This window comes from Onychostruthus taczanowskii, unplaced genomic scaffold, assembly GCF_017590055.1.
Source record: "Onychostruthus taczanowskii isolate IOZ18803 unplaced genomic scaffold, ASM1759005v1 scaffold59, whole genome shotgun sequence".
NCBI classification, from domain to species: domain Eukaryota; kingdom Metazoa; phylum Chordata; class Aves; order Passeriformes; family Passeridae; genus Onychostruthus; species Onychostruthus taczanowskii.
The window spans coordinates 704,050-820,032 of NW_024503568.1; the positions used below are offsets into that span (position 1 = coordinate 704,050).

Below are 115,983 nucleotides of genomic sequence, written 5' to 3' on the forward strand. Positions count from 1 at the left end.
AAGGAGGACTTCACAGCCTCTCTAGGAAACCCGTTAAGAGTGCTTGGTCACCTGCACAATGCAGAAGTTCTTCCACATGTGGAACTTTCTATGTTCTAGTTTCTGATTGTTGTCCTTTACCCTATTGCCTGGCATCGCTGAGAAGAGATGCTTTGTCCTCTTGGCACCAAATACTCACAGGCATCGATGAGATCCCTCTCAGGCTAAACAGGACCACCTTCCTCAGCCTTTCCTCATAAGTGAGGTGCCTCAGCACCCTCATCATCCTCACAGCCTTACACTGGACCTGCTCCAGGAGCTCCACGTCTCTCTTATGCTGAGAAACCCAGAAATGGACACAGAGTTTCACCATTACTAAAACTAGATGAATCTAAACCTAGAAAACTCAGCTGCTAAGCAGAGATGAAGGGATATTTGGAGATTTGCTTGTCCAGGGAAACATTCAGATCCGGGAAAGTCATCTGCAAGGTCCTGTCACGTTTGGGAAATTGCATCACTGCACTAGGAAAATTTCAAATAAGACTGAAAATATGCTGGTGAATTTCAACCAAGAATTGTTATTAAATAAAGGCTTTTCTGTTCCACATCTAAATGACATGTCAACTGAAGCCAGCTAAATCCAAAATTGTTTTTAGAGAAACTAAGCAACATGTTTTGCTCATTTGGTTCTCACCTCTTCCCCACAATTTGTGTGGAATTTTGTTTTTTTTTCAGAAATAAGACTGTTTCTTGGTTTGGGTTAGTTGAAAGGGTGGTGGTTTATTTTGTTTATGTCTTTTTTTTTTTCTCCCTTCCGAAGAAATCAGGTAAACAAATCAGGTTTTCTGCACAAGCTTAAAAAAATAACAGTTCTTCAGCTCCCCCACTGGTACATATTATAATCAATATAATTTGCTTTCAGTAATGCCTCTGGGGTTTATGATATATAAACTCCTAGTTGTTCTTCCATGCACCAAATGCCAGTATCCCAGAGAAGACTCCCAGCTATTTAAACTAGTTACTCAGCTGAAATTTTTCTCAAGTAACAAGTTCAAGATTAGGCCTAATTTAAGCTTCTCTTGTCCACCTCCCACTCAGTATTCAGATTATGTTTGAATTACATTCATTGGTCATGATGCTCTGAAAGAACCTCAGAAGAAAATGCATTATTGGGTGTTATTGTCTCCTGCCCACTGGAACCCTGTTTGTTCAGGCAGAGTCAAACTCCTGCATGTCAGACCTGTGACTGTTTCTGCACTTTCTTATCTCATTAGCATTACCTAGGATTTATATTACTTATTTATATTTTCTATTGCTTGTATGTATATATATGTAATTTATATTAGCCTGGAGAAAAGAAAGTGAAGAGGAGCCTTGTCTTTCTCTACAACTACCCTAAAGGAAGTCGTGGCAAGGTGTGCATCTGCCTCTTTTCCCAAATAACAAGTGACAGGATGAGGAAGTGGCCTTCAGTTGTGCCAGAGGAGGTTTAGTTTGGATATTATGAAAAAAGATCTTCACCAGTGTTGTCAAGCATTGGAATAGGCTGCCCAGGGAAGATGTTTTGTCACCATCCCTGAAGGCATTTAAGATGTGTGCACTGGCACTTAGGAACATGGTTTAGTGGTGGACTTGACATTGCTGGGTTAATAGTCTGACTCAATGATTTTAGAGGTCTTTAGGTCTTTTTAAACCTGAATGGTTCTGTGATAATATGGCTCAGTGTTAAGCCTGCATTATGCACATAGACATCTGTTTTCTGCTTCAAAAAATTAAGAAGGCCTTTGGCTTCTGCTGCCATGAAGAATATGAATTTACAGATTATTGGAAGAGACAGAAACACCAAGGTGAAATTACTTTGCTGTCCCAGCCTCAGGCTTCACAATTTTATGGAGTATTTCCTTCACCAAAGGTAACAAGTTTTCTTCTTACTCATCTCAAAAAGAGTGAGAGCATCTCCTTACCACATCTCAGGTTTTTGTTTAAACCAGTCATAAACTATTTTCAGAAGAAACTATCTTTGCATATAAAATTTTAGACAGAGGGACATCCCACCTGGAAAGCAAACTCCTGGTGTGGGATTGAGAGCACATAGATAGCAAAATAGATGAATGGAGGTAGCATGAACCCAAAAAAAGTTGCTAGGACTCTATTACAGACCTATGCAATACTCACAGATGGTACTCAGCATTCACAGTCAGCTAGGGAGTGTTTAATACCTCCAAAACACAGACACTCACTTTTCAAAGCTTCATTATTAGTTATTCACGCACAGTAACAAAAAAGTTGTTACAATCACAATTCAGATCCATTGCTCTGCACTCCACAGGCCTGGCAAGAAAGAGCCTGAGTTCCCCTGCATAGAAAAGTTGGTCCAAAAAGGGTGTGAGAGAAGAGCAAAGAACTGATCATGCAGAAAAAAAGAATCACAGGGTGTTGAGCAGGAATTTGTTTCCTTCTCTCACCCTCCTCTCCCCATTTCTTCCTTTGGAAGGGATTATATCCTCTATGCAAGTTAATGAGCATGTTCAAAGGGGCAAAAAACCCACCCAAGCTAAACAAAGAGATTAAATAGAAAATTAAAAAAGAAGGAATAAGAAATGGTCTCCTGGAAAAATATTCCCCATCAAACTTACTGAGAAACATGAGCTTGTAGTCTAGTTATAGCTAACTACTTTATGCTTAAGTTAAAAATAAATCAGTGTATTCTGATATTTTTGCAGAAGCCAAAATTCTGGAATAAAATACACCTGTAAAACAGAGAAGACTCCCATCAATAGAAGGGAGAGGAGCAACACAAAAAAATGTAGTTTACAATTTTGCCTTTGTAATTTTGGGATGAACATACTATGATAAAAATATCATAATTCAGTTTGGAGAAGAAATACTATTCTTTCTTTGTCCAAAAATATTTTCTATCTTTGGAAGGTAATATATGCATCTGAAAAATAATCTGTCCCAAATAGCCAATATACACCCATATCTCCAGGTGTTTGGTTCATCTGTCCAAACATTGTCACTGACAGGAAGAGCAACATTAAACACAATTAAATGTAATCAATTAACACAACCCATAACAGACTAGAAAATGTATCTGCTTAAAAAAACTATTATCAATAAGCACATTATTAAAAACAAGCAAACACCCTACCAGAAACACCCTGTTACACAAGCTGCAAATGAAGACTTGTTTCCCCAAGAAAACCATTAACCCTGAAAAGAATGCAATGCATGGTGTGCAAAACCAGGTGATACCCAGCTTTACTGAAACATTTCCTCAAAGTGACAGTCAAGTACAAAGATGTACTGTATTGTGCAGGTATTATAGCTCCTTACCACTTTGTGGTTTCTCCAACAGACCAGAAGAACACCAGCAAGACGCCTCTCTGCATTCAGAAACTATATGTGGGAAGTTAGGGCTAATATTTGACCCACTGCCTTAATTACAGCTGGTCACCTTCATATTTCATGCTGGCTTGTAACTCACAGCAGGACCTATAAAAGACTGTGTTGCACTTTGGTTTTTGTTGCTTTGTGACTTTTGCTTATGTGAGATCCAGCCAGAAAGGACTTGTCAGAATCACCTTAAGATAAGAAAGTCCTGGTTTCTCATTTATTTGTTGGCAATCAGACTAAAAATGGAAAATTGTTATTGTAGGGTTTGAGGACCATTAGTTATAATCCCCTCCCACATATCCACAACAGTACAGTGGCATTTGTACTGTACTGAAGCTCAACAGTAAAACTATTAGTAATCACAGGGAGTAGCTGTAGTCATGGCACAGTGCTTGGAATTAGGAGACTGGATTTTGGTGGGCATAAATGGAGCGGTTTAATAAAGGAAGCAGACAGTGAAATGCTGTAATTCTCCAAAGTGAAACAATGTTGCAGTTATTCTGCTGTCACATTGGCAACTGCAGAGCTGTTGGAGATTTGATGCAGTGAAAGGAGAAGGTCTGGGTAGAGGTGAATGTTGGAAGAATGAAAAATCAGATAAAGAAATATGTCCCAACACTTGAACTTTCTGAGAAAAACTGAGCTATGTAATCCAAAAGTCCTAATGCTGTAACCAAGCAAAACCATTATTTGTGGTTTCCCAGAAACTGGGGAGAAGGAACACATCTGATTCTTCTAACTAAACATTAACATCAAAGATAGCTATTTATTTATAACAGTTTATAAACAGAACAACTTGTAAGAATTCATTAATGCTGAAATAGTTTTGCAAGTTCTCTAGCACACGTTCTCTCAAATAATAAAAACAAGGAAATGCATCTCACCTGTGAAGTTTTTAGGTCTGTTTTAGGTGACACTTCAGTGATAAGTGTGAGGAATTTGGCAGGATTACTATAATTCCTCTTGCCTTAGAAAGAAAGTCAAGCCAGTGTGATTCATTGCTTTTTATAAAATAGAGATTTTTTTAATTCTTTTTTTCCTTCTAAGTAATAGAGTGAGATAAGCAGTAAGATCATATCAAGCAAAGAAGGCAGACACTCTGCTGAAAACTTTGTATGCCCTGTGCAAGAAAATTTCATACATTATGGAAATGGTGACTTAGGTCAGAAAAAAAATCTACAGAGATAGTAGAGGGGGCTGGATGTTGTTATGCATGTATTTCTGAAAGACTGGGAGGAAAGAAAGGGAAAGGGAGGAGGAACTGCCTTGTGTAAGCAGATAATTAATTCTAGGGCCTTCCATCCTCTATCAGGAGAAAGACAGAAAAATGAGCTATCAGTTCAGGAGTATTAAGTGGGCAACAGAGTTGAGAGGTAAAAAAAAAAAAAAAAAAAAAAAAGTCCCTTAAATTCTTGGAAAGTCCTGAGAACAGAATTTTCTTTCAAGAGTTAAAAGAAGTAACTGGAGAAGAGCATTTCTTCATTTCATCCTGAGAAATGGAATGAGATCAATGAAGGAGATTTCCATAACAGAGATGGTGATATTCTATAGTTCATTAGTAGTAGTAGTATTTAGAGAACAGTAGTTCATATTTAGAGAAAAAGAAAGGAATAATAAAATAATAAATGAAAGCCTGAATATAAGATTATTTTTTACCCAATAGGATTATTATTACTCATGGAAAGGCAGCCTAAGTGCAAAAAGGATAAAAAGAGTCAGTAACTAATAGAAACTTGTTATGAACTTGAAACACAAATAAGAGAACATTTCATGCAGAAGCATGATATTCTTGTGTAGGAATAATCTATCAATAAGCAGAAGTTGGGAAGGACTTTACAGGAAGCTTTTCTACAAAATAGCATCTGGGAGATGTACTGGAAGGAAAACTGAATAGAAGCCAATGCTGTCAAACTAGGATGAAAAAAACCAAAATTCTCAAAAGCACAGAAGTCACATGTGAAACATGTGGAGTAGTATTTTCTCTGTGTAGCACTGTCAAGTCCTGAGCTGGAGTTCTGTGTTTAATTTTGGTTGTTTCAAGACAGATGTGAGCGATAGGAATTACGGAAGAAAGTGAAACTGAAGGCATATGAAAGATATGACCCTTGAGGAAAGACAGATGGAACTGGGTTTCGTATAGTGGAAAATATGCAATCAATTCTAGAAAAATCTGAAAGACTATTGCAAAACCAGTATAATCCAGTGTCTTCCATATCTACTGTGTTAGTGAATTACAATAAGAAAGAAAAAAAATTTAAAAATGCGCTGGGCCAGATAACTGATGAAACTCTTGGTGCCTAGACTTTTGATTTATTTATTTTTGGTGTTTCTATTTCTTTTAAAGTCAAGCTATTTTGTCTATGAGAAAAAAAAATTGGTATAGATTATTTTGCCTTGAGGGTTGGGAAAAGATGAATGAAATTGTCTTCTGAGATCTTCATCAGCTCCATTTTCTCTGTGGTGCTGTTAAACATAATGAAGGGTAAAAAAATTTGTATTGTGATTAAAGACATGAGTTTAGCAATAAACTGGGTCTATGGAACAGCTGGCAACAGTTTTGGTGAAGGTCTCACTGGTGAAAGATGAGAAACCGGACAAATGGCAGGGACTTCACAACCCAGTCTGTAACCTGGGAATGGCCCATTGAAATTATTACAAATTTTCAGTCTTCTTTTTGGAGTGCATCAGTTATTTCACTTTCAGATGAAAAGTGGGGTTTGGTTTTGTGAATATTTATTTTTGAGTTTACTCCCAAGAGCTTATTTCTATAGAACACTTTTTGATCTTTTCATCTTTTGCCATCCTGGAACATTGTCCTTGTGGCTTCGTTTCTGCACACACATGATAACATTCTAGAGAACGCAATGTATATCCTTAGAGTTGGCCAACAAAAATGCTTTTCTGTGTTTTTTTGTTCCATATAACATCACTCCCAAGATGCCAAGGAAACTCAGGCTAAGTGGTATTCCATAGAAATGTGGCCTTCCAGAGTGACTATTTCTGAGCAAAATGGATAAAGCCATGAAGTCCATGGACCTCTTCTGCAGGTAAAGGATATATTTTCAGCAGTGTAGACATAACTCCTGATACAATTTTTTCACTGGTACTATTTCATAGTGTTTCATGATTATAACCCTAGGATGAACAAAGCTGTGTGAAATGAAACCTTTCTGGGTCTGAAAGGTCTTATTCAAGCACTCTATACCAACTCACATCAAAAAGTTAGGTGACAGTAAATCATCAACAGTTCATAACACAAAAATGTGAAGAGCATTTAATAAATTAAAATTCATTTAATGAATTTTTAAACATTTAACCCTTCATAAAATATAACTCTTAATACAAATAACTGTGGGTTTCATATTTAAATAACATATATGGGCAAGTCCTGACTGAGAGAGTGCCTGTCTCCAGATTGAGCTGGTGTTAAAGTTTGGGAGCATTGTTTTTCCTAAATCATGGTTTTTCCTGTCTGCTCCACCACCCAACTCTGCACCCTAGCTGTCCCCTCTTCTGAGAGACACAGAACCTGCCTGTGCAGCTTGTGTCACCACTTCCCTCATTTCACATCCACATTTTTCCTTTGTTTAAAAGTTCCCATTTCTTTTGGCATGCCTCAGGTGCTGAAAATCTCAGCTATCCCCTAGTTCTACATCTCAGTCACCTCCAAGATATATGGTCCATGGGGACGTGAATAGGAAAAGCATCCTAGAAGTAATAAGAAATTGTCACAGAACACAGGAGATGGGGAAAATTTCTGAAGGCATCTGCCTTGTACTACTTGCATGCAAATTACCATTGATCATCAGAATTAGTTTGGTTGTTTACCCTAATTATAGATTTGGCATAAATCTGTCAGATGAGAGAAGTCACAGTTTCTGCTCATAAAGTTGCGTTATGTGGTCACAATATTGTTTTGCCTTGGGGTAGTTAGGTTTTTTCCATGACAGACCATTCACTTATACTTGGCTGCATTCTCTTCTGAGGAAAAATGTTTTGGCATTTCAGAAAAAAGCAGTAGGATTCCTGCCAGCTGATGGTTCCTGCATTTCAGACTGCAGTGTGTGGTGGCTAGTTTTGATGCTGGCTAGGATGGCACTGATTTCTTTTCAGAGGTAACAAGACAGACAGGGCTGAGGGGAGGAACAAAGTATGACACCTGTCTGTGGCATAGGTAGATGTTATGTATAGGTAGATGTAGGTATAACTGTGGTGAGAGGCAGAGTGAGAACTCTGTGTCCCAAAGCTGCCTTAGTCAAACTCCAGTGCTTAAAAGGATGACACTGTCATCTTCTAAATTTCCTTTCCTTTTGAGTCGGTAGTCTCTCAGGTATCACTACAATCTCCCTTTCCTACTTTTTCTCCCTTCCACTTTGAGAAGTGACAGTATTCACTGACCTTGGTTATTTGCATACTCTGCAAACTGGGATCTAAAACTACATCTGTTTCCCACAAGTTCCTGAGGCAGTCCTTCAGCTGACAGGTGAACAGGGTTTAGGAGTATGCTTTGTCCAGTGTAATCTTTAACAATTTACACTCCTAAGAGTGAAGGAAGCCCTTTACATGGACTGAGGAGTCCTCAGGTGACTAAAGGAGCTAGTGAGATACAGATCCTGGTTCCTGTTGTGATGTAAACTCTAGATCAGGACCCTGTACTGTTTTCATGCAGGGCTGAACTTTTAGCTCTAAATGTGTTTGCAATATTAAACTAGTTATGTAAGTGCACATTTTGGTATGCATCACTGCACAGTCATGCCTGGGATCTCACTAAACTTTCCTTCTGTTGTACCACTTTCTAAACAGACTACAAGAACTCTTAAGAGCTTCTGGTCGGACCAAAATTAACATGGCTGACAAAAAGATCTGATGAAAGATATTTCCTTTAAAGTAGAATTTGATGCATCCAAGGTATGCACAAGAACGTGCCTGAATAACTCTCAAAGATTCAGGAAATGGTTAGCCTTTTCAAATTAGCAATAGCATAATTCAGTTTTAATATGGTTGCTACTCAAGTATTGCTTTAATTTATTTAGGGATACAAATTTGTTTAGGTAAACAAAAAAAAAACCAAAACTTTTTCTTCTTGTTCCTCCTTATAACAATCTGTGTCATTCACTATGACCCAGTCGTACTATTCTGATGAACTGATACTTGTGGAAATAATTAGAAGATCCCAGCAGTAGCCAATACCAAATATCCCTGAAGTAAATATGCACTGTATCTCCCTTTTTAAACTCATTCAGAAAAGCTCTTAATGAATTGCAAGTAAATTCTTACCATATGTCCAAGAGAGCAATCAGGAGGAACTTTCAGCCAGTAACTCTGTAAAAGCATTGGTTTTTTTTTTTCTTTTTTCTGTTTGTATTGGATGCAATCCTGTTACCAAGAAGAAGACACAATCTGAACATTCATCACTTTTACACCTCCAAGGAATTTGTACTGTAATGCCATGGAATACAGCATGCTGCAATGTTGCCCTAGCTATACACGTGATAAAAATTAATAAGCTGAAAACCCAGCTATTTCTGCTGACATTTTAAAGATTTATGTATTTTTTAATCAAGAAAAATATTATTGTGTCTTTTCCAGCCAAAGACCCCAGAATAACCTATCACAGCCTTAACTAGAATCCAACAGGGAATAATCCCTCTCTTACCAAAAGCACATAAAAGTACAACCATGGAACAAGAAAAAGCGAAAAATTACTGAAGTGCTAAAAACAATCAAGAGTGTGGGCAAGAAGCTTTTATCCACCAGAAGCTCAGCATTCAGTGAGATGCACAGCATTAAATTGCTGCTCTGCTGGATGTGGGTCACAAGTGTGGCTCCGGGAGTAGGACATCTCTACAAGCAGATATCTGAAGTGACGTGTCTGAAGGTGGGAACCATGTCCCTTGGAGAATAGAAATTAAGATCACTGTGTTTTTGCAAATGTTAACACATTTTTCCCCAAGGGAAAGCCTGGAAAGATGATGGTTCAGGATGGTCAAAAGTTTCAGTAAGCATGTTTTTTTGTTTAAATAAACCAAGCCCTTAATCCAGTCTGCTCTACCATCCCCTTGAAATGTCACTCTGGAGGAATCACAGTAGTCTTAGTTGTCATTAACTTGAAGAGCAAAAAATTAAGTTGAGCTTAGGATAACTGTGTCTCTTGCTGTCTGAGACTCAGTACAAAAGGCTCACTCTTTCAGAAAAAAAAATAACATCTGACTTGGTTAAACCTTCCATTGTAAAAAGCTGTGCTTATAGGGGTTACCTTCTGATGATTTTCATTTTATGTGCCAACATATGTTTTGAAAATAATGTGAGTTTAAAGTAACCAACAACATTGAAGGAGACTTATGGCGCTGGTAAATATTATGGACTTGCATTTAGTGATTTGAGCATTTACATGCAAAAAAGTCATGTGTCTTGTTGTGAGAATGGTCATAGACATGAAAAGAGATTAGCTAAATACGCAGTTAAAAAATTACATTAAATTGCCTGCTTTGATGGCCTCTTTTATAATAAGCCAGAAATGTTACTGTTTTTGGATAAAATTTGCTGTCTTCAATAACATATCCTCATTGAATGACTGCACTAATACAGTCAAGACATCCTACCCATTAAGGCAGATTTAATACAAGAAATAAAATAATTACCTTTATCTACAACAATATAGCATAATATTTCCACTGTAACTGCCAAGAAAGTGTTACTTGTTGAGTAGAGTCAGAGAGAGTGGTATATCTTGCTTTTCTTTGCTTTACTTCTAAGTATCACAAGGACAATATAAAGCATGATGTAACTTTAAAATTCCATACAGGTGAATTGTAGGAGTGAGAATCCATGAAGTGTTTCTAAAATGATGCTGTCATGAAAAACTCAATATTTCTATGGTGTTGAATAGTGTTCAGGTTATTTCTTGACGATTGTCACTTTTTGAAGACAGAATCTCTTCCTATGGATTTTAGTCAGAAGAACATCTTGCACTAAATGCAGAATTCAGGGAAATTTTCAAAATGTATTTAAAATTAGTTTTTGGGCAAATTAAAATTTTCTTTTTCTATAGTTACAAAAGGCAATATTTAAAGAAAAAATTAATATTCTCCAAGTGGCAAGATTATTCTTATGCTCTTCAAATTGCCCCATCCCAAAAGCTGTCCTAAAAATATTGCATAACAAAGGTTCAAAGTAATTTCCTTAAGATAGTATTTTAAACTTTGTGTATTGAGGATACATGAACATGTAAATTAAGAAGTGTTGTTACCAACCATCTTCTTTTATGTGCATAACCTGAATTAAATTAGAGTTCTTTCACCATGAAGCCAGAAGGTTCACAGGAGAGTCAAATCAGACATTGAAGTGGTTGACTGAGCCTTGATTCAAGAGTACTAATATGGGGAATTAAATTGGAAAGCCACAGAAAACTTTCCTTGTGTGATATCTGTTATTCCTGTAACAGTATAACTCCCCTGGGTTTATAACAATAAGAACTTTGCTCTAAATATTTAAGAAAATAATTTTTAGACATGAGATAGTCCAGAAAGTGGTGATTTGTTTTCTTTTCTAGCTCTTCAACCTCTAACTTGTGTGATCTTGGGCAGATAATTTTCTCCCATTTATGTAAAAATAAAAGGAGAGCTTTTACTGAAGTTTTAAATTATTTATATATTTATGAAATACCCCTTTCCTGATCCACAGAAGTGCTCTAAGAATACAAAGAAAGGGTGAAATGCCCAAATTCTACAGACAGAAAAGTCAGATATGTACATAGTACTAAACATCAGTCAGCAGATGAAAACCAAAATCCAATAAAACTTTATTTTCTTCTGAGAGGAAGAACTGTGTGGGCTAGAGCTCAGAAATACAAATTTTCAATTGGGAATGGCATTTGCCCACAAAAGAGGAGCTAGAATTTCTGTGGCGTTAGCAGACATGCTAAAGCCAAGATTTCAATTTTGCAGAAGAAAATTATTATTAGTATGAGCCACACCTGTTCAGGTTTTGCTTATGGTTATGGTGTATGAAAGAAACTGCTGACCTTCCTTAAGGAAGAACAGAACGGTACCAGACTGGTCAGGAAATCTTGGCAAATCTGGAAGGCCACAGCAGGACATACCTCTGTTTTAAGCTCGGGTATTTTGTAAAGCATTGTGTGGGCTGTAAACAGCAGAGGAGCTACTGCTGCATTTTATGAAAATGTTACCTTCTACCTTTTATTTACTGTCCTGCATAACTTATTTAAAAGAGAGGGAAAATATCTCAGTAGCTGAAGCTGTGTCTTAGCTCGGTGGCCACACAAGAAGTAAGGACACATTGGTGGGAAGATCGTGAGAAAGAGCTGAAGAAGTTGGTGAATTATCATTATGCAGGGTCACGCACATGTACAAGCCTGCTCAGCCAGCATTCATAGGCTGGGCTCTGGCTGAAGCATGTGATAAAAAAAGGTGAAGGGCATTGTAATTAAAAACTTGAAATGTTGTGCTGAGGCCACTCCTGTTTACCTCCCACTATCAAACACGTGCCCGCTGTTGCATGCTGCACAGTAATAAAGAACCCTATAGAAAGGCACTGTGGCAAACAGGATTCCTCCTGCTCTGTTCTTTCTCCCCTCTGTCCTTGACCTTAAATAACTCCAGCTTTCCTCCACCACTGGCCTCAGCAGCCCTCCTGGGCACTCCTGGCCAGGCTCAGTTGTGCTCGTCCCTGCCACATGCCTCCCAAATGTCATCAAGGACTGTTGCTCTGCCATTGCTCCATGTGCTGCCTGTGAGTAAAGGCAGCAAAGTCCCAGTCCTGGCTCTGTAAGAACTTACAGAACTAAATGAAGAATCCCAGGGCATCAAAGGAAAATCCAGATGTTTCCCTCCCATCTCTGGTCATGCTTAGAATTCATCCATTAGCATCTCACAGCAGGAACAATTTTATTCTTCGAGCAGATATTACTTAAGATCCCTAAGTTAGTAATATCTTGAGCCTGATAGTGGCTGTCATCTGAGACTAAGGACATTTTGGAACAATATTACAGCATTGACTTGATTTCAGCTTCCTGGTGAAACAGCAAGACATTTTATTTGCCTTATTTTTTATTAAAAAAAAAAAGGGAAACATATTTGAGTAAATGATCAGTTAAGTTGATTATAGTAAAGCAAACCTAGCCAAGACAGGCTGACTGTTAGCACTGAGCTCCAGCTACAAAACCAGGCATTAAAATCGGAAATGTTGTGGTAAAATGTAATTTCTAAGAGACAAGTGAAATGTTGGGACGTGATGCCCCTCCCACCACAAGGACCTTGTGAATGTTATAGAAGAGATATCATCAGTGTTCATTCAACCAATTTTTACTTTGAACTTTGCTACTAAATCTGATCTCCATTTAATGTGAGGGTTATCAGAATTAAATTATGCTTAAAACTTTTGGTAACAAAGGACTAGCAAATAGACCAGAGATTTATGCAATGGGAAGCAGATAACTGAATATAGTCACAATCAGGGAGAGATAAGATGCCTTCACTCACCAAAGGGTCCATAAATACACAGGAAGCACTACTGATTTGTTGAATGGGTCAGAAAACATTGAAATAAAAACACCGGTTTCTGTTACTTCTTATCACTTATGGTTTGTAGTTATTCAAGAGCTGTAGTACCCCTCACACCTTCAGCTGGTTACTGTTGTTTTCTCCCCCACAGACCGATTTTATATGCAGGGATCAGGAAATTCCCTTGAGCCAGAGGGGAAAATTTAAGTCAAGTTTCTTAACTGCCTTATCTGTTGTACAACTCCTTTACAAAATGCACTATCACTGCTTATCAGAGGGTGGTTATGTTTAATATTTTCAAGGAGATAAAAGGTTATGAACCAGGAACGTGGCCTTGATGTTCATGCAAGGTGACAGAAAGGGAGAGTTGTTCATTTCAGCTTACCTTTCAGTACAGAGAAGCTGCCTCTTGCCATGCACATCACCGTGATGAGTAGGACACAACTCTTCCTCCCGTTAAATAGTTAATTCAAGCAAACATCACTGGCAGAAGGCAATCTGCTCAGCTGCTTTGCTGTGCAGAAGGTAAGAGTTGCCCTGGTGCAAAAGATCAATATTTAGAAACCAATCATTTCTGGGTACAGCTCAGTAGATCTTTTATTGCACCAGGTTAATGTATGACAGCAGGCAGAGAGCTCCAAGAACAATCCCTGCCTTGTGTTGGACTTTTTGTGTGGCAAATCAACCTAGGGAAAGTCCAGTTACCTCCTTGTGAGCAGGAGTCTGTAGCATCACAACAGGGCATGTAAGGATGCAAAAGGAGACAAAGGTATATGAGAAATTTACAGGGGTATGTTTTTCTATTGCCTCAGTTTTTTTCTTTCCAAGAATTTTTAGGCACTTTTCTAAATTCGTGCCCATCAGAGCCCAAAGCTGTCACAGACATAGTCTTGCTCAGCAACAGGCAAAGCAACATGCTTTGGGAGCTGGGGAGATCAACCTTTCAAACTGGTGTAACTTGGCAAAAATAAAACAAAAAATCTAAAGCTACCAATGAATAAGGATGGGTTTTTTTCTTACCAGAATCATGTTTTTTTGGTTTTTTTTTCGGGAAGGTCATGCATGACACTGGAAAGTTGCTACCCATTTCATAAAAAAAAAAAAAAAAAAAAATCTGTACAATATGGAATATTTCCAGTTTTAGTGATAGTGTGTGAGTGGTTTTTTTGGGCAGAAATGTAATGAAGATTGTAAATTAATTTCTGATAAAAAGACCTGCCACAGAATTTACGTTTTTGTTTTATAATTTACTATCTGTGAAAAAAAGAATTATTGTTTACTTCTTTATGATCAAGTCTTACTGATTTTCAGACATGTCTATGTTTAAGAAATTAGAGTCTCAAACACAAAATAAAAATGAATTTTCTATAATGTCCTCCAGCACCTGGGAAAACCATACCCAGGAAAACAGAAACTGTTTCATGTTCCCTAGAAGAGATTCACAAATCTGTGTCTTCCATGCTTAAAATAAAATAAAAAAAAAAAATCAGTTTCCATTTGTCCTTCTGACCTGTCTTCTCTGAAGAAGATTTCAGTCAAATTTGACATCTGCTTTATAAGACTTGAAACATTTTTCCCATCAGAGTGGCACTCCATCTGGAATTTTCCAAAAGACATTTAAATTTTTAAAATTCCTATCTCAAATTATCCCCATGGCTGATTTTCTTGGTATTTCCAGTGTCTGGGCTAGCAAGATCTTGCCTCTAAGGCAGCAAGGTTTACTTTAGTTTCAAAACAACTTTAAAATGACAGGGCTTTTAGACATAGAATTTCTGAAATGCATGCAACTTCCTGAAAAAAATTTAATATCAACAAAGTTAAGCTTATTATTTTTACCTGATAAAATTCAGATGTTTTCAAAAAAATCAATGAGCTACTGATATATCCTTTATTCCATTTCATATTATATATAAAAAATATATTATTTCAATTATTCTCTTACATGAATTTCAGATCTTTCTTCAGAGGCATGTAAGAACCAGCCCTTTAATATTTGTTTTTTATAGCACATGTAATGATGAAAGGCATAAAGAAGAGGAAGACAGCTGAAGGCTGTGAAGATGTTTTCACAGGTCTCACAGACAAATGTTTGTTAGAACCAGATTTTATTGTGGGGTTACATGAACTTTGAATACAACAAATACTTTGGCAAAGAGAAAGCAGAAAAAGATGCAGTGAGATCTTTCTAAAATTAATAACTTTTATTGATTAGACAATTAGTATCTTATGTAGAGAGAGATGTATTAATTCCAGTGTACCTGCCATTCCTTGCTTAGAGTAATGCAAGTAAAACTGAAGCAAGTTTGCAGAAATATTATGACACAAAATATTATGACTGGCAAAGCACAGGCATGAATCTTTGTCCAAAGGAAAGATGTCTCATGTGAAGTGAAAATGTTCTCCAGGATCTCTTTTGCTTTGTGGAGGAGGCTGCTCCCCAAAACTGTTATCCTGCCCTAAACAGAGCAGATTTGTTTGCAAATTGACTTAACACAAGACTGACTTTACATCACACAAAGTTTGGGTGTGTTTTCCTGCTGGTCAGAAACTTTCTTATGCTTCAAGGTCCTTTTCCAGGTGGATCTTATCCTCCAAAGCAAAATTCTTACAGATAACAGTGACTTTAGCTGTAACTTGTACCAGTAGTTATTGGATGCACTGTGCCAGATCTGAACATAAGTGCTACTTAGAAATTCAATCCCCTCCTGATCCAGTTTACTGCATTAAATGAGGTGGACTTAATATGTAAATGAAACAGAATGGCTCAGCTTTTCAAGTAAGCTTGAAACTCATGTAGCTGACTTCAAGAAGAGCAGGACTGTATGCCTTTTTCTTTCCCTCATATGTAGTTTACTTAATTTTTGTCCATAAGCTGTTACCAGTAATCAGCATTGGTGTATTTATCTGTTTCAATATAGCAACCAAAAATAATAAAATATTCATTTGCCCTCAGGGAAACAAGGCAGAACCAAACATTCATATAAAGCATTAAGCCTTGATTTGCTTCATTTACTGTGTGCAGTTCCTGTCTTGTGGAACATTTGTTTCTTAGTATTTCATGCTCTACTCGGCAGGTTAATCACATGAGAACTCACTGGCACTGCAAAAATCGTAAGGCTCTCTAACTTTGTATTTATTATATGTTTAATACCTGAAAGAAGAAAAAAATGTGGAAAACAGACTCCATGATGTAAGTCACGTGATGGGAAGATGGCCAATTCAGAGAACTTGCAGACACTGCACATTTTCAGGAAACTAATAAAAAATATTCATATCCAAGACATGGGAAAAAGCCCAACCCCAAACAAATCAAAACCAATGGAAATGTTAAAGCAGATAATGCTTTTTCCTTAAAGTGACTTATTTGCTGCTGTTACCTTTGCTGAAATAGTGATTTCCTTCTGATGCACCAATCAAATGTTAGATAATGGAACTGGATGACACAGAAGAATGTGTTTGGGTTTACCCCAAACTTAGTATCCAGTATTTTTGGAGGTTTGCTCAAGTTGGCTCTGTTTTTAACAAAGTTTATTTTTTTGTATCTGCTTATCTCAAATCTGAAGGACACAGCTGGGACTGCAAATAAAAAAGCCAAAACACTGTAGGAAAAATTTTGCTTTTTGTATTTCTAAATCAATGAGTAGAGTTAACTGTCTGAAGAAAGATTGTTTTGAAGAAGTGTAGACTGTTTTCAACTTGATGATGTCCATTTACAAGTGCTTTCCAGCTTTCACTACAGCTCAGGGTAAATTTTGGTAATAATAGTGCTTCAGAGAGATTTTTCCTTGTGGCAACATTAATTGAAGTGGAGCAGAAAAATATGAAATATTCCTAAGAAAAAGAAGAAGGTCTTCCTTCATAATTTAAATGATCCAAGATCCTACAGTCCATTGAATAGTACATTTCAGCCAAATCCTAATGTCTCCTACAATACTAGAGGAAAAACTGTTGGACCTACTTGAACCTCCAGAGTGATCCAGCTGACAGAAGTTGAGGTATTAGGGGACACTGTACTCTATGTGATTAATTAATGAGGCAGAGGTAAATAATACAGTGGAAAACATTCTATTAGGTAATGAGCGTACATGAAAATTTCATAACTACTTTGTCATTTTTGGACTGACACTTCTGTAAATTTTTTTTTTTTTGGCAGACCACATAACCCAGAAACTCTCTAGAAAGCTAGTACCAGGAAGAGGTGGGCATTGTAGCTGAAGAAAAGAGGAGTGGAGCACGGCTGGTGTGCAGAGGGAAGAGCTGCAGAGCGTCAGGGGGGATGGCTGGTGGTTGGTGTGGCAGCTCCCTTTGGGCTGCTTTTTCAAATGAGTGATTTTCTCAGGTTTTGCATTTCCCATTTCAGGCAAAGAATACTTGGGATGCTCCACTTCATTTTTGTGTAACTGAGCAGTTCCAAATACCCACTTCATAGATTTTTTTGTGGCACTTCTGAAAGCCTATTAAAATAACAAAATATAAACAAACCACCAAAACCCATATCTGATGGCTATCATACCTTGCTGAGCTTGAGGTAATATTTATTCCATGCTATCTGATCTGATCAGCACTAAATGAGGAGAAAAAGTACAGACTGCTTTTAATTAGGCATTACAGTATGAAAGTATGTAAATAAAGAAGCTATTGTTTGCTCAAAGTAGTTTGTCTAATACCAACTCAAAGGCCTGCTGGGGATCCCCAGAAGTACAAGGGGAGAAAGAAGGCTTGCCATAACAGAAGCCTTATCTTTCCATGTTGAGTTAAGAACTCCAGATGGGCAGATGATGTATTAAGTAAAGCCCAGAAGTAACTAGATTTTCACATTGTTTGAATTCTGGCATGTAAAAACCGATAAATTAATTAACTGAAAAAGAGTATGGAGTGTATGCAGAAATAGCGTAGCTTTCGTTAAGAAATGGATAAGTAAAATGGAAAAAATGTGGAAGCTCTAAGAGGGGAAAATTGTCCAAATATTGGGGAAAGTATAGAAAGCAAACACATTTTCAATCAGAATTTCTAGTGCTGTATATCCATACATCCCATTGTAATAAATGGAAATTGTGAACTGAAAAGATGAATGGGATTACAAAACCAAATTAAATTTATCACTCATCCTAACGGCTTTTACTTCTGTCTTGAATAAATATCTGTGGCCTGTATTTGAAGCCTGGAATGTTCCCAAAGCGTTCCAGCTCCTCCAAACCATGAAGCTGGTTAGAACGCAAATTGTGCAGCTGAACAGCCAGAGGACCAAGCCTTGTGCTGTCTCACCGAGGTTTGGACCCTTGCTGTGCATCACTGAGGTCTTGGAGCTTGATTATTGCTCTGGACTCTGCTGATTGAACTTAAAATAAAAAGGCAGACATTGGAATCAAAGGATAGCCTGTAGGACTGTGTCTACCTGTACTGGCAGGGCACAGTTGGAGATGCTGGTGCTGGACAGGAGCAGTGAGGTATAGTTCACACATTCCCCTTACTTGCAGGGACGGCTAGAGCAGCTCCCACAACTGAGAGAGGGCTTCCAAATTGAAAACAATCATTCTCTTGCATGGAAAAATGCAACTTCCTGCTGACCAAACGAGTTTGTAGGCTTTAAGCAAATCTTACCCCTACTTCTGATAAAAGATGTCCAAGTGGAAAGGAGTTCCATCACTGGCATTCAGTCTATAACAGCCTATCAAAAACCTGTTCACCCATTCTGGAGAGCAAGGCTTGGAGTCAATTCATTGTTGAATAAAGCAACTAGTGGGTAAGAAGGACTCTTAATGAAAACAGATTATTGCATTTAGGTTTTTTTCCTAAGTGCCCATTGATTAATGGCATCTGGGTGGTGAACATTTTAAAATGTCACCTTGTACTTGAGAGCAGACACATTTTAAACATTGTCTCTGGTACCTTCAAGTGCATTTTGAGGCACAGCAGGCTGTACTGACTGGTATGAATGCCTGGATTTTCCTTTAGTGCTCATAAATTCAGTGACAGCAGGGAAGGAGAGCTTGCAGAGCAAGACTTCCAGTCCTGCTACAGAGCAACCTACCTTCAACTGTGGTTGAAATATCTGCAAGAGGCAGAAACGATATGAGGATAAACTGCACATCTGCTTTCTCTCAGCATTTAATCTGTCCTGAGGCAGGCACGTATCTACTCACTGCCAGCAAAGCCACGTCCCCACAGCTGCCCTTAGCCAAGTGCTTGTTCCTGGGCCTTGCCTCTCACAACTCCATTGCTGTCTTGCCCTAATTTCCTTATTTTCTCTCCCTCAAATTAATCACTTTACTTTCCTACCCTGTGTTAACAGATTTATTTTATACAGCTTCACAAATTGCATCTAACATGAAAAGTCTGCATTTTGGTCAGAGCATCTTTGTGCCTCTTTAATAGAAGTAAAGAAAATTTAGTAAAACAACTCTATTGTTCCCAGCAAAAGAAAACTGGAAGGAGAGGCATTCAGTCTGATGCTGCTGGTTCCCAGATTCTGTCAACAAAGACTCAGTAAAAACCTTTGCTCTAGTTTTTAGAAACAAATTAACATCACACATTAAAAGATAATGGAAAAGTAAATGAATAACCAATTAAGTCACCATGAGTTCCCATGTCTTTGGTTTTACCTCAGAAAAATTGGGAAGGGTTCTATGCCTATTTTATTTTACAGAAGGAATTTTGAATTAAAAATTGCCTCAGAATAGTCAAAATTTACAGGGAGCAAAGTTTGTTCAGCCTGTTTCTGCACATGCATTATTTGCTGGTGACACGGCAGCAGGTCCAAGAGACCACAGACAAACTGAGCTCATAACGCTACTCTAACGTTTGCTCTGCACTGGTGTTATGGTGGTCAGGTCTAGCAAATTTACCGAGGCCAGTTAGAATTTACAGCATCAGGGTGAAATATCTATCTGGGTAGAGGAGCTCCCAATGATTTTTAAACAAATTGCAAGAGAGGTGACTGCATAGCTGTGTGATGGCAATGTCTGTCTGTCATTCAATACTTTATCTTTTTCAAAACATTTTTTCAAAAATGTATGCATACCTTTATTCAAAACATTTTTTAAAATTCACTTGATTCTTGATGAAAATGAAGTCACTCAGGAATTCCTACAGTGGGATGTGCTAAAACAGGTGTGGTAAAATTTGTGTTAACTTTACTCCTTTGTGCTGTTTCCATTTCTATTCTGTAGATGTCATCAGAAAAACTTCATCTTTTTGTCCCTCATCTTCACATTGTATAGTTGCATGACACAGTGTTTTGTGCCAATCCAAAGTAAAGCACTCTGGTGTCTTTAAGCATACCTACACAATAAGGCCTAGTTTTCAAATTGCTCTGCCACTGCCTTGACATTCTGTATGTGGTGTGACACAGTTTGTAGGGTGCAGGGTCTCTCCTCCCTGCTGGCTCACACAGCTGCATGTGCTGGCACACATCTGCCCCACACCTGGGCTCTTCCTGGATGACCACATCAGCCCTGCCCTCACATTACTCATTTGAGTGTGGGGACCTTGTGGTGGGTCGTGCTCAAACAGAACAGAGGTATTTCCGTAAACCCTTCTCATAAAAGCTGTATGTAATAGTGTTCTGATTAGGAATGGTATTCCCAAATTTAGTGTTCCTGCCAAACCTCTCCAAACCACATTCTGCTCACTCACATTACCATCCCCTATTCTACATTTACATCTTGCCCAGATCCTACATCTCCTATGTATACATACATATATATATGTATATATATATGTGGGAGTGTGATGTCATCAATCTGCCAAGACTCACGATATTTGTATTTTAGCCATTGTATATCACAGAGGCCTTACTGATTCCAAATAAGGCTGTTGTGGTTTAGGAATTGTATTCCCCAATTTAGTGTTCCCACCAAAACACTGCAAAGCATATGTCACTCACTCAATCCCCTCTCTCCCTTCTCCCTCCCCTGTGGTGGGGTAGAGAGGAGAATTGGAGGCATAAAAGGTGAAGATTACTGGTTGAGATATGAACAATTTACTGGAAACAGCAATGAAAGAAAAAAAAAAAAGTAACAATATTGATATCAGAGAGCACAAGAGGCAAATGACTCATATGTGAATGCCACCACATGCGACCCCCCCCACAGCATATGACTGCACAATGCTACCTGATCTGAAAGGGACATTTTTCCCTCACTCCCCACAGTGGCACGAGGTGTTATAGAATAACCTCTCAGTCCTGGTCATGCTATGGCAAAAAATTTAACCTGTCTTGGCCAGAACCAGGAAAAACTGTATCAAACTGCCTAAAACCAAAAGAAAAGTCAAACCCAGCAAAGTCAATAGCTTTTCATCAAATCAGCCAAAATTGGACAGAAAGGAAGACTGGGAGATTTCAACAGCAGAAACTTTCTTAGAAGCCATGAAAGTTACATCAGTGCTGAAGCTACTTGGATCTGTAATTTATACCATGTCTTGTTGCTATGATCATAAACTGAGGATTATCTGTTTCAATAAGATCTGATGTCTTTTCTAACCATTTATAGTAACTTACCCTATTAGTAGCTAAACCTGTAACTACACAATGTGCATTTATGGCCCATTGTGATTAAGTATGTGTAAAAACCAGACCTTGAGCCAACACTTACACACCAGAGATTGCCAGGATCAGAAGAATGGTTTTGAAGAAACCACTTCAAAATCTCCTTCCCTTGCCATAGGAAGGCCAGCACCAGATGTGGTGGGCAAAAGCTTGTACATTTGGAAACAATCAATGTTTTAACAGTCCTCAGCTTGTCTACTTAATCCATACTGCTTCCATTCCAAAAATTTTAGCAGTGCTGCAGATGTGCAAGAAAGCACCAAGTGAATGTGAACCTCTGGGGCAAACTTCATGAAAGATTAAGGGCAGGAAACCTACTACAAGCTAGGACTATCCTGAAGGTGGTCTCTTCACAGTATATGAATTATATTATATTATATTATATTATATTATATTATATTAATCAGCAATCACAGCAACAGAAATATTTCTGTAAGAGCAGGAATATTAGAAAGAATTTGGAGAACTGTTGCATCTCCAAGACACTGTATCAGTACTGAAAGCAGGTACTAACTGCTGATTTGGTCCTGATCTTTCATATTACTGAAAAGTTTTAAAGTAAAACATTAATTTCTCTAAAACTGAAAATGAATCTTAGAAAAGTCAACTGGAAAACATGGGAGGAAAATGATACATGGGATGACAATACTACCAATGGGGAAAAAGTCTGTTTACCTTAACTGTAGATGGTGAGAAAAGATGAGTGAACACAGATTACCAAGTAGTTGTAGATCTGGATACAAGAATGAAACAGCATGGCCAAAAGAACACTTGCTGCTGAGTTCTGGTAGTTTATTTCTGATGCTGCCTCCCTGCCTGAAGTTTTAGGAATCAGAGTTGCAATTTGCACACATGCTCATTACTTGTGACTAATGAGACAGAACAAAAAGAGATTTGGCGTCTTCCCCTGGATGGTAACTGCTGTGAGAGAAATTAATTATTGAGAATTATTTGTGTCAGAGTAGCTCACAAATGATATTGCTGCAGAAGAATTCATAGGTGAAAGAAGACAGAGAATCATCTCTGATGATTGCCTTTGACAAAGTTTCCTTATGAACTTGATAACATGGCAATTGCTCTTCATGATAAGTGGAAATGACCATAGCACACTGCCAATAAAGTGTTCTCAGAAGAGGTCAGGCATGACTGTTATATTTTGTAATAGACAAGCCATAGATGGGACAAATATAACAACCTCAAAAAGATGAGGCCTGCCTGCCTCATCACTGCTTTTGTGCATTAACATAGCACACTCTGGAAGGTGGCCCAGGCATATCAAAATTGTCAGAGATTAGCTTTAACTGTGACAGGAGCTCATGCCTGCAGGGACAAGAGCTCCCCAAGAACAAGTGTCATAGGCAGCCAAGCTTAAGGAGCCAAAAATAAATGGGAAAGGGGTGGAGGGACTTAATACAGAACCGTGAAAACCAAGCACACAGGAATCTGAATGCAGTGAGTTATCTCAAGCTACACATACTCCAGTGGAATGAAAGCTCAGCCCAGTGAATGCCTCCTTGTTTGCAGATCCAGCCTAGCTCTAACTTTGCTTAAACAGGGCAGGGTTAGGAGTCAAAGGGCTAATAATCACAGTCTTATCTCCTCCCTACTGAGATTTGACTCAGAAAACTGTGTCAACACTTTTAGCAAGAGGGTGAAAGTGGAAAAATATCCCTACCATAACTTCCTTTCGTTTGGCTTATTATTAACTATATGGCTAGGCTAAAACACTAATATTTTCTCTTGGTGTTAAATATGAGGATTTCTGTTTACACACTATCTTAGATCCTCTGTCCAGTAAAAATGGTTCACTAGAAATTCATTCATGTTTCTGCAAGACAGCTCAAACTCTTTTTTTTTTTTTTTCTCCTTTGATGATGGTTGTCACATCAATGCTGATTTCATCCACAATTCTGTATCTGCACCTGGTCCCAACTTCAGCTAGATTTGATAAGTGGGATTCCTACAGGAAGGGTGACAGAGGTCTGCCCAGCAGACACATACTCAGTGGGAATGAAATAGTGACAACTGTCAACACTTTCCATCTTCAAAGGGCTGCAGAGCAGTGAATTTTTATCTGACTTGGAAGGCTGGGTCATGTTCTTGAGGAAGATTTTTTTCTCCAACACAAACATTCAAAATTGTCATTTAATCTCCTTAAACTTTAGCAGCTGAGAAGCTGAAAAAAATTTGGCTTGAGAAGGTATTGGTTCTTCATCCCTCCTGACATTTTGATGCTGGGCTTTGTGGTTTTTTGATTCTTTGTTTCATTTTTCAAGCATTAGCTTTTTGTAACAATTTAGAAAAGACCAAACCAACAAACAACCAGCAGAGAACATCTGCATTTAGCTGTTATTCATCTGTTTTCTGAGAATAGATCTGTATATATTAGAAATTATATGACACAATACAATGGACTGTATACTATATAACATAGCATAAGTAATCTATATATTATATTTATTAAAGTTTATATTAAATGTATTATGGTCTCTATATATTTAATATATGTACATTATATTTTATATAGTTAATTTGGTTACAATAATAATTTTGTTATTATGTCTTTCATTATGAAGAGCTAGTGATATCTAAAATAAAAGCAATAATATGAATCTCATTTCCAGGTGTTGTGGCACAGTGTGAACAAACACTGTTTTGTAAATGTGAACTTGTATGCATGAGGAACAAAGCGTCTCCAGCAACATTTTCAAAAGTGACCAGTGATTTTGCTGCCTCATTTTTAAGAAGCCTCAAAAATGCTGGATTCTTGCCAGTTGTTTTAAGTTCCTCTTGGACTGGCCCTCTCAAAAGACAACCTAAATCTGTAGATACTTTCTAAACTTCAGGACAGGATACAGTTTTGCTTAGATCTAAGGTTTTTCTTGTGGGAGAACCTTCTTGTGTCTCCGTAGCAAAAGGACTGTCACTGTGTTAACTATTCTCTCATATCTCATCATGGTGAAGTGCATATGGCACTGATGGGTGGTAATTTGTGTCCCTCAGAGGCAGGGCAGCATTGCAGACAGATTTCCTTGGAAGTCCTGGCAGAGGGGAATTGCTGCTTGCTTTCAAGAAGTATGTTGGGAGTGGTTTAATACTTGACAGAGAAGTTTGAGATTTAATGAGTCACACCTGTGCTAGCAATGTGGAGACGGAAAGTGGGGAAGACATGACAGAATGGAGAATGGTTTGGCAGCTGTACCTGACAGAGAGAGCTTTGCATGGGATCACAACACATGTTTCTGCTGCTCCTGGAAGGACTACACAGCTGTACTACATGAAGAACCCAAGAGCTAAAAACCTGCAATAAAACCCAAGTGAAAATAAATGGCCAGTCTACCTGCTAAAAGAGTATGTTGCCATGGCCGGGAGAACACAGAGCACTTGTACAAGAAGCAAGCTGTTGCTGTGTGCTGGGACTGGGATCTGTCCCTTCATGAGTTGTACCCACAGCATGAGGCTCCCACTCTATTTTAATGATACACTTTCTCTCCTGGTGACAGTTTCGGGGATCTGCAAGTCCTGTGCACAAGGTTAATGTTTTAAGGGGATGGCAAACAACTTGAGTAAGAAAAGGAACCAGAATAGTCCATCAGAATCTGTTTCTTTTCCATAACGTAGCACTATGTGTAGCACCATACAGGTTTGAGATTCTTTGCTTGCATTTTGCCTCCACAGGGAAGCTGCTTATTTTTTTCTTTCTCACCATCACAACCAACTTGGTAGGGAGAACTATGTTTGTTATAAATTCCCATTAGGCTGAACAAAGACACTGGTCCACTTGTCAGGGGACTCTCTTCAGCTTCATTCTATAATTGTCTTAGCTCTGGCAACCAGCCCACTCTTTAGTCTCAAAAGTGTTTTCTATCAAGCCCTTAACTTTTACAACACACTTCAAAAAGCTCCCGACTTCCACAACAAATTTGAGTGCAATGTACAGGGTAGAATATGATAGTTGAACTTTGACAAGACAAAGCAAGAGAGAAGAGAAAAGAAATAAACATGGAAAAGAGAAAGAGAAGCAAGATCATCAGCCCTCAGACCCTGTGATGATCCTGCTGTGTGGATAGTCTGGATCTGGAGTAGTGAGAATAAGAAAGAAAGAGGAAAAAAGAGAAAGAGTGAGAGGGAATGATGCACTTCATAGCTTTTCTGGCACAAGTCTCTCATGTAAAGCTGATTTTTCCTCCCATTTCATTGCACACACAGCCATATTGTTTGCATCTGAGCAGTCAGCCCTTCTGAGCTCTCCAGGAAGGGAGTCAGGGGAGTGTAGGAGTGAGTCTCAAGATGGAAAAAGAGGTTGGCTCAGCAACATGCTGCCCACCTCTGTGGGACCCTCTGTTCTGATCACAACTTTCCTGTCACAACAGCCAGAATATTTGAGACAAAACACACACACATGCTTATGCCTGGTCCTCCACGCAGTGTTGTGTTTGTCCAAACTGCAGATTTCACATGGATGAATTAATTTGTGCAATGAAACTTTCCCAAAAAACAGGCTTGTGGATCACCAATAAAATGTTGTAATCAGGGACATTCTTCTTCCTCAGAAATGATCACAGTGGATTTTGGTTTGGAAATTATGACATATTTTCAAGTTGTGACTCGTGACCATATTTCCTAATCTACTCAGCAGTCAAGAAATAAGACCAGAACATGAGGCTCCAGAGAGCTGCCTTAGAAATTATCCTGAAGAGATGGGTAAGACCTTGAAGAATGTAATCATACTGTAGGATTATTTTGTCATATTGTCTTCTCCCTCTGAATTTTTCTTTCAGTCACAGAGATGTTTCATGAACCAATTTATAAGCTCAGTCACAGTTGTTATTACAAAAAGTTATGTTGGAAACACTTCATTAAAGATTCTGCCATGCTCCATGGTCACAGGAGATAAATGCTATGTTTTTATTTGCTCATTTTTGCCAATAGTCCATTATATTTGATAATAGGCTGTGCAATAACCTGTAACTTTAACTGATCCAGAAGAACATATGGCGCATCTTATTCCTCTTTTGGGCCTTTAGTTTAAATAGTGTAGAGAAAGGAAGTTTGAAAATAATTTAAACTTTATTACATATATAAAGGGGGTATAGGAATGGAACATTGCATATTACAAGAATTACATATTATTTTGAGTAAGAAAAAGAAACACCAAATGATCATGTGGAAGAAGACATGAGTTAACCTAGCTAGCCACTGGATGGCACAATTGCTTTATTTAACTGTTGCAAAACTGGGTTGTTTTTCCTTCAACTTTAATTGAATAAACAAATCAACCCAGATGCAAGGGAGTTATTTACAGTGTAATAAACCAAACTGAAAACCATCATACTCTAAGTAGGAAGTGCAGATTATTACTGTGCAATTTAAGATATTCTGCTAACACCACTACTTTAGATCAACCAAAACAACTATATGAGCACTTTTCCCAATAGTGGGCTTTGCTTTGTGTGCTGTTTATGCAGCTCCAGTGTCATCAAATTTGTGAATAAAAAAAAAAAAAGTAAAATGGCTGAAAATGTAAAGTATAAAGGTCTGTCAAATGAAATTCCGCTTCATGACCAAAAACTTATTTTTTAAAAAATAAACTTAAATTAATAAGCCTAAACACTGAAGTTTTGGAAACTTCCCTAATTTTTCCATTGATCTTTTCTGACCCTCAAAAAGAGGTTATTCTATTTCAAGAATAACCTGTTTCATGGTGTCAATTGTACTGAAATTGCTTGATGCTTTTTCTTGCTGACATTTTTTGGATTCACACCTTTTTTCCTCCCTGGAGGATAAGTGAGAAGATGTCAATAATTCGTAACATGGAAGGCTATGACATATGAGTTTTACCTCCTGTGGGATATGTTCCTATTTACCCAAATAGTATTTCAAGAAAAAACCAATCATGTGAGACTGATATTCAGCCTTGGAAGTACAATAATAATACACAGCAACAGCAGCAGCAGCGTCCTTTTGATAGACTTTACTGGCAGCCTATTGCTCTTATGGGACCTCTCCTTCCCAACTCCATCTTCAGCAGCAATTTTGGCTGGTTTCTCATGAGGAAATATAAACACAGCAAGAAAGAACTGCAAAGTGGGTGGGCACCATTGTTTGCCCAAATCAACCACAGGAAAAAAGCTTAAGAACTGCTGATTTAACTCTTGTGGTTTCCTAAAAAACAATAATAAAAAATAAAAGCAGGAGAAAGAGAGATTTGCACGATCACTTAATTTTCAATTGGCCACTTGCCATTCATAACTTTTGAAAGATGAAGTCAGCCTACAGTTCTTAAAGATGGAAATTTCTCCCAGTTTGGTGTTTGGATAAAATGATACCTGGGGACAGAAGATATGGGAACATCTGTGTTCCTCTACCCTTTCCAAAGGTTGGCTATTGCTGGCCTGTTGGCATGCCAACCTGCCAATGGGTATATGCATTATTTCCATCCTTAGTCTGCCAGCCAAATAAATGGGGACATGAAGGAGTGTGCTGGGGTTATCAGGGAAAGATGTGAAGATTTCTGGTAGATGGAGAGCAACCAGATTTCATCATATGCACAACTCATGCTTTTTAAACTTGTTTTAAAGTCTGAAAAGCACAATCAGATACCTAGTTTCAGACACACATCAAAAAAAGAGAAAATAAATAAGTAACATTACTCTTGAAGGCTGTCAAAGCACAAAGCCACAATGGAAAGGCTGAGACTAGCTCCAAGGGTTTGCATGTGGAAACCATGGCACGTGGCCAGTCCCAAATCCCAGGGACGCCTCTCTCGCAGCAAAGCGAATTCTTTAATAGGCATAATTCAAAACCAGAAGAAAAAACAGTATATGCATGAATAGCTGACCAGTTCATCTGTGGAGGAGGGATCCCCTTGAAGGGGAAAAGGAGTAGTACTCCTGAGACCTAAAACCACTGGATGAAACTGAAAAAAACATGTACTTAATATTACTAAACACTCCTACACAAACCCAAAGCATGATCATAGAGGAAGAACTCATTTTTCTGTAAGGAGAAGTCCTGGCACACCACCAGTCTGTAGCACACAAGTCAGCTCTCCTATAGAAGGCATATGAATTAGGGATCCTAATTATTTTTCTTCAGACTGTTTGAAATAAGGAAAAGAAGGGACAAAAAGGAGTGTGCTACATTAACAGAGGCTGCTGCACTGAGCAGGAAGGCATGTGAGAATAAGGGCCCTATTTGCAGGGCCCAAATGATGAACTGGGGTGGGGTTTGCACATGGGGCTCCTCCTGAGCTGGCCCTTGCTGGCTGCAGCCCCACAGCTCTCTTGTACTGTGCTCATCCTTCCCTTACTTTATAAATCAGCTGCTAGAAAAAGTGTTGAGGAGAGCATGACAGGTCAGGGAGGTCCAATTGCAGTGCTTTGGGCTGGGTGGGCCTGAGTGGCTTCTTTCAGGTGGTCGTGTTCCATTTGGGTGACCTGGAGAACATGGCTTCAGAGCAAAATCTGACATTTAGAGACACAAACATGCCAGTACTCATGAGCCAGTAAATATGGATGCCATATTTACATCCCACAAAGCTATCATGTGTTCAAGCCTTCACATGACAGATTTATACACCATGAAAAATATTAATTATCCCAAATATATTGCCCAAAACTTCTGCTTTATAACATATTCAGTTCTCAGTCCATAGCCACACTTTTTTCCTTAGGCACGAGACCTGTGGGCACTCCTTTTAGTGGACTCACGGCTGTGAAAATTATATTCAACTGTTACTTTTTCAACACATAAATTACTTTTCCCACGTATAACTCTGACAGTTAAAGAACAACAAACTGCTAAAATATTAAAAAGACAGATTCATCTCAGCATCAGTCTAAGGTTACACTAAATGCCATTTATAAAACTGGAGTTCTGCCATAATGAATCAGATCACAAAGCTATGTGCTATAAAATGATGGTTGTAACCAAATATAAGTTTTATTTCACACAAAGGGATCTCTTGCTGTTTTTGGGTTGCAACATCAGTAAAGTTCTATGTGCTCTGTTCCCTTGATGATTGCTTTAATTTCTTTTATAAGAAATAAGCACTGAATGTACAGAATGAAAGATTTTTATCCACCAAACTTATTTCAGTGAGGCCAAAAAAAAAAAAAAAAGGAGCTGATTTTGCCTAAGGATTCAGTAGGTCCAAATAACTCCATGTATTAATTCTGTTCAAAGTGGGGTTAAGGCAATATCATCCCACCTCTATGTGGGATCTTATCTTCTGTGATCTGAAACTTCCCCATATTCATTAAAAGAAGGAAGTATCCTGGACTGCAGCCCTGTGGTTTGTCATCACCATGACCTGCTGACAAAGATGTGTGCCACTGGTCGCCTCTTAGTCTTGCCCTTGCAAGGAGGAATCTGCCCAAGGAATCATATATTGACCCATTACCTAGAGTACTTGTAAAGAGGCCAAACAAACAGCAGTTTTAGGTTGAGCTTGGTGACTATGTTGTTTCAGGCCAGCCCTTGGAGACAGTCACGTCTGGATAAGATGACACCATCTTTGCTGTCACTGTTCCACTGAAGACAGAAATGGTTGGACAGTGAGTTACTAAGAGTAAATTTTAACTTAGTGTTTGTAAATGCATTTCAGGATCTTCTGTGCTGAAAATGTTGCAGTTGAGAACAAGATGCTGTTCTACTGTAGCCTAACTTCTGTGCCGGCAAGCAGATGCATTTGCCTGTTGGGCGTGAGGGAAGTGCTGAGATGCCAGATGGTGGGATACAGCATCTCTCCCCACCTCCCCACACTTGCCAGTGTGCCTTGTGAGGGACCACCTGAGTAAAGCATATGTGTAATCTCATGCCCTCCTCTCCTGGGTCTCTTCCCCTTCCCCAAAGGCAAATCAGAGCTGATTTCACACCCACTGCAAAAGCTGTAGCAGACGGACAAGGCTAGGACTAGTTCAGAACAGCTGTAAGGTTCAACTTTCAAGCTTTTATAGTCATGTGGATAATTCTGCATAATCATTTATGCATTTCTAGAAAAAGGGCATAGATGGCAGCTGTGTCTATTATATGATATTTTATCTTGATAGCTCTATGGATGCAGTGTGTACCTGACCTTGGATGCTCCCATTGGAACAGATGTTGTGGACGTGAGGCTTTCCTTGAAATTTTGTGGATGTGGATGATGTTACCTTGGTGTAATGGACAAAATTCAGCTTAATGTGGGAAAGGGAAGATTGTGAGAAGGAACATTTTCCATAGGAAATATGAGAATGGGCTATATAAGGAACATTTGGCACTTCTCTGATATGTCATATATATTCCACAAGCTTTTCAAACCCAACTCATGAGTGGGAAGAGAGCATGAATCGCAGAACAATTGCATAATATTTGGTCTAATATGACACTTTTAGCCTGAAGCAGTCTTGTGAATTTGTATTTCAGATTACCCATGGTCTTTCTCAAGAAATCTAATTAAACTTCAAAGATGTTCCCACTAAATTTGGCCTTATAACTTCAGCAACAGGAATGACATCAGAACCTTTGGAAAGGGAAAAGATGAATACTGCAAGAAAAAAAATGTAGGAAAAAATGCTTTTAGAAGGCTATTGACCATGGGCCAAGCCATGCCCTCAGGTATGTGTATGCTACTCCCACTGAAGCTAAAGGGATTTGTATACGCCTTGGAGCAGAGTATAGTTCTTTGCTTCAGACAGCAAAAACCTTCCTTGGCCAGATAAGGAATACACATTCAAAGTCAATGTATGCTATAAATGTCACTGAATTGAGTTTCTTTATATAGCTATTTCTTCAATTAAGAGTATCTGTCTGCTTTGTAAAGGAATGTGATGATTGCAGCTTTTCCTTCCTAGCAGATCCTTACCAAACTATCATGTGCGGTACCACTGGTGACCTGCGTACAGCAAGCCTCTTGAAGCAAATGTAGGTAACACAGAGGGGAGCAATGATGTGTGCTTAGGAGCTAACCAGGTTCCACATATCTCATGGACTCACAAACCTATCCAGATTGGAATGGACCTTGAGAGGTCTCTAGTCCAATCTCCCATTCAAAGGAGAGAAACACTGCGTTGGAAAAGTTTGGTCAAGACATTGTCCGGCTGAATTTAAAAAACACTGAAGAACAGAGACCCTACAGCTACTCTGAGCAATCTCTTAGAATGCTTAATTACCCTCAAAATGAACATTCTTCTGAAAACCCAGTCTCAAACTCCTGTTCCAGTCTATATCCATTATCTTACCACGAATCTTGGTGAAGAGACTGATTCCATCGTCTTGATCATCTAACAGCTGCCCATAGTCACTGGCAGGCTGCTCTTTGGTGCCCTGGAGCCACCTCTTACTGGGGGTGAGCAAGCCCATATCCCTTGGTCTCTTCTCACTGGGCAAGTGCTGCAACCCTGACCATCTCAAAACCCTTTTGCTGAACTTTCTCAAGGTCCTCAATGCCTTTATTGTACTGAGACCCAATAGTGGATGCAGTATCTAGGTGTGGTACTACCAAGTACTGAGTAAAATGGAGACAATTTCTTCCATCAGTTCCCTTGCTATGCTTTCATAAAGACAACCCAAGATGGTGCTGCTGGTGTGCCTTGGTGCCAGGACTCTCTGCTGTCACGCATTCAGCTTGCAACCACCAGGCTTCACAGACCCTTCCCAGCAGAGCTGTCCCCCCAACAGGCAAACCCTTGTCTAGATTGGTGCAAAGGGTTAGTCTGTCCCAGGTGCAGGATTTGGCATTTGCTCTTGCTGAGTGTCACAAGGCTCCTGTCAGTCCATTCTTTCAGACTGTCAAGATTTCTACCCTTATCTAAATACACATCCCGTGTGGAAAAGCAGTAGAGATTCATACTGTGGAAAATACCTTTACAGATTTCAGTCACGATGACTCTTACTTTCAGATTTATCCCAGTAGTCTTTTCTTGTTTTTAATTTTCCACTTCTTGTGATTCAACAAATGTAGGAGTGCATTTGGGACTGTGCTGTGCCAAAAACTGGAGGAATCTCTGCCAAAATTTTGAAGTTCAAAACTTTTGTCTTTGAACAAAACCTAGGAGTAAAATAGTGATTTACCACCCCCCACCCTCCCACCCCCCCCCCCCCGCCAAGAGACTATTTTTAAGATGATAGTCACCATAGTGGAGGACATGATAATCCTTGTTTTAACTTTTTTTCAGATACATTCTTGTTTCTCTCTCATTTTCACTGTTGTCTAAGAAACAATCCTTTCCATTGCCATAGTTCTATCTAATGAAAAATTCAGCTTACAATTCATAGTTTTATCTAATTAAAAATTCAGCTTATAATTCAGGGAGACTTGCTTACCAAATGATCTAGTTTACAGATGCTACCATTTATAGCAGGACTGTTTAGGGCCCCTATTTCATCTTCTATGTGTCTTGCACAGGACACTAAGAATCACACCATATGCCTGAGAGCATTTTGCAAACTCTTCTTGAACTCTGACAGCCTTGGTGTTGTGGCCACTACCCTGGGAGCCCGTTCCAGTGCCCAACCACCCTCTGGGTGAAGAACCTTTTCCTGATATCCAATCTAAACCTCCCTGACAAAACTTCAGGCAGAGAAGAGATCAGTGCCTGCCCCTCCTCTTCCCCTCATGAAGCTGTAGCTGCAAAGAGGTTTCCCCTCAATGTCCTCCAGGTTGAAAAGACCTAATGACCTCAACTGCCCCTCATATGGCTTCTCCTCCAGAACCTTCATCATCCTTGTGGCCCTCCCATGGAAGCTCTAATGGCTTCATGCCCTTATTATATTGTGGTGCCCAAAACTGCACATAGCACTCGAGGTGAGGCGTCCCCAGCTCAGAGCAGAGCAGGAAAATCCCCTCTCTTGCCAAGCTGGTGATGCTGTGCCTGATGCATCCCAGGACATGCGTGGCCCTCCTGGCTGCCAGGGCACTATGGGAGGTTAATGAAAAAGGAGCAGTTGGCAACAGAGACTTCTTCAGGAACAGAGTTGTAGCTGTCCAAAAAGGCAAAAAGAAGGAAGAGCACTAGAAACACCTTTCCTCCAGGGAGAGAGGGAGAGTCATTCCCTCTGTGGAAAATCCAGCATATGTGTGTATGGATGTCAGAGTCAGATAGCTGGCCCAGAGGGAAGCGGGCTAATGGAGACATTCATTCAGGACACATTGCAGTTGCTGAATATTTTGTCTTTAAAAAAGACGAAAAATTTTGTTTACTTCTGCTGAGACCTAGGCTGGCAGATGAGATAACTAGGAATGTCCTATTGACAAGTGAAAGGAAACATGACTCCAGTAATAGGTTTCTCTTAACTGGATTGTATGTGCTCTCTCTTAATGCAAATGCCCTTCTGGCATTAGGATGTCCGGCAGGAAGAGAAGAGGACCAAAATGCTCTGAGACAGCACAAGGTTCAGACATATAGGCAAACATACAATTTTCTTACAAAGTGCAAAGCTGGTTAACCTCAAAGGTAGTGGGTTGACGTGGGTAGAATTTGGTAACCATCAATCACATATAGAAGAGAGAAGGTAGGAAGTTCTGGAGAAAAAGATTTTCATGCTGGAAAAAAAGCTGGAGACCAGGACTTTAGTGAGAACTTTCTGTGAAGCCTTTGCTACAGCCTGAAGACAGAAGTAGAAAGGCAGAGCTCTAATACTGGAGGGGGTATCTGGCAGAAATTTCTGCTTCACCAGGAATGATGCTATGCACAGAAAAAACAGAATTATGAAGGAGAGAGAAAAAGAGAGAGAGACAGAGATCCTTCTTGAGCCAAAAGGGAACTGAACTTCTAGCACTTGTATGCAAGAGAGATGTGAGGAATCATCTTTCCTTCATTCAATGGTTTCAAAGCTAAACAGGAAAGTATGCTATAATTCAGTATAAGACCTCTGTAAAGGACAAAGACATGAAAAATCTGTATCAAATGAAGTCATAAAATGTTAGGAAGCATTATAAAACGAAAAAGAAGAAACATCAGTATGTTTCTAGTAAACTGGTGGGTTGTGTACATTGTGAATTTTGAAAACAGCTCTACTTCATCCTTAATGAAGGAAAGGAGAATGTCAGTGATAGGAGAGGATCTGAAAACTGCTGCAAAGATGATCAAAGATAAGGACAGGCTTTGGTATAAATGACTCTGTATGCTGGGACATCACAGTCTGGGAAAGGTGACCTGGGGACACATGACAAGTTTTCCAGAGAAGAGTGACTGGGGGTCAATGTCCCCTCTGCTTGGTTGCCCATAGCTCCTGCACTCCAAGTGCAATCAAAACCAGAGGAAGCTCTTCTTCACGCAGCAGTTCCAGACTTGGTGGCTGACTCTTTTTTCTTTTTAAGTAAGCTCAATGGCACACACCTGAAAGTGAGGGTTACTGATTTACCAAAGGAATTAGATGCAGGAAATGCTGAAAAATGACTTGGGGCTAGGGGACCTCATGGAATTAATACACAGTTGGAGCATGCTTATGCTTCCCATGGCAGCTTGGCTCCACTGCTGAAGACAGATACACCATGCTAGATGGACTCCAGGTTTGAAAAAACCCTGGTTATTCCATGGGGTACTGATATAAAAAGTAAGGACTCTTGTTGGAACATGGTTCTGGTGCTGTGAGAGCACTTGTCACTTCTGTATCGCTAAGGTAAGGAGGGCACAGCATCATTCTTCTTCCTTGTGAATAATGTAAATTTATCCTATTATAATGAGCTCTAGGGAGACACCAGGGGGAAATAAATTATCTAAAAATATCATTCCAAGGGGGAATCTCAAAAGTACTTGAATAAAACAAAGTTCTTCAAGAAAGTCCCTCACATCATAACACTTAGAATTAGTGAAATTTCAGGTATGTTATACTGCTGACTTCAGGGCAGCTGTGTATAAATTGATTATACATTTTATATTCAATAAAACTTCAATAGCCCAGGTGTTGTAATCATATGAAAATTACAATACTGTCCTCTTTGTCAAAACTTGCTGAAGAATAACAATTCCCTTATTTCATTTGTTCAAAGGACAATTGCAGATTTGCCTGCAAACACTTGCATTGACCTAAGGAAGAAGCAGGAACCAAAAACTGACCAAGTAAGGGAGTAAAATTTGGCATGGTAAAAACACTTGAATTCCACAGGAATAAGGGCACCAAATGTATCAAATCATTAAAACAAAAGCAATTAGATTGGGTAATACACTTTCCTTTGAGATATTTCAAGTGATGCTGATAGGCATTTGTTAAATTTTCCTTCCCCATATAAAGAAAATTAAAAAAAAAACAAGTGAAAGGAAGGGAAAAAAAAAGTAACTGAGTACAATAACACACTTGACAAAAAGCCAGCTAATTAGACAATCAGAGTTCTTGGTTAGTACAGGAAATTACAGTAAATTATGCATTGCATTATTTTCAGATAGTTTAAATCCAAATTACTTTTTTTTTTTTTTTTTTTTTAATGGATAAAATGGGGACAAATAGAAAATGTAAGAATACTCCACAATATTTGCTAGCAGAAATTTTTTGTGATCCAAGACAGAACATCAGCTAAGACAATAAATAAAGCTTCTTTTTTTTTGGATTACCAAACAAGTTCTGTAAAAGGTTGTGGTATTTTAAAAGAAGGAATATAACATATTACATTAACATTCCTAAACTGCTATATATCTGATATCAAAGGCGATCTTATGGATTTGATATTTAAAGCTGCTCAGCATGTTCACTTCTAACAGAGTCTTCAACTGAACCACAAGGGCCCAGCAATTTCACAGAAAGTCAGCCTTGGACAAAACTGTTGAAACCAGAGTTTGTTTGGTTTTGGGTCTGGAAATTAATCTACTTGGTTTTCATTTGAGACAGCATGAAACACTTTCAGTCTGTCACACAATAATAAATCTTCCTTCAGAGAATGACACTTTTTGGATTTGCAAAATGATCTGACACATTATCTTTTCTTTCTTTGGGCCAAATAATTCTCTCTGTTTAAAAAAACTCAAAGGCACGAGGAAAAAATTTCTGCTTTCAAAGGCGTGAGATAAAAACTGGCTAAGAAAACATTAATTTATTATTTTTGACATCATGATTAGGACCTATTTGTGAACCAAAAATCCCTGGGTAAGGTGCTGTGTCTGCCTTCTGTGTTTTAGGTTTAATGTGCTAGGCAGCAGCCAAAAAGGATAAAAGCACAAAGAATAAATAAAGACACCTGGGAATACTTCAAGTCACAGTTTCAACATGATAGCAGCTAGCCAGAAACAGGAATTTAACAGAAACAGGAATTTTAAAAGGAAGATCCTGCTATGCATATGAAATTAGGGGAGGAATCCCATTTTAAGCATATACAAAAAAAAGGGTATGTGAGACTATGCCTACATATAGACTGACAGGCTGCTTAGAAATCAGAGATGGACTTCTTGATGCTGAGGAAGAGTTAATTTGGATGGAATATGCAGACAGACACACACACACAAACATACAATCAAACACACAAAATTATACAGAAAGAAGTACTTACAAATGAAAAAAATTTGCTATCAGAGTGGGGATATTAGAGGAGAAATATGTCTCTGGGCTTTGTATGTTGCAGACACCTTGCAGAAGCTGTCATTTAAAGCTTACAGCAGGAGAATTCCTGTGGGTATCTGTGGGCTGGCTAGTACACCAGGAAATGGCCCCAGCTTCTTAACTCTGGAAAAGAGCAGGGGAATGGTACTGCACCTGACCAAGTTGAGAGATGATCTGTTTAGGTTTGCACCACAGACTTTAACTTGCTCATTTCTGCTCAAAAGTAAAAAAAACTTTCTTCATCAGATGTTTCCTGGTGAAGCCCTCTGATCCTGTGTCTGCAATTTTCAAAGAAGACATAGGTAGAGCTCAATGTAGATACAGAGAGATACACAAGAAGAGGAGAAAAGAAGCTGAGAAAGACAGGAGTATTTATTTTAGCTGTGGTGTTTTTTTCCCCCCACAGGAACCTGGGTGCAGCTGCAAAATGATTCAAGGAAAGAAGCCAGCCATAAACACTCCTGAAGACAAGGACAATCTAGAGAACACCATGATTAAGCTGTGCAAGTCTTTGAAATTCCTGCTTTGTCTAGAGCAGAGTAAAGCAAAAGTGTGTCCAAAAATTTTATGAAAAACCCATCCACTGTCATGTCCCCAGTCTCCTCAGCAGGCCACACATCTTACAGCCCCAGTGATGCTTTCAGAATTCCTGTGGTAAGGCTATGGTCAAAGCCCAAAAAACCAGAAGGGGGTTTGTGAGATAGGCTTCTCCTGTGAGCAGTTTTGAGAGCAAAGGAACGCCACTCAGAAACAGGTCCTGGGCTCTCCAGATTGCTCAGGCATAAACAAGAGGCTTAGGATGAGGCTTAGAGCCCCAAAAGGGGGACTTGGCAAGCTGCAGAGCTGAAAGAAATACATCACAAGTACTGATTTCACTAAGCATATGTGACATAACTTGGCATTTTTATGCTTTTGTGGTTAATAATGTAGTTTTATCTGCTTGCATACACATCATCTTTATTAAACAGTAACTGTCCTTCATGAATCATGAAGTTCGAGGCCAAGAAAATAATCAGAAACCATGCTATGGTCTGTGCTGAGGAGATAGAATGGTTTGCAAAAAATAAGGAAATTCTGCTTTCTGCCACCCACCACAGTTTCCCTGGAATGAGAAATGAGATGATAATGTTGGGGCCTCTTGAGTACTAATAAATCAGACTGGCAGCCTACTTTCTATGAGTTCTGTACAGTCCAACCCAACTTGGAACACTCCCAAGCAGAAGATGAGCAGCAGAAGAACTGACAGCACCTGTGTTCTAATCACAGCTTCAGACCACTTGAGTTTTGGCAAAACTAGATTTTTATTTACTTTATACAATACATTAAAGTGCTTGGTTTGAAACCCAGGGTAGCAGGAATGCATTTCCAAGGTTCTTGTCTCTGTTGCAGAACCTGAAAGCAAAAGAAACCACCCACTTATCAGATTAACTCCTTACTAGTCAAAATCAGTCTGTTAACAAAGTTTTATTCTTAATTCTAATCATCGTCTTCTGGTTATCATCAGGCATATTCAGATACTCACTTGAACCAACTCTCCCTAATGCCATTCTCTCTGAATATTTGATCAAATTCTGCAACTACCATGAAAGGAATCATGCAGGCAGAGAAATTCTGTAATAGAATACACCTACATGACTGGTGTCAAAAAAGTGGCTGAAATCAGGATCTCTTTCCTCCTCCAGCTTTAGAGGCTGTAATTTAGGTTTATTTTCTCTTTGGAGAGTCTGGGCAGCAAGCCTTTTCCTTGGCAATGGCATCTGCAAGAAAATAGCAGTTGTATTGGGTTAGAGACACATTTAGGTCCTGTCGTACTTTTGCTGACAACTGTGTATGTGTGGGTAAAAACTGGCTAAATACAATGCCAGTGTCAAAAACCCTGTCATGACCTGGATATTTAAAGGTATGCAGGCATGAATTAGTTACTGGATTACGGAACATAGAAAAGAAGAGAGGAAGAAAGATTTTATACAGAGCACTTACCATCATTTCATAACATACAGGATATGCAACACCTCTTGGTTCCAGGATCACTGGCTATGGGAGACTTAAGTGTTAACAAAACCTCAGCTTCAAGCTACTCCTGAATGGCAAAATGGAGGCCTATAGCTCTGCGCAAGTTATACACTTGAGTTCTACATCTGAAATTCAGATCCAGGTTTATGCATACTCTGAGTAATGATAATATGAATGTTTTCTCAATAAAGAGCTTTCAAGGAAAATGTGTATTTCTGTTTATAGGACTTCCTGCTTCTGCTTGCTCTGGGTGCCAGTGAAGGTTGATTACAGCATCTGTGAAAGGAAATTTCTCAGACATAGTCTCACCATGCATATATTAAGATGATGTTCCTTGCTTTGATAAAAGAAGCAAAAAAGATTTACAGATTTTCCCTGTGATAATTACTTATTTTTTCTTTCCAGTTTTGACTTTTTCTTAGTGTTTATCTTTTATTGGACACTAACCTACATGATGATTGAGAACATATCAGTTGTCACTTGAGTCTAGCTCTCTCACTCCTAAAGCAAAACCTGGATCATGTTAGCAGCACGGATGGGTAGTTTTACCAGTGATGTCTGGCAGGTGTCTTAGTGCCACATTCGTCTCTTACTGAGGCATCATGGCAAGTTTTAAATGTCCTTTTACAGGGCATATCTAAAGTCCTTTTCAAGAGCAACTTCGTGCCGCTGTGCAAAGCAAACTGATTCTGCACAAGGACAGAATGTGTCACCTTCCCCATCAGTGACATGTTTTCACCAGTACTTGTGAAGTGACCCAAGTGTGCAGTGAGTGGCACAGATGAGGCATATGCAGAGATTTACCCGTTCTGAGAAATCCAGCTCCTCTACCACCCAACAGAGCAAGGGAGAAGAGGGACTATCACAACCACTTATCAATCCAGAGATTGTATTTACACAGGAAGTAGCTTCTTGTCTTCTACAAAGTACTAGCACCTCCTGGTGCATTCAGGTTTCAGATGGGTTGGGCAAGGTAAACCAGCTGCACCTCCAAACTGATAAATAGTGTTTTGTTCCTTCCCATCTTCTCAAAGTTCATCCCAAATGTGCACCTACCCATTTGCCTGCATCTGATAAACAACTTATTCTTTGTATTTTATCTCCTTGGGCACAGTATTATTAAATTTTAAAACAACCACAATCATATTCTTCCCCTTGCAGGTATTGGTACACCTCAGTAAATGTGCTTTATACTTTTAAAAGGAGGTGAATATCTCTTTCTTGCCACAGATATATTTAATATTAAAAATATGAAAAATCCATATGGATTAAATATTGATTTTATTTTTTAGAGAGCAAATACAATGATGTTGCATTAAAATAATGCTATGTCTTAGTTGTTACAGATCTGATAGAAAAATAAACATCTCAATATGCTACAGTGTAACTCATTAATAAATATCACAATAGAAGTTAGTAGTCAAATGAAATTAATAAAACAGCTATAAAAGTATACTATTTTAAATAATAAAATATTCAGTATATTTCCAGATGAACAAAAGTAGTGATTTTAAAGTATCATTCAAAATGTAAAATGAGCAGTAAGAAGTTATCAAATTTAAAAACCTCTTCCCTTACTAACATTCTCTATGCATAAAATCTAGACACACATTATTTATCTCTCTATATTTATTTTTTACAAAAGGTAGTATACATTAAATAAAAAGTTTAAAACGGTAGTATTATTAATAGCTGTCACACAATTGCTAAGTAAGACACTTTAAAGTAGCATTATTTTTTAAGCAGTAGTAGGTAAGAGTGAAGATGTCAACACAGTGAATTCATCCAACATTAATGACTCTGCAAAAGACTCATTTTTCAACATCTCTCTTCAAAATATAACTGAAACAATCCAAATATGATATAGGTATCAGGATGAAATGTTATAACTTGGACAGAAGTAATTATTTTAACAAATGCCAGATATTTTTTTTAATAGGTACCGTTTTTTTTAAAGCATGTTCAGAAAAGGAAACAAAGAGAACATGAAATTCATAACAGCAGAAAGCTTATGAATCTAGAAATGTAAGGTTTTTTCTTCCCCCCTGCCCCCTAACAGGCCAACCATTCTGAGCTGAATTGCTCTCAGTGAAACCTCACTGATTTGGCATGCTATAAATATGCATTTCTGCTGGTTAACTTTAACATTTCCCCCCCCATCCATGAATTTCAATTCTCTGTAAGAGCCAACAGATACCTGTGCATCAGAGCAGTCTCAAGATCAGAATTAAAAATTAGTGTTTTTCTTAAGTATTGCTTCATTTCTGCTTTCCCCTCTGTTGCAAAATGGTAGCCAGGACATTGTCACCAGGCGTCACTCGCAGTCGGGACAGAGTAGGAGTCACCCAGCACTGACTCAGCACAAACGCGTCTGTGACAAGTGCCCTTTACAGCCACTGTTACATTCCTTAAGGCTGGCTGGTGGAGATCCAGGAGCTGGTGGGAAGTCAATGGGCAGGTGCCCAAACGCTCTTCAGGAGCTTTAACGGAGGGCTGCAGCATCCAGGTTTACAGGCTGTCCCTTGCTGGGTTGTGTGCAGGCATTTTTGATGAATAAAGATGCGAAAAGCCCGCAGCATTAGGGTTGAGACTGCACACAATGCAGCCCCAGTCTGGGGCAAGTGCCTGAGATGCAAACCTAGGGCACTGCACCACTACTTTGAAGAGGTTTCCTGCCCTGACAAAAGGCAAAGTGAGATCTCAGAGCATCATTTCTGCATGGATGCTGTGGGGACCCCCAGCACTCACTGTCCCTCTTGAAGCCCCACACAGGCAGCCATGCCCTTGCATGTCTCTGCCCTGGGCATCACCAGACCCTATGTCTATTTTAGGATGGAGGGGTGCTTGAAGCTGTTTCACACATTTACTCCCATGGTTTGCAAAACATGCACACTAAGCAGGAAATAAATATTATATATGATCAGACTGGGAAAAAAATATTTTTCCATTGCAGTCAGAAGAATGCTTTACATAGCAGGTTTTCATGACATCACAGAGAGGAAAAAGTAAATCCAGTTGTAAATAATAGCTAAAATGTAAACTATGCCCATACGAACATCCTTCCTTTTTATGGTTCATTTTTAACGTTCTTGCAAATGTAAGAGAATTTCAGCTGGGCACAATGAAAATTCCTTGCATACCATGCACACGTTTTCTGGATGAAACAGCTATTTTCCCACACATTTCTGTAGCAATCTTATTAGTATAGTCATGAATGCTTGGAAAGAACTATTTCATAGCATTTCTTCATTTTATAGTACTCAAAAAAAATCTGAAGGAAAACACATACTTTTTAATTACATAAACATGCAGTTTCTGAAGTGTCAGGCAAATAATGGGTCAAAGGTTAAAAAAGGGCACTAGAATTGGAAAAGTATACATATGGATTTTAACAGTAACAAATATGCTGTTAAAAGTCATGCACATGCTTCATTTGTGGGACCAAATCTAAAAACAATTCTCCAAACCAATGATGAGATGCAGCAGTATCCGCTGGAATACTTTTGGATATAAGCATGCAGTAGAATTATTGGACTTCTTTCTAAATTTTTTTGAAGAAGCCCAGTATAAGAAGTGCTATTTGAGAACTTTGGAACGCTCTATTCTGAGGTTAGTTACTTTTCCCCCTATTTTTATGAGCATTTTTGACATACAATACATTGAAAACTAATATGAACTAATTTGTCTTTAATATCTCCCATATTAAGCACTATAGGAAGCACAGTCCTTCTGCAATCAGTGAAGAAATTCCTTGTGAATTAAAGGCTGCTTTCTCATTTAAGGTCATGTGCTGAGGGAGCACAGCTCCCTAAATAGTGAGGCTTTTGTTGAGCTATTCATCTCCTGCAGCAGCTCTTCTGAAAAACATGGTCAAAGGCAGAGGGAAACAAGTACCAAGCAAAGCCAGAGTTTCTCATGGATAGATTCCATCCCTAGAAACAAAGCCTCCTCCCAAGAATCCTGCTCTGTATAAGCTCCCCACGGGCCTTCTAAAAGCCTTGACCTGTCACATTAGCAGCAGCTTATTCTCTTTCACCAGCCTCTTCCACAATACAGCAAAACCATGAGGGAGATGCAAGAAAGCTTTTTTCTTTTTTTTTTTCTTTTCTTTTTTTTTTTTTTTTTTTTGGTTAATTTATATACATTTTTTTTAAATTTCAGGACAGCAAGCAGCTTACAGTGCAATTTGTCCTGTGAGCCTGCTCTTTTTGATTTTAGAGCATTTTAAACATTCAGGCAGGTGTCTGATAAGGGAATACTGGCCGTGCCCCTTCACATGCAGCAGTCCAATGCCAAATGCTACAGAAGAAAAGCAGTAGCAGCGTGATGTGATGTGTCTGGAAGATGGGTATTACAGCTCAAGTCTTTCTTCCACCAAGAACCCAGTTTCATCATCCATTACTCACAAAACTGAACTCCCTCTAACAGTGAAAAGTAATTTGTAATGAAACAAAAAATATTTATCATTTCAGTAAATGCTTTAGTACATGCTTTAAAGGCTATTATGGGTGAAAGTAGATTCTGAGGAATCTTTTTTTGTAAAGGGTTTATCACACTGTTTAAAGAACATAATTAACCTTTTTATATACTTAGATATACTCCATTAAGCATTTTTAAAATTTAAGTTAAATAGACAACCAGAGATTGTTTCCCACTCACAAATAGCCATGAATTGTGACAAGGGTAACAGCAGGTCAACCTTTATCAATCTTTTACCTTTATCAATCTTTTACCTTTATCACATCAAAACAGTTGTTTGAAATCTTTTAATTTACACAGGAGGAAAATGATCCTATATACTTTAAAAGAAAATGAGAGTTAAGGTGTAGTTGGTAGACTACGGAATTAATCTATAACTAAGGTTTTACAATTAAGCTAACACTAAAGTCAGAGTCAGTGTAAAGAAACACTCTTTTTGTTAAATGAGATAATTTTACCTGTGTGGTAGAAAGCTCAGGACTTACTTTGGAGACTGCTTTAAAAACATTTAATATTCCAATTTACACTTTTTTAAAAAAACAATCCCTAAGCTTTTATGATTAATGAAAGGCCCATTGTCTGTGTATTATTTTTCTCAATCCCACTTGATCCATTACCCAAGAAACTTAACACACATAAAACACTCATCATTTTTCTACACCCTGCCTTCCTTTCAGTCCTCACAGTCCTCAGGTTTCAATGAGAATTTAAAGAAAAAATACAGAATAGGAAATACAAGTAATTTCTAAAGACTGCGCATAAGGAAGTTCTGCTTTGTTTCTTTAACTCTTATCTATGACAAGTAGTGACAGTATTTAGTATTAGTAATAAATGCTGGTGAAATTATACACTGTCTTCTGAGATGATTTTTTTCTTTTTGCCAGCAAGGTTTTAGTGCATTAGAGGTTGACCAGATTTTCATAGGGTTTCAGCAGCATAGAGTTACTAAATCAGACTGACGCTTCCAACAACTATATAACAAAAACACGTGTTCTACCACTCTAGCTGGTTTCAGGGATTAAAAAAAGATGCTTCTGCTTGACTTTGTAGCTCACATTCTGCTCTCAGATAAGCTTATATTGGTCCCATTGTGTTTGGAAGAGTTTTGCACACTTTTGAAGGCAGAATCTGATCCATATTTATAAAGTCAGTTCATGTGTTCTTTTGAGAAAAAGACTTATTTTCCTCACTTCTAAATTGCAGGTTCTTTTCTCCACCACACACTGGACACATTTCTCAATGCACAGTCACAAAAAACTGAAGTAGTTACAAAAACCTTAGAAAACCTAATCTCATCAACTAATTTACATAGAGAAAAAGAGCATATGTAAAATCAGACTTATGCCTGACATCATACACAAGATCCAAGTCCTTATTTGGCAAAACACTGACATGTAGCTAGCAAACCAAACACAGCTCTGGTGTAATTTATCTATTTGCAATGGATTTGATGCTGCTGACTCTAAAGGCATAGTCTGGTGGCAGTGATCATCATGTAGACTATGTTGTTGGGTAGAGGAACTCTCATTTTCTGTAGTCACTCAGTTTCCAAACACAATAAATTTTGTATAAAATGGGGGCATTATATTTAAACAAGTAAAAAAGCTTAAAATTACTCTTTATCAGATATAAATTATCCTTAAGTGACATCATTCATACAAAAAACCTTAAAAATATATAATTTACCTGTGTGTGCATGCATGTGTATGTATACACACACAACATACACCTATACCAGGAACTAAACACTCATTTAATCCCATTATTTTTATGAGGAAATGATAAGAGGAATAAGCAGACAAATCAGTGGAATCTGTCAACTGAGAGAGCTATAAAAGTACCATTTACTCTATTTAAGAGTATTTTAATAGTTTCATCTATTGCTATAATATACAGCAATGTGAATACTTCAGTCACAGCTTTTGTCCATTCCCACAGAGCACATCAGTGGTAGCTACATGTAGAATGAGATCAGTGCTTTGTCAGACCGGTTTGTATCTACATTCTAGGCCATAACTAAATAAATTAGAATATGCTAAAGTGCTACATCAACACTAATGTTTCTGAACAGTAGTAACGCACATTTCTCTTTCAAAAAAAAATTTAAAAAAATACAGCAGCTATAGTTCCAAACATAACCACATAATGTGAATATGTTTACATGTCACTTTGTTACAGTATTCAACAAAATGCACAACACAAAACCATATGGCAACAGTCAAGACTCCCACAGAGTACAAAAGGTAATTTCTTAAAAGTCGAGCTTGATGGAAATAGACATTTGCAGTCTTCAGAATTCACACTTGAAAGTTTCATTTAATCGCAACTTGCAGATGTCGATATTTATTTCCTCTGGTTTGTCACGTCTGTATGTTACTGTTCTTGTACAAACTGTAGGCAAAAACATCTTATCCTTGAAGGAGAAGATACAATTTTTATCAGCAATTAGCTAACTTTTATATGCAAGAAAAATATTACTGAAGATGATGGCTCTGAAATCAATTACCTTCTTAGTTGTAGATACTCTGTAATCAGATGAAGATTTAACTTTATTGCTACTCCCCTGCAGAATTATCTGCCTGATGATAAGGACAACAAGCAACCCAATCAGAAAGGTAACTATAAAGATTATGGAAAAGACTCTAAAGTAGTTTCGTCCAGAGAAACAATCTGCAATGAAAGGAAAACACAAGGGTAAAGGCTAATTTATGGAACAGACACACCCTCTAACACAAGCATATCCACCACTGCTTAGTAACTTAGTAATGCTGCACAAATGTAATACAAGCCTGATAAAAATTAAGGGAAAATAAATTAAGGGAAATTAAGAAGAAAATATGCAAGCTTTTAAAGTGGGCATATCAAGAAAGGCAATTCAGATCAAGATCCATTGTAGAAAAATAGTGAAACAATTATTCCTTTAATCTACATAACTTAGACTCAGGCTTCATTGTATTGCCCACCATAAATTCTGTGTAGACCAGTGAGTTTATAGCTGAAGTAGAGAGGATGAAATATAAGAGATGTTTGGGGTTGAGAGAATTTAATCTTCACAAGATGACAGTGAAGATCACTGGTAAAATTTGAAAGAAAATGTGTTTTATTGAATCCTTGCCCAGTGCTCTCCTCACAGGTAGACTAACACAGTAAGCTTTCCTTAATATTGAAGTTACGAGAAAAGTATTCACAATTAGTTTCCTCATTTATGAACTGTAGTATAAAAGGATTTATATAAATGTTAAGTGACAAAAGGTAACCATTTACCTGCATTTTTATTGCTGCATGGAGTGATTAAACTTTATAAGATTTTATTGGAAAAGATTTTATTCTTCCATAGCCCTCATAACTGTAGTTTTTTATACTTGAAAGGAACTTTTAAACATTACTGAACTTGAGGTAAGCATTCTACTTCTTTCTTTCCTGTTTCTGGTAATGTCAAATACTATATGCATGTTCAAAGTAATAAAACATACAGATGCCATAACAAATTTTTATAAATATTTCTTTAAGCATTGCTCAGGCAGGATTCATCATTATTAGACAGGACTTCTCGAGGAGCTGGGAAAACTGAACTTAGCAATGCTTGACAATCTTATTTCCTGTTATTATTTATCTTTTACTTTCCCTAAAGCTATGAATGATTTTTCTCTTTTTCCTGCTTTCTTTCTTTGTAATTGCAATAATGTGATATACTTCTGAAAGACATTCTAACATTGGCAAATTCAATTACTAATTGCAATAGATTTTAATCTCTTATTAAAATTACCTAGAAAATGGCACTTACCTGAAGTATTATCAATATAATGCAGTAGATAAGTGCATGAGGTTGTGCACTGGTCAAGTATTACTTGAGATGCATTATTAGAATGATAGCACTGAACACAGTTCCTGTAAAATAAAAATTATAATTAAAAACCTATGTCTTTCTCTGCACTCCCCTTTAAGAGATTGTATCAACAAGCTGACGTACTGCTTGCACATAATGCTTTCCTGTTGTTAGTAAAAACATTGCGACATTTATTTATTTTTTTCTGAAATATGATGCCTCTCTCAGCAATTATCCCTCTGATGCTTCTCAGAACCAGCTACTCAGAAGTTGCAAACTAAAACATGTCTTTGGCTTCGAGCCACCTTCATCCAATTCTGCCTTTTGTGTTGCAAGGGTGTAACTGAGGTCCAGTTTTCTTCAGCTTTCAGCCTCCACTTTCTAGTCCTTCCTTACCTATCAATCTCATTCAGATGCATGCTGGAATTGAAGAGTAGAGGTAGGTAGAGGAAACACAGCTTTGTCAATAATTTTTGGGTGCTATGTTAAGACAAAGCCAAGTAAGTCTGCACTGCTGGGCAGTTTAGACAGAGAGCATGACAAGTGGGAGGCAATGCTCTCAGTCTTACTGTCTTCACTGTATAGCTCTGAAGGAGACAGATGTCACAAGAGATCTCAAAAAAAGCCCTAACTGAAGATATGCCATCTTCTGAATTTATTAAAGGCACACATTTCACAGTGAACAAGTGTAAATCAGAAAGGTTAACTGCATTTTATCTAGTGAAATCTTAGCAGCAACATTTCCAGATGTGGCCAAGCTTGGTTCTCCAGCATTTTCACCTGATGAGATATAATTAAAATAAATACAAATAAACAATGATTCTGTTTTCAGCACAATGAAAGGCTGATCTTTCACCCTCTGCACCACAGTGAGATGCAGGACATTACATGTGTGATGAGAGGGCGCAGAAGAGACATGCCCAAGGAAAGGCCTTCATTTGCTCTCTGTGCCAGGACCACACAGTACACCACTGAGAGTCTGGCCTAGCTTGTCCCCTCCTGGGCTTGCTCATTTCAACCTCCACACTGTCCCTTCCTTTACAGGAGTAAGGAAAAATGACATGCTTTAAGACGAGCATGGCAAAGACTAAGTGTTTTGAAACTGAGCAAAGAGGAATGTTGTTCTCTGGGTAAGACAATACACAAGTACTGCTCTAGCTCCACACCACTTTCTTTCAGCTGAGAAGCAGAAGGATTATGCAAAAACTAATGTGGAGAACATTATTTGACTTGGAAAAATTCAAAAGTAGGATCTATTTTCCATTTTTAAAAATACAAATTTATGGTTTTATTTCCTACCCAGGAGACCTCATATGAAGAATGGTTAAAATAGATGCTGACATGCAATTCTCTTAATTGCCAGTGTGAATCCAACTACACAGAGAAGTATCAAGTGTGAATTGCACCAGTTTCCTAGAATCTAAATAGGTACAAATCATAAGCAGAAATTTTCTTCATGTTTCAATATTAGGGAGTGAAAAAGTCAAGTCTAGCACAAGAAACATACCAGTTTTCTTCACAGGCTTTGTTACAAGTAGGACAATATTCACAGAAACGTCCAAAGCTTCTTGGGTCTGTGCATTCACACTTCCCACATACACATTTTCCTCTTCCACTGCAAATCTGGCCCTTTGAATTCAGGCAGTGCTTTGCTGATTGTGATGAGCACTCGCAACGATCACCTTCCCAGCCAGCAAAGCATTTGCATTTACCACCTTCACATTCACCATTACCTATAACACAGAGAGTCTGGAGTCATAGGCTTCCATGAAAACAGAAAACAAATTTTAGATGGATACATTTGTATTGCTTGTGCTTTACCTTGAACAGAGAAAATTTAGACCTTGACTTTCTAATTAGTTTTTAAGTTAATAACTTGGACTGAAGTTACTGGCATGATCAATATTGAAGGCTGCTGTTCATTGTTAAGTTGAGCATAAGTTGCTGCTATGATGTCACCCTAAAACCTTTTACTAAAATTCTGTTCTTTTGCTTTGGATCAAAACAATGGAGATTAGGAATTACACAACGACCAGGAAAATAGTCTTCAGGCAAACTAAACAAACTTCTCTTTAGCAAGAAAACATTCCATTCAAATAAACAACAAGATTCAGTGGAAGGAGTATAAAGTTCATGTGGACAGGCCAGGTTCTTTCCTTCCTTTTCATTTTCCATTTCCATTTCCATTTCCATTTCTTTTTTTCTCTCTTCCCTACCATAAAGCAGACTACAAAAAGAATGAGAATTTCTAACAACGCTGTTTCACTTAGAGTCTCCTTTCTGAAGCAGGCATTCCCTGCAGTGTTCATGTTCATACCAGTATTTGAAATCAAGTGTGTATGTCTCACAGGACTCATTTAGGGTGGTAGAAAATCAGAACTTCACCTGGAAGCTATGATCCCTTCTTAATCTTTTCAGTATCTCATATTCCCATTATGCTAAAATGTATCAACTAGCTTCCTGGAATAATGCTATTTCTTGTTTGAGAAATCAGTATCATTACTTATTAAGAATTTTGAGATTTAAATATTAAAATAGCTAAACTTTGGAAAAAAGTCAATGTATCCCTTAAAAAATGGTGGTGAAATTCAGAAGACAGTGCATATGCCAATGGTGAAGAGAGCCCTGGAGTGGAAATTCCTAACAGGGTGTTCAGGACATTTCCCACACTAATTCTGCACAAACAATTCTAGTTCTTGACAGCCTTATATCATTGTTTTCAGCTGCATCATGTAAAGTAGCCTCAGAAAACAAAACAAACTAAGAAAATATGGACATAAACACTGCAACTTACCAGAACACAAGTTTCCCTGGTGATACGGGCAGGAAAAATCATCCATTTCACAGTACTTGCCATACACCTTGCCTAGCTTGTTTTTGAAGCAGAAACATTTTCCATCTATGCAATTTCCTTGACCACTGCAGATGGGCTGGTCCTGGTGTTGCCTGCACTTCTCTGAGGGAAGCGTGTCTCTGTTAGAGCCACAGTTACTGTCACTGCACGGGGACTGTTTGCTGTCAGGAGAAGTTTCTTCAGCCCACACTCGTTTGTGCCCTGTGCTGTCTCCATACTGGCAGGCACAGCTTTGCTGCACATTGACAATGGCAGTTTCATTGAAACCAATAGGCTTAAGTATGACATATTTTCTTCCTCCAGTTGTATGACATCCTTTCATTGTAACTGATACATTGAAAAGTACCTAAGAAGAAATAAAGATCGATTTAACATTATTATTATTTTCTTGCTTACATTTGCTTAAAATTTTTAACACATAAACAAAGCAGAATCTTATATTGTATATGAATGTGCACTAGCTGATAATAGCAAAATACACAGTGGTCACTTGTCAAACATGATGTATTAGTAATGACAGGCATCACAAATACAGTTAAAATCCTAACAATAGAGGATTGACAGAAGTCTACTTTCAAGTTAAGAAAGCATAGTTGCAAAAGACAAGTTTAATACAAATTAAATGGAAATAGAAATATCATTACTATCCTCCTGCTGTTATTTAACATGTATATTCTGTTATATCACAGGACTATTTAGATAAGAATTGGGATTAGATTGAGCAAGACAATACACAAACAGATACTCTTCATAAAAAGAATCTATAATGAATGTCCTGTGTCAGAATTGGTCATGCACCTACATATAAATCACACAGGTTTTTGGATGGCTCTGGCTACCCTACTAAAATACAGAACAGCTCACATGTTAGCAGTTACTTTTCCCAATTCCATGGACCCAGTGTCTGGCTCCAGGCCATGTCATGGCCATCACCACCATCCTCCAGGTCCTCATCCCAGCAGTGCCCACTACAGCAGCAGCTCCCGTGGCTTTTTGTAGTCCTGGTACAGGACCCAGGATCATTTTGGTGGTTAGGTGATTGCCATAAAGTTTCCATCAATCACCCCTAAAAGTTTTTGACTGAATGTGTGACACACTAGATATCAATCTTGTATTTTATAATTATTTCTTAGTTTGGTTTTTATTTTTTTTTTGACCAGTATGCTTCTGACAGGGTATTCTCTCTAAGGTTTTGAATTTTTTCATCGTCCTTATGTAAAGCAACTCTTGTCTCCTCACACAAAAAATGTAACCAGGAGGAGAAAGTGAGAAAGTAACACAAGGAAGAAAGCACCTTTAATCTTTACTACCAAAAAATAAAGATTTCCAAATAAAAAAGGAGAAACCCCGAGAAACTGATTACATATGAGGCTGAAACTACCCGCAAATACTGAGGCCATTCATCTCTCATCACTGTCTCTCCCTCCCGCTGCGCCCCCACACGAGAACAACCCAGCCCTTGGGGACAATGGTGGCTTTGTGGCGAGAGGGGCTGCGGCTGCCTACACGGACAACAGGAGAAGAATGCTGTGCAGAAACATGCACTTAATGTCATATTGAGGGGGCACACAGGCTTTGTCTCACCCTTTGCTTTTCTTCTTCTCATTTCTCAAATGTGCCACTACACACATAACCTCTCAGTAGCCCACACTCTCCATGCATTGAGATTTCTTCCCTTGGGTTGGAGGGCAAAAGTGTGGCTATAGAGAAATTGATTCATACAGCAGGTGCATATCATGTGGGGAGGACAGGCTGCAGCTAAGGAATGTGCTTTTTATTCAGCACAGAGCTCTGCCAGAAAACATCATCTTCAGGTACAAAACAGTACTGGAAGAATATCAGGGATATGGGAGGGAAGGGAAAATCATGTCGTGCATATGAGTCGTGAAATTTGATTCTGAACACAGCAGCAGACAGATTGAACCTGTGGTGACTAAATAATTACAACACCATGACACTTGCTAATAGCCAAAGTTAGTTTTGCACCCTGAAGAGGCCACAGGAATCTTCCAGAATTTAATCCACTTTGTTTTGGTAAGAAAAGGAAGGAAGAAGGATTAGACAATGAAAGGAATGTGAGAATTAAGGAAAAGCATTTTGTCTGTAAACAAACACTGAAATAAGGATTTACGGTTAAAATAAATTAATCTCTTAAGGATGGCTCATTTTCAACAGCCGTAGAGGTTTAGGACCACATGCAATCTTTTACAATCAACTGGCTTGGCTTTTATTAAAAAGAAACAGATATAAATATTTTTCTTTTCATTAAACAGAACAAATTCCAGTCCTCTTTCTTATGACATGCCCAGGGACCAACAGTGGGGAAAAGATGCTTTAAGAATAAAAACACCAAATCTCCTGTAAACTGTAGAAGCTACAATCAGCAGCATGCAGACAAAATTCAGAAGAGGATAAAATACATTCAAATTTACATTACAATTCACACATTTAATTTGTTTTGCTATTTTTACACACAGACACAAGCTATTTCTCACACCAGCTGAGACATATGTACATGTCAAGCAAGAAAGAACTCCTTGACCCTGCTCTCTAGAAACACAGACTTCTTCCTGGCAAGCGAAAAGAATTACTCCAGTAGTTCAAGCAATTAAATAAATATATCAAGGCACAGAGAAGTTTTTCTGGGAAGAAAACCATGCTCTTTACCTCAGCCAGACATCTTCCCCTGCATTTTCATGGTGCAGGATGCTCTGTTTCATTCAGTAGGTGCCACCAATTCAAATGGGAATAAATCATTTTATTAATTTGATTTATAAAATAAACTAATTATCCACAACCCTGATTGTGCAGGAAGACTACTAAAGCAAGAAGAGAGAAAGGTGACATCTAGTACAGTCCCAAGGAACACAAATTCCAGTGATTTTTTTCCACTGGGTGATTATCTTTCATCCTCTTTACGTACAGATTTCATCACAATGGATGTGATGGTTGTGCCCAGCGGAGGACAAAGAAGGAAAGTTTTAATGGACGTTAGCTTTCAGGAAAAGCTTTGAGCCTTAGTTCCACAGGATTAGTGAGAATTAAAATAAGATTCAGGAAAAATAAACCCAGAGAATAATAGAGAGCCTGTGATCATTAATCACATAAATCCATTTTCAGTTTAAGTAAATCCCTAGAAGATTTCACACCATTGAAACCCAACCAAACAGAAAAACAAGTATTCCAGTTCCTTGAATAATGAGAACTATCAACATACTTCTTTATTATATCCCACATTTTTACATCCTTCCATGCCAGTTTTTTTACTTCCATCAGGACAGATCGCAGTGATATTGAAATGAAGACCTTGGATCTGATTATCCACTTGAATTTTCACTTCAGAGATTAGTTTCTGTAACCAGAAAACAAATTTTAATTGCACTGCATCTCAAAATATAATGTATATTAGTGACTAACACCAAGTATGGCTCCTATGTCTGACTAAAAATGAAGAAAGCTTGTCTGTGTGAATAAAGGAATGAATTAAAGCTTTGTTTCCCATGTTGAAACCCAATTACATTCCATATATACACAACCAGTGAACTGGTAATTCTGATAAAGAGGATTAGGTTTTCCAGATAAAAATGTTTTCAGCTTTGCTAACATGGTTTTGAGACTGCATTTTTCACAATTTGAAAATCTATCCCAACAACCATATGCAACAAAAACTGCTCATTGTTTGAGTCCACGCTGACTTTTAGCCACACATGTAAAATACAACAGTAAACATACATACAACCACTGTTATCCAGCAGAAAAGTTTCCTAATTGACTTGACACTTTAAAAACTTCTGATATTTTGCATTTGTTTTAGAAAATTTTTTGCTGAACAAACCTTAGAGTGACCTAAAGGCTATGGGGATTATTCTTACTGATTTTTCTGGGTCAACTAAGACTATAAAAGCCAACAATTTACCAAGTTTGCAATTAAAAATAATGAAAAAGCAACTGCTTTGTAACTTGTATTTACTACATGACCTAAAATCCTGCTTCCTTCAAAGAAGAAATACTTCTCCTTGACCATTAAAAAATTTATTAAAGCTCTGTACAAATTTATGAGCTGAAAATTGCACAGAGGGATTTTTAAAATTCCTGTCATATTACTATTAAAAAATGAATTTAGTGGGATATTTTTACTGCCACAAATGGAAATGCAATCATATGAATCTTAACACATGTTTATCTTAGTAGTAACTTTTTGAAAATTAGTGACTCATCCTTGCTTTTTAGCCAGGGATTTTCAGCCAGGGTTTTCCATAGCTAAGCCTAAGGTTTCCCTGCCTGGAAGAAGAGTGAAAGAGGCCCACTGTCACTGAATATCAACACTAAATTTATTTTCTTATCTAAGTCCTTTTTTCCCTAGAATGCAACACATTCAAGACCTGTTCACCATGTGTTTATATAGTAAAAAGCCCCTAAAACTATGATGAAAAACTCAAATTGTGAAATCCAATGCACGTTAGGATGGGAAGAAAGACAGTGTCTAAAAAATGAAAATAAAGCTAAAGCAAACTGTGGGTGGCTGGACCAGGAAAGTCCCACTGAATCTTGTATTGAACAAAGTAATTGCTTCATAAAATTTCATTTCCTCCCCTTGAATGTTTGCTCTGCACTGGGCAAGCACTGTGTTTCAATTTAGGAAGGACAGTGTAAAACTGTCATACAAAAGGACTACAATTTTCAAAATTCTATGCCAGCAACTTCCTGCAAACCTCCATATTCAAAATGAGATCTCTTGACTTTATAAGAAGAAGTAAAATACAAGTGAGAACTTCTCTGCAATTTGACTACCCCTAAACATCTATGGTTTTGAATCTGTTTGCCTTTTTCCCAGTGTCTCCAACGTGACAATGAGAAAAGTGTATGCAAAAGCACTCTATGAATTAGAAAAAGACACAGGGGCTGGCTTGTCATTATATCAAATTTGCTGTAAGCAAATTGCTTGATTCTGTGGTAAAGCAAGTAAAATTGATAATTTCAGCCTCCCAAATCTAACTAAAAAAAAAAAGTGATACATGTGGATACCTTGCATATACTTTTGTAGCTGAGTTTTCAACTTTTTGAAATGGAATGCTTGTGTGTAACTGCACAACTTAACAGCATTCAACCATGCAACCCATCACATTCATTTAGATGCTACTCTATGGGCTCCCCATGTTCTGGTATCTCAAATGTCTATTTCTTGACTTCATTTTCAAAGCTGTTTACACCTTCTTTTCTTCACTAACAACATGCCTGTTTCACTTTCAAACTGCCATTCTGTGTCAATCATGTTTGAAAAGTGACTTTATGGTATTTCCCGTATTATTACTTTCGCTTTCCCAAACTATTACATTCAATTGATGCCTCCAAGCAAGAGTTCACAAAGCCATTTCCATTCTTCTCTCCCAAATCCCTATTAAAACTCTTCACTTCCATGCCTCAAACCCCCAAGTCATTATACTGCTTTTTACAGTATAGATACTGCTTTTCACGATATCCACCTTTCTCAAACTATCACCTTGTAAATTCCCATTTCTTTTTTGTTTTCTAAAAATTATGCTGCAAAACTCTCCAGATATTGCATTAGGTTTTTGCTCTGAATTTATATGGTGTGTAGACAGTGGGGTCTGGTCTGTAACTAAAGATCTGAGGTGCCAAAATTCAAATAAATAAAACATCTTTTGAAGTGACATAGCAACAAGTGCAGAGAATCAAACAGAATATTTAGAAGTATCCTTAGAAATTAAAAACCAGTAGCTCTTGGCTTTGACCCTGACAAAGCGGGACTTTCAGAGCTATCATAAGATAGTATCACCTATCCACCTGGACATTAGGAAAAGTAGGGAGTGTATCCTTGTAGACTTTGGATGGAAGACAAGATCCTGGAAATTCCAACTTCATGCTACGAAAGATGAAAAATGTACAAATATTACATAGAACATTGTCAGTCTCATCATACCTGATAGGCTTCTACCACCAAATCATTGAGATTTGCTGCTTGTGATTCTATTTGTCTTGCAACAGTACCAGGCAAGAGAGGTAACAGATCCTATGAAAAAGACAATAATTTATGCAGTTTTAATTTTAAGTATAAATATTGTGCCTTCAGAATTGAAAAAAGAAATCAGGTTTCTAACCTACTTTATACCAATGAAACTGGCTTCCTTGAACGGCAAAAATAACATTGATATTATTGTCAATCAATTTTTCAGAGAGCTGCCCAAGAGATGGATGCTCCTGCAAAATACAACAGGAAAGAGAAGATTGTAGATTAGTAGGAAAAAATCTTGTATTTCATATATGACATATTACATATTTCCAAATCAATCAAATTGGATTGATTCCAATGCAATTGTAACTCCTAAACATACAGAGAATGGTAGACTGACATCAAAACCAGGATGGGGTCATCCTAATAAACAATAAAAAAAAAATCATCAGGGCATCAGCCAGGCTTATCTGTAGCCAACTACATTGATCTGCTGCACAGTGGGAGGACTAACTATACAGTACTATTTTGTTGGTTTGAGTCTTATGCCTAAAGAAATATGGACAGGATGTGGTCCATGGTCCATCTAGAAGAGCAGGGAATGATGGGGGGGGTTCATGTGCAAAAGTGAGGGAGAAAATACAGCATGAAGCACTGAGATGAGGTGCGCTTTTGAGAACAGCAAGGAGGGTAATTAAAAATGTTTGATTCTCTGATGTGTATTTTGGCATCAAATGCAGCCACTGGATCAGGTTCTGGCAACATCAGTATTCTATGCATATCTCAGTTACTACTGACAGCTTTCTCCTCCGTGTGTTCAAGAGCTACCTAAGGACTGATGACTCCAGTCCTCACCATGATGACCTGCTACATTTTCTTAACCACACCTATGCTTCAAGAAGATGGCATGAGTTTCACAGCTCTCCTCAGTAATGCATTGTTCTATTTGGTGGAGTACCTATGACAGCACGTCCTGTGCCAATGACCTGCTCTTCTACACTTCCCATTGAGAGAGCTGACATGGATTTGAGAACAAGAGCTGTGTTGCTATCTGTTCTTCCAAGATCTGGGGAAGTTCAAGGGTGTCTGTGTGGTCCCAATGGGCTTTGTACACCTGGGTTATGTGAGATCCCTCTAGATCCAGTACTCCAAACCAAACTATTTCTTAAAATCACCACTTATTTACCAGCCTTAAGTGAATACTTCTCAAGAAGTAAACTCAGTACTTAAAATTCATGACAAAAAAGAAAGAAGTGACTGGGGCCTTGGCCTGTGATTCCACTTGAAGAGATTTCATCTGGACACCTCCACTTAGGTACTTCAACCTTTATCCCCACATAATTTTATTATCTTTCTTCTTGTGGCATTTTTCCCCATCTGTCCCATATCGTCTCTCACTGGCACAAACACAGTCTGTTACCCTGAACAACTTCTTTCTCCTCAGATTGTCCCTTGTTACTTAAGGCACCCTGCAAGTCAACAGCCCTACCAGCAATAATATGAATAGCAAGACAACTGAGACAAAGAGAGTCTTTTGCAAGAAAGCAAAATCCATTTACCATCATATTGCACCATTATAAAGAGCCTGTATAATGTACAGAGAGAACAAAAAAGTTTTTTGGTGCAGTTCGACATTGGCCAGGGTACATTCATCTCTCAACATTTCAACACTTTGGTAAAACATTATATTCCTTAAGATAACTGACAAAAGGTAGCACCGTATTAAACAGGCCTTCTTACAGTTCCAGCTGGAGAGAGTAGCCTACAACAAAGTGCTAAGCCCTCCTTCCTTCTCCATGGCACAGAGCACAGTAGTGGGACCTCCGCTGTGCTGCACAACCTCACAGGCCATGTGCAATTGGCTGGCAGATCACAGACACACCAAGTGGTCCCAGGACACAAGTGAAGCCAGGCATTCTGCAAACTCCTCCTGCACCATAAACATGGGAATGACAGGGGCAGTACCAAGAGATCATGAGATGGCGGCAAAATAAGTCAGTCTTCCTGCTTAGCACATGATACTAGATCTGTCTGAATTCCAGCAGAATGGCTCCTCAGCAACTCTGCAGCTACTAGACGAACTCTGGAATCAGGAGTATCAGAAATAGCTTTCCAACCCTTCATAAACCAAAAACTTACTCAGATGGAGCTTATGACACCCATAGACATGCAAGGGCTGCAGGGACAGGATCCCCAGACTACCTCTGCTCACAAGGAAGGCTGAACTTCCATGTACTTGTTACCAACAGCTCTCCAGAGTGTCCAGCTTCTTGTTTATTTCTATTAGAATTGAGTTTAAAAAAAAACCAAAAAAACCCCAAAAAACAAAACCAAACAAAGCCCAAAGCATCAACAGACCCACACTAGCTTTTTAATTTTAATCATTAAAGAGATGACATAACATACCAATGGTCACTCATGGAGCCTCACTTTGCTTGCTGTGAAAACCTTGCTGTAACTTATGTGTTTTCATCTGATCTCTTCCCACTACTGCTTAGGTAAATATACTTTAATTTTAGATCATCTTTCTTGTTTCAATTACATAATTCATTTTATTATTTTAACTTACTTGGTTAAGCTGAGAAGATAACTAATACAGATGTTAAGTATTTCAGAAAGGGAATTAACCAAGCACAGATCTAAATAAAAGAGACTAGGTTTCTGTCCTGTCATGCACTTTTTTTGCTGACCTTTCTGTGACTGCTTAGCAGAAGTTAGAAAGAAACATGCAGAAAAAATGTCTAATAGGAAACATTTCTGATATAAAGGCTAAGCTTGTTCAAATAAATAAAACAAAGCCCTCTAAACTGGCACAAGTAAGAAATAAAAATATGCCAAAATACAATCTTCTCATGACTACCCAAAGCTAAGAATCAAAGCAGGAAAACAATGTAATTGTAGAAGTCTTTAATTTAGCACAGCCAAACAAAATTGCATTGATACAAAAAAAACCCAAAAAACATGTTTCATATTATGTTTTCTAAAAGACTGACAGAATTTCATGATATTTCATTTAAATATCAAATAGTTATTCCAGCCCTCTGATTTCACCCATTTGAAGTTGGATATCTATGAAAAAAATAATCACATGTACCATGGATGAGATGAAAAAAGCAAGAAACCAGCACACTTTCCCTTACAGACACTATTGTGTTGTCATCAAATCTGCTCCAGAAAATGCAATTTGTAGTACTAAGTTGATGCCTACTGTTAACATGTGGGCATGCAAAAATTAGCACATATTTTAAAAAAAAGGGGTTAGCAGCCAGAAAACACGTGGATCTAAATGTTCTACCAGAGATATAATCTTTAAAAGTCATTTCGTTTGGATGGCTAAAAAAATCAATTTCATAAAATACATCAGTAGTAGTCTTCATGGAGATTTCATTTTCCATATGGGAAAGTTCAATTATGATCTATCAAACCAGAATGCAGAATATCAGTTAGAACACCTTTTTTTTTTTTTTTCAGTCAGTCATCAATATATCATACCTGCATAGAAATATATTAATTAATTTTGTCCTATTTTCCATTAGTGAGTTTATCCAATTGCAACAGAGTTGCAACAGAGTTGCAACAGAAATTAATTCCCAAAGTTGGACAGAAAATAATAATTTGTTGTTTTGGTTTTTTTCCCCTGAAACAGACAATATCTTTATTATCAAAGGAATCCTGAACACCAAAATGATTTGTACATTTAGCAATTACCTAATAAGCAGAGCAAACATTCTCTGATTTATAGCACTGAAACTAAGAAAACTAAAAAGAAAGAAAAACAGACAAGGTTCTGCTTTGGGAAAGAAAAGTTTCAGGATTATTTGCTCTGAGTAGAATAAACTGAATAGACTGATTAGAATGGAAAAAAATTTCTGACATCTGTGAGGAAATATCCAAGAGGTGACAGAGGGAGTATATGAATGCAAGAACGTCAGATAAATGGAAATCCAAATAACCTTCCTGTTAGCACACGCTGATCTCCCTCCTCCGCTTAGCAAGGTCCCAAACACTCACTGCTTCCCAGAAACCTCCTGTATTTCACGATAACACAACAGCCAGCACCCTCTTCCTGCTGCTCCACCATCCTTGTAAATAACAGTTGCTGGGATTACATTCAGGTCTAACCTCACTTACACAAGCCTGCACTGACTTCACTTCCACGTTGCTGGCTCTGGCTGAACACAAGCTGTACACTTCAACTAAGGGCAGCCAGCACTGAGAACAAAACTTCAATGTGCTCTAATTGTACCACAGCTCATACTTCTGCTTTCTGGGGATTACATTGCAATTAAGCAGTGATTCATGTTTCTTAAATAAACAATTCATATTTATTTAAGAAAATACCCAAAGCAGTTGAAACCTATAATTCTTAGGAAAAAAAATAAATTCCTTCAGTCACTTCAGACTACTTTATCTATTACTGAAGAAAATATTTTGAAAACTAAAAAAATCTGTTGAAGGCATCTTACTTTGCTACAGCAGATTTGCTGCAACTTTTTGCAGAGGTTTGTATTACCTCACATTGGCTTTCTACTGTGAAATCTGAATGCATTTAATGCTAGTCCATCCATTGAGGTATCTCATTGCTGTTGTGTGCCCTCTGGTTTACTCTCACCAAGCCTTTCAACCAACACTCCTGCGCATCCTCTGACCATAAACCACAGCCACTACCTTTGTCTTGTGAGCACGATTGTACAATTCCAATGTATTACCAGCTTCTACTTGTGCAAAATATCACACCACACTATATTTTATACAAAATGTGTGTGATTTTTATGAGATGCTAATAATAACCCACATCAAAACGACAACATATTCTTCTTTGCTGTGTATTGTTTTTTTCAGACTTCAAAATATTTTAGTCCACACAAAAAGAATGGCAATATGCCAGGTGATCAATTTTTCATTTCACAACTTGCCTACCTGGAAAAACATTACTCTAATAACTGAAATAAAAGCAATGCTTTGAGAGCAGTCTAAAAACCTCTTTTATACAGTTTTGCACCGTCTCTCTGAAGGCAAAATCTATGACCTTACCATACTCGTAGCTTTGATGTACACATTATCTTTCAAGTGACAGTTTCCATCATGGGGAATTACAATTCCTGCTAATTTACTATCAAGGGCCAGATGGGAAGTTTGATCTGTCATCACAAGAAGCAGTCGCTTTGCTTCTTTACGCCATCCAATATGGCTCTACAAAGAAAACAAAATTAGGTGTAAGAAAGCAGTAACTACCTATCTTCTAAAGTAATCAACAACAAAATGAAAAATCAACATGAAAGACCACTTTCAGGTATTACACTGCCTGGCAGCACTGCATTTAGAACCAGGCTATTTAAAGCATTTTGTGTGGAAATAGACATAATGTACTACATCTGAAAACTACCAATTTCTTTGGTTTTTTCCATTTACCATTTTCTTTGCTTTTTAAAGAACAATATCCCACCATACATGCCAGCTATGCTTTATGTAGTGGGCTTGATAACAGCTGCCACATTGCGTATGTCCCTATTAAGTACAAATACAAAGCCCATAGTTTGTAAAATCCTCTGGGGTTCTAGGAAGCATTACAACCAGTAAATATGCATTCATCCACATTGATACTTGGCACTCTGTTCTATTTTTACATTGATTTATATTCTCATCACTCTATAATTTCCTTTTCCTACACAATTTCCTGGAAAGTGCATTAGTATGCAATCACAAATCAATAAACTAAAGTTTGAAAGCCTTAATGCAATTATAAATTGAGAAATTCCTTATTAAGCAGCAAAATGCTACATTTATTCACCATCTTAGGGGACTGATGGCAAAGTGGTAGCCTCAAGGATGAATTGAATGCCTTTTAGGAATTCAGTGATGTGAAGGGTAAGCTTATACCTATATTGATTTAGATGCCAAATTGTATTTTCAAAACATTTATCTCCCTGATTATAATCAAATTTCTGAGGCACACAGGAAACACATCATATGATTTTTCATTATTCCCTCTCTTGCTTATTCCATCTACTTTTTCACTGCTTCCATTTTATCTCCTTCTTATGACACAGAATCTCTACAATTCTCATGTGAAACATGAACCTGCAGTACAGTCCATGTACTCATCCACACTTTGTGACTTACTCTCTGCCTCCCTTTCTTCATGGAGAGGAATTCAGCTCCCTTCTCAGGTTCACTCTCTGCTGTCTCTGAATGGGGATTAAATATCTCAAGCCAGCAAAAATAACAAGTACAGAGGGGTGTTGTGTCTTTTCCAACTTATACTTTAGGCAACAGTCTCCCTTAGACACTCCTAGACAGCATCCCTCTAAAGAAGGAGCATTTTAAGTTTTATTTATAAACACAATTAGTCTTAAATCATTCAAAATTCTCCTTCAGCACTGTAAAAACCTCTTCTCCTAAGACTCCATCATATGACTTTGTCATCTTGAGACTTGTTTAGTTTTAGGTAATCCTGTGAGGAGTAGGGAGTTGGACTCAATGGTCCTTATGGGTCCCTTCTGACTTGAGATGTTCTGTGGTTGTATGATTCCTACCTACATATGTCACAGCAATCTAAATTTTAAAGTAGCTCCATGTCCTAACCTGCAACCTCTTGTAACTATGATGCATTGGTTAAAGCAAGATGGAGCAAGTTATAAAGGTCTATTGTAGGCAAAATGAGTGTACATTAATATAATTTATAGTTCATGATGGTCATTATGAATTGCACATTCTTCCCATCCATTTCACTTCACAATTCACTTACCAGGAAAGCCTCCACATTCTCATGAATGTTTCCATTCTATTGTTCTTGGAAGCATATATTATTCTAGAACTCACATGTCATAAGTGTGGAATGTGTCCAGTGAGAAACACTGAATTTTTAGGAATTTTTCCAAAGTTCCAGAATAATTTTTTGTAACAGCTTCAATCACAGTGTTTATGAACAGTGGTTTTTACTTACCTGCTAATCAAAATTTGAAAATAAAATTGGACCAAACTATTCATTTTTAGCATAGTTTGGATTACTTTTTGTTCTTGAGATATTGTACTGCACAGAAAAATAGTGAAAAGATGGACAAGACAAAACAATTATCCTGACATCATTCTAACAGATGAGAAACATGCCAAGCCTGTGATTTGAATGGGAATTTTGAATACTTTATAGAGCATTACCAAACCTATGAATCAACAAAATTTCAAAGTTTGTATTGCATTAATATGCATAAGAAGAAAAGCAAAAACCAAAAATAGCTCTCTAGAGCAAAACAAACTCTCTGTATCTAATATGCTTAAAGGTTAAGACTTATTGATGCAGATCTTTTCTATCCTTTTCTGCATGGGAGACACTGTGATGAAATTTTATCAATACACAAAAGTTAATTTTTAGTTGATTTGTACTGTTTTAAAATTTGAAATTTCTAAAAGCTGAGAACATAGAAGTTCTTCTGTTTTCCTTATCTATACAAGCAGTTATGTAAAATATTTCAATAAATTTTCAAGTTCTTAAGGAGAAGAAATGTCAAACGGTATGTCTTCATTGAAGAACACAAGCAGTGCTTCAACGATTTTTTAAACTAATTACATAATTGACTGAAATGAATACATGTGTCTGCTCAAACAAGAAGCAGTTGCTTTCATCATCCATCCTATGTTGGTTAGGCTGGTTAAAGCCAGAAATTGAAGAACCATAACCAATATCAAAACACGTTCCCTCATGCTCTCCTTTTTCAGTTTCAATTGGAAATTTATACTTAAGGGGGAAATAATAGAAAAGGAGGAAAAAATCTTAGTATTATCAGGCATAGCACTGGCATTTTGAATTCAGAAACACAGGCCACCAGTTTATCTCTCTCTCTATATATATATATATCTAGATATATACTGCCTGAATTGCTATTTCTTTACTCTTTTGCAAATAAGTTCCTTTCTTACCTGGCACACAGCTGCTTGGAGCATTGCATCGAAACCCCCTTCAGGTGTATCAATATTCCCAGAAATTTTTTGTTTATTCACTGCATTTCTGAATTCTGCTATATTGTCAGTCAGGGATAGCACATGAATATAACCATGAGGAGGCATACAATCTAAATTGTAATCACTGTACCAAAACAAAACAAATCAAAAACCTTATTTTTCCTTTGAAGGAGATGAAAATATTGAATCCCCATTAACCCATAAAATCCTGGTATAAATGAAGATGTAGGTAGCACAAAATAAGAAACACTTCCAGTTTCAGACAAAGGGAGCAATTCCATGTGAAACTAAGCTCAGTGGGAAGTAGATATAATTAACTACAAAAAATGTATATTATCTTGTATTTTATGGAATTGTGTACATAATAACTTAGTTAATATGTTAACAGTATATATGTAGTGTTTCATACAGAACAAAAAATGCAGCAAGAGGGATGGTATGTAGTCAGGCAGTATATAAACCCTTTTGGAATATCTACAGTGTGGTACAACTTTGCTTTTCATTATCCTGAGAAAGGACTATCATACTGTAACAGCAAGAACTTTTAATAGGTTGCTACATAGGCTATTGAACTATAAAGAAATCTAAGTTCCTATATCCACTAGTGTTACATAACTGTACACAAAATTAATATAAATATTAATAATAATTACCTCATCAAAGAGATAAGAAAATCCATTTTCAGAAACATCATAGCAAATGATACTTTCTCACATTACGCATAAGGGAGATAGTCTGATTTTCATTGTAGGTAAGCTAGTGAAGCAGCACTTATACAGGTCATTGACCTGGGACCCATTCACAGCCGTGATTTATGGCACAAGTTGAAGTGCTCATCCATTCAGAGATGCTGAGCAGCTTTCAACTCTCTCAATTTCTACTGCATCCAGACTGTAACCTGCTCTCCTCCAAATCAAGGTACAGTCAAAGAAGGGAAACTGGCACTGAAAGGATTAATACCTGTGCAGATGTCTCCTCTTAGGCAAAATACATTGTGACCTAGAAATGCTAATCAATATCCACTCACTACATATAGATGGTCTAGCTGACTGCTTTATCCATAGATAGTCACATCTCTAGAATGAATTCCTCCACTAGGCACCAATTCAAAACTTACTGAAATCAAAAAAGGGTACTTAGGGACTTCACAGAACTTTGGATCATGTCTTCCCAGGAAAGTCAAACAAGAAAGTATGAAGAATTAATATTCACTTTTCCAATTACTATAATTTATACAGCTCTGAATTTGTTGTGTACAATCTTGTTCTCCAGGGGATTTTGGAAGTGATCCCTCACTTTGTATGTGTTGAACCCAAGGTATATAAGGCATAGCATGAACAAAGAAATGCAGGCCAGAACATATTTTGTATTTAAAAGAGGAGCCCCTTCACATTAGAACTGTAGATTAGAGAATCGCTTATGTTCATTAAATGTACTGAAACCATATCATGTTGACAAAAGTAGAATTTTCATGAAAAAGTTAATGAATACATGACCATACACTAGGAAGTACCGAGGTCAGAAAGTAAAAACTTTGTGATGAATCTAGGTATCATATCTAAAAAAATGAAAACCACAACAGTTGAATTTAAAATTAAATACAAAACATAGCCAAAGCAGCATGGGTTTTGGCTTGTTTTGCTAAAGAAAATACAGCACATTTTTTCTGATACAGAAACAGTTTTTCTGAAATCATTCATCAGGTATTCCAGAAGTAATCACTGTAAAACAACTTTCAGCATTTTCGTAGGGACTTTGTCAAGGAACCACAGTAAAAGGAAACAAAGATAAATTCTGAAGAATTTTAAAAATAAATATGTATAATGCATATTTCTGTCATTAAATACACGTCTCAGTGTTACAGTAAATGTAAAAAGACTACATACCTGCACTGGTTATGGATTCTACCTGGATGAATGCTAATATAGGGTGACACAGTTTTATCCACATAGGATCCAAATCCAAGTCGAAAATCAAGAGAAATATTCTCCATCTTTTTAGATAAAGCAAATCCAACGGAATTTAACTTTTCTATATTGTTGTGCATAGAGGCTGAGACATCAACTAAATAGTAAAGATCCACAGGGTATTTCTCTAAAGGACGAACTTTTAACATAAAGTTTGCTTCACTTCCTGATTAAAAAAAGAAACAAATATGTTTATTTACTATTTTTGAATGGACATGCTTAAAAATACATTTATTTTTGTAGCAACCTCAGCACAAAGTTGTTTGTGTCAGCAAAGAGAAAAACAAACAAACAAGAAAATCTCCCAAGAGTAAAAGAAACCCTGAAGAAGCATTCAAAAATAAACCATAAAGGTCTGTTTTAGAGAACATCTTGGGGTTTTTTTCTTGCAGGACCACTGTGCAACTTATTGTAAAAATCTGACTTCTCCACATTTTGTTTTAAATTCATGGTTATGCAATCCCTTTGGCATTATAACAAAAAGCAGTTGTGGCTCACAAAGGACACAGATCTGCATACAAATTGGGGTCAGTCACTTCAAGGTTGTCACTTCAAAGTATGTAAATGTATCCTGCAAATAGTTTGTCATATGACAGAATCTAAAACTACAAACACACCACAAGGACAGCGCAGCCTCACAAATTCACATAAATAATGATAAAAGTTTATCTCAAACTGCTTCCAAAGATTTGATGAGAAAGCTCCGTGGGATCAAAAAAAAAAAAAAAATATTTAAAATGTTTTAATATTAAAATAATTCCACCTTTTGGCATATACAAAACAGAATTCTTATTTCAGGATTATAGATGTTAATGCTTTGGAAGCTGCTAACACAGTCCTCACATTCTTGCTTGTCTAATATTCTGCAATGTCAGCAAAACGACTGAAGTGATTTGTATGGGCAGAGTAGGTACAGGAATGCACAGTTTCAAATTAGCCATCATTTTATGTTATCCAAAGTGTGAGCTCACAGCAGAAATGAGTTTAGGATCTTCATGTGATGAGTGGAGAATCTAGTCCAGTACTGTGAAATGAAGATACAGCAAAGGACAGGAGGAAGGAAGATGTTACAGAAGAACTATGCAGGTTTTCAATAAAAACTATCAAAAGGTACATCCATTACAGAGATCTTACTGAGAAAATTTAAATATGCAAAGTACTTTCTTCCAATGCTCTTTGAACACAATCCATCTGAAAATGTCAGGATTTGTCCGTATTAGGTCTTGCATGAGGAAAACAATTTCAGTGTGCTGTAATTTATGTTTCCTCTTTGCCAATGTAAATTGAATTACTTTTTGTAAATGACCCTTGCAGGTCTCCAGTTTGCACATAGTGAGATACTGAGTGCAACCTTTATTTTTTCCCACATAAATCCTAAATGATGAGTATATGTAAGCAGTGACAAAACCCCCCAGTATCAAAACAAAAGCATCTTTGTCTGTGTGATTATACTGTATCAAATGTCTGTTTTGAGTAAAATCTATAGTGGTATATCTGTGTGTTTCCCTGAGGGGGAAAATATGGGCAAGATATCTATCTATAAAAAGTTTTTCTTCTGGAGTCCTTGAAATTTCATTCTTCTGCCACCCTGATGCAAGAACTTGTACAAAGCATAAGGAACTCCAAACTTAATTTCATTATTTACTGGAAAAAAAGGTTAATGAAACCAAATTTGAGAAAGCTAACATTTTTTCCTATTAATCCAGTATGCCTTTGGAAATAAATGTGACCACAGACAGTGCTTAGAGGTAGCTCAGTTCCTGAAACCCTTTCTCAAAGCAGAGAGGAGTCATTTTGGAAGGAGACTGAGGAAAGGAGAAGTGCTGATGTTACCTTGACTGTTTTATTATTGTAAAGTGTGAAAACCAGAGATCCTTTGTGCTTTACACACATGCAGATCCCTCCTTTTTCCCTTGTAACTGACAGAAAATGATCATTTCTACAGTGAAGATCAGTAAAATATTTCTCCTAAATGTTTAATGTTTTCCAGACAAAGATTGATCCCTCTCACATATTTCTTTCTCCCATTATTCTTTGGAAAAGAAATAAATTGAATTTTATTGAGTGAATGATAATTGCATCCCTTTATATCATCCCTCACTTTTGCTGTTGGCTACAGCTTTTTTAGAGACAGAGAATGAACACTGATTTAGACTTGTGCTGAGGGCAAGTGGAGATATACTAGTTATAAAAAAATTCAGGCAGTGAACACCTATGCCTTTTTCAGGAATGTAGTATTTTCTTATATTACAGTTTTGATATTTTTCTAGTTGTCTAGTCAATGCACTTGAAAGTAAAGAAATAATTAAGAAGTTTATCAAATTATGAATTTAGGAATTATAACTCTATTTACTTTCAGAAGGAATAGTTTATACATATGTAAGGCAAAACTGTTAGTGTAAGTGGCTAAAGAATCAAGAAACCACATAAGAAAACAGGAAAGACTACCTAAAATTCCCTTTCCACTTTTTACTGGCATTATTCCAAACTGTGTTTGACAGAAATAATTCTTGGTGAAGATGACACTTGAATATGGGATACACACTCACAGTTCTTCTATACAATGCTACAGCATCATTCTTCCAAATCATTATTCCAGATGATTCTTCACAAAAATATCTGTACTTAGAAGTATTGTTTTTATTTTAAATGTATTATAATATCAATGTGTTAGAGACGACCCAACCTGGACGCAGTTGGACTGAAACTTTTCCTGGTGTCACTTGTGTATTTGTTTCATGGTCACTAGGTATTGTGACATGAACCGTGGGGTTTTCAACCAAATCTGATTGGCAGCCTCTTTTCATTAAGTTGAAAACAGTGTCACAGCGTCCCTTCTGTGTTGTGCCAGCCATGAAATCCTGTTTAATAAGAAAAAAAAAGTACAAAACAATCTGAGCTGAAAAAAACCCCTGTGCTAACTTCAAAGGATGAAGAAAAACAAAATATTGGTCTTTGAAACAATAAAATATGCTACTATAATTGCATAAATTATAGAAAAATTCATGAAACCATATGTTTTTAATGATAACAATGACGCAATATTTAAATTAAAGTTAAATCTAATTGCACATTGACTCTTTTCTACACAGAAAATTTTAAAATGAGAAATAGGGTCTTGCATAATCAGAACAAGTTGACTTTGGAGAAAAAGGAAATTACACACTGTTATTATGTCACTAAAAAAAAGTTCTGTGCTATGCTATGAGCTCATTTTAGCAAGAAATCATCATTCCCACAACATCAAAACAGGTTAGTTTTCAGAAGAAACCACTGGTAATGTTATTCAGGCTGATATTTAGTAGGAACACCAGAGGTCAGCTCTAGATTTAGCCACCCTGAATTTGTCTATGCCACTACACAAAATCAAAAGACCTGCTGAACTACATCATTTCAATTCCCAGAGAGAAGAAACCATATATAATTACAGGAGTGGACAGTTTAGGATGTCACCAACATAAAAAAAAGCCCTTGTAGATACAGAAATGTGATTAGTAAAAGGATGATGTCAGAAGCAGCCCATCCTTTTCTGCATTGAAAGTGAAAAGTTGTCAAAAATTGTGCCAAAATGATCCAATGCAAAATTCCTTCCTGACCACTAATCTGATGATTAATACAATTCTGAACATTCGGGGCGGGGGTGGGGGGTGGGGGGTAAGAAAAAAAAGACAAGATCTTTTGTAGTCTTTCAAAGTATTGGTCCGTCTGACTCAAAGCTGAAGACCAACCAAACAAAGGACAATCTCTGCAAATGGGGAAAATAAGCAATCTAAAATGCAGCCAACTGTGTATTAGATAATAAATAGTCATCCAGACCCTGTAAAGACTAGAGAAAGCCCCTGGACAATGAAATATGACAGTCCTGTATCTTGTTTTTCAAATTTCAAAGCTTCTTTTTGTAGTCTATCTCTGATACGTTTTTTCTATAACCTTCCCTTTTAAAAACAAGAGAGACCACTTTTTAAAGTTACTGCTATTTATATACTCTTTTTGGTGTATATTTTTCAAAAAGCTAGATTTTTAAATGTGTAAAGAATTAAGCTACTCTCATTACCAGTAATGACTAATAGATTTGTAGTGTTTTCTGAGGTCCACTGTGTGTAGGTATAAATTCAAAGCATCTCAAGAGTTCCTCAGGACTGATTATCTTATTAAAAAGATTTTTCTCATGAAGCAGGCAGGTTAAGCTGCATTGCAATATTTCCATCTGTAATAATATGGGTTATGCTGGTCCATAATCATGGATAGTGTGTAGATGAGCCAGCTATCTAAGAGGGTCTGAGAAAGCCCTGGTGTCCATGAACAGCTCTCAGGATTGATTCGAGAAGTGAGGTAGGACAAGCAGAGCAGAAGTGAAACCAGCCAAGTCCACGTGCCTACTTAGAAGGGGACGTACTGCAGCTCCATAGCACTGGAGAGTTAGCAAATGCTGTTCTGTAATAAATGCAGATGGAGGAGGATAAAGCTTTGCTTTTTGTAAGACAGAACATGGGACCAGAATAATGAACACTGTAACCCATTGTGCCATCTACACGTGCTAAGCTTCCTCTGGGAAAATAAGCCCTGCATGCCCTGCCCTGCATGCCTCTACCCATCCTTGCATTACTCACCCTTTGTACCTTTGGCAGATGAAGTTAATGATTCCAAGACATAATATCTCAGATATTACCACTGCCTAACACTTATCTCTGCCAGATACACCCCAGGAACTTATCTACCTTCTCTGCTAACCTGAAAGCTACCACTGGTAATTTCCACAGGAGCTTAAAGAGCATTTGAGCTTATGATTGCCAGAGATATTCTTCAAAAGCTTGCTCCTCTGAAGTGATTACTCAGAATCATGCTATCAACAGGGTTATGTGTTTTCTGTCAAACAAAAGCAGAAATTCTCATATTCTTACAGTTTGCAAAGTAACAATAATTTCAGAATAATTCTTGCTACCTAAGATCTACCTTCTGTGCCAAGTCTCAAAACTGACAGTTTCCAGCATCAAAATGAGAAAAGCATAATTTTTTCCATTTGTGATAGGATCATAATATAACGTGAAGCTGAAGTCAACTCCACTGTTAGTACAACCTTCTGCTAAATGCAGTAGACATATATGTATAGACTTGTTTTCATATATGATAAGGACTTAATACAAAGTACTGATAAGTAATTTTGCTTTCAAAGCCAGAAACTGTTAAAATCTCAAAGCTACTGTAAGTCTGCCAAAACTGTCTACAAACCAGATGGAATGCATTAAGAAGGTCTCACTTTATTTAAAATTACTGCAATTTTCCAAATAAAAGATTGCATTTTCTCCTTTGGAAACAAAATGTATTTCACATGATTTCTCAGGTTTTGTCTCTAGGGGTCATTTAAAGATTTTCTTGCTATTTCTCACTATAATTTTCTCAGTTTGAAGGTCTTTATCTTTATAAAGATCAGAAGCAGCTAAAATATAAAGTCAAATGTAATTAAGCAAAATGCCATACCTCTTGAGCACACCATCCACACTCTGGGCCCAAAGCAAGACACTTTGTGCATGTTACGGCATTTGAAGTGGCACATCTGTTTTCCGCTGCAATGAAATACAAACCCAAACATTCATGATTTATGATGATATGTGAAATTGTAAAATACCTAATTTTAAACCAAGATTTCAAAAATTACTTCTCCAGATTAAGAGTGATGACAATATATTAAAACAGAAGTAAAACACAACAAAGGCACTGTGGCAAGGGAACACAATTTTCTTTTCTCTACAATCTAGAACTACATGCACAAATTGAATAAACTCCATTCACAATTCACAAGGCCAAATGTTTAAGATCCTGACTGAGAATAATTTTGAAGAGCAAGTTTATCTTTGGCATGTATCTTGCTGATTTACTGCCTAACAGAAAAGAATTTACTAGGTAGCTTATCATTTCACAGACATTTTCCCTTTAAGTCATTTACACTTGACTGAATTATTCATTATTCACTCCTCATGAAACCCAAAGTATTTTCTCACCTTCTATAAATATTCCCCCTCTGCATATTCATTTTTTGCAATGAATAGTTTCCCAGAAGAGGAAGATTTTCTTTTCCAGAAGCAAATAGAAATGAATGCAACACTACATGTGTCACAGATTGAAGACATCATTCTGTACCAACAATTGCAAAAATTGTGCCTACTTACATGTCTACCAGTAAAGTCCTCTATATCCTTCTCACATCTTTGTTTTACAGATCATTGCTTAAGTTACCGCTCTCTCCTATGAAACTTTGACAGTCGGTATTGAGAAGAGTCTTTTCAAGGGACTTGGTCAGCTCAGCTTGAATGCCAGCATTAGTGCATCCTTTCAGCATGTTGAGCACAACTCACATGCTCCTGCACACCAGCACACCTCTTAACAAGACAGAAGTCATCTTCTAGGAGTTATATGGAGGGCACAAAATGCATAGCTCAGTAGTACTGTGTTTAACAACACTGCTTTGTGGCATGTTCAGCATGCCGTATTAGAAAATATAAAGGGAACAAAATAAATTTAATTTCTGCATACAACAAAAGGCTACATATGTTAATTGGTTCATTGTGATAGTGTGCATCATTACATCAAAATAGTTTGATGAAAGGTTTGGTTTTCATCCAAAGTTTTGGCGATGAAAACTGAGACAGTTTTTGCACTGTCTCAGATTATTTCTTTCCAACCTGCAATAATAATGCAAACCAAATTTCTTTTTAGGTAATGAGACAAACTTCTCACAGTGGACAGTTGTATTAGGAAAATATGTACTAAAATACCTTTTTAAAAAATATTTATTTTGCTGATTTCAGCTATGGATTGTAAGATGAGATCCTGTATCATATAAACAGCTAGTTTTCAAGAGGTCACTTTGAACAATGGCTGATGCAAGGCACTAATCACAGTTTGCATTTTATTATTATCAACAACACATAGACCAGTATTAACAAGCCTAGTGCAGCACAATTGCAGCATTATACTGATAATGTGTAGATTAGTGGCAATTTAATTAATTTCAAAGGTCAGACCAATATTTTTATTTCATACCAAGTGCTGCTGACAATTTTTGCCATGAAGGCAATGTGAGAAAAAAAAGCATAAATGAAAATGAGAGCTACAGGTATGATATAAACAGTAAGTTGAAAAGCAGCCGGGAAGGTGTTAGAATGCAGAGAAAACTGATTAAAGGGTGGGAGAGGTTGGTAGAGATAAATAAAGAAGGAGTTGCTACGGAGAATGAAAAGAACAAGACAAAATCTGAAGGTTTTGTTTGGTTTCTTTTTGTTATAAAAACAAGCACGGCAAGTTTTACTTGGATGTGAAATGAGAGCAAGCTCATTCAGCACTAACACAATAAAACTTTTTTTGTAATTATAAGAAGATAGCAACTGCACTTTATGCAGTTCTAGTTCTGCACTCTGAAAGAGCAGTCCTGGAGGTCGTAGAAAATGTTACCATATACTGCAGTAGAGGGAAAAAAGTATGAAGATTTTGGGTAGGTACTGACATGCACAGAGTTGTAGACTTTGCTACAGATCCCTTTCTAGACAGTATTCATAAAGTGCAAAGACTCAGAATGAAAAGTTGTTGAAGGAGTAAAAATAAAAGGAATGTAATTTTTCTTGGCAAACAAACACCCCTCCCATCTTCAACTGGGCATCAAAGACAGCAGAGGTGAAAGGCGTTACAAGAAAAAAAGAATGATAAATTCAGTAAAAGTGTCAAAGGACAAGGAAAAATGTAAGTTTCTGATCTGTGGCATAATAGTGGTTTTAAGAGCACCATAGCAAAATAGGGAGAAAATTACATGAACTTTGAAGTTACCCATTCAAGTTAATATTCATTGTAAGAGACAGAGCTGTTCTGATAAGAATAGCTAACATGAAAAAATGAGAAACCTGTGTTTTTATCTATTCAGATAAGGAATACAGAAGATTAATTCCTACTCATTGCAATCAGTAAACCAAGTAAACCAAATAGTAAGTATGGCCTAATTAATTTCCTGCAATAATATCTGAGACTCCTTTCTTAAGACATATAATCCTATCTGCAAAACACATATTTTAATTTAAATGCCATTGACCATGTAACAAATACTAACACCTTTGTTTAATATGCACTTGCTAAAAAAACCAACACTATGTGTCTATGTGCCATTTTCCAGATGCATTGGAAAACTGACTGAAAAATAACTGTCCCAGTTTTTTCCTGTATGGTTAGTTTATTGAATCTATTGAAACTTGATTTAGTTTATTAATACAGCCTGTCTAGTAAAACACAGGGGGGTCTGTGTGCCTTTGCAGACTGCTAAGTCAGAAAAAATATCTTAAAATTCAGTTTCAGTGTGATCACAGCAGATAAAACATTTTAACAAATGAGATATACAGTACTTCTGGATGCAAAACTCTTTGCTGATAACTCTACAGTCTCAAGAGCTCAATTTTCACGACATGAAGTCACAGATTGGCAATAGAGAAGCTTGGTACCATTGGAACAAAAGGATGAAATTTTGTGTTTTTAATAAAGAGAAACGTGAAAAAGTTGAATTCATTTCTTTATTTATTATTCTGTCTACATCACTACTCTGGTTCCCAAGTACATAGTCCATTTTAACAGTAACATTTATGGACATGCTTTCATTCATCAAATATTTATTATTTAGTTGTAAACCTACTCTAAAACCATAACTGTTGAATATAAACTTTTCAGTTGCTTTAAAAAAATCATGGTAAAGCATGAAATATTTTTTTATGAGTTGACTTAAAAAAGAACTTAGATTTTTCCTGCCACTTCACCAAAAACAGAGTCCAGACAAGACTGAGTTACTGTTCAGCCAAAGCTAAAGGCTAGTTTCTACTGGCTTAGTTTGAACTGATGTATGCCAAAAGGTATTTTCAACAAGGGCCAAATTCTGTGCTGGGAACTGCACAGGCATATGCATATAATAAAAAGTGCATCAGGTTAAACTACACTTTTCCAGCCTACTCCACAAAATTACAACCATGCTCCAACAACTGCAGCTATTTACAGTGATCACAGGTGTGGCAAGCCTAAACTCTCTGCAACAAGAGGGATCAAGGCAAGACAAACATCCTATATGTTATAATTATATCCTGCCTCCTTATTATGAAAATAACCTTATCACAATCAGGGTATTTATCTCAAAGATGAAATAGCAATAAAGCACTCTGGCGTCTCAGAGGGGATGTTAAACAGGTTTTCAAACAGACAGCACTTTGTTCAAGTACAGCCAAGAATTTGGATTTATATCAGCTTCACAGTTGGTACATGCTTGTGCTGGTTTTGGAGGGTGTACCAGTTGCTTTCTTAAAAGACAAAGCCAAAATATAGCTTGCAGCTTATACTCCCTGATCACGGCCCCCACACTGGTGAACACTCATTAAGGCAAGCAGATAGGAAAATATCCAGCTTCCACAGAGCTGGTTTTCCTTCAGTTGTGCACCTAATCTTGTTCTAGGGCAGCCATCAGCCAGGCTATCCCTCTGTACAGATAAAGAATGAGGCCTTCACTAACTTGTGTATAGCCCAATTTATGAGGAAAGCTGGAGCTTTTATGCAGTATACTGCAGTTACCTTCACCTTTCTGTCTTCAGAGCAGAGCAACATGATCCTACAGAGGGGACAGACAGTGGCAGTCCCACCTAACACACGGCTTCCCCATTCACTCTGGCTGAGGGTGCAGGTACAATGAAAAGCATTATAAAAATGCTACAGAGGAGGGATTATTTTTCCATGATTATTATGTTGGACAGTTACTTGCTCAGATTACAGGAAAAAAATGAGTGTCTGTGCTTTAACTGCCATTCCTAAAACCCAGTCCTGGAATTAGGGATTTTCCCCTCTTTTTTTTTTTTTTTTTTTTTCCAAACAATAAATAATTATCTCTGCCTTTTTGTGCCATGCCTTAAAAACACATGATGTCATCACCAGATTTTCCAATAAGATTACAAGGTATACTCAAAATCAGCTTTAAGAGGTACTCAACCTTGCCCAGGAAAGGAGATTCCAGCTTGAATACTGTACACTTTTTATGTTTTATAATAAAATACTAAGATTACTTGAGAAGAATACCAAATTCTTTCCTCTCCCATTTTTTTCTATTTCATATGGGATTTGTTAATTTGTTTCACTTCGTCATTAACTTTTGGGCATTTTAGTTTCACTATTTAGACAGAAAGAAGCTAAGCTGCACACTGATTTTAAAATGTTTTTGCCAGCAACAAAAGAAGCAGTAAACTAAAACTCTGCATAGCAGAGATATGTTTTTACTAAGAAAATAAAGACGTGTAAAAGAAAGGTGCAAAACACTATTAAATTCTGAGCTCCCAAAAAATACTTCTGTAAACCTGGCACGTGAGTAAAAACACCTTTCCAAACAAACAAACAAACAAACAAAAAAACCTCCAAACCAAACGAATCAACTTTTACAGTGCTGCTAATAGGAAAAATGGAACTGGAAGAGATAAACCATAATGTGGTTACAGAAATGGCAAGAGGCAGAGGTGAGAATCGAGTAAGAAGTCTTTGCACATCTAAATAAATGCAGTGAAAAGAACCACTAGTGAACAAGTCCTCATAATTGACAGGGACTTTCCATTCCTAACTCTGACAATATACCACCCCCCCAGAGATTTGGGGTTCCCAAATTAACCTGCATTACCTATGAAGACAGTACCTTTTAAACATGAGGGTCAGCTACACATGTGATTTAAAATGCAAAGCAATGCAGAAGTCTGCCCTGCATGAGTTTATGCCTTTGCAAAGCACGCAGGAAAAAGCACCAAGACCTTCCTTTTTTGCACACTGTGCAAGGTTTGGGTGACGCCACTGGAGAGAGCTGACGCTGGCTTTCAACTGAACAGCACAGACAAAAGGGGAGGACACCTCTGTCAACACAGCATTGGGAAAGCCCTGGCAGAAAACAACAGTCATAGCTGATGCTGATGCTTTTCTAAGTCTGCTCTGTAAAGGCACATAGACATGGAATTCCCAAAAAGTGTATGGACACTTCTGTAATTAGAGAAGGATATTCATATTAGGCTCTGAGCCATTTATATAAGGCTCAATAAGGTGAAGTGCCGGGTTCAGCATTTCAGTCAGAGCCAACCCCATGTGGCACTACAGGCTGGGGGGAAAAGGGGCTGGAAAGCTGCTAGTGAAAAAGACATTGAGGTTCTGGAGCATGCACAGAGAAGGGCAAGAGAGCTGGGGAAGGGTCTGGCACAAGTCTTATGAGGAGCAGTTGAGGGAGCTAGAGTGGTTTAGTCTAGACAACTGGAGGCGGGGGGCGGGGGGGCACCTTATCACACTCTACAATTACCTGAAAAGGACGTTGCAGCAAGGTGGGGGTTGACCTCTTCTCCAGCATAACAAGCAATAAGACAGAAGGATATGGCCTCAAGTTGTGCCAGGGAAGGTTTAGATTGGATATCAGGAAAAATATCTTCACTGAAAGGGCTGTCAAGCTTTGGAACAGGCTGCCCAGGGAAGTGGAAGAGTCACTGTCCCCTGGAGATATTTAAAAGACGTGTATTTAAAAGATGTGATGGTGAGGTACATGTTTTAGTGGTGGGCTTGTGCTGGGTTAATGGTTGAGAATCTTAAGGGTATTTTCCCGCCTAAATGATGCTATGATTCAAGGAGATACTCCTGACATTCTCTGAGCCTACCTGTGTCTTTCTAATCCCCATCTCTCAGAAAAGTTCCAGCACTTACATGGAAGTGCACATTATTCAAGATGAAGACCTGGGGACATAAGCCTCAGACAGATGCATAGCAACCTAAGTTTTTAATGCATATATAGCAATTTTGAAGATTTTTTTTTTCAGAAAGATGTATATAACAGCATTTTTGAAAAGGTACTACCCATAGTAGCTGCTGGTATCACAGTTAGGACTCAAAGCACAACATTCATAACACAGCCCCAGACACGGCCTTGACTATGAGAGACAGAGCTACTGACTACTCCAGTCTGACTTTGTTCCCAAGCCACAATACAGAATGAAAACAAGCAATGCAACCTTGAAATTTTTCACAACACAATTTTTGTTTCTTGGCCAACTTTACTTGTAGCCTCTGCTTTCTATGAAACTTCCTGCCTTTCTGGGAGATGGTTACATTTTGTTGATGCAATTCATGCCTGCAAACTATGAGTCAAAGACTACTTGGCTTCAGAAACTAACCTATCCCATCTCTTGCAAATAAAAACATACAGGAAAATTTACTAGGATTATATCATTAGAACAGACTAATTTCCCGCAGTCATAAAAGCTAATGCTTCTATGGCACAAGTTTGATGGTCCTGTTTGCACAGCTTGACACCAATAAAAATGCAAAGCATATGGAACCAGAGAACTTAGAATGTTTGTTTTTTGGGTTTTTTTTTTAATCTCTTGATTTCAAGGAAACTTCAAGATGTGTGGAGTTGTGTTAATTCTGTTTCCTAGGATGGAACATGGGCATAGGAATCATTGTACTCCAGTCATCTACAGCTGCTAGAAGCTCCCTCGGAGTTCATCAGCTTGAACACAGCCATGCTGCTTCAGCAAAGCCTTGAATGGCTACTGCCATATATCATTGCTAATTTAATTTCTTTTGTAGTAGTAAGCACTGTTAGCTGGTAGCCCATCAACAGCCCAGAATGGTCGGTACTTTCCTGTGTATTCTATAAAGTCTTACCTAATTAGGAGGTCATGATGGTTATAAAGGTAGATAAAAATGACTATTTTCTGCCTGCTTAAGAAGATCAACCTCGAATAAAAGACAAGCCCAAGCTTTATGTTCCACCATTTTCTATAGCTCTACCTCCTCAAACCAGGCCTTCAACCCCCAATTGTTTCTCTAAAGTACCCTTTTATTGCATGCCTAATCATCACCAAATTGTTGCTTTCTGCCCTATAGGAGCATGACCTCATCCTGGCACTGTCTCTTCATTTACATACCCAGCAGCAGTGCAGAGGATGGCAACTGCTAAGAATAGCTCAGGGCTATTTCTTCCCACACAGTGTCACCAAAGACAACCTGATAGATTCTTAGTCCATAGCAATGAAAACAGCTTACTTCATTCTCTTCTATCTGCATACACGGTGGTTTGGAACAAACCTATTCTGCATTTTAGATCAAAATTCCCAGAGCTGACAACCCAAGGGAACAAGTCCCTCAGTTCTGAACACAAGATAATAAACTGAATATTGCCTTTTTCATAAGATTTTCCTGAAAGAAAACAAAAGCTGTGCACGAGTGGATGAGGGAGGCAGGTCATTGAACATACATAGTTTACACCCTAAACGAGAAAACCTCAAGAATATTAAATAAAAGCTAAGACCGGTCTCAGAGAGGATAACTACCACTCTCTCTAAGGACTTGTATGTAGTTCACAAGACTGGGAGAAGCTCCTGAATAATCAAGAGGGCTATTTAAAAAATGTTACTGTTTTCTAGAACACCAAGTCTTTGGTATTTGTTATTTCAATAATTTGCTTTTCAATAAGATTTTCAATCTCAAAGGATGGTTATTGTCCCTGAGAGAAATCGGTAAAAAACTTTCTGGGATTTTTTTCATAATTAAAAACCTCAAAACCCAACCCACCTGTCTAGGAACAGACACTGGCCAGCCTCTATTCTAGGTTTAGCCTGTTATATTTTTATAATTCAGGGGCAAAGATTACACAAAACATGACAGTGGGCTATAAAATATGCAGACTCACATACTAACTATAAGTAAACTACAGGCGCACACAGACTGTTTGAATGCAAGCTTCTCCTTTTGCTCTTCCAAGGAAGCATGCACATACGTGTAGGGTTTGCAGGTGCAGACCTTAAATACTCTCTAAGGGACAGACTTCAAACGTGCAAATTCTAGGCTTTAAACAGGTAGTGGTTTATTTAATGTTCTGAAGTAATGCCACAACATTTTTAACAGCAAAATGCACTCCAACAATTTTGCTTAGATTGGAAGAGCCTGCTTGCTGATGTCATTAGTTTTATTTAGTTACTTTGTGCCATTTGTGTCATTGTGTAAGTTGTTACAAGTTTTCTTATTTCCTGGTAGTCTTGTTTGAATAAAAAGATAGGAATTTGATTGTTTCCAGGAAGAAGCTCCCATCTGAGAGAAGCAAGTTGTCCTCAACACAGTACCAACCCTTTCCACCCTGCAGAGATAAGATGGAAATAAATTGTACTCTCAAGAATAGAACAAACAGAATTCACTTAGCCTAATTCCCTTGAACATCGAGAAGGAACAGAATTTATTTTGGAAAGGGGAGCTACTGGTTTAATCAGACTTGGACTACTTTCGTGATGCCACCATTCATCATGCAGACGTATTCATAACACTGCTACAACTGCAAAACACCAAAAATAATAAAGTCTTCAATATCTGAACCCAATGAACTACTGCTGCTAACAATCTAACTCCCAAATCAGTGGGCAGAGAGGAGGCCTCAAATACAATGAAAATCAAACATCCAGGAACGTCATTCAACCTGCCTAAAGCTACATAAATTTCTTTCTCCAATAATTACAGTTAAAATATTTGTCTCAGCATCTTTCGATGACTATAAATACTTCAGACTCATTATTATTGTCACCATGGGTAAATACCAAGAAGTAAATACCACAGGCATATGACAATGAAGTCATGGGAAGCAGAGAAACATATAAAGAAAAAAGTCAATTATGAGCTTTGCAAAGTTTTCAATTTAGGCCAATTTAGCCTCAGCTAGAATTTGCTTTTTTGGCAGCTTTGTAATGCTGTAAATTCTGCTCATCCTGAAATACTTACATTTTGCTCAAGGGGTTATTCTTGTTCTGCCACCAGAACAAGGGGGAATCCTGAATGGCTGGCAAGAAGCTTACTTTTCTTCTTGGAGAAAGGTTCCATTACAGTGTACAGCGAACTAATTCATTAGAGCCCCACTTCCTTCCCAAAAGTTAAACTAAATAGCCTAAGTCCATTTATGTAAACTGCCAAAAGGAAAAAAATTAATGAAGTTCAAGTACTTAGAAAAGAATAACAGACCATATCCTACTTTGTCCATCAAAAATTATGTTTGCTGAAGCAGATGAGAAAGAATTATTACATCTTTCCACTAGTTAGACAGAAGACAGCAATTAGTAGAGGAGATACAGGAACTTTGAAAACAAGATTTCACTGAAAAGGAGGATGCATGTAGAATGAGAAGCACCGAGGCCTTAGAATTTTATTAAAAAAAAACCCCAAAACACAGAAAGTTTATTAACAAAATGGAAACTATATCCTTCTTCAGTTTTCTGTTTTCAGTAAATTCATCATGAGAAGTCAAATTTATACCAAGATGTCTGGATTACCAGTTACAGTAAAAGCTCTAAATAGTTCACATATATAAGTTTTGAAAATATAACATATGACTTTAATGCCATTTATATATTTTAAGAACACTAAGCAAACTTTACAGGTCAGAACACCAAGCTATTCCACTTGTTCTTCTTACCCTGACAGAAGTCATTAAATCCCAATCACTACCTTAGATGCACCTATCCCGATTTAAGAAAGTACACTTTTTCTATATTGTTTTTAAAATATACATTTTTGAAAAAAAAAATCATGTAATGTAGATTTAATTTATACATTAAGGTTAATGTTTCTTACATCAGATCTATTCACAGAATCATAGGAGAGAATCAGATTAATTTAGGTTGGAAAGGACTGCTAAGATCATCTACACCAGTGGTTAACCCAATACTGCCAAGTCCACCACTAATCCTCTGCACTGATATATATTTACATGAAAAACTGGAGTTTGTATGCACCTGTCTGAGGCTTCTCTTCTTTGAGTTTTTGTCCTGAATGATTCCACCTCCATACAAGTGGGGGAACTTTTCAGAGATGAGGATAAGAAAGGCACATGAAGGCTCAGGAGTACCTCCTTGAATCATAGCATCATTTAGGCTGGAAAAGATCCTTTAAATCCTCTCATTCAGCTGTTAACTGTTATTAGAAAGTCTTGATAAATATCAGCAGCCCATGTTAACTTACACAATTTGTAAATAAAGTATCTTCCATTTTTCCTCTCCTATGGTAATTAGTGATTAGTTCTAATTGTCCCAAACTCAAGACATAACATGGACAAGTCATCACAAATTATTCATAGGGATTTGAAAAATATTACCAGCATTTAAGTTCTCTATAAAGTATAAGGGAGGTTATAATCTGACATTTTAATATCCACTTGTGGAATGGGGGTCATTTAATTAAGATTTTCTTTAGCTTCCATGAATTTCACATTCTGACATCTTTCCGATGGTTTGGGGAAGTAAATTAGATTGTATGGAAAATCAAATTTATTCATTTAGGCCTCTTGACTAATGGGGTCTATTTTTGCTTTCTCACTTGTTGCAGCTCCAGTCCTTGAAAGTTTAAAGGCCCAAAAAGAAGCCATTGCCTCTTCAAACTGTAGAGAGTATTTCTGATGCATGCAATCTTCAGACTGCCTTGACAATTTTCCTCAGCAACAGCATATCCAAAATAACAGAGACAACCTTTCCAGAGCATCAAGAGTATGGTTATAGCTCTTCTAGCTCATAAACTGCCCCTCTCATCTCTTTTCCCAGCCTGATCTCAAACACCTGCAGCATGCAAACATTGTAAACACTACACATGCAACTATGAGTTTCATTCAACTTGTAAAAAACATGAAATAAAAGAAAATCCTATCACATAAGCCCCTTGAAGAGACATGAAATTGCAACAGATTATGAGAAGCGTACAATTTGCAAAGCAAATGCATGCATGTTATTGGCAAAATATGCTCCTTGAGCAATGCACACATAAACAAACATCTCCCTCACTATTCCTCAGAACTGCAACTTACAGCCCTCTCACACACCCAAGGTGTTTTTCCCCAAAGGCTGGTTCCCAAAGGTTCCCAAAAGGTTGGCTTTCCCAAAGATGGCCCATTAGCCCTAGGGAGCAGATCACCCACGCAGACTCAGGAAATGAAAAATGGGTTTTCTCTTCTTCTTGGATTGTTTTAAGCCTCAGGAAAAGCTGAACTGGCTCAGTGTTGGGTATTCCATACAACTCAGCTTCTTCCACTGAGTCTCATTAGAAAATGGGCTGCATGGGTACACAAGAGAATTAACAGACAAACACCAATTAAAGCTATCGTGATGAATCTTTTATTTCAGACTTTTTTGTGCGCTTGTGTGTGTGCCATGGGACATTTCCTGATCACCTCTCTTCAAAAACTTCTATGGGTGGTTTGAATAGCTTTTCTTACTCCTTTGAGAAGTAACACGAGTAATGGTCTATAAAACTTTCTTACTAGAGGGATCACATGGAAATCTGATGTGACAAGACTGATGAAGCACGAAAGACCTTGATGGGAGAAAATTAATGAATCAAAAGTCATGCTATTGGCATAAATCAATTAAAAACTGACCCTTTCATGATCACAGATCCCCTACTTTCCCCAGTGGTCTTTCCAAATGACACTCTCAAGAAGACTGAAAATACAAACTTTTAAAGTTGGTATTTAAAGAGACCTGTCAATCACAACTATCTAAGAGAATTGCTGTGTGACTGTTCTCCAACTTTTAATTCAGAGATAAAGATTTCCATTCCATCCCATCCCTGTTTGCACATCACAAGTACACTCTGTTTACTTGAGCTTCATAGAGGAATAACTCCCTGGGTATTTTGGAAAGCACCAAATACCTTAGTTTTCAGATTTCAATATTAATTATAACTGGTTTTGGGACACTGTGGAGATTTGAACCAATGTCATCTATTAACCCTGACCAATCAGTCATTGTTCAGTACTTAAGCCCCACATAACCCATGTGCTCATACAGCAGTTAAAAAATAAGTTTCAGCAGCTGGGTTCTGAACAAGGCAAGAGTACTGTCTTCACTGAAGTGAGCACTCACTCAACAGTTTAGCACAATGCATACACATGCTTTTGCTGTAGAATCCTGCTTTTGTTCAGTTCACTGGTTTACACCTTTAGGAGCTGGTCAGGTTTAATACTCAGACATAAATGTAGGGATCTGTAGAAATCCCTACAGAACTAGCCTGATTCTTATGTCAGGTGTTTGTTATAATTGGCTTACTGAACTGCAAATTTCCTTTTGGTGAGACTTATTGAACAAGGGACTCTTTGTAGAAGGCAGCAACACTACTCTTTTTATCTGAGCTTACAGGACCTGTAATTTGGGAATTGCACATTTACAGCATTGTGAGATTTCCTTTTGCACTCCTTGTAACTTCAAACCCTGTGCCAAATTCTACCTTTACTTATCCCCAAGCAGTGACTCACATCTCAAACTGCAGTTTGCAGAACAAATACCTCAGGTAGTATCAAGCCCTCAATTTTTCAATTGGAAGAGCCACAAACGCTCCAATAAGAATGAAATACATTTGAGTTCCATGTACATTTCATATTAATTCCAGTCTATTTTAGAACTGGAGATTCAGTGCAACAGATGTGCAGGTTCTGCCAACTCTGCACATAAATAAACTGGATTTGCTGATGGCACAGGAACAGCACAATGCTTTTCTCCATGCCCAGCACTGTTGATGCAGAAGCAAAGAGGAGTGGCGGCTTGAACAAAGCCATGCTGCCAAATATCTGTACATGGAGCTGCTGCCCAGTCTCTCTCAAAGCAGCCTGCAGACATTCAAAGAATCCAGGTGGTGCTGTACTGGCTATCACAGCCAAATGTAAAAATCACAAATAACATTAATAATAACAAAAAATTTCATGTGTTCATTCACAGAAAAACAAAACAAAATACTCTTCTTGCTTCAACTGCGGCTGTAGCCTGTAAAGTGATTATGTATGAAGGAAAGAATTCAGTGTGCCTTTCAGCTTTCATGAATTAGCAGAGGTTTCAAATGAAAAGGAAAAAAACAAGGTCTATGTGAGTTACAGTCTGCCCAATCTGAGAGCTGTTGTCACAATAACCCATGACGCATCGCCCATATATATTTTCACTATGAAGCACAACAAAGACAGCAAGCATCCTTTGGCATACAAAAGCCCCATGCACAACCTCTCCTGTGGCATTCTCTTCTGATGCATTATTTGCACTAGTGTGTACCCAGGAAATACACTCATGAGCAAAAACAACACTGCATTCAGGCACAGAACCATCCTCTTCATAAAGTTTCAATTAGCCTTTCAACTCAATTGCACTGCATTAAAAAAAAAAATCTGGGATACTACATACAAGATGTCATGTTTCATAAGAAATTTAATAATATATTTTATTTTTCCTATTGACATTTAGTTTGGTTCTGAATTCAAAGTATGAAGCCAAAAAAGTAAAATAAATTATCCTATGAAAGTTAACAAATTATTCCATTGTTTTTAATAGCACTGGGCAAATCCTACTGAATTAGGCATGAATTTGTCACATATGCAATAAAGAACTTAAGACTAATACATTGTTCTCATTGTAAATCTCAGTTTAAGAGGTTACATGTTAACATTTTAAATCAGCTCCAGGCTTAAACTGGGAAATGCCAATTATTCCACAAGCAGAAAAAAATACAGAAAGATAATTGACAACCAGATCTGCTTTTATGATCACTGCTAACTAAGTAAGATCCTTTACGAAATACCTGACTAACGTGCTTGTTCTGTCAGCTGCTGCACTATCTAAGGTACATTTGCACAAACTCCCCTCAGCCTGCACACATTAAAACTGATGCTGGGGGCTTTGAGAAGCAATTCCACATCGCGAGGGGTTACCCACATCTAGCACAGCCTTTTTCAGCCGAAAAGCATAGCTCCCGGGGAACTGTCAACATGCACGTTATCCCAAGGTAAACAGAAGACAATCTTCTAGTAGCTCTATCCCTATTTAACCCTGCATGCCATATAAACGACGTAAAACAGAGTGTTACCATCCCCAAGAACTGTACATTCCTAGCTCGGGTCCCCCGGAGGAGTCCGCGTGCCGCTTCGCGGAGGTTGCGGAGGGTGCACTCCAGGACCCGCAGCACCCTGGAGTGCGACAGTCTTGCCGGCTCCCCGGGACCTAGCACGGCTCCCTAAAGGCGGGACGCCCCCGTTGTGAGCAGTTAAACCACGGGCTGGCCCTGGCGGTGTGAGGTTTGGACAGGAGCCGCTCCAGCCTGGCTCTCCCTGCAGGTACCGTCCGCCCGGCCGGGGAGTGCCAGTGGCGCCGGGCGGTCCCAGCTGTCAGCGCTGCGCCCCAAGGCAGCCGCCGGGCCCAGGCAAGCCCCCCAACCCCGCACGACCCCACGCCAGAACAAACCCAGCCACAGCCCCAACCAGCCGGGGCACAGCGAGCAGCCCCAGGCGCTCGGACACTTACAGCGCTGGCAGAGTCCCGGCACGGCCGCCAGCAGCCGGGCCGCCCCGAGGAAGGTTCCGGGGCCGCGCTGGCACCTGGGCACGGAGACGATCCCCGCGGTGAGGCACGCCAGCAGCGGCACCCACATCATGCGCCGCGGCCGGCACTGCTCCCGCTCCCTCGCCCTCTTCTCGGGGCCGCGTCTCGGCGCCGCGGCGCGCTCAGTCCCGGCCCCCGCGGGGGCGGCGGCGGGGCCGGGGGAGGGGCGGCGGCCCCGGCGGCAGAGGGGCCCCGGCCGAGCGCGGAGCTTGGCTCCCTCCATCCGCCTCCAGCCCGGCGGGCCAGGGGCGCCTCGCCCCCCGCGCTGCCTGGGGGGCGCGGGCAGGCTCCTGGCACCGCGCGGGGAACGGCGGCGGCGGCTCCGCACCTCCCTCGGGCGAAGAGGGCGGCTGCCGGGGGGGGGCGGGGACGGCCGCCCCCTGCCCGCCCCCGCCGGGGCCAGGTGGGCGCTGCCCGCCGCCGTCCCGAGGCGCCGCCCGTCCGCCTCTCCTCGCCGGGAAGACGGGGTGTGCTGAGGAAGGGGAGGAGAGGGCCGGAGACCGCGGCCGGCAGCGCTGCGTGGCGCTGTGCGGCCCCAGCGCGGAGGGTGCGCGCCGGGCCCGCGGGTCCCCGCAGGTTGCCAGGAGACGGCAGCGGGGCAGGTTTCGAGGGCGGGAGTGCGGGGGCGGGCCCGGCGGTGAAGTCATTGCGCCCGCCCGCGCCTTTGTTCGGCGGCGGCTTGGGTCGCGGCTCCCTGAGCTCGGCACGGCCGCTGCCCCCGGGCGGGGAGGCAGGCGAAGGCCGCGGGCAGAGCGCTGCGCCGCTTGCCTCCTCCGCACCTCGCCCGCCGCTTTGGCCCTGTGGCAGCCGCTCCGCGTCGCTCTGCCGGCTGTCCCAGCCCTCGCTCCATGTGACCCACCGCCGCTTGCTTGTGCGACCCTCGCTGTCTGCACCTCCGTAACCCGCGGCGCTGCCCAGCGGCCCCAGGAACGCCGCCGTTTCCCCCGGGGCGTTCCGTTGGCAGTAGCGCGCCGGCCCCTGGTGCGGCCGCCAGAACTTTACTATCTAGAACTACCTCCTCTCCTTTACCGCTCTCCCCGAATGTTTTCTGCCCGGAGTTTCCACCCCTCTGGGCGCAGTGGGAGTACCGTAAAGGTTAACCATGTCGGGAAAGTACCGCCCCGTGCGGGCCAGGAAAGCCCCACCGGGCCAAGGTGCGACCTCGGCCGCCGCCCCGTCCCGCCCGGCTCCGCTCCCCGGAGGAGCTCCCTGCAGCTCCCGTCCCGGTGCTCCCCGGGAGGGCTCCGCTCCCCGCGGAGGCTGGGGGTGGAGACGCTTTCCCGCTAGGTAAAACCCTCCTGGGCACCTCGCCCTGTCACACGCCGGTGGCCGGGCCCCGTCCGGATGCACTGCTAGGTGTGCCGACCTCGGGTCTCTGACGGCCAGCCCTGTGGCATCCTTAATTTCTGATACCGGCAACAGATGACAGTGCGCACAGGATCCTAAAAGGATCTCTATGCTGCATCCAAGTCTATGTACCCTATGCAGGGTACAGGTTTAATAAATCCTGCAAATGCAACCAGTGTAAATCATGTGCCGTTTCACTGCCTTAACGAATAAAGGGCTGCGGAAGCAGAATGTCAGAGGTCAGAAACTGAGCACGGTGGGTTTATTCAAGAGTGGTGAGGAAGAGCTGGCAATGTAGCAATCTCGTGGTCCCACTCTTGGGAGTTTTTAAATGATGTATCATCTTTTTTTGCTTCATTTTGGAAAAATCCCCCATTTCAGACATCTGACTATCATTCCTTGAGTGGTCGTAGCCCAAATGGGGATATGGGATGTGAGAAAGCCATATGCAATGACATTCAGAAAGAATTGTAGCATCTACAGGACTTCAAATATTGTGGCATTCTTTACCTAAAAGCTTTATGATTTCAGAGGTCATAGTCTCAAACACTGTAGGTGACAGCTACATGTCCCTTAAGAACTCAGTTGGGTACTATTTGAAATAAGATACACTGGTGACTGGTGAACTAAACTCAATTTACTCCTGTTGGGTACTGTAATGTGTACTTTTCAGACCATGATGTTGCAATTTTATGGTGATTCAAATGTATCTGGAAAAAAAGGATTCAGATGATACATCAAGAAATTCAAGGAAATATCTTTAAACAAAATGCCAGCAGGACTGAAACTGGGATCTCTCTATTTTGGATTTTTCACCTGCATAGTCTAAGTGGTGCTGATGGGAGGAACAATAAAGTTGATATCTCATACAGATATATTGTATATGAAACTATTTATTAGACAGAATGTAAATTATCATAAACAGCATAAAGAAAATGGCTATGTTCTCAACAGCATGAATTATCTTCTGAGTTTCTAAGCAAAGGCTGTTCATCTTGCAAGTAGGAATCAGTCATTACATGCGCTACTCCTGATGAGATCATGCAAGGATTTTGTATTCTGGGCAGAGAGCCAATACCTGCAGTTTAATGTGGAAGAACAAAAATGGATCATTTTCGTATAAAATCTGATAATAAGGTTAGCAAATAAAACCACTCTGGTCATTAACTTAAATGCTGAAAACATAACAAAAAGGATGCCAGTGTTGGGTGAGAACTATGCACTCTGAATAAAGTCACCAGTAAAAAAGCCAAGAGCTGAAGAGGCCAATTGTTTAGGCCTCAGTGTATAGAGGCTGCTGTAAGAGTTTAAAGTATGGTCTGCTACTTTATGTAAAATGCCCTATTTCTTTAGCTTCGTTCTTCTCATGGTGAAATCCAAGGACTTAAAAACATTTACTTTGCAGTGATAGCATCTTTGAATATATTGTTATTTAGGCAGTGTTTATAATGCAATTACATAATTAAGCGGGAGTTTTGAATAATAATTCTAGGCTTGCAAGTGGAGAAACTGAATCATCCAAGGGCACATATGAGAGTATGTAACTCTTAAACTCCTGTAACAAGGAATTTAACATGACTGGAAATGGATTTAAAGTCTCAATCCATTGTCCTGTCCACAGGGCTATGAAACCTTGAAGCAATGTGTTTGTGGAATCTCTGTCCTTGGAGAGAGTTGAAACTTAGCTGAACATATTCCCAAGCAGACTGAACTAATTGAACCTGTCTTGAGCAGAGGGATGGTTGGGCCTCAGGGGTCTTTTTCCAGCCTAAGTTATTCTACAAATTTTTGTGGTGGAAAGTGTGTTATTATATTACATGTATCCTAAATTTCTTGAAGTGTTATAACTGTGGCTTCTTTCCAGTATTTACATTAGCTTTATTGAAACAAAATGCAATAGTCTATCACATTGTTGGTGAATAGTCTCTCTTTTCAGGAAACAGCTTTGAAAATGTTGCATCTGCAATGAATGTTAACTGAAGCTGGTCAAAAACCCCAAAAGTTTTCTTACAAAAACCATGTTCCTTTTTTGGTTGAATGTTTCCAACCATCTTTAATGTGCCATTTCTTGGGGGAGAGTCCAAACCAGGACTGCAAAGGGAAGATTGCAGGTATTTTGCAACTAATACCAAAGCTTTTTTAAAATAAAAAGTATTATTTATCCAGTCTTGTAATTTCTTACATTATCATGGAATCTTAGACACAATTAAAATCCCAGTAAACAGCATTTTCGTATTGTTAAATTAATTCTACTTTCCTCCAACTTCCCTATTTTAATTGTATAGAATCCTGCAAAAGTACAGTAATTGTTTTGGATTTGTTGGCTTCACTTGATCCCACTGACATACAAATTTGAATTTTTTTGCAGTATAACTAACTAAAAGAATCATGTGCTTGTCTGTCAGATACAATTGCGTTTGCTATCACTTGGGTTCATTTCTTTCTACAATATTTGAATCTAACACTGCATCTGTTTCATATAAAAAGTTTAGTGCAAATCCGTTATAATCCATCAATTAAAAATGATTGAACAATTCAAAATCAATGATTTTGAATTCCCAAATTCAAATTTGGTAATTCAGTTTTTGAATTCCCAAAAACAATTGCCAAGAAGTCATAGGTCTTTTCCTCGGAAGTGCAGACTATGAACAGTACACCTATGCTGTTTATTATATACAGAAAAATTCTACATATAATTCCAGCTGCCTAATGCCATACCCATTTTTTAACAAAATGTGCTTTTATTTTGTAATTCTGAAAAAGAAAATGCGATGCATTTCCTTATAAGATATTAAAACTCTGCACACTATTTTTAGTTTCTAGCCTCAGTTCTTGTAAGAACTGGCAATGCCAGTTTCCAAACTAGCAAAATCTTTACTCCCCAAAATGGTATTTTTCATTATTTTTTTTCATTAATACCTACCTTACTTACCAGTCCATGCTACTGAACTTCCTGATGTACATGGCACAAAGAGAAAATGGTCCATTTTACTGTAAAACAGTAATCCACATTGCCCAATAATCTATTTAATTTTTTTTTGTGAAGGCTTACATTGATTTCAGGTGGACATTTTATGCAAATTTACAAACCTTACTTAGGTTTGCAACTTCAGTAAGCCTTCATGAAACCATCTGGCCCCATCTGAACCAATACCTTTTTGCATTTACCCTCTCAGTGTTAACAGTTTGGTCAATGTCATGCAGAGATGGGTGGAATACCACTATTTATTTTCCATATACTCAGCCTGGTGACATGTATACTGCATCTAAGTGTTGTTGTTATTCATAATTTATTTGGAAAACTTTAACTATAAAATTACTTTATTTTCTGGTTTATGTGGCATAAATTTCTCCATTCTGCTTTTCTGAGAAAATTACTTGCAATACCATGCTGGTACATGTTTCTTCCTTGTTTATATAACCAATTGAATTGTAAAATTTTTATATTAAAAATAGTGTATGTAATCCTCCTGAAATCCCTGAGCATGATCCTTGTCTACTTCAGTGCTTCTGACAAGTCCACTAAAGAAGACTGTGTTATAAGACAATAAACCTGAGATATTTCAGACTATTCAAGAAGAAAAAAGCCTGTGCAAATGGGTTCTCAGCAGAAATGGTCAGCAAGCAGTTGAGACAGAAAGAGCAGTCATTTCACAGGTGAGAAGGTATCATTCTGTTCAGTGTTTAACATAGTTAAACCCAATGCTTTAAGTTCTACACACTCATTTCCAAAGAGATCTGTAGTGCAGACTGCTGATCTGTATATTGACTCTTGGGGGGCCTTAGTGAAGGTGTCCCTGTCCTCTGTTTAAGAAAGAATAGGTTGATTTTTCTAGACACAAGAAAGCATAAGAAATGATCTATGTAGTCCCCCAGGATACTCAAAACCATAAAATTATGTATTGTAACAAGTGGTCAAAGCTGAAGTTGTTTATTGAAATGGTCTAAAAATCTCTTTCTGGAAGTAATTACTAAAAAACCCCAGTAGTATATTTAGTTGAACAGATGTATTCTGAAAGAAGAACATTTCAGTTGTTGTCACATGAAGAGTTTTAAATAACAGTGTTTCACTAAGATTTTTTTGGTATTTCCACATTTTTATGTGACAGAAGTGATATTTTAGACAGAAGTGTTTTCTTTTGACAAATACACTGTTTTGAGAGTCTTTCTGACTTCAGAGAGGTGAGGTCCCCTGTGGTCTATCTTCGAAGTATAAAATTTACCTAGGATTCTTCTATATGCTGTCATGAATACTTTCCAGATATTACTTCATGTACTCACAGGCACCATGGCTTGATTTCCGAAAGGAATAGGCAGAAGCGCAGTAGGCCAGAAGAGTTACTTGCTTGACCTAATTTCAGTGGGACTTTGGCCTGAAGGGCTGAAGACCTGACCCTGTGTTACTAATCTCTGTGCCATTTTCCTGTTTTCCTTCAGTAACTAACAGAGTAAGAAGAGCATATTGTTTTAATTAGTTTTATATTCACAAAGGACTGCAGCCCACCCAAAAACAGTCATAGCATCTTTAAAGCTATATTGTTTTCCAGCTCCATGGAGGATGGGTGAGAACCAGGTTTCATATTGATAGCTGTAGGTATAGATCCACAGACACTGAGTCAACTGAACTCTGAAAACACACACTTCACAGAACAGTTTGTGCCATGCACAAATAGCACTTTTATTTCTACAGAAGAACAACAGCCACTGTAAAGTTTAGCAAGTCACACATTTTTTTTGTTGTTGTTATTATTGCAAGCTCAAACTGTCCATAGAACATTGGCACTCCATGTGTTTATTTTACCTCCACCTATTTCCTTCAGTTCTTGTTACCTGTCTCCTACCTTTCTAGTACTTGAAAAAGGTATGTATTCTCCACTTAGTGCTGAGGGCCAACATAGGTGCCCATGAAGTCACTGTATTACACCTCAGGTGTTTTAATTTTCTTCTTCCTCAAATTTTTTTTCCTCTTTATTTTTTTTCTCTTTCTTTTTCCATTGAAAACTACTACTCCCATTCTTCCTTCTTCCTCATCTGCATTAAAGAGTTTTTATTCTTTCTTCTCATCCTCCCTCCACTCAGTCATTTTGAATGGATCCTCAGATACAGGCCTTTTGTTTTCCCCACCTACTCCTTCTCTGTGTCTCACTTCCCTAACAGAGTCCCAAGGTCATGAGTGCTGCTGCTGCAGCTTTGCATCTTCTTCCTCATCCTCCTTCCACAGCAATTTTACCCTTTTCTGTCCCCTGGATTTAAGACCTTGGGTTACCAAATGTCCAGATGAAATTTTCTGAAATAGTACAGTAGGCCTGACATTTTTGTAAGTTTGCAGAGAAAATTCCCACATTTTCCCCTGACAATCATTACCTCACTTGTTATTTCCCAGAGGTTTCCTATGTTATGTTTTACAAGGAACTGGTAGAAAGTAGGTAGAATACAGTAGATAGTAAGTAGGAAATATTTCTTGGGACTTCTGAAAGATTAAAGTTCCTTCTGAGAAACTTTTGAGGAAATTAGGTGTTAGAGGTTGAAAGGGAAAGTTAAGATATGGTTCATAAACAGCACTGGTGCTGTTTAACAGAAATTAAAGTTAATTTCTATCTGAGAATAACCTGTATAGATCAAGCTCAAAAGTGTCCTACAGTTCAAAAGCAGAAGTTGGTAACTGGGTGATTGATGAGCGCAAATCGTTTTTCCTGCCCATAGCTAAGCTGCTGCATTGACCAGTGGCCAATGAGTGGAAAAATCCCACAGGCAAACTCTGTGTGTAGCAGAGGGGGGGAAGTGGGAGACATGCAGAACATGGACAAGAGGTGGGTGGTTTTCCAGAATTATCAAAGGTTTTGAACATCTCTGGTAGAATTTCATCTAATCTTATCCTCAGTCTTGAAACATGGTGTGCACATTACAGCCTGGTTGCTCTCTGTGTGGTGTTTATCTGCATATCCTCTCCCCTCTCTCACCAGGTTGCTGCTCTAGACTCACTGCTAAAATGACAACTAAAATAAATCAAGAAATATTTAGTGCAAAGTCAGGAAAGAATGGAGGCAGATGGGGACATTTAGAAACAGTAAGAAAACATTGCATATTGCTGTTTGTAATTGTTTCAAATATGTGTCCGCATATATATCTTCTCACCTCTTACATCCTCCTTATCCTGAGACAATTCATTTTGGCAATGTTTTCGTTTTGGCATAAGAGCATGTATGTTTGGGCAGCACCTCACACAAATTCATCCCTTCTTCTGAAAGATATCTCTACTTCTGAAATTTTTTTTATTCATATCAGTAAGTCTTCTCTTGTCTAATTCCAGGATCCAGGGGAACTGTAGTTATTTGTTTTACTGCTCATATTTTAAAATAAAGCTAAGATTCTTTTTAAAATAGCATATAAGTAACTCTTGGAATTCGTTGGCTGTAGAAATTTGTAGGATTTAAAAATAAATGAGATATTTATATGAATTGTATGTGCCTTTACTTTAGCCAGGATAAAAGTTCATAACAAAGGTAACCTTTTGTACCTCAGAACAAGAACTGGTCACTTTCTAAGGCTGAACAGAAATTTCCACTGCAGCCACACTGTGACATGTTCCTTTAAAGATGATTTCCACCTTTGCTGAAGCATCTGGTACCAACTGTGATTAAAGTCAGGGTAAGGCTTGAGAGGGACTATGGGATTAATGTATTACTAAGGAACAGAGAATTTTTTGGGAACAGACAGTTCTAGCCTGAGTTGGGGCAGTCAGGAGTAATTGAATTGTTCAGCAGTATATAAAGTCAGTGTGAACTGAGGATGAAAATTAAGGCCACACTGTTAGCATGTACTTGAATACAGTACACAGCTACCTTAGGATTTGCCAGAGAGTATCTTTTTATTTCAAATCGAAAGTATTTTACAAAATTAAATTACAGCCAGGCTAATAATTTTTTCCATTAAAGTTTAGTTAATGTGATATTGTACCAGCAAATAATCCTCATGTGACATGACACACTAATGAAGAGTGGAAAATGAGGGGAAACACAGATTGCAGATTTAGTGATTTAGTGATTCTAATTGTGTTTGAAGAAAATTGTTTCTGATAAAACTTCTTTGGCACCATTTTCCATCATGGCTGGTCTTGAATTCAAGGCTCAGTGGTTGTATGAGAGACAGACTATAGATTAATCAGGAGCATTAATGTTAAATTTCTGGGTGAAGTTTTATAGCCTGTACAACACAGGAGATCAGAAAAGATTGCCATTACAATTCCTTCTAGATTTAAATTCTATCAGTCTTTTAAGTATCCACACTTCTACAGGTGATTTACAGAATTATATGACTTGGCTTTTGAAGAGAAAGCAGAACACATTAAATTAATCTGCAGATGTATCCTAGCTGACTCTGAAATCGGTAAAGATTGCATTACATCAATTTAAACTAAAACTTTACCTTGCTGAACAGAAAAATACAGGTACCAAATCAAAATAAAGGACAGAACAGCCAGCACCTTAGGCAGAATGAGAGGATACCAGTGACATGCTCCTTACCTTACAAACTATCCTACTAACTACCATGGGAGGTTATGATTGCAAAAGGTGTGATCCAGGTAATAGCCTCAATTGCAACTGTGCCTGCCACGGATGGCATAGATACATGGACCACTCAAAAGGACTTAAGGAGATGACTAGATCTTTAACCTTATCTATTAACTGTCCTCTAGGGAATACTGCAAATACACAATGATCACAGCTTGAAAATGCACAGTTATGAGTTTACTGATTACTTGCGGATTTTCATTTTTACAATGGAGGCCAAGATAACGCTGTCACTAAGCTCCTTCCCATGTGTGGGTGGAAACCACTAGTTCTCTGTAGATTTTTTGTTTATTTTTCAGAGCATCATTGTCCCTTTGTCAGTCCTCGTTCCTGTAAGAATATGAGAGGTGTCATTCCTGTAAGGGGAGTGGATGAACCAAAAATAAAACAGATCAGATCCTGGGGAAAGTCAAAATGGAGCTGGATGTGGAAATAACAATTAAACTTAAAAACTCAAACCACAGGAAATAACAGGTTTTGGTTGTCCAGAATTTCTTTGAATCTATGATTTGAATCTATATCAGTATAGGGTATTTTTCTATCTTGAAATACCTCATACTTAATATATTCTTTTGTTTGCTCTTTGTACTCCAGGATGTAAAACATTACAATGAACATATAACAGAAATCATAAACAGTTCATTAGTAATACAAAGGGTTCATTTCAAACTGTAAATTCAAGCTGTAGGTGGTTTCCCTGCTAGTTTTACATTTTTTCTTGCTGGCCACATGACTTCAGAGCACACATTTTCATTCAGATCCATACCCAATATTCTAATGTCTAACAAAAAAAAACCCCAAAAAACAAACAAAAAAAAAAAAAAAAAACCCCCCCCCCCCCCCCAAAAAAAAAAAAAAAAAAAAAAAAAAAAAAAAAAAAAACCAAAAAACCCAAACAAACAAAAAAGGAAGAGAAAAGCTAAGAGGTCCCCTCATAAAAGGACCAAAGTGTAACATTTACCATGCAAAGTTACCAGTTCTAGATACATTCAAAAAAGATCTCTCAACAAATGATTTAATGATTTCTTCTGTCTAATAATGATAGTTAATTGAAAATGAAAACTTTATAATAGATTTAAAAAACCTCTGAAGGAGGTCAGTACTGCCCAGCTAGTACAGACGCTGTGAATAAGGAACAATGATTTTGAGTTAATTGATGACAATCAGATAGTTGTACCTAGCTAGAGAATTGAGGCATAATTCTGCTTGTTGGTGCTAAAAGAAGACCTGGCCAGGATTTTTTTTCCATCTCAGCTCCTCCTATTTTAAAGAGCTTGGATTTCCAGTGTCTGGAGAGATCAGTCTCTCCTTGGTCGAGAGCATAAGACCTACACAAACTGCCTGCTGCTCGCATTGTATTGGCCAAATGGTAGCTGAGCACACCACCCCTTTTTTTGTTCTTGAGCCATTCACTGCTCAGTAGTTTGTTTCTTTGTTCTGGCTGTCTTCTTTTATCAAAAATAAATAGCATGCTTTGTTTTTATCTATTTTTTAAGATTTTAGGTGTTATTTCAAATTGAAAGTGCATGAAGAAAACAAGAAATCATTCTTTCCGTAGTCTGTTGAACTACTGTGGGTTTTTTTTTTTTTTTCCTTCGTTTTGTTTTGGTGGGGATTTTTGGTTTTTTTAGGAAAAATATTTTTACCCCATAGTCTCTTTTAGTAATAGTGACCATGGAGGTTGCCTGTAATGGTAGTAGACAAGCATTTTTACATTCCAAACATGGGAATGGAGTCTGGTGGCATCTCTCTAAAGAAGTACAGCAAACCTTTAGGTGGCAGCCAAGGGCTGCAGTTTGAATCCCTATATTTATTAGTAGCGTGTTTTATTGTCTCTGCCTCAGTTAGCAAGCAGAATATGATGAAGAATGAATTTCTAATCCTTCCGAAAGGAAAACAAATAAAAATACAGGTGAAACAATCTTTAAAAACTAGATATATATGAATATGCAGGAGTACACCTGGGTCTCTCTGCAGTCTGTTGCGCTTCCACCAAACTCTGTTCCCTTCAAAGAACTCTTAAAAGCACACCATAAACCCCAATGTCTTACTCCTATCAATAAATTTGGCTCAATCTAGTGCCTTCATGTTTTGCTCAGAACATGAATGATAATTGGTAGATCTGGGTGGAGGTTGGAAACCCTTGGTGGTTCCTTAACATGTACATCCTCTGTCCCAAGGCCAGAGCAGGGCAGTAGGGACTGCTGATCCCCTTCCTCTCCCACAAATTAATGCCTCTGGAGCATCTCCAAAGGTGGCTATTCAAAGGGTATCTTCAGAATTATTGTTCCAACTTATTATTTCCATTCCACTCTAAATCAGAGTTTTGTGAAAATGGCAGGTTGCTGTTTTTTTCATAAAATGAACTATCCTGAGCCTACACCACTGCAGTTATGCAGTAGATGTGTTGAAATATATTCTAACAATGTCTTCTTAAGTTATCTAGAGGTATCAGAATGTTTTTTAGTGAAAATAAAGCTCTCTGAAAGAAACTGTAGGCTCAAGGGTCTCCCTTAGGGAAAGAAATGCGTCTTTGTTTTTCTAAATAAGTAAACAATGATATCTTTTGATGCAGAACTTGCCTTTTTTTTTAATTAATGCTATTTTCATACAGGAAAATATGACTACATTTGTATTATGTAGTTTGGAAGTTAAAACTAGAGAATGAGAGATTTACAAATAACCTCATTTGTTTACTGTATTGTTCCCAAAGTTTTTCTTTGCGTAATTAACAATTACATGCAGCTACAAATCATGTTGTTTGCCTCTGCAGTCTAATGCAGGATGCATTGCCTCACCACCCCACAGAGAAGCTCAAATGTTGAAAATTGCAGTGCCAGAAAACTACATATGTGTAGAATAAATACCCAAATACAACATTAAGACAAGGAACTGTACCCTGACTGTGAACCAGATGTTAAAAATTAATTCGTTTAACTTAAATGACTAGAATATATATTAGAATATATTACTTTCTTTGAAAAAGTTTGTGAAGGTATAAGGTCTGCCTGAGTGTGAGTATGTATTAGCTAAGAAGATTAATTTTTCTTCCTTTTTCCTTTTCATATTCTCTGCTTTGTGTGAGCCCAAGTGGGTGACTGGAGACATACATAAGCCCTATTTCCAGTATTTCTGAATCTTCAGGTGCCTGCAAGGGTCTCTTCAGAAGATATACAGCTGCAATAAAGCATAGCTGGACGGGGGCTAACAGCTGCCTCCCTGCATGTTCTCTGCTTTGTGTCTGCTTAGCTCTGAGTGGGAACAGAGTGGAAGGAAAGAGGAGAGCAAGGCTGTTTGTTCCCACCTGTGGAGAGGTGCCATGCTTTTCCTAAGGCTGTTCCTCCTTACTTTCACACATTGCTGCATATTTCAAGCTGCAGAAAAAGGGCAAGCATCAAGCTTTACAAATTCTTTGCATTTTAATTGTTCGTTCCCATTATCTGGCCCAGACTTCCACTCCTTCACATCTCTGCTTGACTGGTTCCAAGAGGTTTGCATTCACCTCCAGAAAGCAAAGAAGGTGACATCTAATTCACATGGTTGAAATTACTTAGTAAACAGAATGGGCTAAGCTGATGTGGAATACAGCCAAAATACTGTAGAAGATGCCATTTTTATTCAAGAGGCACCGATAGATGTTTGCAAGATAAAGTTAAGGACAAAACTTTTACACCCATAAGACACCCACTCCACTTGCATGCATGTTCCTTATTACTGGCATTTTTTTGTTCATATATCAAAACACTGAGGGTTGACTTAATAGAAACAGAGCTACTAAATTATACACTTACTTGTTAGTTAAATATTTTATTACTTCATAAACATTTTCTTCAAGTGAAAAATGCCCATCCACTCCTATTCAAACATGCAATCTCTCTTAGGGGAAAATTTATTCAGAGGCTCTGTCTCATAGTAATGGTTTTCTAAGTGACAGTGACTGGCTGGGCATTTATGTGCTCTCGTTTTGAGCTGCACTAAGATATTTTGTGGTTCATTTCTCTGTTCGGGGAATATTTGAGATATGGGGGTAGTTTGAAATGTTTGTTTGGATGAGATGAAGAATGATCTCAGAAGTTACCAGAAAGAAGGGGCTTATTGAAATGGGAGGTAAGAGAGGACGTGTCCAGTATGGTGACGAAGGAATTACACATTAGCTCATATAAATAAGAATAGCAGGTGTGGGTAATTGCACTTTAGCAATACCGTGTTTGAAAGCAGTTAAGTTGTAGTTTCTTAGCAACTGCTGCTGACAGCCACGTTTTAAGTGGCCAAGGCTTTCAAATTAGACAACACCCTCAGCCTGCTATACAGCAGTATTAAATAGAGGGAAACACTAAAGCACAAGCTACTCTGTAAACAAAACACAACAGAGGGCCAGAGCTGCAGAAGAAGTGATGGAATAGAAAAAGCAGAAATTACATCTACATTTCTAGATAAGCCTTTTCAGGAACAACTGCTAAGGAAGAGTATTTATGGAGAAAGGCACAATCCATGACATACTAAATCAGATGGATATGCCTTAGGGAATGTTGACAGGGAGATAATTTATAAGTAGGTAACTTTGTTGTTATGTTGGCACATTTTTGTCTTTCTTCTTATATATTTGTCATGTAAAATCTACCTGTCTGTATATAATGGTGAACATAAAGGATTTTATGTTAATGAGTAAATTTGTGTTTAGCATGAAATGTCAATGTTATAACCAATGTTCTTGACTTTGAAACATGCTATCAACTTGATGTTGCATAAGAACATTTCCTGGAAGAAATCTGTGATAAAGCCAACCAAGAAGAGTTGGAGTGTTAAGGAGCCTAAAGGGTTCATCCTTTTTGCTAATTGATGCAAATTTACATTTGGCTGACTCATATTCTAGCATCTCAGTTGTTTTCAATTCCTTATGGATGCTCTACAGGAAGATTTTTCTGATTGTTAATATTATCCCCAGTTAGCTAGGTCCTATCCTAGCAGTCAGTAACATGCTCTTAATTCCATAGAGACATCAAGAAATTAACTGTAATTTTTTTCCCTCTTTTGAAATCAGAATATTTTCTGGCAATACACAGGCTTGGATAGTTCATTCTGGGTAAAAGTTCTCCAACCCAAGGTGCAAAAGCTAATGTAGCAATTAAGGAGTATCATGGATTAACAAGTTTCAAATTCTGGAATATTGCCCTAACTTCTAGCTTACGATTTTGATAGGTGGGAATGTCAACCTGTCTCTTACACAAAGGGTATAGTATGCTGTGCCCTTGTTCTGGCTCCATAAAATTATTTTTACTCTTGTAAGGTAAAACTTATGTATGCAAAAGATAAGTGCAATTGGCTTCTACAGTTTTTAAAACACTTTAATTGTTTTCCCATTATCTTCCAAGCGCAAAGCACATTTCTCTAGCCTGTCTTTCTTTAACAGATATATAGGAGGATGTTTCTGGAAATGACCTGTTCTAACATGACCTTCCACTGTGTCCTTATGAGGACAATGTAGTGTTTAGAGTGAGATGAGACTATACAAAATATATGCAGTCCCAAAGACATAAATAGTAATCTGGTTTATTTTGCTCCATTCACCAGCTGTTTAGCTCTTATCCTATGTAGCCTCATACAACCTCAAGTATGACACAGATGCCAGAATAACTACACTTAAAAGTCACATTGCTATTATGTGATCAAAAGCACATACAGTATTCCCAGGGGCTTCCTATGATTGCTCCACACTTTTAGAAACAGTTCATGAATTTCAAGAGAAGAACTTATTTATCCATGACTCTTTGCTATTAGGTGAGAAGTCTCCAAATATTACTTTGTTGGGAAAAGACCTTTAGTCTTTTAATAACATCTCATTGAAGTGTCTATGCTCCAGCTTTTACTATAATGTATTGAAATTAATTTGATCTTTTTTTTCACATTTCACTGTTTTATTCCTGGTTTGTTTGTTAATTCTCCTATCTTCATGTGACATACAAACCTCTTTCAGTACTTCACTGTCTTGTTTTTTAAATTTATATTCCACTGAGTTGAGAAATGCCCATGGCTTTCACTGTGGCATGGTACACAGATGTTACATCACAGGATATACTTATCGGCTTGGATTTAGGACATAAAACACTAACACTGCCCAAACCTGATTAATAATTTGTTCTCAGTACCTTCAATTCTGGTGAATATTCTCCTCTTTCTTTCTGCAGGTGTTCATATAGTTTTCCAACAGAAGTACTGAATTACAAATATGAGTGGACTATGATATACTGAACGCAGATTTTCAAAAATGGCCTGGATTCAAAGCACTTTGGAACTGACCAACATTATTTTGGATATCCAACTTACGCAGGAGCTAATTTTCCTTCTAGTTCCTACTGAAACCAAGTGGATTATCATCTGAAATCTGAAGATGGTTGCATATACCATTCTTCTTACAGAAAGCCAGACTTAGTTCCAAACAAAGCTGGCACCCTTTTCTGTGTTCCTTTTTTTACCTAGCTGAACTAGGAAAAGTGGGCTTGTTATATTAACAACCAATTGTTACAGATACTGCTACTTCCCCTCCCCCCCCATGAAAATAGGAATTTATTTCTTTCAACATTTTTATTAAAAATCATTGATACCATCTTTCTTTACTCTGTAGCTATTTCTCAGTTATTTTTTGTATGAGTCAAGCTTATTGTTCTGAATGATATTCAGGAATTACTTCCATGATTGCATGTCCTGTTCACTTAGGCCATGTAGGTTTTTGGAGCTGTCTTCATTGGCTGATGGCAGGGCACCTATCCTGTAAATGAACATGTTTTTTTTCAGTTGAGAAGAGATGATGCTGTCTCTACAGAGCTTCTATCTATTACTCCCAATTCAATCACTGACACTTCATTTCTCTTTTATTGTCTGTATCCTGTGACTGAAATGCAGCAGTGACTCACTGTTATATAAAACAGGTCCATATTTTTCTTTTTAACTTCATGCTTCTTTTCAAAGTATGGGCGTGCCAGCTCAAATGTGCACGTGGCATCATTGGGAAAGAATTTGGAGGAAGAATAAAAGTATTCATTCCTTTCACCAGAAATTCCACCTATTTAAAGATTTTAAACCAGGCAGATGGGAAATGCCTAAAAAAGTACAAACCCAGGGGAAGCAGAAAAAGAGCAGGTTGGAATGGACCATCTGTGAAAACTTTCTGACTATCACATGTAAGGCTTGAATTGCTGGCATAGAGAATGAAAGCATCATTATCTCCAGATGATGCAGATGTTGAGTCTGCCTCAAAATATTGCAAAATTGTTCAATCTTTGCAGCAGTAATTTTCTAAGTTGTATGAATGGCATAATCTGAACTGGATTCAATAGGCTGACACCACCTGACCTATCAAGAAAAACAGGCGTCCTTTCTTTTGTGCCAGTTTACACACAGGATTTTTTGTCTTCTTATTTTGTACATTGCAGGAAAGGTAACTTTGGTCAGACAAATTTGGCAATTCCAAGAGAATTCCTGAAATTATTTGACTGAAAAACTAGCTGGATAGCTTTACAATTAGACTTAAGAGACCTACTGCTCTATGAAAACTCATGATAAAAACCCACAATATGTAATTAGGGATATTTTTTCCTTAGTTTTCTTTCCTCTGATTTTTTAAAATTAATTTCATTTTCCAGCAGGTTCTGATGAAAATATCCTCTTAAAAAAAAACACCAAACAAACAAGTTTTTCAATTTTATTTATTTCTCTGAGTTCATGCATTTGAGAAAATGAAGAAACAATTGTTTTATTAGTATTAATGCTAAAGAACAGTTATCTTTTTTTAAGAAACTTATTTTAGCACTATTCTCTTGCAGCAATAAATGGCTTTCAGCTATAAAATCTTTCTCTGAGTTGAAAGAGTGGACCGTGACAAATATGAACAGGAAGTGGTACTGGCTAGAGTTTAAAGAGATCCTCTAAAATGAACTTTATTATTTTGAAAGTGATTTTAAAGTCATCTTGCCCTGTTCTTTTCCCCTGTCTCCTCATGGGATTTTTGTTTATTAGGGGTTTCTGTAAGTGTAGATCACAGCTTCTGAGTAAAAATTTGGAATGTGTGTGTATATAACAACATAATTAGTGAATACAGTGAGCCATTGAAATTGGAATGAAAAATTCCCCGCCAGATTTTATAACAGCTGCTGAAGTCATGTGGATAAGCCTGCTCCCAGTCTGGACATCATGGGAAAGAGATCAAAGGATTGTTCACAGCTAATCATGCCTAGAGTATGGTAGAAGAAACAATGGCAAAATTATGTCTATTTTTTGTTTTTTAAAATTACTTTTGTTCATAATTATTTTATAGACAACTGAAACCTTGTTTCAAAACTTTCAGGCTCAATTTGAAAGTATTCACCCAGATTCTCCATAGGAACAAACGTGTTGCTATGGAAATGGACCAGAGCAAAGACAAAATATAGATGCACAAAGATTCCCCAGAGGAATGTAATTTGAGGCATTAGTACACTGCTTAAACAGTATAAACAGTTCCTGGTATGCCTTGTTTTCTTCATCAAAAGTACAATAAAATATTCCTAATCCTAAATGATCTGTTGTTTTCAGACAACTTTTAAACCTTTTAACTTTTAAACTATTAGCCATATTTCTAACAATTTGTTCACTTATTTTTTTAATAAAATACAATAATTGATATTGCTTAAGTGCTCTTAAAAGAAAAGGGTAAACCAGCAATAAATTGGATAAATCTTCACAGAAAAAGCAGTAATGAAGACTTTGCTGATGCAAAGGGATCTTGCTTGCTGTGAGTTTAGTATTCCTAACAAATGTGTAAAAATGGCTTCCTTTTCTTCATTGGTGTAAAATATGCTGAGCCCATGTGGAACTTCTGAGGGAAAAGACGAGTGCTTCTGCTCTGAAACCCACTTGGCATAAACAAAAATCTTTGTTAAGTTTTTGGATCAAAGGACCTTTTCACAGTAATTCACCAAATGGAATTTTTCTGCCGAGGTCAGTACTGCATTTATAAAAGTGCAATAGCTCCTGTAATTTTTTCTTATAAGCATTATTTCCATGTCTCATTTTGAGCAAGTAGTTTGTGGAATTCAGTGTATGTGGCCCTTTACAGCACTACATTGCCGTGTAGTAATACCACAAGAGACCACTGAGAGGGGATCTCTACAAGTATCCAAAAGGAGGGTGCAGAGAGGATGGAGCCAGGCTGCTCTCAGTGGCGCCCAGCAATTGGACTGGAGGTCCTGGGCAGAAACTGCTGCACAGCAAATTCCACCTGAACATGAGGAAGAACTTCTTTACAGAAGAAGTTCTGTGCAGGTTTCCAAGCACTGGATCAGATTAACCAGAGGAGTTGTGGAGTCTCCCCCACTGGAGATATTCAAGAACATCTGGACTCAGTGCTGTGCCCTGTGCTCTAGGAAGGCCCTGCTTGAGCAGGGAGGTTGGACCAGGTAACCCACTGTGGTCTCTTCCAACCTCATCCATTCTGTGACTCTGTGAAGGCAAAGAAGAAAATATTCCAACTGTAAATTAAATAGATCAGCCTCATGGATACCCTGTTCTTAATATTACATCTAGAAGCTATTAAAGAAAATGGATTTCTCTTCAGGGATGTTTTATAGACAATAATTTGCAAGATTTTAAAATATTTCTTTACAGCTGTTAGCACCAGCCAAGTTTTTGTGTGAAAATAACTGGGTTTTTAAAATATGGATGTGTATCTGTGCTCAGGATTAATCTTGTTAGAGAACAAAAATACTTGGAAACCCTTCCAAATAAGAGCTCAATCAAATGGGAAGTAGGCACCAGATTGCCTCCTTCAGAGTGCTTCTATATATGGATTAATACCTCTCCTTTAATGAGTTTAAGTTCCTTGAAAACTTCATGCTTGAATTTGAGTTCTCTATTTCTGTTGTGTTTTCATTTCTAAAAAATATTTTTGGAGCACATTGATGTCTTTTTTTTTTTTTTTTTTTTCCCCAAAGCTGGTCACTAATATTTGGTTAAGAGGTACTGTCACCTCCTCATTCAGTTCTGGAAGTAGTTTGTTAAACTAATGTCCTTAGAAGTTCAGAAATATTGTTTGTACCTATCCTTTACCTAAACCCTAGCTGAGCTCCTAGGGGCTTACTCTGAATAATTCTCTCACTAGTAATGTAAAATTTAAAATGAATTTATGTATGCCCATGGAGGTTCTTTAGAGGGAAAGCCTAATTTCCAAGATACGCTAACGTTCCCAGTGCTGTCTGAACCAGGCTAATTATGTGTAGGACAGAAATGGTTTGGATCTTGAAAATGGAGGAGGAATTGTTTGAAGTTTCGGTGAAGTTTCAAGGGTAACCAAGTATCTGTAACTAAGGTGAAACTAAGAGCTTAAATAGGAAGGCAAAATGCTAATGCTCTGTGAAAAAGAATTAATTTGAAAGTTTTGGTTTTTATTGAATAGGTATATATATGCCACCAACAGACAGAAAAAACACGGATCAAAAAGATACATGGCAAAATGCAACCTCTGGGAACTAGTAAGAGTCACAGCTATATTAAAATCCCATCAAGCAAAGAAATTGTGCTCCACACCACACAGACAACAAATCAGAGGCTGGTGGCAAGGCAGAAGCAATGCATTCTTCAGGCAGAGGCAGTGCATTAAAATGATTACATGTGGACAAGCTGAGCTACTGCATTCAGAACAAATGCACTTCCAGTGTTAGCAAGCAAGACACAAACCCAGATGATTGTTTCTAAATAAGCCGTGGCACTACTGTGTATTCTGACACATGCCATTTTTTTTGGTATTGTTGAGCATGGCATGAAAATGAGTTATGTGGGTATTGACAACATAGAACAAGATAACTGGAATTCCAGGAATCAGCAACAGGCAGGTAAGAGGTCAATGCTGCTCAACTGGTTAAAGTAGGACATGAGAACTGTAGGGATGGCTGCCCTCTGCTCTTGCAAATTTATTTGCTGCTTCCTCTAAAAAGTTTCAGCAGAATACGTAATTTGGTACATATGAAACATAAAGCAAGTTTCTCAGAAATCCAGATGTGAATAGTCTCTTTAGATATTCTCAAGAGGGAGAAAAATTTTAGTATTTTAGTTTAAAAAGGTACATTAAGGTACCACAAATGAAAGTTCTGGTGTTACTTGGAGTATGTGAAAACTGAGCTGTTCATAAAAACAAATGCACAAGAAGGCTTTATCTGCCCCCACACAGTTATGCACAATGACCAGAAAAGCTCCCCAAAACTGAAGTGTAGAGCACAAAGGTTTACACATGAGGTAGATGACGAGCAAAGCCGTGATAGGAGACAAAGTCATATCTGAAGATGAAATCTAAACTGCAGAAATATGAATGTCTTACCAAATGGAAAACAATGAAATGAAAAGGAAATGACGGTTTAGTGACATCTAGTGATGTTAATGCTTGTCTCGATATTTCCATCAAAATAGGACATCAAATACTGGTTTGGGGTAATCCATACTGTACTCTAAAGGAAAATATGGTTTGTGCAGATGTTCAGATTTTTGCTGGGAAAATCCAAATGATATATATAATTTTGGGGTTTAACAATTTAAAAGTCACTTGAAATTAAAAGTGAATACAAGCAAATTTGGTTCATCTTGGAATAATGGACTTGTACAAAAATCAGAAAAGCAAAATGTAGGCAAATAAAAAAATGAAAAATGTAACTGGAGCATGATTTTATCATGGAAATAAATCCCATGGAGGACCTTCTACTCTTCAAGTTGTTGAAATTTGATTAGTTTAGATGTTTAAATATTCCATAAAGGCGAATACACATGCTCTCTATTGTGTAGATGTAAGCGCTGAAGCTCTGAAATTACTATGGCATATTTTTATGTTAGCTGAAGAATTATGAAATGAATGTATTTTTTTTCTCTATCTGCAGAGCACCAAGGAATTGAGCTTATAATGAAAGCACTGAAAGGGTTAAGTGATAGGACTTTTCTTTAAGACTGAGCTTTTGTTGGAGTGATAAAAACAACATAGGATCCCTTAATCAAATAAAAAAAAAAAAGAGATTATTTTCTGCACTTTCACTTGCATGGGAACATTAATTTAAAAAAAAAAAACAAAACCACTGTAAAATATTTGAGGCCATACAATGAAGTATTGTTTTAAGGCAGGGGCCCAGTGATAGAATTCTTATATTTCCCCAGAAGTCTCTCCCATTTTTGCACTCAGCTTTTCTATTCTGTATCTACCGCATTTATAACCTTTTCATCTTGTCTCTTTTAGGTTTTATGTTTGATATATTATGGTTTCTTTATCAACCAGGTTCAGTACCATCCCAAAACTTTGACGGCAATTTTTTTTTTTTTTTGGCTAATTGAAGGGGAAAACCACAGTTCTTTAATAAGAGACCATAACTTCTCTGTTCCAAGAGTCCAAGAGCAAGCTCATTACTTTACTGTTAAGGAACAAACATACTGTAACCACACAAGAAAATTGGAACAGCTCTTTTCTAGTTCTTAAGCTGATGTTTTATTTGGCAGGGGGGAGGAGGATATTGTTGGCTTTTATTTGTCTTTCATTTCATACTGTGCAAAGCTGCCCTCAAGCACACTGGGCATGACACCCTTTTGGGCATGACACCCTTTGCTGTGATATACAACATGAACTGTTGATGTCCTGCCCAAAGAATGTCTTGGGAAGAGCAAGATGTCAGTGTGGTTACTGAACGCCTGCTTCCCAATGTTATGCCAAGGAAAAATTGTATTAGCACAAAACCCAGAGTGTCTATTGCAGAATCAGAAGGGTTCATGTATGCTACAATAAAATAGGCTTCCAAACTGCCTAGAAAGGTAAAGGCTTTGAGCAGGGGCTGATGTACGATCTGTGAAGCTGGAAGCAGAAGACATGATAAAATGATGTATATTGTGTGTACAGGCCCACTGTGCAGAAATGATAATAAGGTGAGAATGACAGCTGGATATTTTCTGATGTGCAGTTTTTCTGTCAAAGAAAACTAACCTGCTGAAAATGGAAATATCCTGGGAAATGTTGCTATCTGTAGACACATGTTTGGCTTTTTCACAAAGTGGGTTTTAGACTTTGGCTGCTGATCTAGACATCAGGATCCCAGGGTTTTTATAAAATGGCTCTTCAGATACTTGCTTCTTCCTGACTACCAAGATCTCCATCCTTCCAAGACAGTGCAATTCAGTATATGAAAACTCAGAGTCCCTGGGAACTCACTGCCCAAATATCCACCAGACAATGTAGCTGTCTTCAAAACCATGAGCTCAGCCCTTGAAATGTTTTGTTTTTAAGAAATTATAGCTCCTAGGCTCCCATTTCAAGCCAAAAGCAACTTTCAAAATTTTATTTTGATTTGTGATGCTTAAACCATAATAAATGTTAAAAATGACTAGAAAAGAATGATGAAAAAACAAGATGAAAGAAAAAAGGGAAAGTTCAGTGGAGATGGACAAGCTGGAAATAATTATTGTTATTATTAAAATTCATGAGCTGGATATTAAATGCAAGAAAATGTGTCAGTGTAGCATGTCAATGGGACCCTTTTAGAATATTCATATTCTCAGGTAAAATGAGAATCTTCATATCTGTGTTTTCTTTGGTCTTTTCCCTTTGCATCATTATCTGTTGTATTCAGACTAGAGCAACATATCTCCATAGCACTTATTAGCACAACACCAAGAGCAGGAATACTCAAAAAAAAATTGATGCCCTAGTCTGCATCTCAAGATTATCAGCATTTTTGAACAAAACCCAGGGGTAACATTCTGGCTTGATTTATATCCCTGACTATTATCTTTAATGAGACTATTCCTCCATACTATTTTCTTTTCTCAGGTGCTATACAGGTACATTAACTTAGAGTATATTATTCTAGTGTTGGAGCCTGCAGATCTCATTCATTACTTTCAAGTTGACTACAATTTCTTTCAGTTCTTTCCTGTGATTTCTTTAACCTTTTTTAATTTAGGGGGTTTTTGGCCATTATGCAAACTTTCATTTTACACAGTTATTCTGCGAAAGGAGTTCCCTAGACCGTGATTGGAATTTCTCTGCATATCTGCCCTTTTATGCAGATGTTTGCCAAGAAATCTCATTTTCATTCTGTGCAATACTCATTCTTTTGCCCTCTTTTCTAGCCACCAATCTGGCATGTACTTTGTGGCTTGCTTAATCATCATCTAGTTCAATGATTAACTTGACATTGCATATTATTTAGCTTATTCCTGTTGTGGTAATTTTGCAATTTATTGTTCTATTCATCCTGACCACTAACACTTAAATGAATATTGCTGTTCACAGTCATTGCTTGTCAGTTGAAGTATTTCAATTCTTGTGTGATCTTTATACATGAGCAGAGGTATTTGAATGCTTGTATAAGCCTTATATAATGAAATTTTACTGTGTTCTTTTTGTTTTTCTCATCATAACATCTAATTCTTCTTATGCCAATCAATTTTTAAAGCATTTTTCTTCTCGTGTAGATTACTTAGAGTCTAAATATTTTTTCAGCTATTTGCTTTCACAGTAGAATATAATCTTAGGCTCACACAAAATTCTGATGGAAAGAAACCTCTGGAAGCATCTAGTTCAACTTCCTGCTCACATCAGCTATAAGGGCAGACCAGGCTTCTCTGGGCTTTGCTGTGAAAACAAAGAATGGACACAGCACACTCTCCTCATAACCAGGAAACTTGTTTCAGCCGATGAAAGCTTTTCCTTCTGTCTAGTCTAGACTTTTTCATTTTATGCCCATTGTCTCTCATCCCAACACCACCACGTTGTTATGAACAGCCTGGGTCCCCCTTCTCAATTACACTCCATCATTTTGTAGGTAGTTCCTTCGAAATCCTCTCAGAAGGATAGTCTTCTTCTTTTTATTTGGCCACAGAACCAAAATATTTGTGATGATCCATCATTGACCATCATCTTAAAAACCTAAACTAATGCTAGCATGTGTGATTTTTCTGTTGCTTTACCCTTTGCTGCAGTCACATTTGCTGCTGTGTCCTGTGCTTCAGACAGAAGTTGATTAATTAACTCCACTCAGCTCTCCAAGGAGTACTTTTCCATGTTTTAGACCATTTCCTTTTGTCAGGAGGCAGTCAGATTGTGAAATGGTGGCACTGTTAATTTAATTAAGCGATAACCTCCCCATTTCCAGTGTGGATTTTGGCAAGTCAGGTCCTGGGCCCTGACTTTTCCTGGGCAGCCTCCTTTCTGATATTGAAGCCAAGGCACTCACTGCAGACCATGGTGTGCTTCACTAGCCTATTGAGATCTATCATCAGGTATGAACCTTCTGGGACTTTATCACACTTTTATTTCAGATCTATTTTCAGTTTTCCATTTTTCTTTCCAGTATTAGTATTTTTTGGCATTTCTGTTTGAATTTTACCCCCAAAAACCAGCAGATAACAACTGAGCTTTCATATGTAATGTGAACTTCATCAACTAATCAAGCATAATATTTTTGTTTGGAAATTGTAGTTATTCTTAGGTAGAGGCTGTGCTGTACCCGATGTCTCACAGCTGCCCAAGTCTGGTTATAGACTGCCACATTTTATACCTTCACCTTAGTTCAGAGTACCTCCCATTACAGGGAAAATAACAGAAATGCATCTTCTATACACCACTTGCAACACTTTCTAGACATCAAATTATTTCTTAAACTTCCTTAGGCCAGCTTTCTGAGGCATATTTAAGAGACTAAATAGATAGAAAAACTTAAAGCAATTTATAAAATTAGTCTTTTCTGCCTTGCCCAGCCAAGACAGAATTTTGCTTTTCTTGGTGTGTGCTGTAAGTCCCCCCACAGTAAGAATCCTGGAGTCAGGATGAGCGAGTGGTTTATGTACACAAAACACACTTCTCAGAAGATTTTGATCTATCTCATGCATTGAATGTTCACAGTTATACTGAGTGAACTGCGCAAAATTCCTTCAAGATCTCTATGAGGACAAAGAATATTTTGTTATTGACTTTGACATATGTAGGTATAACACCTTGTCAAGAGCTGATGGACATTTATTTATTTATTTTTTCCCCTTTTTTTAAAAAAGATTTTTAAATTTTTCCTTTATTTAAAAAGACAATGGTATCATACATTGGAGCTAAACCCTAAGATCTATGAGAGAATAAGCAGGCAGGTAGGGTCTTGCATGCTGCCTTTTTGAAAAGCTTTATTTCACTTAAAAGAAGGCAACCCCTACAGATTTTTAACCAGCATGCAAGAAAAGTATTACTAAAAGCAACAACAAACTGGCCATGAAACTGTAGGTGATCTACTTAAGGCAAATTTGCCCTTCTCACTGAGTCTGATTAGTCAATTCTTTAATTTGAGGCCCTTGCTGAGTTTTTGCTCGTATAAATTCCTGTTACAATTATCTTGATCTTAAACCCATGACTCAGTTTCAGAAGGTGACCCAGCAGGTGGCAGTCCCCATCTGACTTAAAACTGATCTAGGAGCCAAGAAGAGAGAGCTCTTGGCACTTACATGGCAGGGCCTGCCAAGCCTCACATCCTGGGTGATAGACGGGTGCCTTCATCTCCATCCCTACTTTCCCACATGGGGGCATCTTTTCTGCTGACCCACTGGCAGAGGAATGTTTCTAGGTTTCACATTGTCTGGAGCGCCTTTATATTGTGGCTCCTTCCTTATTGCACAGCCTGCTGCATAGCCTAGAAAAAGGCTGAAAAGTCCAGGTGGTGCAAAGGAAGCTGCAAGCAGCAATGACCAGAAAAGAGCTGCAGAACTGAGGTGAAGGGTAATGTGGAGGTCTGTAAAGTGCATGCCTGAAGAAGGCTAAAATAAGCTTGGCATTGGAGTGAATGCAAAAAGATTGACATGCGTACGCATTTGTCTCAAGACGTATAATTTACATCTCACTCATCTGTAGGTTTTTGTGACCTTTTCAATATTTCAAGTTTCACATAATTAACATATTTCTTCTGGTTAGAGAGGCTGAAAAGTTAGAAAGGTTGAAATCAGAGATAAACGGATGTCTCCTTTGAGTCAACAGATGAAAAAGGCACGGTGTGACATGAACTAAAATTATAATTAATGGAAAATATGAGACAGTAAGAAAGCATCAAATACGAAACAAGATGTCAAGTATGTAGAAAAGTTGAGTCTGAGGTGGCTTCTCCCTAGCCCCTGAGTTTCTCTGCATTTTGATGGCTTTCATCCTTCCTCTCATTTTTCCCATTGAGGAACACCTGAAATGTCTTTTACATTCTTCCTCTCACTACAGGTTTTGTTTTCTCTGCATCTTCTATAGCTTTAGTATTCCAGTGTTCCCAACGAAATCGTCAGGGTGTCTTTTCTTGATTAATTTTGCTGCCCTGCATCCTTCTGCTTTGTACCCTTCCATAGTAGTTTGCATCCTGGAAAAATCATCCAGGAGTGCTAAATTTAAGCAAGATTTTTTTTGATATCTATTTTCTACATCCAAACACATTAGAGGAAGTTCTTTTTGCTACACTGGAAGAAATATTCCTTACAGTCTAAATATAAATACTGTTTTGTTTTCCTAATTGGAGATACAATTCAGAGTAAAGGGACATTATTCTTCATTCATGGGTATGTATTTTAAACTCTAATGACTAATCATTAAGCTGATATGATCTGAATTTTCATATCATAATAGGTCATTATACTACTGGTTGTATTCTGTTGATTATTCTAGATGTTCTTGTTTCTCACCTGTGTCTGTTCAATAAATTTGTGCCTATCATTACAGGTTGCAGTTTATGAAAGCAGACTTATGAAATGCATAAATCCTGTTTGTTAAAAAGGTGCATCAGAGTTTGCTGTATCAGAGGCTTAAAACCACTGCCCACAGTTAAAGGGTTGACAATCTGAAACGTAAAGAAATGCAGGATTGCATTTTCTTGTATGATGCTGGTAAGACGCTGAAGTGCTTTGTTAATATGTAAGAGAATGCATGTTGTTCTAGAATCAGAAATCCTGATTTTTACCTTTCAGGGATTCCTTGTTTTATCATTCAGCGTGGGGTTATAGGGCAATAAATAATCTGCATTATGGATCACATCTATGAAATTGGGATCAATTGCAGCACATCTTCCACTTGCTAAATATTACATACATACATATGTCATATGTTTGTGCATGTGTATGGCCCTGTTCTTTCACTATGTAGGCTCTAAATGCATTCTAAATTTTTTGCTATATAAAAATGAGAAAAGGCTGCCACAAACAGTGGATTCCATAATTATTTTGTCCTAGGCAATATTCCAAGACACAGAGAACTACTGATGTTATTTCTATTACAGAGTCATTGCTGTCAAACTTGAACCCTCAAAATAATAAGCCATATCTCATTTTCCCAAAACTGTGAAATTACATATTTTTAATTCTCCTGCCATTTTTAAATCTTGTTTATTGGGATTTTTTTCTTAGATATTCTCAATCTGCATAAATTGGATACACATACCTATTTGTACTTTTCTATCTTCATGTGTACGTATGTGAAAGTCTGTGCATAGTTCTTATTTTTCCATATGTATAGTAATTCCAGAAGAAAATGAATTGCAGTTGCACACATGTGAAATGTCTGTTTTTCATAGCCTGCTGGCAGAAAATACTTAGTTCTATTGGGATGATGATATCAGGGAGCTATATAAACTCTTTTATGTCTGCATGCATATTCTTAATCTTCCATTTACAATGATATAGATTGGATTTTAGATCTCCCAAAATTTTCTGATTAAAGAAGCTTGTCATGACAATTAAAAGTAGTTTTTTAGTGGTTATCATGTATTAAATTATAAGTATCTTAATTTACTGGCAGTGTCTTGCTTTCAAAGACAGAGATTGACAAGTCTGTAATTATATTTTGTATAATTTCAGCATTTTTCCCAGCAAGAAAAAATATGCAGGCTACATCTATAATGCTTCATTAACAGTCTTATTAAAAATCTCTTCAGTATGTGACTGCATTAATTTTTATAATTTATTTTCTGTTATGATCTGTAAAGTGGAAAAGACTTTTTTTTTTAATCTTACTTTATGTGCCAAAAAAGAGTACTGAAGAGAGAGAAGAAAAATAAGTTTTGGCATTCAAAAAGTTTTTGTTTCTTTAAAAAAAAAATTAAAAAGAATATGACTTCTTCAAGGTCATGTTGGAAATCTGGAGCAAAGTGAGGTTTCAGGTTCCAGGCTAGTGAATGAATAATGTGCTAGGTAATATACTGCTAGAAGAAATTGCTGAAATGCCTGTAGGGAAAAGGAAAAAAAAAATAAAAGAAAAAGGATTAACATACTTTTGAAAAAAAGATGTTAGATGTATAAAGGTTAGAACTTTCATTCATTTTCCACTACATTTGTTGAGAATTGAAAGCACATAGTATGTTGCAGCACTGTTCACCTACATGCTGATCCTTAGAAATCTATGAGTGCTTTTTATTCTGCCAAATAAATGCGTGCTGTAGGGTACAATCACTGTTCAAGCATTCTTTATTGCAGGTTGTCACTCATGTATTTGAAGTGCACATTTTTCTCCAAATGAACTGAGAAATCTTTACCCAGTTTTTTTCTACCCCTTTATGAGAATTGGACTTGTCACTTGATAAAGGATTAATTTTTCAAACACCCAATCCCAAAGCTTCCTTGCGTCTATACACAATATTTTTCATATTGTATGAGTTTGACTCTGTTACCAACAAAGCAATTTTTCTTTCTTAAATTCAAGTTAAACATAGGAAACAGTAAACACAAATGCTGAATTCAAGGTTTTGCAGATGCAAAAGCTTAGACATAAAACTAGGAGAATTTTTACAGTAATCTTATGAACTCTTCAGAAGGTCAGTCCATTTTTTGTATAAGGAGCTGATACACTGATCATATGCCAAAACACAAAGCTTAATATACAGAGAATCTGTAGCCTCTTGGTATTTACTGTTTCTAGGGTTAAAAATTACACGAGAAACAATGTGCACTTCAGTGTAAAAATGGCTGGGACCTCTTTCACTTTCATTTGGTGTCTGGTCTCTGAGGTGGAGGGACAGACTTTGAATTGTACACTGCATTGACAGACACCATAAAAGCAAACTGACTCTAATAAGTATTCTCTTGACTGTGATGCACATAAAAGGCAAAGTGGGTTTATAGTAAGTTTACTTTTATGCATGGTCTGATTTGAAACAATAAAGAGAGCAACGCAGAAGCATCCACATGCAAAAGAGTAATATGATACTTCAGTGAGAGATCAGCCTTGAAAACCTTCAGCAGCTCCAGCTAGCAACTGTAACAATTTTGGCACTGAGACCTCTGGAAAAAAAGGAGATGGCAAGATGAAAAACTGCAGAAGAATACCAGAAATAGAATAATTTTTCTGTAAGTAGAAAAATTTCCAAGGGTTAATTGTACTGAAAAGAGAACACTTAAATTTTATATCTAAATTCCTACTATCAGCTCCCAAGACCAATGAATCATATTTCCAAGAAACAAACAGTCCCCAAAAAGAACAACCGAAGACTTAATTTTAAATTAAAAAAAGCATTTTAGTTTGTAATTAAATTGAGGATGAGAGACACTGGAAAGCTTTCCTGTTCAATTTGATTACACAAGCATTTAAAAAAACAGATTCCATAAATGTGTCTGTAAACACCAATGGCC

At 37.9% G+C, this 115,983-nt stretch overlaps 1 protein-coding gene and 1 long non-coding RNA gene across 2 annotated transcripts; both read right to left on the minus strand.

Moving 5' to 3' along the window:
• Positions 1-38,224: 38,224 nt before the first annotated feature.
• LOC121343283 lies at positions 38,225-45,267 on the minus strand. Its single transcript, XR_005953680.1, has 3 exons — positions 41,168-45,267; positions 38,589-38,714; positions 38,225-38,349 (listed from the first exon to the last, which is right to left on the minus strand). It is a non-coding gene; the product is annotated as an uncharacterized LOC121343283 (long non-coding RNA).
• Positions 45,268-45,656: 389 nt separating this feature from the next.
• On the minus strand, positions 45,657-86,509 carry ITGB8 (integrin subunit beta 8). The gene is made up of 14 exons (XM_041418277.1): positions 86,363-86,509; positions 71,505-71,590; positions 68,713-68,887; positions 65,946-66,192; positions 64,018-64,183; positions 61,135-61,293; positions 56,253-56,348; positions 56,071-56,160; positions 53,347-53,481; positions 50,070-50,475; positions 48,783-49,008; positions 47,234-47,337; positions 45,956-46,119; positions 45,657-45,862 (listed from the first exon to the last, which is right to left on the minus strand). Exons 1-14 carry the CDS (start codon positions 86,490-86,492, stop codon positions 45,740-45,742), a joined length of 2,307 nt encoding a protein of 768 aa, XP_041274211.1. The 5' UTR covers positions 86,493-86,509; the 3' UTR covers positions 45,657-45,739.
• Between the last annotated feature and the right edge of the window lie 29,474 nt (positions 86,510-115,983).

Coding starts and splice junctions, on each gene's coding strand:
- ITGB8 (XM_041418277.1), bottom strand. CDS start 86,492: ATGATGTGGGTGCCGCTGCTGGCGTGCCTCACCGCGGGGATCGTCTCC. Junction 53,482..56,070: donor TGGTGGTAGAAGCCTATCAG/GTATGATGAGAC, acceptor TTCTGGTTACAG/AAACTAATCTCTGAAGTGAA. Junction 50,476..53,346: donor ATGTGGGATATAATAAAGAA/GTATGTTGATAG, acceptor ATTTCTTCTTAG/GTACTTTTCAATGTATCAGT.